At 38.0% G+C, this 103951-nt stretch overlaps 7 protein-coding genes across 20 annotated transcripts; 3 read left to right on the top strand and 4 right to left on the bottom strand.

The window, feature by feature from the left end:
- Positions 1–744: 744 nt before the first annotated feature.
- Positions 745–7080, bottom strand: LOC137286558 (exosome complex component RRP43-like). The gene is made up of 11 exons (XM_067818482.1): positions 7043–7080; positions 6648–6684; positions 6471–6534; positions 5903–5976; positions 5593–5638; positions 3712–3817; positions 2428–2473; positions 2029–2125; positions 1351–1471; positions 1143–1246; positions 745–880 (listed from the first exon to the last, which is right to left on the bottom strand). The coding sequence occupies exons 1-11, from the start codon at positions 7057–7059 to the stop codon at positions 768–770; spliced, it is 825 nt and encodes a 274-aa protein (XP_067674583.1). The 5' UTR covers positions 7060–7080; the 3' UTR covers positions 745–767.
- Positions 7081–7230: 150 nt separating this feature from the next.
- LOC137286552 (protein zwilch homolog) lies at positions 7231–10194 on the top strand. The gene is made up of 2 exons (XM_067818477.1): positions 7231–8252; positions 8592–10194. The coding sequence occupies exons 1-2, from the start codon at positions 7334–7336 to the stop codon at positions 9575–9577; spliced, it is 1905 nt and encodes a 634-aa protein (XP_067674578.1). The 5' UTR covers positions 7231–7333; the 3' UTR covers positions 9578–10194.
- A 6868-nt stretch (positions 10195–17062) lies between these two features.
- LOC137288053 (trichohyalin-like) lies at positions 17063–45555 on the bottom strand. Of its 12 annotated transcripts, XM_067820418.1 has the most exons (12): positions 45325–45554; positions 41663–41848; positions 40463–40558; positions 39104–39133; positions 38078–38107; positions 35445–35474; positions 34683–34712; positions 34212–34247; positions 25692–27542; positions 23040–23080; positions 21830–21857; positions 17063–21574 (listed from the first exon to the last, which is right to left on the bottom strand). In XM_067820418.1, the coding sequence occupies exons 1-9, from the start codon at positions 45367–45369 to the stop codon at positions 25692–25694; spliced, it is 2334 nt and encodes a 777-aa protein (XP_067676519.1). In that variant the 5' UTR covers positions 45370–45554; the 3' UTR covers positions 17063–21574; positions 21830–21857; positions 23040–23080. The 12 variants fall into 12 exon arrangements, with proteins under 12 accessions (XP_067676519.1, XP_067676520.1, XP_067676525.1 ...); XM_067820419.1 differs by lacking the exon at positions 34212–34247; XM_067820424.1 differs by lacking the exons at positions 34212–34247; positions 34683–34712; positions 35445–35474 and adding an exon at positions 36207–36233.
- Positions 45556–45591: 36 nt separating this feature from the next.
- Positions 45592–64229, top strand: LOC137288054 (lebercilin-like). 2 transcript variants are annotated; one of them, XM_067820431.1, is made up of 6 exons: positions 45592–45726; positions 52317–52517; positions 57973–58493; positions 61010–61147; positions 61542–61742; positions 62365–64229. In XM_067820431.1, exons 2-6 carry the CDS (start codon positions 52427–52429, stop codon positions 63520–63522), a joined length of 2109 nt encoding a protein of 702 aa, XP_067676532.1. In that variant the 5' UTR covers positions 45592–45726; positions 52317–52426; the 3' UTR covers positions 63523–64229. The 2 variants fall into 2 exon arrangements, with proteins under 2 accessions (XP_067676532.1, XP_067676531.1); XM_067820430.1 differs by having other exon boundaries at positions 52317–52520.
- Positions 64230–68715: 4486 nt separating this feature from the next.
- LOC137288055 (guided entry of tail-anchored proteins factor 1-like) lies at positions 68716–73766 on the bottom strand. Its single transcript, XM_067820432.1, has 5 exons — positions 73613–73766; positions 72620–72785; positions 72259–72326; positions 71811–71925; positions 68716–71131 (listed from the first exon to the last, which is right to left on the bottom strand). Exons 1-5 carry the CDS (start codon positions 73691–73693, stop codon positions 71055–71057), a joined length of 507 nt encoding a protein of 168 aa, XP_067676533.1. The 5' UTR covers positions 73694–73766; the 3' UTR covers positions 68716–71054.
- Positions 73767–76819: 3053 nt separating this feature from the next.
- LOC137287162 (putative ankyrin repeat protein RF_0381) lies at positions 76820–79656 on the bottom strand. The gene has a single exon (XM_067819328.1). The coding sequence runs from the start codon at positions 79134–79136 to the stop codon at positions 78129–78131; it is 1008 nt and encodes a 335-aa protein (XP_067675429.1). The 5' UTR covers positions 79137–79656; the 3' UTR covers positions 76820–78128.
- A 6027-nt stretch (positions 79657–85683) lies between these two features.
- LOC137287066 (DNA repair nuclease APEX1-like) lies at positions 85684–97354 on the top strand. Of its 2 annotated transcripts, XM_067819182.1 has the most exons (11): positions 85684–85829; positions 86589–86630; positions 87542–87592; positions 87683–87733; positions 87824–87874; positions 89002–89202; positions 89401–89599; positions 91041–91112; positions 91974–92120; positions 93325–93505; positions 94096–97354. In XM_067819182.1, the coding sequence occupies exons 1-11, from the start codon at positions 85806–85808 to the stop codon at positions 94211–94213; spliced, it is 1137 nt and encodes a 378-aa protein (XP_067675283.1). In that variant the 5' UTR covers positions 85684–85805; the 3' UTR covers positions 94214–97354. The 2 variants fall into 2 exon arrangements, with proteins under 2 accessions (XP_067675283.1, XP_067675285.1); XM_067819184.1 differs by lacking the exons at positions 87683–87733; positions 87824–87874 and having other exon boundaries at positions 85715–85829.
- The last annotated feature ends 6597 nt before the right edge of the window (positions 97355–103951 follow it).

Here is a 103951-nt window from a genome sequence, read left to right as displayed (position 1 = left end):
CAAGACTTGGGGTGTGAACAATCAGTTTGTTGATGGGCCAAGGGTTTCTATTACATTGAAAAGTAGAGTTGTAATGCATTTGGGGGGTGGGGGGGGGAAACACCTTTCATAAACTAAGAGGATGTAGTTCAACTTTTACAAATGGAACCATTTGAAATTTGTCTCTCTACTATTAGATGACTTCATCCTCATCATTCCTGCAGTATGACAAGAAATGTGAAAGTAATGTTGAAATCTTCAAGAATAATGATATCCAAAATATATTTGACCCCACGCACCACAAAACTTCGTTAAAGCCTACTATGGATATTTCCTATGTCAGATGGACAGCCCACTGAAAAACACTCCACTGTTGTTGCTTCACTCAAAATACTGGCTAATAATTCAAAATCAAGTATTGCCATAACAGAACAGATGAGCTCATCCTTGTTTTCAGTGTCAAGCATGGACACATGATCACATGATAAACTGAGTTTAACTTGTACTAGAACCGTCACACTAAGTTTTCAGCTCCAAAGAAAATCTGCTGGCTACATAGCTTCACACAGAGAACACAGTATGTTTACCTGCCAATATCTGATAATTTCTGGTTATCAAAAATGGCAACCTGGGTGTGCCATGCCTAGAACAGATTTTCACTATAACGTATGATTGCTATGTATGTAAACTGCCATTATGCACCTATAACAGTGAGGACAACATACTTCCAAAGCCAGTTCGGAGCATCAAGTTAAAACAAGTCAGTTTTGAGTAATTAACGTTTAATGTTATCTGTCCACACTAACAAGGGTGTCTTCAATGAGTTTGAGGACTTGTTGACTGCGAGCCTTTGCTCTGTTGATACACTGCTGGATCTGACTCTCAGTGAGGGGACTCCCACCTGCAAACACCAGCACTTCTGTCAGAGAACATACATCAGTTTCAGGGCAGGTATATATCATTAAAAGCAAATATTATTTCACAACACAAAAAAACTAAACTGTATCGAATTCATATTTTTTTCACACAACATCACAGATTTCATTATTTGTGTACATCACAGTGGTCTGTACACTTAAAAATACTAGACAAGCAAACCAGTGGTTGATAGTATGAACAGCAAGCCATAGTTAATGGCTGTTTACATACACTGCTAGGCATACCTGGTTTGTGCAGCATACACATCTTGTCAGCAGCAGTGACAATAGTGATCATTCCAGTGGCTAAGTTCTCTTCGTCTGCTGTAGGATCCACAAACAGGATGTGGCTGAAAGAACACCAATGATTAGTTACATCATTTATAGGAGGAAATATGACTCAAATCTGAGTTTAAGGTGGAAGATGTTCCAGCAATAAGAGAGGAACACTCACTCATCAAAGCAGTTGAAAGTGGTTGAGACTGGGAGACTTCGGAGCTGCAGGGGGTCTGTATTCCTCAGGTCAGTCTCCACCTCTTCTGTTTCCTCATTGAATTGCACACCTGGCAGTTGGGCTGCAACAAGAAAACACATCTCTTTGCTTAAAATGTATCTTTTCATCTTTGCTATTAAACAGTAATCTGTCTTACATTCACTAGGCCTGTATTATAACATGACATAAAGCCATCACTTTCAATAGTTTTTTCACAACAGGAGACAAGCTAAGCTGAATGCAAGCTTGGCAGACTTCAAAATGTATCCATTAACAAACTTTTTTAATATGCTACTCCATGTAATGGAGAATACTGGAAAAGCCTCGACAGCTAGCTACATTATTATTCAGTAGCTTGGTTCCTGCTGGTGATTTATTGCCTAAATTCTAGCTGTTGCTGTCAGGATTGGAGGAGGCCCAGATCAAACCTGGTTCTCAGTACACCATGATGACGATCATCTGACATAAGACATCTCATGACCTTGCTCAGATGAGCAAAATAGTTGTTTGGCAAGAGGCGATAACACATGAGCAAGCCAACTAAGGTTTGAAATAGGCTTGCATGATAACTCATGCACTGCAGTGTGTACCTGCAGCTGATATGTCTGCTTGGCACCGTTCTAATGATATGTGACTCACTGTTTCTGAAGGCTGCGAGGAGTGCCAGGACACAGGCATCAGTGATGTTCCCGTCGTAGTTAAGGCACACCATGTCACAGTGTAACACCCATACCAACTGTCCAGAGACAACAAGATACATGAGTTACACTCTGCCATAGTCACTAGTCTCATACAGTGATAAGTGAAACTACATACATGTAGTCATAATCAGATGTATTATGCAGACTGAGGAGAAATTCATGTTTTGGTTTACAAATCTGACAGACCACTAAGTGCCAGAAAGAGAGGGAAAATGAAAAACACATCTCTATAGTACACCTTTTCACAGACTCACTTGATAAATCTGACAAAAGAAAATGTGTACACCTGCTGCTCTAGTATCAGATTTAGTAAACTCTACTGATCCAAATATCTTACCTTATGGGGAATGATGCATAAATCTTCTAAATGAATACAGTTTGAGCTGAAACAAACAACCCATTGATAACCCAGCCATAGATACTAGTGACACTGACATGAGTCTTTACCAATATGAAATCCTCACATGATGCAATGATTAAGCTACCCAAACCACAGTAAAAGCATCAGTATAGTTCCGACCTAGGATCACATTTTGTGTAAATCTGGTATATGACTCACAATTGTGAGAATTTTCCCCACACCCAGTGTAATGTAACCTGAGTAAATAGCTGAATTTCATCATACATTACAGTGACAGAAATTTTGAGCAATGACCAAATTTGGTTATCTATCTACTAGGGGGGGATGGGGACTATGGAGAGGGAAACAACTATCTTGATAGCAATAGTCTAAAGCAACATACTATTACGACAGTCTATTGGAACCAACTTTTCTCTCCATGAATTATCTCATTTGAAGTCATTTCCTCAATGATCGTAAAACAAGCCTAAGTAGTTTCAGTCTCTCTTAATAACCTGAGCTAACAAGCATCTAGCAATAAATCAAAGTAAGCGAATCTGGTACTTCCTGTATTTTGTGCTGTGTATCAACGGAAGTCAATTGCTTAACTAAACATTGTCACACATACCATCGATGCATCGCTAGTTGTTAGTTTTTAGTCTTCAACAATTGGAGACTATGATTACACGATGCCATTTAGAAAGTGGTCAAATGCAACATATGTCATATTTGGGATTTCACTTTCTTAGTAAAGTACAAATTCTAGTACTTTTTTCGGTTGAGTCCCATCCGGGATTCGAACCCGCACCCGGATGGGACTCAACCGAAAAAAGTACAAGAATTTGTACTTTACTAAGAAAGTGAAATCCCAAATATGACATATGTTGCATTTGACCACTTTCTAAATGGCATCGTGTAATCATAGCTTTCGGCCGTGGGAGCCCTGCCAATTTACATTCATCAGAGGGGTACACAAAGTACGCAGTCTAAACTACCAGTTGTCCGACTTTCATTTTTGTGGAAGTCGCGGTGGCTGAGCGGGCTAGGCGGCTGACTTTGTGTGCTGGCGATTAGGTGCCTGACTCTGAGGGTGCGGGTTCGAATCCCGGATGGGACTCAACCAAAAAAAGTACTAGAATTTGTACTTTACTAAGAAAGTGAAATCCCAAATATGACATATGTTGCAATTGGAGACTAAGTCTTTACAGCCCCACCATCTACCAAGTCACCTATTTGGGCTCTTTTGTCCCTCTTCACAGTTACTCGTCATGGACATCCTACCTAGAAACAACTTCAGCCATAAGTTGACTCAACACTTGAGCTTGTTCCCCTGGTGGGCCTGGTCGGAACTGAGGAGAGCACAAGGGTGACAACTCGACATTTGGTACTGAAAATAAAAGAGTTGAATCATCAACAGTGGCAAAAAAACTCATGTTGAGAATGCTACAATTTCTGTATGACAATCATTTCTCCAAACTCATTGACATTAATCAAACTAGTCTTCTATATATATCTTCTACAAACACTGTCTTGCTCAGACTTAAAATGCCCCTTATTTTGACTGATAAAATTTGTTTGAATTCATCAGTTAGTGGTGGGCAGGGAATCTTCTGTCCATGACCTTCTGAATGCCAGAAAATTACTTCTCAATTGAGTTCTCTACATTGACTGTCTGTACATGGAGTTCGTTGTCTGTAGTGAATTTATCTGCATTTTGTTCTAAGAATCTAGAACCACTTCTGTATTCACACGATGAATACAAGCATCAAGGATGGTGGACATTCGCATGGTTTACATAGTAAGGGTTACATAAGGAGGTTCGACTGCTTGAAATTTGAGATTAAACGTCATAGTTTTCGTAGATCTCAAGAAGTAGAACTAAAGTGATATGATATGAACCTATACTTACTCTTGTGTGTAACCATCTATGAAAGAAAATTAACTCTTTCCCAGTTCAAATGAGGATTCTTCAACACATTTAACTTGGCCTTGTGTATAGCATCAGCCAGGCTAGTCCAAAGAAAGACCTTCTGGAATTAGTATCTTGCGCTAATTCCTTATCTCCTATCATCATCAATATCTAGCACCATGCAGAAAGTCTTTGTGTACTGAAGTTGAAAATTCTTTGGGTTGAAAGAATGTGTTGGCATACCCTAAATCTAAGTGGTCTTTGCAAAGGATGCTTCAAGATTCTTCACAATCTGAGAGTTAGACCTCATTAGAAGTATAGTCAGCTAATCGATGTCTTAATCTTTGATACAGTATGAATCAGGAGAGCAAGAATCTTCATAAACCGAATGATTATCATCAGACTGTGTTGATGGTTTCACTACCAAATGCTGTTGATGCTGTTTTTATTGAATAGCAAATAGTACTTGTCTAGTTACATTTGCTATTAAATAGATTTGCTCACTGTATACCTCCTTGTATAATGTATGTGGGCTACATGAAGGTTTGTTTGAAGGTATGTGGCTGTGTGAAGACATGACGCTGCATGAAGGTTTGAGACTGTGACAAGGCTCTGATGAACCACTGATGACGCTTGAGAAAGAGTCGGTTGATGAATAGCCTTGTTCTGTTCTTTTCTGTTCTAGGGGAACATAACACAGAAAGGAGGGAGCGGGGTAGGGAGAAGCAAATAGTATGAGTCATGATATGGAAAATATATAAATACTTTAATAAAAGGAAGTTTATTCAACAATAAAATATCTTGAGTAACATCAGCTAGAAGTAATAAATAATCTGCATTGTAAAGGCTTTTGTCAGTGAGGGGAAGTCTTACAGGAACAGACACGTGAAGGTCTGGGGTAGAATAGGCCTACAGGATCCTATGCTTGCCATAAAAGGCGACTATGCTTGTTGTAAGAGGCAACTAACGGGATCGGGTGGTCAGGCTCACTGACTTGGTTGACATGTGTCATTGGTTCCCAACTGCACAGATCGACGCTTAGGCAGTTGATCAGAGGATTGTCTAGTCCAGACTCGATTATTCACAGATCACTGCCATATAGCTGGAATATTGCTGAGTGCGGCGTAAAACTCAACTCACTCACTCACTTACAGAAACATTTTTCAGTCAGTTAATACTAATATCAAACACATGGTTCCAGGAAAGTTGTGATTTGTGTAGATATTCATTCACCTACATTGTCTGATACTCACCTATATAGCCTTGTTTAGGTGCATCTGTTTTGGGGGTTGCAAGTTCCTGAAACAGAATTCACAAGTTCTTTTTTGTCTTGTGAAAAGAAAACTGCTGAAGCCACAAATGTAGTAGTATGACATCCTTAACATGAATTTGTATTCCATTAAGTGATACAGAATAATATGCTTTTCAAGAAATTGTCGATAAATAATGTCCTTCACAACAACCAAAGTAGAACCAGTTGGTAGTGATCATGGTCAACAGTTATGATGCATGTGATATGACCAATTCTTTTTAACTTGAGAAAGCTTTTGAAGCATTATTTACTGCTTTTATCCCACACATGACAGTGGTGTTTCCTAGTCTGACAAGGGATGAGCCTTCCGCTGTTGTAACACATCCTGTAATGATAAAAAGTCAAATAGACCTGCTGTGCACAGACCAACAACTAGTCAAGATCAGCAAACACTATCATTCTACCACTAGTCAGCATGGCAAAACACTTTTCACTCATGGGTTTCAGAATAATGTAACTTGTTGCTGTTTAAATTATCATCAACATTTGCAGCAAACTAAAGAGTTACTTGACTCAAAGTAGCTCTAAAATCTGTGAGTAACAATGATTTATATTTCACTAATATTGCTGAACTGGTGTGCATTAAATCTGTTTAAGCATTGACTGAAGAACATGGAATACTCACAAAATTAATCAGCTGCTCTGTGCTTATGTTATTATGTTTATGATAAGCATAATAATCATCTTAATATTCCTACAATTCATACATAATGTAAACTTGTACTCATGTTGATGTTTAAAACTTCTGCTACTCTCATCATATATGTACAGTCCTTTCACGGCTTTTCTGCTAACAATCTGATAACATTGAGAAATTACCTATGTTCAGAACTGTTGCACGGAATTCCCCTAACTCTCTGCCATCAGGTCTGACATCTTTCTCCTGACAAAAAACCAAAACAAGATTGACAGTATGACAACCACTCTGCCCTTAGAGTCTTGGAAAAAGGAAGTTGGTTAATATGTGCTGGATTGTTGGTCACTGTTATTACTTACCAAAAATCGTCTGTAATATTCTCTTGGGTGAGCTGTCCTACAAAAAGTAAATTTCTGATGAGTGTGAAACTTTACAGTGATAATTAAGCGTTGAATCAACTGAAAATGAATATTGGCTTGTAGGTTTACAAATGAACAAGACAGATAGATGCAGAATCTCAATCATGGCAACAGCAGCCAATGCCGAGAAACGTGTTTTCTTGACTTAATTGTCCACAGTTGCAAAAATATAAATGAATGAAACTGTAACACATTTGCTTCGGTTACCTAAAAATGTAAGTCATACACGACATCTAATTCACTTCAGCTACACACCTTGACGTCGATTCAATCTAATCTAGATTGCCAGTTTTATTTAATATTAACCACGTGTTAATGTTAGGGTCACAACTCACTTAAAATCAGCCGCCATGTTTGTGCTACCGATTTCCGGTTGTTCCGAAATTTACCGTTGAAAACTACAAACATCATATATTTTGAAAACATGAAATAAGTGCATGTGTTGACAGGTCGGCTGCCTTGGTGTCATTTATTTTGGCAAAACATCGTCTTTAAAATTTTGCAAGTGTCTGTGCGGACTTGGAACTCAACTGCAGGGCATGTGGTGAGGCGTGTCGGGAGCTTCAGAGTTGCGGGCTTTTTCAAACAAGGTGGGAAGCAGACTGCGGATAAAATCGGAAAAGAAAATGAATCCAAACGTGATATCTAAGTTTGTTGACACTTTCAGAAACATACTTCAGAACAGGACTTCCCAGGAATATGACAATAGCATTGTGTTCGAGTACCAGCCTAAGGGTAAACTGTCAACCAACGGCGTTTTGAATCACGCAATGACATATTATCTTGATATTTCATGTGACAGATCGTCAATTATTGCTTATAAGGGAAGACTATGTGATATAAACAACAGAAAAAGCGTTGATATCTCACAGGATGTTTCCATCTCTCGGAATAGTTATAAATCATCTCAAAGTCAAACTGTCACCCCAAAAAGGAAGAAGGGAAGTACTGGATCAACGAACGGAAAAGAAAATTCATTGGATCTGGATGGCTCCCCATTGAAGTTACAGGCATATGTTGATTTGTCTGCTTTTGATTCACCCTCATCATCTGTATCTTCACCAAAGTATATAGATCAGGTTTGCAAGAAAGAGAGGCGGGATTTAGGCATCTCGAACCAGAAAGCTAGGTGCCTGTTGTCTATGTTTTCTACCTATTTCACAAACAATCACACCAACAATGGGAATGAGAATATTGATCTCATACCAGATTTCTGGGTGCTGTGCGATGGGTCTGATATCAAGTCAACAATTATTCGAGGAGTCCAACCTGTACATGTTGATGGTAAAGCTGGTTTAAGGATTTCATCAGTGACGCAGTCAGACAAGAATATAGATTTGAAAAGAGAAATTGTTTTTGATAGTTCCTCCATCTTGTCTGATACTAGCTGCTATGCTCGCTACAATGTGATTGACTCTGTCAGGGATGACATGGTTGGTTACCAAGGGTCACTGGCTGTTGACCTTGAGTGGGCAAGATCAACGTTGTTGCTACAGAAACCGCCTTCTCATGCTGCAGCTTTCATCAAGGCTTCAGTTACTGCTGGTACCTATATTTCTTAGTTATCAGTATAAGCATGGTTATAACTCCCTGTTGGCATAGATGATCTGCCAGCAAACATGGCCATTAATATTCAACATTGTTAGTAAACATAGTAATATATGTTTAAACTCACACAAGAAAAGGAAGTTACTTTTACTCAGTTGTTATTAGACCCAACTAACAATTTATAATTGAAATAACTGGATTATCTAAAAGCCACTGCCTTAGAACTGGAATATTACTGTATAGTATAGTATTACATAACAAAGCCTGTTGATACTGATTTGCATAAGTACTGATTGTGGACAATGTTTATTCCACATGGTTGCTGTTTTTTTGTAGGTGACATGAGGAGTCCTGCATATTCTTTCTATGAAGAGCTAACTCTGCTGAAGAGTTTTGTTTCCTCTGTTACAACTGGGGACGTCAACTGGATTGGGGAAGTGAGTGACATCCCACTGATTGAGAATGTGAAGAAACTAATCGAGCAGCTACAACAGGGTGACAGAGTTGTTCAGGAGGAAAACGAAGATGAGTCAGTTGATGTAATTTCGCCACTAGAAAACCTGGTTTTCAAGGAACGTCAAGATTTAGATTTCACAGACCATCTATGGAAGGTGCTGATAAGCTGTTCAGCCTTCTCGGATCTTGAGAGCAGTCTTAAGTATATCTTCAACTGTCTCAGTAGTGGAAGGGTTCAACCAATGGTCCATAACAACAACCACACAACCATGGCACAGCTTGTCCGAGACTCCTATGTCGGTCGGATGATGGTTCCTCCGTTGAAGGGAATAACTCCAATCAAACTGTTAGCTGAGATGGGTATTGAGAAGTTAAAACGAGACTATATCAATGCGTTTTTGTCATCCGACATGACCACTCTTTCTCATTTGACAAACATGGTGTCAATGTCAAAGTCACTGGAAGAGAATCTGGAAAAATTGGAAAAGCTTCAGAACGTGCTGGAGATGGTGTCCATGTTGAAGTTGTTTCTGAGTCTTCCTCACTCATCACTTGGCTCAGCAGCCAGACAGATGCTCAAACACTACGAGATGAGTGCCATTGATGTGAAGCATGTGTTTGAATTTGGGGTGCCAACATCCAGCGTGCAGTCAGTGATGGACAGATGCTCTCCATGTGAGTGGAAGGCAAGATTTGATCATACAATTGGATCTGTCACTGAATCCACTATCTACTGCCTTACTTCAACAGAACCATTCCGGCATGTGAAGAGAGAAGATGAAGCTGACATCAGCCAAACAGATACTATGCTTGAAACTGAAAGTCGGTTTCTTCTGAAGAAACAAGATTTTGTTACTTTGTTCTGATCATGTAATCATTTGGTTTTGGAGATAGTAATTGTGTATATTTTGTCAAGCACTGTTTATGAAAATCATGGAACTATTTGACACAAGTTAGCAGAAATGTGCCAGCAATCATTATTTGATTGTATTCTTCTATTCAAGTTTCTGTATTTTGCAAGACTATATGACGGTTCTGAAAGTGTTGGTCAGGTGTGCTAGCTATGCTAACTGCAGAAGACACAGGCAGTGTAAAGGTTTGGATGTTCTGTCATGTCTCACTTCCCTGTCATGTGATCTCACAGCCCAAAGGTACTTCTAAACCTGTTGCAGACTAACTGGTTACTTGTGCAGGGAACTGGGGTAAAATAGCCACCTTTTACACAGTGAATGTGTTCTTCTTGTTGTGTTTGATGTTATTTGTTTTGTTACTCTGAATATTGAAAGCTGGTGTTACAGAGCACTGATGTACATATTCTCATACTATTACTTCGCCATAACTTGAGCACAAAATGTTAAGTTGGGTGGTTAATAAATTGATAGCAGATCATGAATTGCCAAATTTATATTATTAATAGTAATATGAGTATATTCATCATAATGTATGGTGATTGATAAACAAAATAAATATCTATTCTGTGTTTCTTGTTTGTTTACCATTTGCATACTCAGTGCATATAATGATTTCACTTAAAAGTTTGAATAAGAAGTACTTCTACAGTGACATGCAAATAAGGCTATGTCTCTGTGAATAGAAAACATTCTCTGTAGATCTTCAACCTTGACAGCTTGTACTAAAAGATGTTTAACATGTCAAAAGATGGCAGTTGTTACTATTGCCATAGTTGGTACTAAGGGTCAATAATGAGGACTGGATGGCTAAGTTAGTATTACTGTGTACCTTCGTGTTAAACTGCTTCATAGTATACCATTGAAAAATGTAGAGGACATTCCATTTTGCAAGCATACCCCTAGCCAATGCCAGTGCGTATGACAAAAAGTAATATGTATCTATACAGATGAAGCATTTGCAAATGTCACATTTTCCCTTAATTTCTCTTCATCATCTGTTTCCTCCATGCTTACATCATCTTCATTTTATCAATCTTGTAAGTCCAGTATCTCCAACTTACTTTGAATGGTATATGTCAGTGTTCTCACTAAAACAGCTTGTGTTGTGACAAGCAGCTGGTTCAGATATCACTTTAAATATTGCTGGTGTCAGACAGAAAGTGTACTCAACACAAGCACATGGCCATCTCAGGCCTAGATAAGGAGCAGCTTATGCAGGATGCATGCTCCACTGAGGTACATGGCCATCTCACCCCTAGATAAGCAGCAGCTTGTCCGTATGCAGGATGCATGCTCCACTGCGGTACATGGCAATCTCACCCCTATATAAGCAGCAGCTTGTCATCATGCAGGATGTATGCTCCGCTAAGGTACATGGCCATCTCACCCTTTTACTTGGAGCAAGTTAACACAATGCAGGATACATACTGCACTAACGCACATGGCCATCTCCCCCCTAGTCATCATGCAGGTTGCATACTTCACTAAGGTGTATGGCCATCTCACCCCTAGACAAGTAGCAGCTTTCACCATGCAGGATACATACTCCACTAAGGTACATGGACATCTCCCCCCCTCCCCCCTAGATAAACTGCAGCTTTCACCATGCAGGTTGCATACTTCACTAAGGTGTATGGCCATCTCACCCCTAGACAAGTAGCAGCTTTCACCATGCAGGATACATACTCCACTAAGGTACATGGACATCTCCCCCCCTCCCCCCTAGATAAACTGCAGCTTGTCATCATGCAGGATGCATACGTCACTAAGGTGTATGGCCATCTCACCCCTAGACAAGTAGCAGCTTGTCACCATGCAGGATGCATGCTCAACTAAGGCATATGGCCACCTCACCCCTTGACAGGTAGCAGCTTGTGATCATGCAGGATTCATTCTTCACCAGGGTACATGGCCATCTCACGCCTAGACAAGTAACAGCTTGTCGCCATGCAGGATGCATACTTCACTAAGGTGTATGGCCATCTCACCCCTAGACAAGTAGCAGTTTTCACCATGTAGGATACATACTCCACTAAGTCACATGGCCATCTCAGCCCATGATTAGGGCCAGCTTGGAACGATACATACATATAATATATGTCATATTGTGGATTATACTTTCCACGCGGGGGGCGGGGTTTAGTTTAAATAATTATCTGTAATATACCTCTTATGGAGCTTGGACTTGAAATGGTTATAAATGCAAACTTGATCTCGTCACAATATAGCTGGAATAATGCCTCTTGACGTAAAGCCCAACTCAACTCTGCAAGCTGTTGTGAAATGGCTCGACACTGTGGATATTCAGCACGCCAAATATCTTCTGACTGATGAGTGGGTGAATGAAAACATCACAGGTATGTAACGTGGTGTCAGGTGAATTGGACAAATGCGTGAAACTCATCTGGGCGAACCGGAATTCGAATCCGTGATCAAAGGTTTGAGGCGTACCCATCTCTGCACAGCAAATTTCCGCGTCTTGGAAGACTAAGTCACCCGTCCACCTCTGGTAAAACCTGCAATCCTCGGGGCCGAATCATGCACCTCTTGCCGTGATCGATTTGAACCCGTTGTCAGACAATATTGATGGTCAAAGTACAGCAGTGTGTCCCAGATTCAGACACTGTTTGATGCAAAATAAATTTGTTTCATACAAAATGTCCATTTGTTTTATATTTACACTCACCAAAACCAAACAAAAATAAAATCACAGATTAATTGGCTTCACTGCTCAGATAATCTCTAAACTGTCATAACATAAATGAGTCGAAGTAAAACATCCCAAAATATCATTCAAATATTAATTCACTACGAATAGAATTACCGGGCCCTGTGTTAGCTGTTGAAACAGTTAGGTATTGTGGTCAGAATATCACGAAGTTCAACATTGACAAGCTCTGACACGTAGAGCGGAGGTGCTGGGCAAAAGAATATGAACTTGAAAATACTCTTTAGTCCTCATAATTGTATCTGTTTGACTGTTTGTTGAACAACAGTCCATCTTCACTACGGGAACGTTAATTTAAGGCATCTTGATTTTCAAACGAAGGAATTGAAATCGACTTTAAAATGTCATAGATGACCTCTTTGATTTTGCTCCTACATTGCGGACATGTCGTGATATAACTGGAATACTGTTCAAAGTAGCGTTAAACTACAACCTGTTTTAATCGAGGAAATACAGCAAACCGCCACTGCCTGTATGTCCCGAAGAAATGAATGGCAACCTACCACTTCTATTTGTTGTGTCATCGACCTATTTATTTCCAACCCACTGTTTACCACAAAAAGGTGGCGGGACTAGCGTCTCCGATAAACCGTTAGGACCATTTGCAAGTGTAAACAACACTCTCTTTGTTTTCAGTGGTGACCTGTTATGATCCTGGTATGGTGATCGATCTGTTCTCTCTGAAAGTCTGAGTTGATCACCTGCCAAGCAGACATTGTGCTGTGGCTCCGTCATAGATACACAATCTCGGCTATTGGGCTAATTGTATGGCGTGTGACAGGGGTTACTTACTCCTGACTATATGTATTTTGCGTTCTGTAGAATGTTTGACCTAACAAGAATCCATAACTTTTTATGTCACGAGGTGATACACGCAATTTCATTCTGGTGTTATAACTGCCCTTGACTGTACAAATCAGTAAGTGATCTACTGACACCAGATACAGGCTCACGCATTATTCCGGTGAACGAACCGTGAAGGCGGGACGAGCGACCACTTTACCAACTAGGCGAGTCTATCGCCCTTATGAATAAGTGAGTAAGGGAACTAAGTAAAGGCAGCTTTAATCACCATGTGTCAACGTCATGTGAACTGATTAACTAAAAGCCCGACGTGATAAACATATGCGACGTTTCTATTTTGGTGACACCGAAGAGCATAGTGTCAGAATCAGAATTCGAACTCATGACGGGGTTCAGACATTTTCCAGTGACATCACATGGAGTGATGTGGGACTTCGACGTTTAGCAGTTCCGCGAATATGCCACTGAACAACTTTAAAACATGAAAAAGGCGAACTGGGATTTAACACTGTAGACTGACGATCCAAAACACGACTATATGATACCGATATCAAATACATAACCAACAAATAACCCTTTTGTTGTTTGTTTTGAATTTAGTCTGCACCACACACGGACGAAATGATGATGAAACCAGTCACTGAATTGTCTGAGCAAGTCTCGCGACTAGATGTGAAGAATGTTGCCATTTTATAGCTTTGTAAATTAGTAGACAAAACGTTTGGCATGCATACTAACATATTAACTTCTGGATACAAATAAAATTCTCAAGTTGATATGTTATTACCCGATATTCATTAAAATAGATCGTTAATACGGATAGCCAATCAATGTTCGGTGTCATCCACATTTAGTATAGTACATTATTTTCTGTCCTGTACATGTATAGAAGGAATATTGGCTGACGACGTATCGGCATTCATTCCTCATGACAGACGTGAAGCGTAAGTTATAGCTCACTTAAACGGTTGATCAACTGACCCAGTGGCATTCATGTTAGCGTTGCCATAGCACTGTTGTTCGTACCCTTATAACAGCCTCACCCCACTTCAAACATTGACATTGTGATCTTGTGGAAAGGGTGTTGTATGTAGTAGAGAGGAAATGGAAGTGGGATCGGAGGAAAATGAATTTGACATACTCTTTAAAAAAAAAAAAAAATAAATAAATAAATAAATAAATAAATAATAAAAAAGAAATACAAAAGGAATGTCTTTTTTTATTTTAAAGAGAAATGTATGCATTAGCGTTAACGGTTTTCGGTTTCCATAGCACAGTGTTGAGCCACCGACACTCGAGTGATGCCCAGACTGAATGAAGCACAGGGCTTCGAATTTGGACAATATTTTTCAAAAATATAAATCTAGACTTTTGCAATCGCATATAATGTTTTTCGATGCTACAATTTACATATATTTAAATTTTGAACGAAATCGGTGAAGAAACGGATTATTCAGGAAATTCTACCGCTACACTCATTACATACAATACTGAATTTATGTCCAAACAAGAGATTCCAACCCCTGTGGAATGAAGCACGCCGCAACGACGCCATAGGTCGCATGGAAGCAGGTGAATCTCGATCAGATGTTGCCAGAGCTTTGAATGTCCACCCAAGATCCACCATAAGGCTATGGAATCGTCACCAACAACATGGATCAACTCGTGTCCGTAATGGATCTGGCAGACCTCGCCATGCAGGTTATTGACGTTGAGTGACGATAACCTTCACCTAGTGACCGTAGACTTCAGCTTTGTAGACGTTGGATCTTCTTCAGTGAATGCACAAAGTTTTACAAATGTACAGGACTACCCGGAATAAACTCGTTCACAATTTGTCTCAAAAATTGCTTTTTTGCGTTTCGTTTTTTAAGAGTTTATCTTAAACTTATAAACAATGACATTATACCAGGTTCTAAGTATATGTTACGGCTATAATTATGATTTCTGGACGGCTGAATTCACCACAATGTACTAACGTTTATCTTGGAGTGGACGGATCCGGATTCGTTAACCACGCTTCTTGATGTTTGAGATGGATTTACGGTTCTGCTGAAAAGAGACAGTTTGGACTACGTGTTCAACTATGAAATCAGAGCTACATAAATAACTAAATAACTGATTTGGGCAAACAATTGGTGACTCTACTTATATCAAACTAAGCGGAACAATCAGTTTACCATAAATGTATACCTAGAAAAAAATGTTAAACACCAGCCGATTTCAAAACTAAGACGTGAAGGTGCGGAAACGTTAGGCTAAAATAACTGTGACGACCATCCATATTTAGTGAAGGTTCATCTGGTAACTGATTTAGGGATATCATAATCATCTGTCTTTACAATTAAAGGAAACATTGTTAAAAATGTGGTGGTACTGCTCTTAAAGCAAAATAACTATTTCTATTCTGCTTGTACAACTTAGGTTTCACTTGTCAAAAATGACAATCACGTGACCTTAAAACAGTCATTTCTAATTTTTCACGCTTAAAAAAGTAACCTTTTTGAGGAAAACAAAATGCACATACATCATGTTTCAAGTATAAGACAAGTTCAGTAACGGTTTGTTTTTAAACCAAAAGTGCTAAACAAATTATCATACTTGTTTTTCCTGAAAGATTTCCAATGGGACAACCTGTATTGGCAATATATACTGGGAGGCGCCGAACTTTTTATTGACGGTATATATTGAGAGCCATGGTCTCGGTTTGGGACGTCTGATGTAGCAGAGACCTCCAGTATCAAACTATTGTCCAAAGAACCCGCGAAATGTGTTAATGATTGTTGTGATCGTGTATCATGTGAGTTTAATTACTCATCACTAACAAAACACCGTGGGTGGGCGTAAAATAACAGTGATACTAATGGGTTGCGGTTCCTGTTGTGGCAGAATAAATACCTTACGAATACAGTGTACTAACAGACTGTAGCTGTGAACGCGATTCAGACACCCATAACACAAATCACTGAATGGAACATGCTACTATGGATTCTGGCATTGAACTATATGGCGGCGGTCTGTAAATTTTAGAGTCCGGACTAGGCCATCGAGTAGCCATCCAATATCATGAGCATCGATCTATGCAACTGCATCACGATGATGTATCAACGAAGTCAGTGACCAACCGATCCAGTTACTGCCTCTTACGACATGCATGGACTGCTTAAGACCAATTATAGTACAGACCTTCTCAGGTAGAATTCAACTGATACCCATGCAGTAATACCCATAGTCAGTTAATATTCGAACCAGCTCCGTGTATTCTTTGGTAACTACAACAACGGCCAGTTAAGAAACTGGGGAATCGATAAAAATCAATGTTTAAGATAACAGTCTACGTTAACTTCAAACTCAGCTATATTGCAGTGGTCTGTGAATAATCGAGTCTGAATCGATCTATGAAACTGGGAACCGAAAACGTGTCAACCAAGTCAGCCAGCCTGAAAATCCCAATGGTCAACTCTTATGACAGACATGGTTAGCGGCGATATAGTCGAACCTGGATCTTCACTGGTTATTAAGATAACAACTCGGAAACTAGTCAAACTTCTTGACATTCACCTTAATTAATGAGAAAAAATAAGGTGGTGGTAAAACTGAGTTCAGCCCTTTGTGTGTAAGCAGGATGTTAGTGTCCTCCACAGCTGTTAAAAAAGTTAGCTTGTTCACATGATTGGTTTTCTCTCCTTAGCTTAGAATGGAGGACTGTACTTGGCTTAAAATGGCCTTGAACAGTGTTTCATATATAACACAGTGTCTCCTCACTGTGGAGGACAACTAAAAATGGTACTAGAATTATAATCGGGTTTGAACGCACATTTCAAACATGTGTGCATCATAACATATTTAACGGTTCAATGATTTGTGGTTTGATAAGTACGAAACACAGTCAAAAACACAACACTGACTCACAGCATAAAAGGTTTAATGGAATAGCAATAATTTACAGTCAGTATGAATATCAACAGCTTCACGTAAAACAGGTCTCCTTAGTGGTGGTCTCTAACCTTACAAACCAAACACCATATCTGTAGAATGAGCTGGTGGATAACATCATATACCTCAACTTTGTTATTCCTGAACCGATTCATCTAACGTTACCTTAACATCCTACTACGGCTGTAACTCTGAATTGCAGGTACAGTATACAAAAGAACTTAGGGTCTTCAAGGTGAACTGACAATCTTTGTGACCTGTTGTAATGTTGAGATGAGAGTTAAGAGGTGGAGAACTGATACAGACCTTCTGAGACAAGCTAGCACCACTAAATCAGATACATTCACACACTGAACAAGAAGAAAAGCATGCAAGTCTCATCCAGCTCAGTTCATTTACACTCCGTAAGAAAATTTTCACAACAAAATGCAGCTTGCAAAACAACTGACATTCTGAAATATGTTCCCCAAAGAATCTCCCCACTGTCCTGTAGCTTCGACCACTTTTGCATAAAATGTGTAGATGTATCAGTATTTCTGTCTGAAGAAGATTATTTGTACACATTAATCTGATTAATTTGATTGCTGGTGCAGAGATAATGCACAAAACAGTTCCAGTGGACGACTCCATTTTTTATAGTATATTCAGATACATGTTCCTGGTTATCAGCTGTTGTTTTCATGTACATTTAAGACCACTGGCGGATCTTGTGGGGGTTCGAATCCCTTGCACCCCCTCCTCTAAAAATTCCTGGATCTGCCCATGAAAACATTGGTTGGATTAGTTTATTTTGGGGACCAGACTAATTGTATGTAGAGTAAAATGATCCCTGTCTGATCATTTGACCGTCTGATCAGCTGCTTTTGCTGTAATTGTTACTTTTCTCGATTGTTTTCCCAGATTCTGAATGAAACTATCAACACAAGCTGGTTACACCTATGAGTTAGCAGTCTGTCTGGACTATGGAGGCTCAATTTCCCCACAATTTCAAACAACAGGACTGGTACTTAAAAGTTAGTTTCCAATACAAAAACAGATTCTCTGGTCTTTGTTTTGCTGACACCTGAAGCCTTGCTGTTGATTGCCCAAAATCTCCCATGTAGAGGACACAATCCGATCTTCAGAGAAATGATCTTACATTAATGAGGTAGCATAACATGCTGGGATGACAGCAAAACCCTTCAGTTACTAAACATGATCAGAGAGACTTCTTGATATGTGGTTCTTGCCTTAGACATTACCTCATGGTAATCATATATATCTGAAGTAAGGCCTTAATTGTATTATGATACAACAATTTAACAATACCTTGACCCAGATGCATTTTATCACAAATGTGAAGCACATTCCAGATTCAAATTCAATCATTATCATCCATTCAAACAAAAGTGAATAAGAAGGAAATCCACATTTGAAAACCAAATATATTCCTACAAACAAAGGAAGGAAATAAAATGTGAGGTGAATTTAAAAGTTTTCAATGAATTCAAAATTACCACCCAGTCAAATTAATTTACCTTAGTATGAAGCTCAAACATTGATATTGAATAGAAACCTCAACAAAATGTGCCTTTCTCCATACAATCACGTATTTGGGCAATGTGATATTTTCTGCACCCATCACATGACCATCAGATTGCTGAAAACATCCATCATTTCATGCATAATCAAAGTTACTACTGAACAGTGTTACTGGCTTCAAAATGACTAAAATTAGCATTAAAATATTGCTAAGTAAGTAAAAATAGCACAGATCATAATAATCTACATGAAAACATGAAAACATGCACCCCATCACTTGAATCAATTTGGTTTCATTAGTCTTTAAATAATTCTTAATCATAATTATAAATATTGAGCACAACCATATGAATATGCCAATCAATACTGAAAAAATCAGTACAAACATATCAGAGTAAACAAATCTAAATTAAAAGGCATGTATAAACCTAAGCTTTATTTTCAATAATGAGTTCTTACATGTCACCTTCAGATGTAATCTTGCAGTAACGTTGGTTTCAAATACTCATGATCAAGTGTGGTTGTTGTTCATGGCAGGATAATGATAATATATATTAAACTCTGTTGTGATGGACAAACAAAACAAATAGTACAAGTAAAATTGGCATAACATGAACTAGTATAACATTGACTAGTGTTACAAAACTAGTTATATGTTAGTATAACATGAAAAAGCAAACATACTGGTTCATATGGCAACATCAACAAGTGAGTGGGCTCAATACTAGGTGCTGCTACAACAAAAGCAGCGACAGGAACTAATTAGCACTACAACACTACAGAATGTCACAGCAAATTCCCGATCTGAATAATAGTCTCAGGTGCATTACCATTATCTAGTTTAAACATTTTCTTCCAGCCAAACTCCAGAACAAAGCCTTTAAATAATCCAGTCTGGGCAAGACAATGAAGTGACTGGCACTCACAACCAAGTCACTGTGGTGACCAAACTCACTTTGCAGAATAGCAAGTGAGTGAATAAATTTGGTTTGTCTGCTGTTAACAGTTAGTTAGAATTATTTAGCTATATCGCAACATGTCAGCATATAGGAGCAAAGACTATAGTGATGCAGGTCATCGTTGCCACAAGTCTTAGACCACTTTGGTATAACTTAAGAATGGGTGTGGTGCTCTCAAACCTGAAAATATATTCAGGAAGAAACTGGGATTTGGCATCTGCTATGTCATAGTAATGATATTTGGTTTGGCCATTGTCACTGTATTTACCTATGAAGACAACACATGATTTGAAGTAACTTTTTCAAGTCATGATGAAATCGATTAAAAAACCACAATCCTCTTGAGACCATTATTCTTGTTGGGATCAGAGAAGGTGATGTGTGTGCACAAAAGAAAGAATCATTGCACTGCATAGGCACTCTAGATGAACATTTCAGTACAAAAATAGACATTCAAATAGTAACGCTTGCGTAGTATTGAACAGCCTGTGGTAGTAAATTGCCAGTATTGCTCAAACAGTATACCTTGTGTAGAGGATTGCATCATGGCAACAGTAACCATGGTAACAGTGGACAAACTAAAACAAATGTCGCACATATTACATCAAAATACAAATATCATACCATCATGAGCATCCAGTATGGCCTTCAACAACACAGTGGTTTCTTTTAATCGTCATATATTTCATATAAGCAAACAATCAGGAATCTACTATCCCATATTTGAGGAGATAAAGGACAATACAAGTTTGATACTGAATCTAAACTCAAACTTCCACAAGACATATTTTTCAAAATGTTGATCACTTGAAACAAACATTTTTGAAAATCCCCAGGCATAAGAAATATTTCTGAAAATTCTCTGGAGTATATAATTGTCAAAAACATATACTCAGTTTATTAAAATGGTGGGTTGTGTAGTAGAAAAACTGCGTCTTTGATGCAATACTACCAATTTTCTGACAATGTACAATGTAATCTCAGCAGTAAAAGAACAGAAACAAATTTGCAAACATACAAAATCAGTGCAAACTGGAAGTCTAAATATTGCTCCTTCTGATGATCATAATGCTCTAAAGAAACAAATATGACTAACATGTTGTTGAAATGTGTCAATTGCTGGTGATTTCATCAAACTCTAACTCAGCCTATTCTCCATTCCTCTGTTTGTAAGGTGTGCTGCATAAACCTACTTCCTTAGTTTTTTTATTTAGAATTTGTATGTGGTCATGAGTATTTCCTCGACAGATAATTCACATACCAACAAGTGTCTTTCAAATGATGGTGTCTAAGAGTGCTGGGTGATGGCTAAAAATGTGAATAATACTTTGTAAAAGAGTTCTTAACATTTGAAAAATATTGCTATCCAAATGAAAGAAATAATGCTTCTTAACAGCAAGAATGCAATTCAAATGAATTTGTGTGAAGTATCTGCCACTTGCTATAAGCTCTGCTCAAGTGTGTAGCATGTGTAAAATAGTTTGACACACTTGCGCCTGGAATGAGCAGCTTGCACAGTCCCAAGCTGCTGTGGTTCACAAACAGGACCAATAGCAATCTCAGCACAACCTTGACCAAGCAACAAGCCTTTCACTAACTAGACCATGAGTGAGGACTGTACATTCTTGACTGCCACGTCTCTCACTTTCATAAAGAAGAATGTCAATTTATCACAAGCTATATTGTAAGGGTTGCTGTCAAATTCATGTTTGTTACTGCAACTTGTCTAGATGCTGACCTTGTCTGCAAGAATGCACAGAACTACACTCATCTGGTCCACAATTACAGCTTGTCAACTTCAGCTACAATAATCTTGCTCAAGTACATACTTATATCAATCAAAAACAATCCGAAGTCACAAATATCTTGTAATCCAATGATGATTTGTCCGTTGGCATCACAGTGTCAAAAAGGTGAAGGTCACATGAGTTTGTGCAATGTCACGAAGACTACCAGATTTATCAGAGCCACGTCTAAAGACAGCATGAACGTTGACCCCACAATCTGGCAACAAAATAACAGGATAAAAGCAATAGTGTCAAGCTTGTAAAAGCACAACATGTATATGTTCAACTACTTTCAGAACTGTTCATTTTTAAGTAGCTGGTCACTTGTTGTAACATAATAGGTAGAGCCTGATACCATAAATCATTTTAACTCTCAAGAACATTATAACCTTTATAATTGGGCGACGATATTGGCAATGGGACCTCGAACACATGAAACACATTTTAAGACATGGATTGATGAGCTACTTACCCCTGTTGGATTACGAACTTGAGGCACCCTGAAAACACAATAATTCATTGAGCATAATGTAAATAAAACAATACATAGACAAGCACTTTGCACAAAAATCAAACATAAACATTGTAAACAAGAAACAGCCGTTGAGCTGTGACTGGTAGAAAATGCTAAAATGGCTGATATATTTGTTCTGTTAAAGGTGAGAAATTGTGACCATTACAAAGTAAAATGTTATCATGAGGATTAAATCCTACAATACAAAAAAAGAATTAAGAGGAAACTGATACTACATACTGTGTAATCTTACACGAGGAAGAGCTGATGAAAAACACACCTGTTAAACATATCATATGTAGACACGGTATATGACTAATGGAAGGACTAGGTTAGTGGTGGGTGAAAGAGTAATCTGGAATGATCCCGAGATGAATGATAATTACCACACTGATCTGCATAAGGCAATTAGCAAGAGATCATGCCAGTTGCGAGAGTGGATGAACAGGCACATATTGTCACCAGGACTGGTCTCATGGAGTTTCTGATGTAATCACAAACATGAAATGGACACCTCATGAACTCTGAGTGAAAACCATACTCATTTCAATATGACTGAGATGTTGCTGATACAGCATAAAATTTCAAACCAATTAGCAATAATCTCAACGCAATTGTTTTGAATACAATAGTTTCAAGAAACCCGCTTTCTTTGTTGACCGAAGCAACTTTGAATAATTCCTCAAGACCAATCGATGGTGACTAATAAGTGGCAAGTGCCTCACTGAAGTTGTTGGCTAATTAGCCCCTTCTGATGAGAGTTTAGTTACAAGGATTCAGTCTGAATGGTGCAGACAGGCGTATTGTCGCAATACACAGCTAAAGGAATACTGGATGAATAATGTGCTCATGAGACCCCATATCACTTCACATGCCAGAATAATGAAAAGCATAACCAGTGTTCAGTCTATCTTTTTATGCTAATGGCAGTGGAAGGAACCAAACCTTTTCTCTAGTATATCAGCCAACCACTGTTATGATCTATCAGTTTGTGGATCATTCTAGGGTTATATTTAATTCAAACAAATCCACAAAAAGGCAGTGGAATAACTGCAGAAAAATATCAGAAAGCTAGAATTGCATGAAATGAATGATTAGTAACTGTGATAGCTATGGAAGTCTACTGAAACTAGAACTGTGCTCAGGTTACCAAGACAACCCAGCTTACATGAATCAGTCCTGGTACTCGGTCTGTATATCTGTTTGCTCCTGAATGGAATAGATGGGACATTATAGTTAATGAAGCCAAGCATCTTGAAACATTCTATTCAGTGGGGAATATTGCATAACACAGCACTCAGTGATATTACAGCATTATTACAGCATTACCACAGCTGTCAAAGATTAGCAAATTCAGTCTGACTACACACACCAAAAATTAGACCTTCACTGTCTGTTCTTACTACAATCTTTAACTATTGGAGAAATATTCCTGACAAAGAAACAATGAACAGTAAAAATGATATTATCTGATGGTTATAAGATCTGAAGAATTACTGTGTATTAACTTATTGTATGACCACAGAAAAGGAGACATGCACTGCATCAAACAGTTGCTTGATGACATTAGTAGAAATTTTACTATATCTGTTAAACAGATTTTCATTCTACAAAACAGAAAAGGCAAGTGTTCAACAGGTGAGCATACAAGTGGCAAACACACACTACACTATGCTCTTTAATCTGATGCAACTTGGCCAAGCAATTATGGTCATTCTGCTTCAATGAAGATCAATTATAAGTCACTGAAGGATATAGTTATTTTATCACTGAGTTAGTTTAGTGTTATGCCACTTTAAGACATATTCCAGCAATATCATGGCATGGGACACCAGAAATGGGCTTCACACATTGTGTCCATGTGAGAAATTGAACTCGGGTCTTCAGCGTGATGAGCAATCGCCTTAACCACTAGGCTACCCCACCCCCCTTATTTTGTCGCTGAAGGGTATTTTACCTCATACAGCAGCATATAGCAATTGTTATTTCAAGAACAAACTTTAATGGTATCATTAGCAGTTGGTATAGACTTTTTATCAGTATAACATTGAAACGTGCAGACATGCTTTCTTCAGATGAAGTCTTAGATTTTATGTCACTGAGGAACTGAAATTGAAAGTGTAAGACAAGTTTGAGAAAGACATCAACATGCTGACAATTCCTGCAGCTCTACCTGGGTCTCTGGCATTTTTAGCTGAAAAATAATGATTGATGTCACTGTGTTGGGTGCAAGCCAAGACCTACAAATGATCAATTTATTCAAAAAATAATAATAAGAGGCACACACCAAGTTAAGACATGCTGTTTATTTTTGTTTTCATCTGAAAATTGTTAGAGGGATATGACATTCCGACAAATACAGAACCAGATATCTATCAACACAAACTCAAGCATGATATTAAATGTACACATGAAAAGATGCAGTCAGCAAGAACATACCAGACAGAAAAATATCACAGGATAAATCAAGTAATAATATTTACATGCTGGTTGCAGCAATGACATATTGCTTTGATTCATACACAGAAGTGAATCCCGTTTCTGTCATGGAATCACTTAATAACTCGCATGGTCATACTGCAACCTCAGCACAAATACATTTGCAAATTTTGCAATCTCTCAAGCAGTTAACCTGCAACAGTGGCAAGGTCCAGTTGTAAGCCTTGCAAAAACTTAGGAACTCCTCTTAATTACTCTAACAACCATTTTACTTTGTCGTGCAATCCATTTCATGATTTGTAATAAGCTTTCAATCTTTGATGATGAAAACTTTCCACAATTAAATCCCTCCTTTTCGTGCAACTGCTTGAAGATACAGCCAAGAGCAAGCTAGCAATACCAATGACATGCAGTTGCATACTTGTGCAATCCAGTTACTGCTTTGGAAACACTCTGGCAACAATCAGTGGGGTAATCAGGCTACCAGACACTTCCAAAATCAGGCACAATATAACAGTCTACAGTAAAAATGTATTGATTAGGAGAAGAAAGGTGAGAGAACTGAATAAAAGCGAACAGAAGAAGGAAAGAGAAACAGAAAAGAAAAAAGTGAACAGATTTATTGGGAAGAACTGAAGTAAGAAGTCCAAAGAAAGATGACTGTCCAGAGATGAGAAGAGTTTTGGCATGCAGAGGAAGAAAGCTGTTAGAGCATTTGTACAAGTCAATAGCATCCTCGAATCATGCTGTGTCATGGAGATGGCTGAACAAAAATGCTGTGTTAGGTTCCACATGTTGTCCATCAAGTGGTCTGGCTAGTTAAGTGTGTTTCCGACTACGGGCCCAGTGTATTCACGATGTCCTCAAATGGAAACAGGTACTTGATTCAATAAAGACTCTGATGCCTCTCTGAATATCCATTGATCCAAGCTGGGAATACTGCTAACACCAAACATACAGGACATACTCACAAAATACAAACAGTTAATAACAGTGTTAGGTACAAGGCATATTTATGGCCTTCTATACAATGCAATGTCTATTAGGTCAAAATGCAGATTAACCATTAAATCCGCTAGTAATAACAAAATGGCATAGTGTGAGGATGTTATGAAAACATAAACTACAAGTATGAAATTTAAGTTATCTCATGCAAACGAAATAAAGTTGGATCATTAGTCAACATGTCAGATATAGGATGCCATCTGTAACTTAAATTTACTTGACAGTGTCAAGCGATCAGGCTTGTAAGGCTTCACACCATGCCAGCAAACATGAACTATTAGTAAGTATCTTCATCCATATACACAGTGAATCATCCATTGTTAGATCCACCTCTACACTGGACATGCATCAGCATCAGAAGATGACTGTCAGTTACCTAGTCCTCCAATCCCAGCATTTGCCTTCGCCTCCTCCTCCTGGCAGCACGGTCATCCTCCTGACTGTCATCAGCTGTCTCCTCTCTCTCTGCTCGGCGTCTTCTCCGTCTAGCTTCCAAGTCATCTTCCACAGGTTCAGCTTCAGCAGCAGCCTGCTTCTCTCTCTCCTGTCGCCGCCTCCGACGTCTGGCTTCACGGTCATCCTCCACAGGCTCAGGCTCCTCCTTTTTCTCTTCCACTGGCTCTTCCTTTTTTTGTTCTTCCTTCTCTTCAACTTTTGGTGTTTCGTCTTCATCATCTTCATATGCCCTCCTAAACCTGCGTGGCTTCTTTACCTCTTCTGGTTCTTTCACAGGTTCTTCCTCTTTCTTTTCTTCTTCTTTTGCAGGCTCTTCTGTCCTTTCTTCAGGTTTTTCTTCTTCATCACTGTCATCAAATGGTCGTCTGAACCTTCTAGGTTTCTTTAACACTTCATCTGTATTTGTTTCTTCTTTCTTTTCTTCTTTTTGAGGCTGTTCTTTCTCTTCTACTTTAGGTGGCTCCTCTTTCTTTTCTTCCTCCTTTTCTTCCACTGGAGTTTCTTCATCACTGTCATCAAATGGCCTACGGAATCGCCTTGGTTTCTTAGGCTCCTCTTCTTTCTTTTCTTCCTCTTTCTCTTCCTTCTCTTTCTTTTCTTCTTCTTTCTTTTCTTCTTCCTTTGCTGGGGCCTCTTCTTCATCACTGTCATCAAATGGCCTACGGAATCGCCTTGGTTTTTTGGGCTCTTCTTCTTTTTCTTCCTCTTTCTTTTCTTCCTCTTTCTGTTCTTTCTTTTCTTCCTCTTTCTTTTCTTCTTCCTTTGCTGGGGCCTCTTCTTCATCACTGTCATCATACGGTCTACGGAATCTCCTTGTTTTCTTGGGTTCCTCCTCTTTCTTAACTTCCTCCTCCTTTTCTTCTTCTTTCTTTTCTTCTTCCTTTGCTGGGGCCTCTTCTTCATCACTGTCATCATATGGCCTACGGAATCTCCTTGTTTTCTTTTGTTCCTCTTCTTTCTTTACTTCCTCCTCTTTCTTTTCTTCCTCCTCTTTCTTTACTTCCTCCTCTTTCTTTTCTTCCTCCTCTTTCTTTACTTCCTCCTCTTTCTTTTCTTCCCCCTCTTTCTTTTCTTCTTCAGCTGGAGCTTCTTCATCACTGTCATCATATGGCCTACGGAATCTCCTTGGTGTCTTGGGCTCCTCCTCTTTCTTTTCTTCCTCCTCTTTCTTTTCTTCTTCCTTTTCCTCTGCTGGAGTATCCTCTTCATCACTGTCATCAAATGGTCTGCGGAATTTTCTGACTTTTGGAGGTTCCTCTTTCTCTTTTTTCTTTTCTTCTTCCTTCTTTTCTTCTTCAGCCGGGGTATCCTCATCACTGTCATCATATGGCCTACGGAATTTCTTTAGCTTTTTCGGTTCTTCTTTCTCTTCCGTTTTTTCTTCTTCCTTCTTTTCTTCTTCAGCTGGAGTTTCCTCTTCGTCACTGTCATCATATGGCCTACGGAATTTCTTCAGCTTTTGGGGTTCCTCTTTCTCTTCTTTCTTTTCTTCCTCCTTTGCTTCTTCAGCTGGAGTTTCCTCTTCATCACTGTCATCAAATGGCCTGCGAAATTTCTTCAGCTTTTTGGGTTCCTCTTTTTCTTCCTCCTTTTCTGTTTCTTTCTTTTCTTCCTCTGCTGGAATTTCCTCTTCATCACTGTCATCATATGGCCTGCGGAATTTTTTGGGTTTCTTTTCTTCTTTTGTTTCTTCTTTCTTCTGTCCATCGGTCTTGTCTTCCTTGCTTTCCTCAATGTCCTTTTCTCCCTTCTCCTTGTCTTCATCCTTCTCCTATTGTAACAATGTACTCAAACAATCAAATCATTCAGTCAGCAACATCTATCATTATGAATTTCCAAAATGGCTCAGTGTTCAGACACCTTTCCTCCACCTCAAACAAATAGACATTACTGATACCACATGATCTGGGCATTCAGGTATTGCCAACAAAAAGCTGTAACAGGAAGCGTTCTTTATACATGGCCATACCTATGTGACTGTGCTTTTGATGACATGGTACCTACACAAAGTCTATCAAACCAATCCACAAAGTACATTCTAATCATGTTTGGCTGCTCTCAAGGTCAAAGGTGAAAGTATAGCAAAGGTAAACATTGATATACCTCATCTTTCTTCTTGACCATTTTATCCCCCTCCTCGTCTTCCTAACAACAAAATTGTTTTGTTTTTACTTCACACACTCCAATGTTCATGTTTTATATTATTGTTTAATACTTACATTGAAACTATAACGTAACATAATTGTTTTCACACAATATTATTGTTTATATTTAACAGAACTGACATTGCGAACTTGAACTTCAAATGTAATCTTAATTACTTTCCATTTTGTTGATTCCTATGCACCATATTACTGTCACAAGCTTTACATCTACATTGCTAACAATGATCTGGTTTCACCTTAAAATATTTTTTCAAAATATATATTTTTTATATTTTCTCTCTCTCACTCTAGCATTACTATAATCAGTACACAGATATAACATAGGATGTAGAGCATCACAGGCTGCACACAGGTCTGTAAGATCAAGTTCCTTAAATTGCAATGGCTTCAGTGTACCATTCTGTAAGATTTTAATGGATCTGCCTTATAAAAGGTTACATCTTTCATAAAACCATTCCTTGAGTAGAACATCCAGTACTCGCATAACAGATGTTTAGATGCAACTTAACAGTTTCAGCGTAAGTGTTAACTTAACACATTATTACAGAACAACTGACTTGATGTAAAATGCTGAGGAAAATTCTCAACAATACCTTATCTTCTTTCTTCTCCTCTTCTGCAACCTAGCACAATAGACATTATGCTTTGATGTCTGCAGAAAAACACTCCTTTCACATATCTTCAGGCTTATTATTGAAGTCAACAGGCAACTTCTGTCTTGCCAGTATAAGAAAATCCTTTAACTGTCATTGTACCAAGCTCTGACTGCAGTCTATTTGATCTCAGGAGTGCTCATTGGATACATACACCACAGCTTAGAGTTGCCCTCTACTGCAACTCTGATTGTTTGCAATTTTAGCAAGTTGTATCTGGACCAAGCTCTCATATTATGAAGTAATCATTACATAATGTATCTTACACGGCAATTCTATCAAACCACTGATGTGCCACTGATCATCAATTGCAGCTGGAGACGACATGCTGTCTTCCTTTCTCTAAAATACCAAGTTTATGTATGGTATGTTGGTGGGGTATGTAATCATCAAGAATCAGGTATTGGAAGAAATACCACACACTTCCAACAGAACACATGTACAGAAATACTGATGGTCAAAATAGCTATAATCTAATGAAGCAACTCCATCACAGCAACCAATTTACCTTAACTTTTTTCTCCTCTTTCTCTTCTTCAGTCTAGCAACATAGATAATGCTTGTTTCATTTGTTTCTCAAGGATACTTTTGCCCTGCGACCTCGTTGTATAGCGGTACTTGACATATTTTATTGAGAAATCTGATTAACATGACATTTGATCAACACATTTGTGAAGAAACTATTATTTTAACTTTGATAGTATTTCAGCGAAAGCCATTAGACGAACAGAGCCTATTAATATTTACCAAAGGAAAGAACTCCATCGTAACACGGTAAACACAAAACTTCATTCTGCAGGAGATAAATATAGCTCATGACATCACTTCCGCTATATTTTTGGCACCAAGAATATGCAGATGACTTAGTTCAGATGGAGTGGGAAGGGTCATATATGAAGTGTAATTGTTATAGCAGGTAGGGGTCAGACAGATTCCAGGTTTTAATGTTAATAATTCTGTTGAATAATGCTTACACAGATTCGATGCATGTCGTCTGTTTCAAAAAAGCAAACAAACCACTTCGGCTGTCGATTTACATACAAAATCACCTCTAAGAGCCATGTCTAGTGTGCAAAACCGGAAATACTGATTTGCCATGGTACAATGAATGCCGCGATACGAGGTCCAAGTATATATAGCAAGCAAGCATTGTAATACTGTATCTTTCTAATAAATCAAAAAAAAGGCAGTAATTGTAAATTCAAGGTAATAAATAAGCAGAGCAAATGCTTACTATCAAGCTATATCAGTGATATTTATATATTTAACAGTAGTTACAAAGCTGTAGCAAACTAAGAGGTTCTACAAGGTGAAAATTAAAAAGTCTGACAAAAATACCTGATCGATTCCATTTTCCACTTCTTCTCCCTAGGAAAGCAATCAAGTCTGAATGACTTTTTACGTGAAGCACAGCCGAACAAACCATCACCAAAAAACAATATCACTGGAATATCTTCTTCTTTTTTTAACACAGCTGACAAGCCATTTTGTGTTTTCATTCACTTCATGACCTTAATACAGTGATAACCACTCCTTTTCCTGTCACCTAGATCTTCTTCTACTAATTGAGTAAAATGTTTCTGTTTATTTGTAATTGCTACTGGTGTTACTGGTCGAGTGAATGAGTTAATCTATAACTTGATGTTTCCAAGTACATGTGGTCTGTGCACTCACTAATTAATGAGCCTTCAGCAAAATAACATTCAATCACAAATCCCAGAAGAAAATAACTCTAGAAGTCTAATAAGCTGCTAATAATAAGTATACAAAACATGTACCTTCTCCACCTCGTCCTGTTTCTCCTCTTCCTAAACAACAAAAGCATGTCTCTCTTTAATTAAAATCCCAAACAAAACATTGGTTGCTTTACGATGACATCTACATCAAATGCTAGAATGATTCAGCAACTATGTATCTTAGGATGCTCTTTGTCAAGATTTGTTGATATGCTAAAACTAATTTTACTAGAAAAGCTAAATATGCTGGAGAAAGCACTAGATGAACATCACAGTCCAATTTCCATGAAGCATCTACCAACTACGAACACCATACCAAACCTGTGCCAGATAATACATATTTTCAACACAGATGTATGGATGGTCCTAGGCAGTATTTACAAAGTGTTCATATATTTATCACAGTGTGCATTTACATACTGAGGTCTTCATAACTGTACTGAGATGTTGATAACTGTATTCAGGTGTTCAGCTCTGTAGTTAAGTGTTCATGTATAACATATTACTCTATGCAGAGGTGTTACTATATGAATATTTTTTATCAAGGCAAGTAAGCAGGCTACTGTCTGGTCTTCATATTAAAATATTGAAATACTAAAAAATTACATATCATTGTACAATACTAACAACAAGGCTACTGTAAGGTCTTAAGATTCACTTGAGCGAGTGAGTGACTTTAGCTTATGCTGCTTTTTAGAAATATTCCACCAATCATGTCAGAGTACACCAGAAATGGACCTCACACACTGTGCCCATGTGATCAATAGAACTTGGGTCTTCAGCAAGACAAGTGAATGCCTTAGCCACTAGGCAACTCCACCTTCAGTTTCAAATATTCCAATACTGTCAACAATGTCACTGAAAAATACATATAGGTGTGCAGTCAGTCTTGGACTGAATGAGTTTGGTTTTATGCCGCTTTTAGCAATATTCCAGCAACATCATGGCAGAGAACACAGGAAACTGGCTTAGCACATTATACCCATGTGGAGAATCAAACCTCGGCCTTCAGTGTGACGAGCCAAAACTTTCACCACTAGGCTACTCAACCGCCCCTAAAAATCAACGTGGAAAGTATTCTACAACTACAAGCAGAAAAAATACCTGGTATGTTAGCTCCTCTTCAGCTCCATTTTGTTCAACCTAACAACACAATTTATGATTTCAGTCAAAACTCCACGAAAACTGTTCTACTATAATGAAAGTGTAAATATTTCTACCACACTTTCAAGCTTACCACTTTCACTATTTTTTAAACATATATTGATATTCAGATTATTGACCTCTTCAAATCTGTTTTATTTATTTCTCTATTCATGTACCACTTTTCTGTCATTACTTGTCTGCCAAGAAAAGGGCTGGTGAGGGTTTTTTTCAACTACTCTGTTACAGTTGTGCTTAGGAAATAAACTCATTTTCTCTGTCTTTTAACAACAATGGTATGTAAATAATCAAGTGAGGCTCAGAAAAATCCAGTGATTGATACTCTCAGCAACAGCCCAGCCTTCTGATCATGCCACAGAGTGTAACCACACAAGCCATGAAAACTAATGTATGTTACTAGGTATTCACTAGATATGTTGTAGACTACAGGCATGAAGAGCTTTACAAAGTTCCTTCAGTAGCTCAAATTCCTTTCTAAACACATTTCTGGAGATAAACATCTACAGAAACTAGTGGAAGCATCCAACTGATGACAGCACACATAACTCTACACAGCAACAGCAACTACCTCATTCTTCCATAATCCTTTTGATCCTATTCAGACAAATAATCTTGACTTATCTTCTCTTCTATCTAACTCAACATATATCTTTGTGTTATCACATAAGGCTTGCATGCAGGGCATTTATAGTGATGTTCTTTACAATAACTCTATCCAAATCATATCTAACGTAATGTGATTTAGTTTGGTATTCGTAATGTTTAGAAATATAGAAAATGTCTAAACTTTAGTCTTGAACTTCATTAATCTTAACCATTGTGTTATTACGATATGACTTTGTTTGACATCTACATATAATATATTTTGTATTTATTCAATACTGCATCTGCCATGTCTTAAGATGCATCTGCTACAAAGCAGCAGTCAAACACAGCAATCCAAACACCTTTATTTCTTTGCTTTCTTCTTCAGCAACTCCCTAACAACACAATCATTTCCATTTTCGGGAGAGGTTTAAGTTTATTATAACATTTTGCAAACGGCTGAAACCTATTGAAAACTGCAGTAGACAAACACTAACTACTTTGAGACATGCTTTGAACTTGTTTAACACAGTCAAAAGCACAGAAATAATGACAGTAATTTTTTAAGATAACAGCTGTTAACAGATAGGCACATCAATCATGTGACCATTGATAACAGTTGTTAACAGATGAGCTCTTCACTTGCAAGAAATTTGTCAACCTTTGCCAATGGATCAGAATATCTCTCAACAAAACGGCAAGCCTTTACAATTTCAGTCATTTAAGAGCAGTCAAAAAGCAGTTCACAGCCACAATCCAGTCCGCAACCCATTATACCTTTTCCACATTTTCTCCTTCTGCTTCCTAACAGAAAATATCAATATTTTAAGAAATGAAAATGAATCAAAACATGAACCAACAGTTTCTTCTGAATAAACAAACTTTTGAGGAAAGATGTCTGATGTAAACGTTGATGGATCAAATGATCTTTAAAACAAACTGCAACACAGAGAAATTATCATCAAATCAACAAAAAAGGTTTTGTCTATACAAATAGATACACAATCTCTGCAATATAATATTGTAAAGACAAAATCACAGCATACAGGAGAATTGGCATTAAACATAGATGTTAACTACCTGCATGCAAACTCACAAATGGAATTACTGATATCACCTGTCAAGATTTTGATGAAATGTGTTCAAACTTATATTTGTCAACCTAATCTTCTTGAAGACTTGGACACTAAGGTCAAAGTAACAGCTCATTAATTTTCAAACATGTTATGTGTGTATCAGTAGTTTGTTCTTCCATACCAAAATGATATTGAAATGATTTGATCTGTTGAAATCTCCATAACAAAGTTGTATAATTCACTGTTTATTCAGTCTTGTAATCTGTAATATTTTCATCAAACAATTCTGAATATGGATATATCCACATGCATACACCCTACTATTTACAGTTTCCATTTCTTACTGAACATACTGAGAATCAGATCTTCTTGTTAACATGCCACTCGCTATCAATATCTGAGGTTTGGGTGTGGTGGCAAACAAGTGAATTGGGTCTAATGCTTGTTTACCATTATGGTAGAGGGACACCAAGGTTCACACTTTCTATCAATGAAGGGAATCAAATGTTGGCTTACAGTCTGACAAGCCAACTCTTTACCCACTTGCCTACTCTACCACCCTGGTTCAGAAGGAAGGCTCGGAACTCAGAAGTGAGAGACATGCTCCAAATCTACAGATTCAGCTAATGGTATGTGCAACTATGAGGTGGGTCTATCAAACCAACACATGTACCTCATCCTTTTTGTCTTCAATTTCTTCTCCCTAACAACATATTAGTTGATCTCAGTCGAAGGAGGGCTAAATCATTCAATGTTATTCAAAGCATACTGAAGATGATCATCTAGAAAAGTAACAGCCCTGACTAAATGGCAAGCTTAAATATGCTACAAACATATTTGAACAAAATAAGCCACAATTGTTAACTTTGATATGGTCAAATTCTATTGTTAAAGTCAGTCTGATATGATCATGTTAAGTATCTGGAGAATATCTGACACTGACAGCAAGGTAGACAGATCTAATAAGGAGAATCTTGGTTAATTCAAATGACTGTCAATGATTTGATGGATATACACAAGATCTTTTCACTGCTTTTATATCTCAACAAAGGAGAAAATACCTTTTCCTTTTCCTCTTTTTCTTCATTTTCTTCCTCCTAACAAAATAATGACAATTTGTCTGCACATTGTTACAAAATGTCATTTGACATTCCACAACCCTACCAGATTTAACCTACAGAGATGAACTGAGCAAATTAATATAATCCAAACTTTTCAGAGTATGTATGTATGAACCAGAATTTCCAATGGTCAGTTTTGTGAACAGAGATCCCTCTCACTTTGAGACAAGGATATGCTATTGACCATGTCAAGAGACTGAGCACCGACTACATTTCATGATTTGTCAATTCATTGCTGGCACCTATTCTAACCTGAGATCACCATGTGATGTGTCAATTCTGATCACTTTGAAACATATGGAATTATCAATCTGGTCAAAAGTCCTCAACACTACCATTACATGAAAGTTTATACTTTTAGTTTTACTGTTTTGTAAGGGCAACATGCACAGGTCCTGGATCTAGAGATACCTTTTCCGCCTTTTCTTCCTCGTCTTCCTCCTAACAATACAATCATCAATGAGATCACAAACATGGTTATTTGTTTTGATTATAACAGTATATAATGTCTGGGTTGCAATAGATACTGAGGTCTCCATTTAATTGTAAAATGATACATGATCCTTGCACAGTAACTGGGTAATGAATTGTGTTTCAAGGCATACAAATTTCTTGAAGTCATGAACAGTAATAGTTGGACTTTCCAGTATAGTCGAGTGTGTAAATGATTTGGGAGACTTGAACTGTTGTGCAATGCCACATTCAGTCATATTCCAGCTGTTTGGCGGCAATTTGGGACAGGTAGAGAACATCTTAACGAAGAGCGATGCAACACTCAGTAAACAGTAATAATCCCATGCATCTTACATAAGGTGTATCATAGAATATGTCACCTACAGATTTGTAAATGATCATTGCATCTGATTACTTCATTTGTATGAAATACATGTGCTCATAAGGAGTTCTTTGAGGTGTGTTTCCCACAGTAAAGCTCCATTTAGAAACATGATACTCGGAAGCAAATCAAGCAGCCCTTTATCCTATTTTACAGTGGGCAATAGATACTAACATATCATAGATCCTATTTGAAAACACTTTATTTCTACCTATCACATATGAACATTAACACCAACATACAACCCGAGCTAATGTAAGTGTAATGACAGATCATCAAATATTGGATGTGGTACTGACAAACAGGAATGGGCAGCTTGCAAAAATCAGAACAAATACCTTATCCTTTTTCTCTTCCTCCTCGTCTTCCTAGTAACATAATCAATACTTAAGAGTAATGTGAAATTATTTAAAACTTTCATGTGACTACAAAAAAATCAACATGTACAACTAAAACAGAAAGAAAATATTATAAGCATAAAACATAGTAGTGACCGAAATATCTTAGAATTTTTTATCACACCATATGTGCAAATGGTTTTATTTCAATAATCCTATCCATATAAAATGATTGTATAGAAACATTATACTACAGAAAAGGTCAACCAGACTTCTCTCTCTTTCTCTCGCTATCTTCCTCTTTCTCTCTCTCATCCACTCAAGCGCGCATGCACACACACACACACACACACACACACACACAGAGAACATGATCAACAAGCCAAATATTATCAGGAAGTCACACAATAAGAAGGCTAATGAAAAAGATTTTCAGGAAATTCTGAAAAATATATATGTACACACAGGTAATCATATTTGAAAATTCACATCAACTTGGAATGCACTAGGGTAGTAACATTTAAAATTTCACGTCAACTGGGAACTATTTGGATCCGACCACTGATAATGGCTAATTACCCTCACAAACCATGCACAATGTTAAAAATGCTGAACAGTGAAATATTGGTATTTACTGGCTGAATTACTTTTACATGTATTATCAAGAATTCATGTCAATGAGACTTGGGGCATGCTTGTTGTATGTGGCACATCTAATTCTACCTGCTAAGAAGGCAATCAAAACCACTGCAACAAAAATACCTCTTTCTTTCCCTTTACTTCTTCTCCCTAATAACAAAGTTATTTAAGACAATAAAATATCAATTACACCTATAAACTGAATTATATTTATAGAAAAAATACTTCATTACAAATTGAAGATTTTGTATTGTATCTGCACATATCTTCCAAACCATACACAGCCAAATACTGGTAGCCAATATAAGAGACTGGTACCCTATAAATTCAATCTATTTATTATGCCTAGGTAGCTGTAAATAGTTGGGGGTTGGTGATGTGGTTGTCAGGATGTTTGATGTCCCATCCATGGTTTCCAAAAAAATTCCAAAAATCTCTCTTAGCCACTTACGTTCAGTCTGTTATGTCTTCAAATGATTTGGAACAGGGTGATGTCATTCTATTTCAAGAAATATACATAGCAGAAAACACTGAACATTAGACTGATTACACACAAAATAAGAGTTAAGACATGACATAAAATTACATGAATGTAGACCACCAAATACCATGTCCAGAACCATGCCTGCATAAGTACTTTGGAATATTTGTTTACATTTTAGTAAATTTAGTGCATAAAACAGTCAATGAATTAACAACACATTTTCTGATGTTGTAAGCATTTGTAGATCACTGGACAATTAGAGCTGATCCCTGGAGCGAACTGTAACTGTTAGATATTATGATGATAAACACAAATGATCTTATAGCTACAATATTCATAGTTCTGATATACAAATATGTCTTGAAAATTTATAAAAACCTGAAAATGATCTCAGGAGCATGCATGAAAAATAATAAAGCTCTCAAACGTTTAAGATTGAAGCTGACTATTACACTGGCCAAAAGGACATTAGTATACGATGTTTAACTTCCATAAACAAATTCCATGTTGTTTATTTGTTCCTGATAACGCACGTACATAATGGCACCAGGTCAGAGGGATTTTCTGATAAATTGGGTTTGCAATACAATGGGCAGGTACATATTAATATCTTTTTATAGCAAGGGCAGATCAACAGTACATGGCAATCAACCTCAACAGAATCATTACAATAACTATAGAGAATTACTAATTATGGGATTTCACAATGTCTCTATTCTGTGATATCAAAATCATGAGAACTGCACCTGAAATAAGTCACTGTTCTATGCAACAGTCATGAGGAAATACTCTTTTAGCTTTCAGGTGTATTATGTGATTTCATTTCAGTTTACATCTGTAGGCTTATCTCTGTCATCACTGATCATCATGAATGTCATGGTCTAGGTATGTATAATTTTGTGGAAAACAATTTTTTCCCAACAACTAAGCCTTGTCAAAGTACAGGTATAGTCTATCATCAAGAATTATGACAAAATGATAACATACAACCACACAGTGACACACAAGGACATTTCATTTCAAAGTTTCAGGAATGACATGCATAATGGATACAGAGTTATCAAAAGGTTTCCACTGAAAAAGGATAATGTCAATTTACTGAAATTTGATGTTTCAGAACATTAACATATTTATATTGATATTTTATAGTCTGATCTTACTTCATTAGGAAAATACTGATCTAATGAAAAAATGGTGTGATCAATTTCATTGAATAACTCAACCAGTTACAAAGTAAAGTCTGATTCAGGATTCTATTCAATAATTTACTATTCAAAAAGACTTCATTTATAGCACTTAGACACAAAAGACTTACAGGTACTTATAATCTTTGGACTGGTCATGCTGATAAACTTTCTCCATGTTTCATGACATAATCACTTGGTGGTCCAAAGTCAGGGTATATTGAAGAAACACTAACAGAGGATTGTAACATCTCTTCATGCAATAAAGGCACTGTGAATGTCCTAGTGGAAAAAATGTGGGACACTCTCACACACAAAACAAATACCTCTTCCTTTTTTTCTTCTACTTCTTTTTCCTAAACAGAACAATAATAGACTCAACTTATATGTCATCAAATTAATAAATTTTCAAACAGAAGGTATAACTGTGACAGAATTCCCCTAACTATTTTTCGAAATATTGTCAAATTAAGTGTAAAACTACTTGAGAAGTAATATATCACAGGACAGTTGTACTTGTACAGGAGTGAGTGAATGCGTTTAGTTTTACACCACGCTCAGCTATGTTCCAGCTATATGGCCGCAATCTGTAAATAATCAAGTCTGGCTCAGACATTCCAGAGATCCACAGAATGAGCATTGACTGGTGCAGCTGACAACCGATGACAAATGTCAACCAAGACAGCGGGCCTGACCACCTGATACTGTTAGTCACATCTTACGACAAGCATGGGTACCTGAAGGTCAATATTCTAATCTGGACCTTCACTGGTTAGACAGATGTATGTAGAAATTACAAGTCATCGTCTGATCATACTGACTTTACATACCCAGTGATTAGGAAAGAGAATTTTGACAATGGGCCATTTTCAGAATTATTAGCCATTTTCTGAATTCAAAATGGGCCACTGCCCATTTATCGATAGTAAACTTCAAAATTTTAATGGGCCATTATTCATTAAAATGATCAAAATGTCCCATGGCCCCTGCCTTTTTCAATCCCTGCATACCTAAGTCTTTCTCCCTCATTTATATATTTCTGTTCACAATCATGTCTTGACATAACTGCAGTTTGTGACAAAACAGGAACTCGTCAGAAGCTCAAGTTGTCAGCTTATTTACTTATCATTCAATTGATAGCATTAAAATGTCTTAAAAATATGGTCAAGCCAGGTTCTGGCAAGTGGGTTTGGAGCACACTCTGCATTTATAGGCTGACGAGTTGATCATGAGTTTTCAAAGAAAACAAAACATATTTCAACAAACATCAGCTAATACAATCTAACTGAACATAATTAAGTCAATGCAGGTCAGTTATTCAGGAAGGGGAACCACAGCAACATCAACAATACCTCATCCTTCTTCTCCACCTCCTCCTCGTCCTGGTAACACAAACATCAACACCATCATACATTTGTATGTTAGCCCATCAGTGGTTTGTGCCGCACTCAGCAGTATTTCAGCTATATGACAGAGCTCTGCAAATAACTGGACCAGACATCATCAATTTTGCAGAAGGGATCTGATATCATGCATCAAAATAGTTAGTTAGTCTTGATCCCATTACTTGATCCTTTGACAAGCAGGAGTTGATGAAGACAAACTGTACTTGTGGCTGCAAAAGCAGGGGACTTTGACGATGGGAGAATGTTGAAGACAGTATTTCCAGCTATGTCACAGTGGCCTTAAGGCTCTGATGACAGCCAGTCAGCCAATACCCACAGAGGTGAATGTGTGAGTTGAATATATTTCGCCCTTGTTTCAGTTATTTCAGAGGATGTAATTTGAAGTGGGTGAAAGTTTGAATTAGAGCAGGTTATTCATCATTTGGTAAAACAATGACTTTGTTATGGATGTTGAAAAATTAAGGACAAATTGCAAATTTGAACACATGACCACTGGTTCTTCCACAGTAAACAGACGTTTCTTAAAGGAATGAGCCTACTGTTTAGTCATCTTTATTTATGTAACAGTATAAGGTATCCTTGTGACAGCTACTACTGCTACAGTTGTAAAACACTGAAACCACTGTTTCATCAATATGTAAAGAACAAGTTCTCAGTAATGCATTATCAGCAAAGTCTCTGAAATTAGAAAATCTTAATAAAATCAACCAACTCCATTTATAATGAAAGATCCAAGAGGGACAAAGAACTGCATTATTCAGGACAAAAATCACAAGTGAAAATACCTTGCTTGAGGGATTTGTATGACAGACTCTAATACTGCATGCATATGGGGAAAGCATAGAAATTCAGAAGTCAGATATGTCATTTCCCAGCATGCCTTGCTGACAGTGAAAATATGACAGTGAGATTCCAAGTCATCATGTCTCGACATGGCAGTATATATATTTGAGTCTTATAATGAAGTTGTATTTATTTGACACAATTAGTCACTTTTCTTTCCTGGAAATGAACAACATATATAGCTATTGTATGATGAAAACTATTTGAGATGAAGGAACTATTGAACAATACTGAAAATGGTCTGTGAGATAAGGTGATGCCACAAAACTTGGTGAAGACGACCTACAAAATACAGTGTCATCATTAAAAAGATTAAGTCTGACATGTGATTGTCTTTGAAAACCAAAACAAAAAAAAACCATTGCAGCAACAGACATGACAAGGTACATTAATGCATGTGATATTAACTCTTTTAACAGCAGTGAACATCTATAAATGACCTGTCAATAGAAAAGTAAATACCTCTATCTGTGCTTGAGATACTTCAATTTTGTCAGCCATCTTCAGAAATACATATAAACTGTTTTTCTCCACAGCCTCATAAAACTGATCATAGCCCTGCAAAAAAAAGAGAAGTACTTACGCATTTTTCATACATGCAAGGTTTTACGAGACGCAGGATTCCTGCGAATTGGACACAGAAATTTGATGAAACTAAAATCCAGTGCGTCCTTATGGACGCAATATATGAAAATTAATTTAACAAAAGATTTCTCAAATAATATGTACGGTTGAATATTTCCCAAATTCAGTGGCCTTCTGCTCGCTAATGTGATGCAACAATAGTAAATACTTTGGTTTTCAAGGCTTTGTATGAATAACATGTGAGGTGATTCATTTAATGGTGGGCGTTGTTCGAGAGCTCTAAACATCACAATATAATTGAACCCTTGCCAAGAGTATTTTTATTATCCCAAATTATGATGGACAAAATCAAAATATACTATTACTTGATCATGTTTATAAATGTTACTGATAAACGTTTTTCCCTACCACTTTCATAATTTCATATAAAGCACTCAAAACAGTAGAATTTGTAATAGAAATGGATCTTGGCCTTAGAGTGTATTGTAAGTGAATGAATTGATATGTTTGTCATCCATGTACGTGGCATGCTGGTATAAAAGAATTTGATACTGTCCATTAAGTTAAACACCTAGTCTCTCAACTGGATTCCTAAATGATTCCTTTGTATGCTTATATAGTTGACACATTTTATCAGGGTTTCTAGGATATTTACCAATAACTATTTAATATGTCCATAAGATATTTCTGAAATGTGGTTATAAACCATATGAATGTGCCATGCCACTTTAAAAAGTTATGATAATGTTTTTATGTTCCACAAATCTCTATCAAGAAAAATTACCATGGAAGCCAGTAGAACATTTCCCCATTACTCTGAGTTCGTTAGTAATCCTTCTTGAATGAAAAAAGATGTTTACATTTTCTACAATGTGTTTTACTTCCAAGCTGACACAGATTTGATAATGTTTCAAGGATTACAATCTGTACACAAAGGTAAATACAAGTACTCAAAGGGGAAAACAATCATTGGGGTATTTCTTTGCTCTCAGCATAAATTAGTCGTTTTAGGCCATAGGACCTATATGAAAGTTCAAAGTGAACTCCATTAATTTTTGAAGTGACATAATGACTTACACCACAGTACTGATCATCACTAAATATCTGTGGAGGCAAAGGGTACTTCATTCCTTCCTTTCGCTCTGCATTTGCTCTCATAAACTTCCTGTCTTCTTCTCGATTGGGGTCAGAGATGTCGATTGTCTCCATGGGAATACTCATACTGGACAGAATGTCTGTCACATGCAGCATCTCTTTTTTAAGCTAAAAAAGAAAGCAACAATGGCAACATTCAAGTATATGAGGGGATATCAAAAAGTATTGAGCCTCAACTGGACAATATGAAAGCAACTGTTTTTATTTTTCTACATAATATCTGTCAACCTCAAGCAAACTGGTTTGCTATGTTCCAGCTTCACGATCCACATTATGTTTGATTTTTTATCTTGGTACCCTCCCCCCAAAAAAACACACAATGTCTCCAATTAATGCATCATTAACTTCAGGAAACTAAATATGCAAGAAACATTTTGCGTGTTTGAGGTAGGTAGAAGTCCACTAGAATTGAACTTAGATATTAAAGTGCATAAAGAAGCAATTTGAAACAGCAATTGCTTGTGCAAATGAATCTTCCAAATGATGTTATCATAAGGACATAACTGATTCTAATGTCTTCACTATTCCTACATGATGCCAAGGCTTTAAACCAAATACTGAATGGCCACACAAGTGTCAGCTCCCAATATTTTGTAAACAGGCCAGCTTGAATATCTGGACCCAATGTTTTTGAAAGATCAAAATTGGGCTGTCCTTGAACAACAGACCGTCTAGATCTAACTCAAGCAATCCAAATTGTTGGTTGTTGATTATGACAGGAATTCAGCCATTACCATTCTGAATATATTTTATATGATATTATCTGAAGACATACCATTATACCAAGAGGTACCATTTTTATTTTCTGCAATTATTTTACAAATATTATACCCCAATGTGTTGTGATGACTCATATCTCATGAACCACATTACCCACATAATGCATAACTTTGGGAATGACTTTGCTAATGATCCCTTCGAGATAAAATGGTAACTGTACAAACACTGGATATCGCGAATCAGTCTAAGTTAACTTCGTCTCAGTGTATTTCGTTACACTCCACCACTGAGTCTAACAAAACCTAGTTGAAGGTCGCGTCAGGTAACCTTTGAGCACCAATGACAGTCCAATCAAATGCGAGACGGTTAAATAGATTTAACCAATCAGACAACAGCTACTATTTAGGGATCGGAGGGACTTTCAAAATATTCAGGTCACCGACACAGATCTCTCCACAAACAAAAATCAGCATATAACAAGGTTATTTGACCTTCAGTAAATACGCTTTGGGGTTTCTGTTGACATGGTTACCATTAGCTAATATTTCTGCAAGACAACATCCTTGAATATTGTCAAAAACACTATTTTCAGCGACTGTTTACTCACCGTTGTCATGGCTGTACATACACCGTGTGCATCATCCGGAAGCGATCGTATGCTAAATAACATTTGGAATCGTTCGGGTACAAACCTTTTCGAGATAAAAAGTTCAAAAGGTATGTGCGAATGTGCACTTTCGCCATTTGGTAAGCTGTGTTTTGATTGGTCAGTCTCAAAGGTTACCTGATGCGACCTCCCATAAGGTTTTGTTAGACTCAGTAGTGGAGTGTAACGAAAAGTACTGAGGATAAGTTTACTTAGACTGTATCACGAATATAGTTGGGCTCACTACTTTTTTATATCATCTTGTTTAACACTGAAAAACAGCAAAGAACATTTATGATAATGTATTACAGTCCCAATCATAAAGGTGTATATCAGGGATATAGAAATAATTGCCTATGTAAAACACTCTGAATCAGCTTGGCAAAACATGCTGAACTCATCTGTTGGTTACATTTTCTAACAGCTCTGAATGTAATCATATCATTATGAAATTTGCCACTGGTCTGAATCCCAGGTTTGGAAACATTCTGTTTGGTCCAGCGAGCTAGATTAGTAGCACACAATTTTCTATATTATAATCATGATAATACAAAAAACTACAGACAAGTTGAGGCACATGGCCGTAACAAATGTAATAAAAATCAAATTCTAGTAACATTTCATTTTCAATTAGACAAGTCCAATCAGCTCAATTAATTATCATGATTAATGTTCATATAAATACACCATCTACTGAAAATGATGGTCACGCCTCAAAACCAGATTTTCTCTGCAGACTTCTACATTGACTATTATCATGATTTTGAGCTTTTTTAAAGACAATATTGCAAGAATTTAATCAGGTGAGGCTTCAGACAAGTGTTTTAAGTCACTGATTGGTACAGTTTTACATTAATAAATCTGGCCAGATCATCATCATCATTAGGGTTCTCAGGAATAGACCTTGTCAAACGTCCATTTGTCAGAGGTTGTAATAATCTGGAATAAATAGTTGTTTCATATAGAAATGCACTTATTTTCCATAACAGCTAGTTTGCAGACTAGATGGATATAAGAAGTGGTTTCTAACTTACCGACCCTGATCACTGCTCAGAATATGAGTATATCTAATAGCTAACATGCAGGTGATAACAAGGAACCCCTGGCCCTCAATCCCTTGCCATTGGTCACATTTGCATGCTGCCTTTACTTCTTAAATACCTCTTTAAATTGTAACCAAATTATAGTAGGTGCATAAAATACTGTACCAGCAAAACAACCTTTAAAGATATGTTCTGGGTTTTGATGTGCAATGATGCCCTGAATTAATTCCAGCACAGAAGTGAACTACTGGAACCACTGCTGTCTTAAAGAGCTTTGATAAGCCTTCAAAATTCAGAAGAGTAACAGAAAACGCCATGTGTTGGGCATTTTGATGCGGTACCATTACTTCTGATAACTGACATGAGCAAGACCAAAATATTGCAGTACATCCTTTATTCACTCAGAGATTTACCCTTCATTCTATTATGAATTATAACCAAGAGATAGGGCACCAGGTAAAAATAATAAATATATATTTATGCAGCATTTATTGCCAGTTAGGTTAAACTACTCAAGAACCCCCTTGGGTAATGAACTGTAGTAGCTTGAAGTCTGGTTGCTTTTCATGACAGACACCTTGTTGATACAAGCTGGTGTGGACACAAGATTTACACTGTTTACTGTGTCCTGACTGAAAACATTCTTTGAAATGTTTTGGGAAGGTGTCACTTTCTGAAACAGGTCCTGGATGTCACATTTTTTTTATATTAAGTGTTGCTTTTAATTCATGTTTCAAATTCAGCTTACTTGAATAAATGTAACACAAATAAAGAAATAGCTCTGTAAGCAAAAAATTAAGGGTCATTTCAAAATTGTTTCCTCACATAGACAGCAACATATACTTGAAATTGTTGGGCCGAAATGTTCGCCATGTTACCAGTGTCCGAGAGACATCACTGACACCAATTATTATTCCGTTATTTAGACTTGTGACACAGTGATTATTGATGAGTGCAAACACAAGATCTAACTTCTAAACAGGAGTCAAACTTAAGGTGAAAGTTATGGTAGTGATCAAACAGTCACATAATGTAAGAAATTATGTATACAACGCTCAAAGTTTAGGTTCAACTACTCAACAGTTTGCTAACTTTTGTAAACAAACATTGTCTGGTGTCATTTTGACATAGCGAAATGAACGAGTGGGTGTGGCTAGTTTTGTTGACATATTTACCTGCGTACTGCTGCAAATGTTCGTGAGGTAGACCTTGATCACCATCTTGTCAAAAATTTGCAACTTTACTGGAACGAAGTAGAAAGTCAAATGATCAAGCGATATTGGGCACCACCCGAAATTCCTCGATGATTCCGATTATGGACAGATTAGAAGCTGTAATCCGAAACTACCCCAAACATCCGAGACTCTCCAAGCGGCTGCTTCTCGTGACGTCACAGGAAATGAAGCAACGTAGAACACATGAGATTGAACGCACAAACCCATGACGTCATATCATACCAGCAAAGTTGTTGCCTTGTTGCTTGGCAGATAAATAACAAAGTGCATACCGGTGAGCACGTTGATAGAGGTTTTCTGTCAACCTTCTCTTATCGGATTCATGAAAGATGTACCTTCTTGGTAAGGCGTGTTTTAGACTAATGGCGACGATCTGAAAGTGGTTTGACAAATGTATGTATGCAGATTTTGTGAAAAGGAACCTCAGTGTCGACTTGCACACAAATCTGAGGAGACACTTGTCAACAACTGCATTATCACTTTTGCCACCTTCATCTTTAATGTAGTATCTGATAGTTCTGCTTGTCTGCACATCTTTACAGGTAGATACTATGGCATGTGTTTGCATTTCGTATGTTGATAGAGCTATGTTGTTAAAAAAATGCATCTGGAATGATCTTCATTCACTGATGATTCAGTCGATCAATTAAAAATGACAGACCAAGATGACCAAATAGATCTATAGTAAGTATAATTTTTAATACACAACTTTTACCTCATTGGTGAGTTTATTCTCAACATTTGAAACTTTGTTTATTGTGGGCTTAACAGCCATGATGATGCGAATTTCATGTATCACCAATTGGTCATACCAAGACTCATACCACAAAGTCAGATCTCCAAACTATTTTTCTTAAAGAACAGTGTAGAAACAGGTAACCGGTCAAACATAAATCTGTGGGAAATGTCAGTGTGAGGCTACTGTTATTGATGTTAATGTGATAAACAGTATGTTGCCATCAGCAATGATGACACAGAAGACGTCTGCAAATCTATACATGTAATTGCCATAATCAACAACATGATCAATGGCTGTACAATATGTATTTTTCAGGTTATTATTCACTAATGATCCTGAGCATTCTTTTTGTAAAAGATCATTAGGTAAACTGTATAGATGTCTTATCTTTCTTTGCCAGCAATAAATATAGAATAGCTTGTGTGATGTTACTATTAATCACTATTGTCCCTGGTGTCTGTACATTTGGTATAGTGGTTTTGGTGAGGGTTTTGTTTTATCAGGCATCAAAGTATGTCAGCTTTGTTTGAGCCTTGGTATACTTTTGGAACATGTCATACATAGATTATATTAAATGACCTTTCATGTAATACTATTTTATCAAACAAGTGAAAGATTTAGCATCAAACTTGCTTTCGCTCATTTGATACAAACTCATTCACTTGTTTGATAAAATAGTATTACTTGAAAGGTTTTGGTGAGGGTTTTGTTTTATCAGTCAGGCATCAAAGTATGTCAGCTTTGTTTGAGCCTTGGTATACTTTTGGAACATGTCATTCAATGATGCTTAGATCCCAATTTATGATTCTAAATACATAGATTATATTAAATGACCTTTCATGTAATACTATTTTATCAAACAAGTGAATGAGTTTGTATCAAATGAGCGAAAGCGAGTTTGATGCTAAATCTTTCACAAGTTTAATAAAAATGGTATTTCACAGAAGCGAGTGTATTATTCTGTTTATTACTAGCCAACACAAATTTATAGAAACTGCAGTGAAATTGCCTACGGTGTGATGACTGTCCCCTTCCAGCAAGTCAAACTTTTTCCAAAAAATCTTCAGGATGCTGAAAATCATTTATTTATATATTCTGTACTGTAACACAATGTCTACAAGTAATGGCTATATTTTCAATATGGTAATATGCAGATTTATGTTTTGTACCAGGAAATTAAATTTAATGGTGAAGAAAAATCAGTGTTTTATGTGTTATTTAATTTGTGCACCATAAGTTTCGCCTGACATCAAATACTCAGATAAAGATTTTTCCATTTTTTAGACTCATTTCTCTTCCACCTGAAGATATAGAATTTGCCTTTAAACCATCTCATATGGTGAGATGTGATGATGACTGTCGTAGATATGTGTTAGGGAATGAAGAATACTTTCCTCAATAAATGTGCTTTGGTTTCTATTCCTTTTTGTTCAGCCAATGGCCATGCATTAGTAACCCAGTTGACTTCACAATGGGGCTTGACAGCTCCTTTCTTGGAAGTTAATGTGCTTATTTGTAAAGTTACCTGGACAGCCTGGGGCACCCTGGTGTTGTGTCATATTGAGTACCAGCAGTAGAACAGGGCCATTGTCAACTCTTGTTCCAAAGATATAGAAGTATCTGAATGACCTACAAAGTTTGGAATTTGTCCTGTTGTAGTGAAATACCAATTGTTAGATTTAGCTTAAAACAAACATGTTACTTAACTGTTGCACTGACATTTAAAACATTAATAGTAACTGAGTCTTTAAGATATTGATACACCAATGCCTTTAAAATACTTATGAACTGTTGCCTTTAAAAGACTGATACACCAGTGTTTACGAATACTGTCTGACCCTCTGACAAATCTGGCAGATTCATCAAAGGTTAGATAGAAGTCTGCAACTAACCAGCCCTGGTGTCTGACTGTATATTTCACTATGACTTTGACTGAAGTCGTCACATGCCCTATTTGTTTGCTGTTTATAAATTTAAGTATAATTTCAGTGCAGGTCATAAGAAATGTTAAATGTGAGATTCTTGAGACTAATGAGAGGCACTGAAATGTGTGTATAATTTTTGTTCTGTGGGTCCTGTGAATTTTCAGTTGGTCAGACAGACTTCTGAAACTTACAGGACCCAATGTCCTGTTACTTTGAAACACCATTCATGAACACTGATACACAAGTGCCTTTCAAAACTGATTCACAACTGACAAATAACTTTGAAATATCTGTACATTGATTCCTTTAAGATGCTTAAAGACACTCCGTTGTACTTGTAGCTGGTAACAGAAAATGGCCTCAAACAAGTTACAGGTAAAAAGGTAAAAATGTATTTAGGTTTTGAAGAGGTCAATTTTATTCTATTCTTTGCATGCCAGAAAACTGACAGTGTTAGCAGTCCCACTGTTAATGTATGTTGACTGAAATTGTTGATGTCTTTGGGTGTTTGACCTGTAGTATTCAATAGACTCAGGTTGTCAGGGGTTAGTCTTAATTAACTCTGGACAATGAACAACACAGAACCTTATCTTGAACTTAAAATGGTATTGATGCCTGCTCTTATGTACTGCTCAGTGAAACATGAATTTCACTTCACACCGCATGGGTTAATCATGAGTTGTGTCAACACGGTACAAGCTGCATGCTTTTGAACAAGACAGATATATCTAAGTATCTACGTATATGTTGTGTGGTATCTTTACCCTGTTTATGCCTACTAGAACAGCAATATGTCTCTACTGTTAAGGAAAAATGTGCTGATGCAATGCATGTTTAAGGTAGTTTCATAAGTGTTTTTGTGTTCTTTGTTACTCTACACCATCTCATGGTTTAAAAATGAAAACAGGTACTCTGGGATTTTCATGGGGTTAAAATCTTCACTCATCATGAAGACTTGAGCTTGATTCACCTCTTGTATTCATGTTTAGCTATAGTTCAGCCATATCAGAGTTGAAATGAGATGTGTGTGTTCAGCTAAATAAGACTTGTACATCACTCAGTTTAGGAGTTTGTGATGCTTTCATAACAGGAAGGAAGTATTGAATGTTTCATGATGTATGATTGCAACTAAAAAAATTACATAATTATACACACTGCCTTACTAACTATGCCCTTCTTTGCTAGTCTTAGATGTATCTATCTGATGTGTGATCACATTTAAAACAATCATAATTTTGAAATTTGGTAGTGTATGTATTTTTACCTTGATTTGTTAATCAAACTAACTGTTTGTGAGGCATTTCATGAAAGTCATTGAATGATAAGTACATATAATGTTGCATGGACATCACTGTCTGTAAAATATTATACCAATGTTTCCATATTGATCTTAATTCTGTTGTGAAGAAGGTGCTGCATGACAACAGATATAGATTTAGCACTCAAACATCACTGTAATTGTTGATCACAGATGCTGTTAACCATAGCATGCATAAAACTGTATCTTCTTTGCTATGAAATAAAAAGCAGCCTCACTTAAACAAAAACATATGTGTGGGTTAATTCCATGTGTCTAAACAGTTTAAATATTGAGATATCATCAAATGGCATTGGGTTTCACATCTGGAAGTATGTGCACTGCAATGATACAATGTGCCTCAACCAGATCTGATCACACATTGTCTTACAGTCACGCATGGCTGCCACTTGTAAATGGAGGATCTGCGTGTATGCAATCATTGATGCTATCTTGTTCAAGTTACAACAAAGCATAATCTGCCTTTGTTACAGTGTTCTTCTCCAGGCAGTGTAGAGTATTAGTGTCTGCTAACCCGAAACTTGCTAAGGTGTGGGATGGAACAGCAGCCCCACAAGCTGATATTTCATTGTTTGAAATTCATTGAGGTCGCAGTGGAACATTTGACATTTTCTACCACAGCATTTCATTCTGTTAATGTACAAAGACTTCACTGCATTGGTGTCATGATCTTCATTTTTCATTATCCCCCTGGCATGTAATGCAGGGGGATATAGTCGACACGTTGTCTCTCTGTCTGTCCGACCGTAATCATTTTCTCTCCGGAGCACAACTCAGAAATTGTTCAATATTTTTAGACCAAACTTGATAGATATAGTAGTCTCAGCCTGTGGTTGTGCCTTTTGCTATTTACAGATTTTTGCCATTTATATATTTTTTTGTTTTTCCATGGAACATTTTGGTGTTAGTTTTATGGTGAGGTGGGCTTCATTTCTGGAGCAGAACTCAAAAACCATTCAATATTTTTCTGCAAAACTTGGCAGATATATCAATCAGAACCTAAAGTGGTGCCTTTTGCTATGTACAGGTTTTTGTGATTTATTATTTTCTCGGTTTCCATGGAAACATGTCGGACACAGTCTCAAAAGTGAGAGGTGTGTTTTGTTTCCGGAGCGGAACTCAAAAGCTGTTAAATATTTTTCTCCAAAACTTGGTACATATATCAGTCAGAAGCTGAAGTGGTGCCTTTTGGTATTTACAAGGTTTTGTGATTTATTATTTTCTCGGTTTTCATGGAAACATTTAGGACATAGTCTCAAAATGGAGGGATGGGCTTCGTTTCCGGAGCAGAACTCCAAAACCATTCAATGTTTTTCTGCAAAACTTGGTAGATATATCAATTGGAACCTATAGTGTTGCCTTTTGCTATTTACAGGTTTTTGTGATTTATTGTTTTCTTGGCTTCCGTGGAAACGTTTCAGACTTAGTCTCAAAAGCGACAGGTGTGTTTCGTTTCTGGAGCTGAACTCAAAAACTGTTCAATATTTTTTTGCAAAACATGGTAGATATATCAGTGAGGACCTGAAGTGGTGCCTTTTGCTATTTACAAGTTTTTGTGATTTATTAGTTTCTGGGTTTCCATGGAAACGCTTTGGACTTAGTCTCAAAATGGAGGGATGGGCTTCGTTTCCGGAGCAGAACTCCAAAACCATTCAATGTTTTTCTGCTAAACTTGGTAGATATATCAATCAAAACCTATAGTGTTGCCTTTTGCTATGTACGGGATCTTGTGATGTATGATTTTCTCGGTTTCCATGGAAACGTTTTGGACCAAGTCTGAAAAGTGAGAGGTGTGTTTCATTTCCAGAGCAGAACGCCAAAACTTCTTAATATCTGTTAGTAAGACTTTCTAGATATGTGTGGCAGACCCGAAAGTGGTGCCTTTTGGTTTTTAAGGTTTTAGTGATGTATTATTTTCTTGGTTTCCATGGAAACCATCTCAGAATGGAGGTGGTTTCCATGGAAACCATCTCAGAATGGAGGGGTGGGCTTCGTTCCCAGAGCACAACTCGAAAACCATTTCATATCTTTCAACAGATCTTGGCAGATGTATGAGACAGATCTTGAAATTGTGACTTTGCTGGTTACAGATATATGGCAATTATAATTTTCATGAATTCCATGGAAACAATTCAAACTTAGTCTAAAAAAACAGTGAGTAACTCTCAGATTATTTGTCCTTTCAAACACGTTGGGGCGGGGGCGGATATGTCATCTTCTGATGACTCTTGTTTCATCTGTTGTATATGGTGTTTAGAAGAGAGGAAATCTCTTCACTAAATATTAGTGAAACTGTTTTCATAATTCCAGTTAACACTCCTTTTTCAGGAGGACCAAATTAAATTCCTTGACAGTGTTGAATTGTAGTTGTATATTCTGGATGTTATATAGTAAAATCAAGTCTTTGCAATGTGAGTGGGTATGGTTTTTTGCCACTTTTAGCAATATTTAAGCAATATCATGACGGGGAACACCAGAAATAGGCATCTCACATTGTACCCATGTGGGGAATTGAAGCCAGGTCTTCAGCCAGAAGCCTATGTGATGCATATATAGAATACACAAGCATGAGTCAATTTTTCATTTGTTGTTTCTTTAAGAATTTCGTCCATTAATCAATTCGTAGCTCCTAACTGACCAAAACCGTAAGTTTATTTAACCTGCACTCAGGAACCTGTCTCTCAAGCATAGTGCAATGTTTCATAGTTTGGGGTGTTGCCCTCTGAAGTTATTCACCTGCATTAAGGGAGAAAATATGAACTTATGAAATAGAAATACTGTATTGGAATACGCATTATATCATTACATTCAGATCTGTTGTTCACACTATAATCACAGTACAAATCATTGGATTATTTATGGGTCACCGACATTTTGCTGTAACATAGCATTAAACAGTAAATAAGCAAACATTTTAATAAGTCTCTAAAGCATTATATTTTTCTTGTAGTGCAAGTCTGATAGTGGTTGTGTGGCATCACACTCAGCTTGAGATAGTGGCCATCCAATGGGAGACAGGTGACAGTAAAGGGAGGCAACCAGGCAACACCAGCACCAGCTATGTCAAAGGACGACTATGATGATTACAGTGATGACTTCATCAGTGATGATGAGGACTTTAAGAGCAAGTCCAGGAACCAAGGGAAGCAAGGTGGTAAGTATCTTGACATCTTTAACCTATGCTGTCCTTTAACTTTCACTCGAACAGGTACTGACTTTAGTACGTAAAACCACACCAGTGATACATTGTGAGAGGATTAATAGCATTTGAATGTAAGGGATAGGTGCATGACCCTTTGGGAGGGGAATCAGAGATTTTTTATTCTCTATCATACTGAAAATTATTACTGTCCTTTAATGTAGACATATTTTGGGAGAAACCTTCACTCGCATGACCTTTTATCATCCTTAAGATATATTTGTCAAATTCTGATTGATTAATAGCAAAAGCATACAAAACCATGTAAGCAGATTTGCCAGGGTTTACAAACTGTAAACCCTGTCAAATCTGTCATGTTACACACTACACAGGCTGGACAAATGACCTTGACCTTAGATTGTGGCTGCCAAACAATTGACTGCTGCAAAATTTTAGACTTGACATATTCAATTATGAGTTTAAACAGAGTAATAAAATGTTTGCCATAATATCTTATTTGTTTGTGTCAATAAGTGTATAAAAAAGGGTAAAATGTTTCTGTATTTCACCTGTTAAACATTTAAACATCAAATTTGATTATTTTTATCAAAATTAACCCATCCCGAGTTATCTCCCTTTATAACTGTTCAGGAAATATGGTGAAACATTTTGCATCTCATTCAGCCAAATGTTGAATGTTGTTGTTTAAAGATAAGCTAAATTACAAGATCTTAAAGGTAATAAATTCATCACGTGCTGTTCTGAAAGGGTGTATGGGATTGTAAGACCCTTGTCACAAAAATTCCATATTTCCTTTGACTGCACCTCAGGAAATATGGAATTTATGAGGGTTTTACAGTCCTGCACACCCTTTCAAAACACTGTGGAACAAATGGTATATTTAGTGATTTGAGAATCGTAAATGTCACTTTGTGCTCTAAATGACAGTATCAGTCACAAGCTAAATCACCTCACACATAAAGAGAATAGCATGATCTCCATTCCATCATGACTAGCACTGATTAATGTTTGAAATCAGAACACTGAATAAAACAAGTTTGCAATGTTTCAGTAACTTTGTTTTAGATACTGAAATGCTTTTCTTTCTGATGAATGGAAACAGTGTTGTTAGTTACATAGATTACAAAATTGAAACCATTTTCATAACATTAATGCAATTGAAAAAACAACCCACCCCTACAGCATGTTACTGAATTTGACTCAGGCATGACCAAAGATGTCTGTTAATTGTCATTGTCATCTGCATCACCGAACTCGATAACTTCTGTCTACAGAAGGATTTATTGATCACCACACTGCTGTTTACAATTTTGAATTGCATAGACATGTAGGGTATTATATTTTAACTGGGACACATTTTCTGTAGATGGGAAGGGGTTTATAAGTTAGGATTAGCGACTGCACAAAACCTTTGAAGTATGTAGTCCACAAAAATATTATCTGTCAATGTATTTTTTTTTATTGTGCTGTTTATGCTCTCTCTCTCTCTCTCTCTCTCTCCCCCCCCCCCCCCCCCCCCCTCAAATTTAAAGATATTTTATGTTATATTTTTGCAACTTAGGATTTGATGCATGTTGTTTTCTTTTGATTTAGTAGAAACATTCAGCTAGATAAATGCTGAGTCATCTCAGTATTCGTCTCTCGGGAAATACAGGATTTTATCAGTCCCTCGTATTGCTCGGGGTATACAACCTTACCTTAATAAAACTGATTTCCCTTGACACGATGTGATGGTTTATCATATTGGTCGTCATTAAACCATTCTGAAATTAGATCAAAGCCATCTCCAAACACCTTGTAGAAAATACTGAGATGAAAATCGCTGATGTCCTATTCTGACAACAGTAGGTTCAGCAAGTGTAAATCACTGTAATGTATTAATATGTAAGTGCATTAGACCATGTTATTTGCATTCCTTTATTGTTAAGGTTGATATTGGTCAATAACCAACCAATCGAGTATCCCTTGAAATCATGCATGAATAAGTGATAAGTTTTCCAATATTTGGACACACTCCTAGAGTTTGTCAAGACTGAGTGAAGCGCAGAAGAAGTCATATTTCTGCATTCTTGACACTTCCAACATTTTATGACTCAGAAAAGAACAAACATTCAATTTGTGTTTATCTTTAGAGCAGTGTATTAATGTAAGTGAATTTTGTGGCCAATATTGATGTTGGATTTCCATCTTTTAATAATGATTATGGTTTATCAACGGATTAATTCATTAAATTGCAAAGAATCGTTTCATATTAAATCAAGTGCAAGTCTGTAGGCTTCTTTTGTTTACAAGAGATGCATAACAGTGTAAATTCAGGCATCATTACTGTTATCTGGAGAGCAGGCCCCTGTTTGCCAGCTGTGTGTAACTCCTGCTGGCTGTGCCAGAACTGTACACCCCATGTGCAGTCATTATCAGACTACAGTGAATGGGTTGTCATGATCACTATCAGTTAACAGTTCTATAAATGTTTCAAGTAGCATTCCAGTGATTAATGAAACCTTGAAAATCTACAGTACGAGGGGAATGAAAGTCTTGCGGCCTTTAAGATTATGCAATTTTGATTGAAGTTGGCTAATGAGTAATGATGCTGAAGGTCATCTTTTAACCTGTGATAATAGTATTTACTAACTGAAGTCTGTGCCACCATACAGGGTTCAAGATGTCAAGATCTGGCTCAGCCAGTCACTCTTCTCTAAAACTACCGGATTTAAGGAGAGACTCTGATGCATTCTGGACATCTGGTCGTGGCTTGACTCATGACCTGATACCCATGCAGGTCATCTCAACCCCTGCACCAGAAACTCCCATTCTGTCTGACAATGACAGTCAGGCCAGTTCACTGGATGATCATCCCAAATCTAAAGCTCTGGTTCCATCAGTTCATCAAAGTTCTTCAAGAGCTCAGTCTGCTTGTCACTCTATACGTCTGCAGAGTGCTCATACTCGTCGTATAAGTTTGTCGCGGGGTGTGACCCATACCCGCACCCCAGCTTCCCACCTGATGGCTGAGCTGACTGAGGAGACTGTCTCCTTAGGGGAGAAGGAGACACATGCTGTGCCCAGGGCAGTGAAGAAAGCACCTGCCCCTGCCAGAACAGGATGGAACAGAGTGGCGAACAGACTTCGCCCTCGGCAGTGTAATTTGAATTTGATGTCCATGTGTGCTTACCTTGGTGCACATTTCACATGAGGATTAATGTGCACTCACTCTGTTTGCAGTGTCAATGATAACCAAGAATATTACACATAAGGGTAGAAAGATCTTGTGTGATAAATGCATACAGAGGATACTAAATGACCTTCTGAGTGATACTATTTTTATTAAACTTGTGGAAGATTTAGTATCAAATGAGGGAAAGCGAGTTCAAATATAAATGGTATTTCATGGAAGTGAGTTTAGTACTCTTTATTACCCTTCAACATAATTTGATAGAAACTGCCTACAGTGTGGTTGTTCTCAGCTTTCCGTGAGTCACACAAGGTCTAATACCATTGTGACAGAGGTATTGGAATTATGACACCATAACTGCAGACCATTATGACATCATGAGTCTAGCGATATGACACTAGAGTAATATTGTTGTAAAAGTACTACAAAGCAGTGTCTTCCAAAGGCGAGTGATCAAATATTTACGCATGGTTTAGCATTTCTCAATGCTGATTGGTCAAATGAGGCTTAATAGTCAGGTAATATCTGATGCTCATGATAGTAATTTGTGATTTCATCCATTTTTATAAATTTGTAAGATTACAAAATATGAACAGTAGTTTGACTTATAGAAGGTTACTCTTTAGGATTTTCACTATATGTGGTTTTGCTTCTTTCTGGTTAGACTGTTGAACATCCGGTGAAGAATTGGTGGTCAGTAACCCATGCTTGTCTTAAGAGGCGACTAACAGGATCAGGTGGTCAAGCTTGGTTGCCAAATTATGTCATCATATCTCAGTTGCAAAGATTGATGTGCATGATGCTGATCACCGGATTGTCAGGTCCAGACTCACTAATTTAACAGATCGTCTCCACATGACTGGAATACTGCTGGGTGTGTTGTTAAATAAAAAGCAAACAAACAAGCAAATCTTTCTGATTAATGTATGGAGTAGCTGTCCTTCCTCTCCTTCATATATTGTCTGTAATTCCTCTTATCTAATTAGTTATTTTGAATATGCTGTGCAGGAGTGTGGACTGATTGAATCTGTTGACAGCATATTGGGACACCCAAGTTGTTGTGTGCCACCTTCACTGCAAGCTTATTATGTGTGAAGATTATTGAAATGCACAGCACTCCAGTTGAATGATTTGACTACTCAGAATTTATTTTTAATCCTCAGAATTTGGCAAATAGATGCTCAATGTTTGTGCAGGGAAAGCAGACCAAGTTTCCCATCACTCACTCATCTTCAAAGTTCTTCTTGCCACTGACCAGATTTTTTTTTTTTTTTTTTTTTTTCTTTTCAGTTGTTATATTGTCAATCCTATGGTTGTGTAACTGATGAAAGTTGCAAATGATGTAATAAATCAATTGATGGGGAAAATAACAGTTGTTACATTGAGGGTTATGAGCAAACGGTCTATTCCATGTCTAAAACTTGTATTGAATAGAAAAAGAAAATACAAAACACCAAGAGTCTACATGATATCAGTGAGGCCTGCCGATGCAGCAGTTTTTCAGTCTGAAGATCCATTCTCCTTAGGGTTAGATGAGTATAGTCATGACTGAAGCAATAACACATACTGGTCATTACCACTGTTTTGATAATGCCATGAAAACTGCAGCATGAGTTTCTACTTCTACATTCCTAGTGGTTAAGTTGTTCACTCCGCATCCCAAGACTTGGGTTTGATTCTTCATGTGGGAACAATGTGTAGGATCGTTTTGGGTGTCTTTCACTGTTATAGCTCTAGAATATTGCTGAAAGTGGGCTAAAGCCATCCTCAGACATTCACTTGTTTCACGTGTTAAGGACAGTTATCATTTCAGGTAACCACTAGGCTACCCTACTACCCCTTCTTTTCCAAGACAAGTGTGTTACGTGGGTGCATATGATAGAAAGAAAAGTCCTGTCTGACTGATATTTTATCTTAGATGAACTGGTGTGTGAGCAACATGTGCTGGTTATATAGAGTGTTCTCCAAGACAGTAATGTCAGCTGTTCGTAATATTGTTATTATGTATTATGATTAAATATTTGGGACATTTAATGTGTATGTCATGGTTACTGAATCATTGCTGATTGTTGATAGTATTAAAGCTAGTTCCTGTTCATTAAACTGTTTTTCAACCTATTTTTAAGTGCTTACTTCCTTAAGTTTTGTTAAGCTATAATTCCTGTGAATTCTTCTGTTAATTATTTGTATCCTTCATGACATAAGAAATTGTTACTGAGACAATGAAATACACAATATGGAGATGCATATTTCTAATGAAATTTTTCATTTTAGCTGTATATGGAAAGAACAAGGCCAACTCGAAATCAAGAGGTCGTGGCAGAGGTCGTGGAGGAGGACCACCACAGAAGCAGTCGCCAAGGTTGGATTATGTTACTCAACGCATGCTTTCTGCAGGTCGCATCAAGATCAATGAGCTCCGAAACCAAGTGGAAGACCAGAACACAGTGATCCGAGAATTGCGTGAAGAAAACAAGTTGTTAAAGAAGACACAACACCGTCATGAGAAGGCTTTGACAAAGTACGAGGATCAGGAGGGTGACCTTCCAAAGCTCATACTCCAGCACAACAATGAGACAAGGACACTCAAGGATCAGCTTAGAACGATGAAGGAAAAGTATGAGAAAACTGATCGCTACCTCCGAGATGCAGAGGATGACCTTGACAGAGCAAATGTCAAGTTAAAGAAGTACAAGAGTTATGCAGAGAACAAGGGGCTACCAGAACGAGATGAACTCAACCGCAAGTTGTCCAAGGCAGAATTGGACCTTGAGGAGAAGGACAAAAAGATTAAGGTCAGTGTCAGGTTGAAGGTCACCTGAAAGGACTGGTTGCTTTCACTCCCAGATGTACTACCATTGTATCAGTCACTGAAAAAGCATGTCAAGTTCAGAGTTAAAGGGAATCTGGAATCCTTGATTCTTTCTCAAAAGAGATCCTTTTCGGGGTACTTAAAAGCATTAAAATGTCCATTTTAAATTCTCATGACATTATAACAATGTTCTTCAATAAAATATTTACAAAACAAAAGCTATGTGGTACCCCTACAGGGCCCCTGGTCCCTGACAGCCAAGAGCAGGCAATTCTAAGCTGAACCTCGTACCTCACTTTTCATGCTGTTGTGTCAGAGTCAAGACGTTTGCATGGTTCTGTGATATCTTCCTTACTGACTCAATATTAGTGACAATGAAGCTAATACTGTATGTATGGTACTTTTCTTTATAGTTATAGTTATGTATCATTATAGTTGTTTTGTAGAGTAGGCATTCTATTATGGCACAGTAGATGGTACTTCCATCTTTCTTTTGTCATGCCTTATGTCTTATTTTTTCAGTAAATATGTGAGTCATGTTTGTTGGATGATTAGCTCTAGTACGCATGCCTGTGTTACGCATAGCTGATTCGTTCAGTATTTGCACTTATTATTGTGTATGCAGGTAGTCTAGTGTTATACTTGGTTTTCGCTAGTCTGTGTAGTGTTTATTATATATCAATATCGCCTGTTTGTCTTTTTAAACATGATATTGGTGCGTTTTTTGCGCAGTTCCGGCTATTTGTAAATGGCCTGGCTCTGTTTTGCAGTTTAAAAACTGTGTCACATGCAATGTGGTCGTGTCGCCACAGAATCCGCATTTTGTCTACCTCAGATGCATCACAGAAGAGGCTCATGGTGTTTCAGTATCTGCTGTGGTGCGACCGGTTCAACGTTCAGATAATGCCTGTCTATCTCTAGGGGGTGGAGCCCGTTAATGCATATGTGTTCTCAAGACAAACACTGTCCCCACACAAGTGAATGCTTGATTGGGAGGTATTCAGGGTTTTCTCTCAGTTGTTGGGGTCGTTCAAGGTGGATCTGTGATGAATCAGATACCAGATAGGCACCTAGATACCAGATCTGGGAGTCATCATCTCTCGACGCCTTCCAGCGCAATTGGATGGACAGGGTTCTATGGGCGTTCCCATTCATACTGCTGATTCCCAAGGTCCTCTTGCAGCTAACAACCCAACCAGCGTGACTTCTTGTGTTGCTTGCACCTCTTTGGTGTGCTCAACACTGGTTTCTGGTAATTCTCAGGTTTCTTGCTCAGCTTCCTGTTCTGACTGTACAGGGAATTAGTCGCCATGGGACCTGCCAGTTGTTCTTGACTGGATGTCCAGTCCCCATTTTTATGACCTGTCATCCCTTTCTCTACAGCAGTTAGGAAGATTTTCTCGTGGCTGTAATATCTGGCAAGAGGGTTGGTGACATCTATGCAATGTAGTCTGGTTCTGAACTCACTGTTTTTCATAAAGACATGGATAGTATTTGTTTACCAGACTCGTACCGTCCTCTTTTCACAAAATGGCACCTATTGATCATCCTGCTTTCCTTCAGCCTCCATTGTCCATTACCTCTCTTCAACGTGCTCATGTCTGATATTTCTGTAAGATCCTGAGGGCATTTATCAAACCAATGGTGGTGGTAAGGCTGACCTTCCAGGGAACAAGCAGATGGCGAAGTGGCTTGTCTCTGCCATTTGTATGGGATGTGTACAGCATGAATTAACTCAGAAGGTTAACCCAGAAGGTTTGAAAGCTCACTCAGTTAGGGCTGTAGCCCTTATAATGTTCCCTTTCTATTGACCATCAGTACGCATAGCCTGCTGGGATTATAGTGGCGTTAAGTGACATGTCAGTTTCGACCCACACCCAAATTCATTGGCTGGGTGCAAGTTTTTTTATGTGCTCTCAAGCTATCAGGCTTTTAAGCTTGGCAGCTTCTGTCCTTCCCCCAAGCCATGCCCCTGCCTGATTGACAGCGGCAGTCAGGTGACAGTGGAAGTGTGTTTTTCACTTTCTCAGTCGATTGGGAAATTCCGCTTCATGTGGGTATTGTATGCCAGACAGAATACCGCTCCCGACTTTAGAATACAGAATACCGCTCCGAGTCTGTCATATGCTTATAAGTACTCAAAGGAAGATCTCTTTTGAAAAAGAAGCGAATAAACCTGTAGAGGTTTCTGATTCTTTGAAAAGAGTCATCCTTGGGTTAGGACCGCCTACCTTCCCTCATTCTGTCTGCATTTGTTCTGCCTGAAAAGTGAGGTACGAGGTTCACGCTTAGAGTTTCCTGCTCTTGGATGTTGGGGCCCAGTGGCCCTGTGTGGGTGGTCTCACAAGACAAAATGTTGAAATATAGTATGTCCTGATAGCTTCACCCTTTGTTTTTTCTTCAGTTGTGGTACTGTAAAACCTCTCGATGTAGTGCATTTTTTAATCAGTGCGTGGCAGTGGGTGCTATCTATAATGTGTGTTTTATTATCTCATTCAGGAACTGCAGCGACATATTGAACACCTGAGCAAGAATCACCGGCATGAACTAGGGGTGGAGATAGCCCGACACCGTGAGACCAAGAGACAGCTGGACCAATACCTGGGAGAAAAGGACAACCTGGAGACAAAACTGAAAGTAGGGGCATGATAGGACATTATAGAGCCAGGCCCATTGATATGGCGCCTCATAGACATAGGGCAAGGCTCAAGGAAGGGAATACTGAAGGAAATATTTATACAACATCTGAATGTTGCACCATTCTTCAGTATTTTCATAACAAAATGTATAGACACACAGTATTGTACTGCAAGATAAGAATGGTATGTGTGCTTATAACAGCATTTCAGCATGTGTTGAATGAAAGTCCAGAGTGATCCAGACATTACCACTGTGGTAAGACCAATCATAAAGGGTATGATGGTGACAAACCTAGACACATAATGAAACCAATAGTAGAACCCTTTTGTGGTATTCTGAGGTATATTGGTGGTAAATTGAGTGCTCACTGATTGACTGCTATTTGTTACAGGAGAAGGAGAAGGAACTGGAGATCAAGAACATATACAGTAACCGTGTGATGCGTGCTCCCCACAAGCTGCCTGCCTCCTACGGGGGCACACCCCTAGACACCCCTCCTCCGCCACGCAGGAGAGTGCCCTCTGTCGGAGAGATGAGTGCTAGGGAGAAGGCTCGAATGTTTGAAATGAAGCGGAGGGAAGAGGCAAAGAAGGTGGGTCTGGTACAGTATATTATTTTACCAAGCAATTTTAATATTACTCTCCTAGACTGTGTTAGGTTTTGTGGTGTAGCGCAATAATTGCTTTGTGAAATGAATCCCATGCTTCACAATGAGATAAGCATGCTGTGGTTTAAATGTAGCTTCCTGTTGCCTGGTGATATGATGAAGTATGGAAATGAAGATGCACTGTTTTCAAATGATGAATCTATGATATATAATCTACATGTACCATAGTTCTACATCGAGGACACAGTGTGTTTACCTCATGTCTACCATGCCTTATTCATGATAAGTGTTCAGGCAATTTTGGTAATTAGTAGTCAACTCAGCTGGATGTTCTTCAGTATTACAGTAAAATAAACAGTCATATTGCTTTTTCATTGAATGTCTCACAAGATATGTTGATTTGAAACCTTGCTTGTATCAGAAGAGTTAATAACTGAGGGAAACTTTCAGTTTAGATATAATAAGTCACCAGCTAGAGACTTTACGTTACACCTTTATAAATTGCCATTGAACATATTAAAATTCAGCCTTTAGGTCATCATCATTTCTGTAATGTGAAGAAAGTCTTCTGTAAAATTATTTCACAATGACATTGATGGTGTTTCAGAACAAACCTAAACCTAAGCCGAAACAGGATGTCTTTGAAAACCGCTGGAACAAGGAAGCTGAGGAAAGGGATAGACTGGCAATGGAGGAGAAGGAGAGGCGAGACTTGGAGAACAAGTACCTGCAGGCTAGGGAGGAAGAAGAGAGGAGGAGAGAGCGGCAGAGAGAGTTGGAGATGCAGCGTGAACAGGAACGACAGTTCGAACAAGAACAGGAGGACCTACGGAGAGAACGTCAACGCATGAAGAGAGAGTCAGAAGAACTTGAGAGACGTGAGGTCAACAGGCAAAGAGAACAGCGTGAAAGGGAGGAGAGAGAGAGGAAGGAACAGGAGGAACGAGACCGCCGCGAAAGAGATGAAAGGGACAGAATCGAGAGAGAAAATAGATTGAGACAAGAGCTTAAAGAGAGAGAAGAAGAAATGGAACGCCAGGCCCAAGCAGAGCGTGAGAGACTGGACAATGACCCTCGTGTGTTGGAGGAACGTAGGAAAAAGGAACTGCTTCTAGCCAGGTTGAAGGCTATAGATGATGGGTCAAAGGAAAATGTGAGCCCAGTTAATAACTCTCCCTATGGGGATGACAGCTCAACTCCAATAAGTAGGAAGAGTTACTCGTTTTCCAAGCCTACTGAGAATTTACATAATGGTAAGCCAGCATATGAGGAAGTGAGCGTTCCGTACTTAGACCGGAGGAAACAGCAGCGGGCCCAAGAGGAGGATGCAGCTGGGTATAACCCATCATTTGCCAGGAGGTCAAGTGGCACCTCCAGCAAGAAGTTGGGCATCAACGAATCTCCCTCCAGGAAACCCAACAAAAAGTCTGCCCTAATGGATGAACTGTTTGGAACTCAGAGTGGAACCAATAAGAAAGATGATGATCTGTTCCAAACCATAGACTCAAGAAAACAGACTACAAAGCGTTCGTCTGGTTTCCCTTGGGATGAAGAAAGTAAACATTCGGCTACTGCATCCCGGCCACGGGAGAACTCTAGCACATTGTTTGGAGGTGGTGCTGCTCTTGTAGAGGATGATGGACCCTCCGATAAATCCAAACTGTTACCACGGCGACAGAGACACCAGACCAGCACATTTAGTTCGAAGCCCGCAGTGAGCGCAGTTGACACATTTGAGGATGATATAGAGGAAGTCATGTTGTAGACAGGTTGTGTGCAGTACCCAGCCTACAGTGCCTCATCCTGTCTCCTTCATCTCAACATCGATATCATCATGCTACTTCAGAGATACTATTTTAATACAAGCATCTATGGCAATCACCTTCAGTTTTCAACCTTCATCAGTCACCACTTTTACTCCTGTGCTAGTTGATCTGTTGTCAATGTGTGCAGGTCATCCCTGGAACATCACACTTCATGGACTCTTTCCTAGAATGTCTTGTGAAGAATTATCTGTTTTATTCTGAGTGTGGAATGGACGGTTCAATCAGTGCTTCTCTTCCAGCTGATGAAACCCAGGTTTACAATGTCATACAATCATACTTTGTTGTGTTGATTGTGTAAGATGGGTAAACACACAACACATGTCTGGTGGTGTTATCTCAAGACTGAAGGATGAACTTACAAATGTTATGGTCACTAATTTGATATATAAGTATTTTTGAACCATACAATATATTTAAAAGCATGGAGACTGGTACAAATAATCAGTTTTTAGATTGTTGAAACTAATTTACATGCTTGAACTATTCTCTCTCTACAACTGGGAAACTTTAAATACTCCACATCAGAGACTCTTTCAGAGTTGGAGGTACTGCTGTGGTTCTGTGGTCTTTGTATTCCTCATAATGACAACATTTGCCAAAGATTTCAGGTGGTTGTAAGTATGACTAACAGTTTTACATCCATATTTTCAGTTTCTTATTTCAGAAGTATATTCAAATTGTTATAGAAATGTTAGATTTGAGATCCTGTAGTCCTATTCTCACTCTTATACTTCAATACAGTTGTCTGATCATAGTTTTATCTAGACTGTGGTGTTTACCACATATTCCAAAGTAACTGTTGGCAAAAATGAAATTTACAAAAAAGTAAACATTATGCAATAAATTTCATTTTTAATGATACAAGTTTTCATAGAATGTCCCATTATGACATTCCTTCATTTTCTGAAAAAAGACTTCAGAACAAAGTCCATGGGTACTTAGGTTTAAATTTTAGATAAATCCGTGTAAGTGGTCACAGTTAAAGGGTTTTTCTTGAGGAACAGACTGCTCAGTAGATTCGTATTCCTGTGGAGAATGTGAAGGATGCTGTGATAATATGGTGAAGGAGGACAATGACTAGAGCTGTGATATATGTGCCTTCAAGGCTAACTATTTTACCTTCAATGTTGAACAAAAGCAGTTTGTCCAGAAATCATTTTTCTAGAACAAAATAGTTGTTTTGATAAAACAGTACTGCTTTTTATCCTTGTTTTTAGGATTGAACTTAGTTTTTGTGTTGAACAGAATAGGGAAAGGGAGGCAATATTGAAAATATTGGGAGTAATGCTTAGAGGCATACTTATAAGAACTCTTGAAATGCAAGATTTCCTCATAATTACAAAGATTCTTAAAAAAGACTCTCAGATTAAAATTATTAAAATAATACATTTTGTGGTATTTATCTGACCATTTAAAAAAGTTTAGGGTCACGTAAATACAATGGTCTGACCTGCGAAAAATATGAGATTTTGTTGCCATTGTAACCATGGTAACTGTAACAGAGGTTGTTTTGTTCCATCCATGGAAAAATACTTTTTATGACCTAAATGTTTGTTACTTGTGAGATCTGTTGTAGTGTTGTGCAGAGATTGTTTGTTAATGTTTGTGCCATACTTGTGAACAATCAGTTTCACAGTTTCATATGCATTGTTTGTGGAAAGTTCACGTTATTTTGTTATGTATCAATTGCATGGACATAAATAGGACATGTAGACTATAGAATATGTTGAACTATCTCCTACAACACATGTAGTGTCATCTGCAGTCGGACACAGACCTCCATTGAGAAGTCCTGCAGCAGTTCTCACTGCTCAGTTTGCTTCATATATGGATGGACAGTGAGAGCTGTGAGGACCAGTCATCCAGCATGCTGATCTCAGTTTGTGCTGTAAATTGATCCTAGGTTGGTGGACCAAGGATCGTGCTGCATGTTGCCCCAACAGGTTGGTAGGTAGACCTTAGTTTATGCGGCATGTTGACTCAACAAGTTGGTAGGCAGACCAAGGATTGTGCTGCATGTTACCCCAACAGGTTGGTAGGTAGACCTTAGTTTATGCTGCATGTTGCCCCAATAGATTCCTAGGCAGACTAAGGCTTGTGTGGCAAGATGACCCAACAATATCCTGATCCACAATGCATTCAAAATATTACTACTTATCGTAATTCTATAGTTCACTGGAGGTTTACGGATGTGGTGCTATGAACGCTTTGTGGATCAAGACCTAGGTTGGTAGACCATGGATTGTGCTGCAAGTTGACTTACCAGGTTGGTAGGCAGACCAAGGCTTATGCTATGAGGCAACCCATTTAGCTGGTAGGCTGACTATGACTTGTACGGCAAGTGCTTCTGATGCAACAGACTGAGAAATGCCTTGAACACAACATACCCTTGACACCCAGTATTTTTACCTTCAACCTACCTACTAGTTTCTCTAGCATATGGCCACAAACCTGTAGATAATCATGAAGTTTTGCAAATTTTGGTGCATATTAACTTTTACTTGAAGGTTGTATATTTTCTACCAGATATACACAGTTGAAAAAATGACTATTTTCTTATCTACAAATTGATAAGTACAATGAAGCAGTTGTTGAAATGTGAGAGAAATGCCGTTTGGCTGGAGGGTACCATGACCTTCCCCCTGCTTGGTAGACAGCATTTAATTCACACAACTAACACTTGTAGTTTACTAGTATCATTTGTACAATGTCTACTTCAAAGGATGACCACTGTATGTGGATCTTGCTGCAGTGGAACATTGATCTGAACTGTCACATGTACAATGACTTGCAACTACAGCAAATACAGCATGGCACAAATATATCCTACCAGTACTTTATATGTTAGAAGATAACCCTATCTTGCTACATGACAGTAAGATATATTGTACTGATGTACATGTGCTGTGTCATATCACAGATATTGGACAGGGAGGATATATCTCTGCTATATCACAGATATTGTTATATCTCTGTTATACCACTGGAAATTGTGATCTTACCATTGATATGCAATTCAAATCTTTCGTGGATTGTTTTCGAAATGAGTTCACATTTGATGGTAATTTACAAACCTTGTGTTTGTCACAAGACAGGGTTGTCATGGTTGTCTCGCACATATGTGTCTTGTTTCTTGTCCACTGTTTTCCAGCATCAAGGCTAATGATGTATACAGTATTTATTTGTTGGTTCGTATGAGTGATGCATAGTCAGGCCTATTTATTGATCTCATTCTGCAGCTACCATCCTAGTTTTGAATGTGTCACTATATATATTTGCAGGGTGCATCTGTCAGTGACAGTGTGAATGGTGTTATGAGATCCTGCTAGATGTCTGTAATGAACCTATGTATATTGTGATAAAACATTATCATACATTTCCAAATACATGCGTAACATATACATTTTATAAATATAGCAAGACACAACAATATTTTACCAGTAACAATGGTATGAGATTTTATTGAGATATTTTACAATATGATGGAATTGCAGTCACTGTATGTTTGTTTGTTAAATCATATTTTAACCATGTGAATATTTAGTATTATTTTTTTTAGCACACTGCTGTCACTCTGTATCGAGTTTTTGTACATCAAAGGTATGACTGGGGGCCTATATTTTTTAACTCTAGCAACGTGCACAGGTTTATGTTTTGCCACACAGATCGCAAAACTGGCTTTAGTTGCCATGGTTACCTCTGCTCATGTAGACAAGTATCAGATGGGAGGTAATTCATGAAGCCTTGCCTCATCTTTGTCATAACAATGTGGATAGTTAGGTTCAGTATATTGGATTGTCATATAGTGGGAGACCTGTGTCCTTTCCTGAAAGAACCTGTTCTTGGAATGTAAACATTCAGTATATGAAGCCCAGATGGGTTTTAAACAACTATTTAGGAGTAAATCAATCATATTTCCAACATATTATTTTCAAAACATGGATGTTTTGAACATACTGGCATTTTGTAGCAGGTTCTTTTCACTTAGTTTCCATCAAGTTGATTGGTTTAATCACCCTAAACAGTCTTTAAAGTGAACATAAAATTTGACATGATGTGATTGCCTTCATTGTTGTGTGACAGAGAAGAGTGGCTGGTACATCGAAAGGAATGAAATGACTGCTCTATCTATCACTATATCTTCCAGGTATGTCATGGCCAATCTACACTCTGTAATAAACATTTACTTATCTACATACACTTTGAGTTTGTGTGGGAATTGTCAGAGCTAGATGCTCTTGAAGATGTTTGTCCTGACATTCATTGCTTTGTTCACTGATTACTGTTAATCTCAGCTTATCACTGTGGGGGAAATCACTGATGAAAGATCAAGGAAAGCACAATGGGGAAGTTAGTTAGTTGCGTATTAGTCGTTCAAATTTCAGCATTTTTGATGAAACCTGTGTTTTCTCATGGGTTTTAACCTGTGGTTGAGAAACTAGTTTGCGATAAACTAGTATGAAATGGATGAGATCCAATTCCTACTCAGTGAAGGGCTATACAATGATGAACGAGGGACTATTAATGACAGACAACTTTGCTGATAGGTTTCTTATGATTCAGTTCAATTCACCTGTAAGTGGCCAAACCTTTCAAGACAGTAATTGTTCTCGTCTACTTTGTATTACATTACAGAACGTCTGCCTTCAAATCCGAGACTTGCGGTTCCAATCTCACTTGGGAATACCTTTGTAATTTAAGCTTCAACTTGAACAATATTTTTCAATTGAATTTGAATACTCATGAATCATTTGAATGTTGATGTTCATATAAACTTAGGAAAAGTAAAACCTTTGAAATAGTAAAACCTGGGATGAGGTCTTTCTAGCGAAAAGTAAAACCTGTCCCTCAAAACAAAACCCCTCAAATGTGGTTCTGGGAAAACAAGAGATGACCTAATATATAGTGAGAAGTACACTTCAGCTTTATATAAATGCACCACAGTGGTCATGGAAGTAGATTAAAATATTCTTTGATTAATGCTAAATTATGGTGCCATTTTAAGGTGTGTAAGAATATTACATTACTAAACGTGTCTCAGATACCATACACCTTTCAAATCATATCAGACTGTGTCTGACTTGCTTTTACTTGCTTAACACCTTTTTATGGATAATCGAACAGATAGTGTATGGATATAAAAATATTTATTTTCAAGTGTCTCTATACATTTCAAGTAATGTAAATGGAAATAGAAAGTATCTTCCTCTACATCAACAGGTTCACATAATCAGGTATACCAATGGTCACACATGCTTTCATCACACTGTATTTGAGTACAACGATCATGATGTAGACCCTGTAACACAATCATGAAAACAGCAACCAGTGATTCTTCAATATGAATCTAACAGCAGAAAAAATTAAATAAAATCTGTCTATATTGGTCAACATCTTGGCTGCATACTTAAACTTGTCAGGTACAAACAAACCATATTGTTTTATATAAGCACAATGACCTATTCCAGGTGTTATCTACATACATATTTCACTGTGCTAAATATCATGAACAATCTATCTCATAAGGCCTGACTAATTCATTTTTTTTGTACTAAGGATCTATTAAAAAAATATTACAAAAATATGAAAGAAATAACATTTTGTTCATCATACAAAAACGAAAAGTAAATCATCAGTTGATTTCTTAATGGCCTTGTCACTTTCCCAATTTCCCAAATATATAAGTAGTTTTAGTGGATTACTGCTCCTCTCTGGTGTTGTCAATCACTTCACTTCAACATTGTTGAAAATGAATCCGAACTTAGAACTTGAAAACTCTTGTTACCACAATAGATTCCAGAATACAGTACTCCCTATCACAACTAACAGGGCTAGAGCCAGACATAATTATTAGTTTTGTTGTTCGGAGGGAAGTCAAATTGAGAGTAGTCATAAAGTAATAATTCGAGTGAACCATTAAATGACGGAAATGTGTCGTCGGTCGACATCCTACAGGCAGGCTTCACAACAGACCTTAGCAAACAGACTCTTTTATATAAAAATGATCACACAATTAAAGCACTAGCAAATTAAAACTTCAAATAAAGGAATCACTGTTGACCATGACTAGTCTTCAACAAGTTTCAGAAACCGAGATACATGTCACCTGTGTATCCCACACACATCATGTGCTCAAAGAATGCACAACCACAAGGGGCTATCACCAGTCACTTACATGCACACAGTATACACACAGTTCAACCACAAAGTACTGTCTCACTGACAACTTATTCTGTAGTAAGATGGTCCAGTTTTCAGTCCTTGATCCCTTGTAACAACCCCATATTGCTCAGAGCTGTTTGCTTTCTGGAAGGATTTCTTCACATTTAAATCACTGTCCTTAGATTTCCATCACATAATCACATGAACATATCTCAGCATTTACCTTTGTCACTGAGAATATGTCACAGATTTAGTACTGCAAGCTTTCATGCAGCTGAATATTGTTAACCAATAGGTTATAAACTACAGATTCCAGTGTAGCAACTCTGATGTAATATGAATCTCTTCACAACATTCCCTGTATCAGTACATCAGTACCAGGATTTGTGATATGTTACCTCTGCCTTGACTATCAGACACATCCATCATAGAAGATTGCCTGAGCGGAATCTCCCCTAACCAGCCAGTCAACATTCTAAGTTCATGGTGTGAATGAGTGAAGCATTCCGATATCAGGGCCTACATTCACAAATCTCTAAGGTGATTGTAAGTCTCTAGGTATCCTTAGGGCAATGTTAAAGCATGGAAGTTAAGGTTAACCTGATTAAAAACTGCTTTGTGAAAGGGGTCCAAGACATTGTATTTCCAAAACAAACATGAATTTGCTATTATGTTGTAGTGGCTACACCTTGTTTCTGATACCCAAGAAAAAGAAACATTAAAGTAAACACATTTAGCAGAATTGTTCGGAAAGCTAATATCTGATTAGCCGAAGAACCCACACATTCTTCATTTGTATTGGGTGGTAATATTACACTCAGGGATCATCTGACACAATCTCTGATTGAGTGTTCCTGAACCTATCACAGAAAAGTATTGTCTTAAACTGAATTACACTTACATACTTTGTTGACTCATGGTACACAGATGAGGCACACTACACAACCACCATCCAGTTGGTGCAAGAGTTGAGTAAAACAATAAAACTTGCAAAAGCTCGTTTTGGATCAATTTTGGTCCCTCTCTACTGTAACTTTGAACTCAAACAGCTGCACATGCATACACAAACTTAGCAAACAAACTTGGAGCAAGTATTAGTCAGAAGCACTATCATTCAGTCAAATGTCATTCTGACAGAGACAGTCACTATTGCACAGCCCCAAGCTAAATGCTGTCAATCTGACTCCTCAACACAACCATAGGGCAGTCCAGTGGTCATCAGTGAACTTGTTAAGGATTTTGGTCACATATGCGAGGACTGCAGTCTTATGGGTCAGAATATTGGTTCTGTGGCAGGAATCCGGGCTCCTCACACCCCTAACAGTCTTCGAGCCCGGAACACCACAGTGCTACAGACCAATACCCAGCAGGCTATGCCAACTCCACCTGGAAACAAATAACATAGTGACTGCACTCAAAGTTTCGTTAGACAAATTTTACTGATGATTTCAAGCTTTGAACAATGCTGCGAGTTGGGCTTAACACTTTACATATGAACACAGTCATATTCCACATACATCAGTTTAATGCAGAAGGAAAGCTAACAGTGCTGCATGTCAATTTAGGTTACTACTGATAAATCTAGTCACAACAACATTCATGGGTTACTAGTATGCACAAGGGATGCAACTCTGTAAAGGAAATTGTGTCAACAACTGCACCACTGGTGTCCATTTGAACAATGGAGGGGAAGCGATGACTTCTTCACTGAAAAGAAGCCTCACTTGTTCTTTTCAGGGGACACAAAACTCTACTGTCTAGTGTATTTTGTGTCCAGATCTAGACATTGCCGATGATTATGAACAAAAGTGAAACGTACAATGACTTTGTGAATTTGGTACAGATGTAGTTTGCTTTTTAAATCTAGAATTCTGTGAGCATTTATAGAGACACCATTGCTTAGAATATCCATGCAATGTTTCTTCCATATATGCAGTAATGCACGATAAGCCTTTTTGGTTTTTGAGAGATGTTGAAAATATAAAGAATTTATGAATGATGGATGGACAACAGACAACTCATGACAGTGCAAGTTTTAGTTCAAGAGATTCACTGAGAATCAAACCTGGAATTCCGGTAGGGAAGGCGACAATTCGACCGAAGGGGAAGAAATATGAGGATGGCAGCTCGAGTAAAGGCTCATTTCGATACCTCAACACCAGACTTAACATTGTCAGAGCCTGTAACATACATATAGCACTCTCTGAAACATTTAGAAACACGCTCCAAACATGCAAAAAGTCAAGGATAGTAATCACTAACACATATATATGAATTTGTACAACATTCAAACTACAGCTGACAATTTCAGACATATTTAAAGAGCCTTGTTAAAAATGTGACAAAAACATGATATATGAAATCAGGCTACTAATACTTATTTGACAAGGTCCATGAATATTTACTATTTGACATATCAGGACGCCAGACATAAATATTCAAGAAACACATGTAACAGCATCTAATAAATATGCATATAAGGCCATCATCACTTCCCTGAATTGTTTACTTACGTGAACAACATGGATGGCCATCTTGATGCCCACTTTCAACATGGTGAGCCGCTGGGATCTTGAACTTCCTGAATTAGAAGATGGCTGAATAAAATCATCACTGATCAAGATGCCTAGTGTCCATTAGATAAAATGGCATAATGGATGCATTCATATTGTTTTCAGATCAGCTAATGTTTCATGTAATATAAATAATGATACAATATAAATAAATAACATAACTTAGCAAGTCAACAATATTTCATCATTGAAAATATTGAAATATTGGATAAGTTATATGTATGGAACAAAATGCATAAAATGTACAACCACACTATACATGTTTTGTTCATTTACACATGTTTCTGAAATACTGAACTACCTAGCTGCTTAAGCTGCCCCATGATCTTGTCAATTTTGCGTTGTATCTTCATGTAACGTGCAAACTCGTCAGCCATATTCACAGACTCCTGCTCAGACTTGAGATCCCTAACTTGTGACCTGAGATCTAGTTCCTCATTGCTCAGTCTAAACACTTTTTTCCCAATCTACAACAGAACAAAAACAGGTTGTGACTAGTAAGTATAAACAAGTACAATATAATAAAAAAAACAAAACAACAAAACTTGTAAACATAGTGATGCTGAAACATGACCTTCTTGATGCAGTTGCACACAGCAAGGTGTTTTATGATTGCTCCAACTGTCAACCACAAATAACCCAAACTGACATTCGTAAAAGATGTTTTGCTTTGAGTATGTTTAAATGAAAACTAATTTGTTTTTACACAAAACACAATGTTTTTATTTTATTTTGAAACAATGCAAACTAGCTTCTGTTCCACAGGGTAATTCCAGGTCCATGTTTGTCAGATAATGTAATCTGTCACAATTTAAATATGCATCACTACATATAACTACGGTACACATAATGACTATTGAGTCACCATTGTGTTAGAAATTGTTTAAACTCCAGCGTGGTAGCTGCTGCTTCAGACTTTCACTTTAGCCATGTCTAAACAAGATGATAAAAGGAAAACATCTAGTTATACTTGATTGAATTTGAAAACGTTTCACTCAGGCGTCAGTGACAGTATTGAATTCTGTGGCATCTTTGATCGGTCCACAAAGAGGATCAAGTAAGATGGGATCTTAGTTGTAAGATACAAAATGTACCTTCTCTGTAATATATTTTCACGGAAAACATGGTGTATACAGTCTTTGGTTTCTATCGTCCTCTAGACTTCGTGAACGAAAACTGAACAAATGGATCGTTTGTCTAGTTGAGACAGTAACTGTTGAGTAGGAAGTGTCTTCCCAAATAACATTTTATAAAAAAAACATGAAATTCACAGGTCGTTCCGGAAGCAACTTACCAAGCCTGCAACAAGATGTGAATACTTTGGCAAAATAGAAAACAGAACCACAAAGAGAAATATCAGGAGCATCAAAAACATGTTGTCGGTTGGAACTTTCCTCCGCTAGCAACCGTAATTACCCGAGTTCTTCCGACAGTCCCGCGGACGCGACAACTCTTGTAATGCTGCTTTGGAGACCGTTAAAAATTCTGGGAAAGCAAATTCCCAAGCATACTATTCTGTTTTTACAAGGTAAAAACATATGGTCATGTAAACCTCGATTAAATTGATTTATGCGTGCAATCCTACACATTCCGACACAATTTTTCCGATACAATGTTTGACAACATTCCTATGCTGTAAAGGGTACGTGTTGTAACGAACTAATTCTAACATTCTTCAACATTGTGTTTTGTGAAAGGATAGCCAGATTAACAGAATGCATACAGTTTGAGTTACACACACAAATACGTGGGTTATTATGAAATCTGTCAAATATACTTTGACTGATATTTCCCTGCCAAACCTAGACTTGTACAAGTCTCTAAAATACTAATTGATATAGTTTAAATGTAAATTTCTGAAAACAAATAACAGACTGGACTGTCCGCTTATCTAGACTTGCGTCTTTAAAGGATACACACATTTATGGGTTCAGCATTCAGTACATCCTTCGAGCAAGTCTTGGCTAAACCCTGTGGCCTACAGTGTCCAGTGTTATTCGTGATCCAGTGTCACAGTCTGTATTAGTCATAATACTTGAATGTAAAATTGCAACTGCTACAAACTCGCACTGCAAGAGTCCCTTTTACATTCGCCACTGCCAGTGAAAGGTTATTTTATCACATGTGATCCGAACACACGTGCATTGGAGTTATTTGACGATTTCGTAAAATCATATTATACCGTTACCATATTATCGTGTTCAAGAAAAGCCATGAGCTCTGTGATGTACAATAAGTCTTTTAAACAACAACAACAACAACAACAACAACAACAAGGAGTTAAATATCCAAGAACATTCATTCAGCTATTGTGCATATTAAGTGTCATGTAAAGCATTTATCACACTAGACCTGAATTGATAACTCCACCCTACATCAATTATTCCACTCCCCAGAGAATTGCCAATTGCAAACCACTGATTACTCTGTCCTTCACTACTCAGAGGCAACGGTTTGATATATTTTCATAGTCTGTGTCAAGATGTCTGAAGATGCCATGATCAATAATCATCAAAATGATAATCAAACCCATTTACTGTCCATCTCAAATTATGTTAATGATGCCTTAATTTTGCGCAATTAATTTGATTGACAGCATCTCATAAACGTGTTTCTTATGTTAATATTGTAAGTGGGCCGAAGGCCTTTCCACCGAATACAGTTTGATTGATGAATGTACGTAATTTACACATGATAAAATCATAAGCAGTGCATTATTATTTTTGATGGCTTCGATGTTGTCGTTTCTTTTTATTCCTCCTCTGTCCCTATCACTTTGTAACGACGAGAGGGACTGAGAGACAGTAAAAGTTATGTGGGTACAGATTCTGTGTTGTGTTTTTCACTGAACAAATGTTGCCATGAATGATTTCCTGATCCTTAGAAGCAGAGGTCTTTCGACCTCTCACTCCTTGTAGTAGCGATCGTAACAGGGTATTCCGGCATTTTGACATCACTCCGGTGTCACGGAAATTGGAGATGGACCCAAGTGCAGTTACGGCGATATTGCCTGGGTATGAACTCTTTCAATGTTTCAAAATACAAAACGTTACAACGCATATTCGAGGGGCAGCCTTGTGGCTTAAAGCGAGAACACCGAAGGTCCTGGTTTACCACATTGGTAAAATATGTGAAGCCCATTTCTGGTGTTTCCCCACTGATATCGCTGAAAGCGGGGTGAAACTGAACCCTCTCACCAACTCTCAGTTCCGCCCACCACATATCCGAATGTTACAAGGCTCAAAACAGTCGACTACATGCTGCAAATTTAAGACTCAAAACATTTCAATTTTGAGTCACCATTACACATGGTGTTGGGGTTTACCTTCGTATACCCAGTATTTTGTTGTGTGTTTGTGTGTTCAGCATTTAAATACAACGCATTACGACTACAAAAAATATATGTATATAAAAAAAATAATTAAAAACCCATTTTACTCTTGCACCTTAACCATGGATCAATATTAACAGTGTGTGATGTGGGAGCGTCAGGTGAAAGCGTACTTGATGACACCCTGATTCATCAGTTGTGGATGTCGTGACGCGAGGTCGTAGCAAAGCATCAAGCCGGCCCTCAGATCAGATATCAAACACGATATCAATCAAACGGCTTATCAAACATTCAACGAGCCACCGCCACGCTGCAACAGCATTCACCGACTTGATTTAAGCCATTCTGTATTTATATCCATCGAAATAAGGCTGCGCTCCACTAAACGACCGTGCATTGGTAGGTAACGTGATGAAGTCATTCTAGAGCACCTGCATGGCTTGGGAAGCAAACCTCAGGGGCGGATCTAGACTGAATGGGTAACACCTCTATATCCATAATACTAGTAATGTTTATGTTTCAGAAAGGTATAACTAAACTGAGATTCCATGCCATGGCTGCAACATGAATACCACATTGAGACAGCAAATATCAAAACAGTCACCGAGCCGACCTGACCATGTATCACGCCCGCCACATGGATCGCTAAATAGGGTAACTTGTACCATACATTCGGCAGTCTGTACGAATGAATCACAATCTTAAAGCATTTGTAGTTACAAGGGAACTCGTGTCTTATGTCACACACTGCAGATGCTGTCTTGATGTTTTGCATCAAATGTTGATGCTTATATATGGGGACCTTGGATATCGCCAACAATGTATGCTGATGCCTGTGTTTCGTATGAAGTGACTGAAAGGCCTCATGGCTTGGTTGTGTGACATCATACGAGTCACTTAACACGATAGTTTGGTCCGTTGTTTTGATATTAATCACTGGATTTTCTAGCCAAGACTCGATCATTTACAGTTCGCTGTGATATTGCTGTAATACATCATATTAATAACATACAAATAACACTAAGCCCACGAAGGTAGAACATATAGGTGACAAAGTAAATGGTAGTATTCATCTTGGAGCAAGGCAAAAATGTTGCTTGAATGTATTCAAGCCAATATTAACCAGTTTTAGTTGAGGCATTTCATGGGAGAATAACAAAGTTAGGATCTCATGTCTGAAATATTTAATGACAATGACATACAAACAAAACAACATTTCATGCACATATACACACAAGCAGAGTTAAACACACAAAAAAGAGTTTCACTGTTGCTGGTGAAAGTAGATAACAACAACAACAGCTGGTTATACAGCGTACACCTCAAGTCAAGGCATTGTCTGGTTGGAACTAATGAAACAGTTAACTCATTCATCTAAACATTTCACAAAGTGACCAGTGAAGGTCCGGGGTAGAATAGGCCTTCAGCAACTCATGCTTGCTATAAAAGGCGACTATGCTTGTCGTAAGAGGCGACTAACGGGGTCGGGTGGTCAGGATTGCTGACGTGGTTGACACATGTCATCGGTTCCTAATTGTGCAGAACGATGCTCTTGCTGTTGAACACTGCATTGTCTGGTCCAGACTCGATTATTTACAGACCGCCGCCATATAACTGGAATATTGCTGAGTGCGGCGTAAAAATAAACTCACTCAGTCACTCAAAGACTTAGAAGAAACGAACCAGTGGGCCATCCACAAAAGTTAAAGGACTTCTTGCACAGCGATTTATATACTTACGTATACATCCTGTTTTGTGTTAAACTTGGACAGTCACGGCCGTGCATACGTACAGCTTTTATACGATTAAACATGTTTAAACATAAATGATAAATGATAACCATAGAAAGTACATTCGGTGTCCTACATGGCTACTGATACTTCCTGCGGGCAGACTTCAACGCAATCTGGTGAAACTGTTGATACGAAGTTATATGATTATACTAAGATGTAGAAGCAGATGAATTGGTAGTCAAATAACTGTTCCAATGGAATACTATACATTGGAAGTTACCTGTGCATGAGTTTATTTTCAACGAATATACAAATTAAGCTGTGCATGAACATCACTCACTGGAAACCTTGTTTCCAAGTTGCAGCGCACAACAACAAACCACACTGTAGGGATGTATGGAACAGATCCATTGTACATTTCAGTCTTCATTGGCGTATTAGTGCTGCAGTACTGTTCTCCTAATGCTGATAGGTATTTGGCAAAGAAGATATCACAATCACAACAAATGAATTTATGTCCTTAATAACAACGTGGCAATGGTGATACGTTTTTGTAAGCCTACTTTCCCACACATTCTGTTACCGATCTGTCATCCAGGAAGGATGTGACTGTATGTCTCGGCATGAATGAAAAAATTTCACATGACTGTACAGAACTTTGTTAATAGTTATATAGTGTTGATACACATTGCTCAATGTCTTCAATGAGTCAATATTGTGCAAGTCAACTCCCATTATGCTAACGATCACAAATAGTTCAATAATAAAAAATCCTGCATTATTTTCGGCAGAGGTAGTTTTGCAACTTTCCTCATAAGGTGAAGATGACATTTCGAAGCCAGTAAAGTGCGTCTAATAACGAGGCACGTTTGTATTTTTAGTGACCGTGGTGAACTAGCCAGTTCCTTGAGAATGCCAACCACTTCCGGGTGCTGTTTGAGAAGGGGTAGTTTCTCCCTCTGACACTTGATGATGAGACTGTGGTAACAAAAGGCTCCTGCTTCTATCAACATGTCAAGTATTCGTCTGTCAGTACAAACCTGAAAAGCTGTGGATATTGGCGTGTGGCCGTTGTAGCCGATGCGATTGGGGTCGGCACCGTTGAGTAATAAAAGACGCACTGTGTCATAGCATGCCGATTTTACAGCTAATATAAGAGGAGACGACCCCCTCAACTGCACTGCATCAATGATAGCTCCATGACGTATCAGCAACGACGCGATGCGGACGTTCCCGTGAATGGCGGCCACGTGCAGCGGACGTAACATTGTCACGTCAGCTAAATTCACGTCACAGCCTTCAGCCGTTGCCATGGCTTTGGTCATATCATAGTTGTTTAGGTCAACGGCATGCCATAATGCTGTGCAACCACGGTCATCTTGGATATTGACGTCAAAACCTCCTTGAATCAACAACTTCACCATGTCTAAGTCTCCTTTGACAATACATGGGTACATTGACATCAACTTTAATTTATCCTTCTTCCGATACTCTCGAAGTTTATAGCTGAATTCGTCTATATCCACGATGTACTTCATATTAACGTCACTCCCACTTGACAAAAGATGACGTACGACATCCTTCTGGTTGTTGGAGACGGCGGCGTCCAGTAACGTCATGCCCAGCCTGCTGACGGCCGCCGTGTTCCTGAATGCATGATTTACATTGAGCCCACGACTCAGATAACCCCTCAGCGAGGCCACATTGCCGGTCGCAATGGCGTCGTATAGGTCGTCTTCAAAATAATACATCATGAATCTCAAAACTTCACTACTTCGATATGAATATGCTTTTTATACTTAGAGTGCACGATATCATTACAAAACGACACAAGGGTTCACTAATTCACAATGATCCTCTATCCATGAACGCTTAGTAAACAGTTGTCTTCGTTCCAAAGTCCAGTGTCTGGAATGACACAGCGCATTGTACGAACAGAACATGTGTCCTCGGTCATGACATCATGATTACCGATCTTGCTCCTACAGTATAAGCCACTCTGAAGCCGTCGCTCTCGCGTTGACATTCCAGCCCTCACACCGCATACTGCCTGCACGAGCTGCTGTCCTGAGCAAGGCAATACGGAACTGACCTGTGCCTGTCGATAAGGCTGCAATTCGTCCTTCTGGACTGACAGCTCCAAAATCTGACAATGTCGTTCCTCTTTAACAGTCCTGTGTAATGATCTTGATGAATGGCAAAGTCTAGTGAGGTGTATGCATTATTTAAGTGCCGAGATCGCGGCGTCACGGTCGCCTAGCATAATGCAGGCGGTGTATACCCAGATATTAAACCCTTGATATTTGATCTGCTCCGACCGGCTGATAGGTTGGTTCGTGTACATCAGCGAGTAAGAGGAATAAAAACCTAATCAAAAGCATGCACCCAGCATACTTGGCCAACAAGAAATGTGAACAAAGACTACACACTGGTTTTAAATACTGTATGTTATTAAACCTTACATTGATTATTAAGAAAATGTCATATTTCTATAATGGTCTTATGTGAGATAAGAACACTTACATCTGGACGCTACGCGCGCGCGTGCGTACGTGTGTTTATTTACCAAGGTTGTTTATAACAATATTATTTTAAGAAGAAACTGTAGGGCGAGGATATACATGAAAAAGCGTGGTATCAGAGATGCTGTCAGATCGTGATAGAATTGACGTTCAAGGCAAAAATGGTATGCAGATTGGATCATAGGAATAACACACAAGGGACACAAAGGTGAAGATTAAAACGTCTTCTAAAATGCTTCGGCTAAAGATCAAAGGCGCCGACAATACTTTAACAGACGATAATGTGCACTTTTTGCATAACGTCACAATCTGTTGACGTCACTGCGCTATTCCAGTCTGCCCCCTCGTAATCGAACTTTTTCGCAATACGTCACAATGTAACCGACGTCACGATGGATGTCAGCTGCCATCGCCTCGTACAGCCTCACACAGTAAACTGCTTCGTCGCATCCCGTTTCTAGGTTTGCAGTTGCACCACAGCCAACATCACTGTGGAAACATTACGTTTATGCTTTCCGACGGATAAAATGTCTCATAGTTCGACTCAAAATCTTACAGAGACACGGTAATGTTGGAGGTGTTTACATTCCCACAATGCAATCGTGGAATGTCGCTTGACTTGTCAGCTTCCTCTGAATGTACTGATCTAAACTTTCGTTGGTAGTAGAAATGAGGCGGTCATATTGCCTTGTATGGTTTAAGAGAATCACGGATGTAATTAATATGATTTAGAGAAGATATTTAACCCGAACACAAACCATCACCAAACTGTTCATCATTTGTTTTTCTAGTAACCTTTGTCTTAAGGTAGGGGGGCTGACACGTCAAAAGAACAGCGCGTCAGTTAGCCCTGTGCGAGGATTCTTAACTAAGGTGACAGACACCGTCGTTTGTTTTCTGCCATAGATTAATCGAAATTAGGCTTAGAAGTTATTGAATACGGCACCTTAGAAAAGAAGTACAGTTCGCTCTACCACCATGGTGGTAGAACGAACTGTATTTCTTAATTCCATATTCATCATTGACATTTGATTTGAATAGCGAAATCTGCAGAGTGCAGCCCTCCCCTTCCAACTGACAAACGATTAAAGGAAGCGGCAGAGTGGTGGGCACAATTGCCTGATGTGATTTTTCTATTTCGGTTGTCATTACTCTTATTGCTATTACAATACATAGTTTATTTTGTCATCAACACTATTCAATACTGCGGCCTGTATGGACCAGACAATGCAATGCTTGGAAACAAAGTGTCATGCCGTAATACAAGTCTGATCACAAGATCCGAAAACTTCGGTGCAGGCAGATATGTCTGTTGTTTCTTGGTCCATTGAACTGACTGCCGTTGGCCAAATGCGGGCGTCTTTTGATTATGTGTTTGGTACATGGATACGCGTTGATGGTTGCACCGTGTAATATAACTTAATTCAAACTACGTAAATGTTTCTGTGATACATTTAGTTTAAACTAAAGAAAAACGACATGAACTGGGAGAGTGAAGAAAAAGGGTATCATTTGACATATCCACTTTTGCTCATTATTTCTCAATCTCTTTGAGCTCCCCTATGGAAAAAATACACTGAACGTGACCGCCGGCTTCAGCTATGACGTCGTTATGGTGTGACGTCATTCCGAAAGTCCGTCAATATATAAATAGAATGAAGTGGACAATGCCCTAAGGATGACGTGCGTGTATATTTCATGTTGTCAGGAAAATGGAGAATACTAAATGACCTTCCCTGTAATACCATTTTTATTACACGAGTTAATACTAAATCTTTAAAGGGGCACTGATGCGGAGCAATTTCCGTGGACTGGTGTAAACTTTTGTTATTGTTTTTCTCCCGTGAGTACCCGGATGATATCCCAGAATTCGTGACTGGTTCGTGACCTCTGCTGCGCAGTCCGTAAGCGCAATTGATAGTTTAATTATAGACAGATCAGCTTAGGTGAAGTCATTTTTACTTCATTACAAATGTATTATGAAAACAAATGAAACACTTTGAAGGTTAATCATCTGTCAGTGGTAGAAATGGTAAAACATTATTAGGACGGAAAAATAACGAAGCCAATGTACGTCTCTATATTTTGTCTCATAACCCTAATTAGTTTATTGTCATATTTGTATGATTCTGAAAATTAATAAAAGACACACGATCTGCTTATACTCATAGTAAATTTCTAACATAACAGCAACATTTATACATTGTATAGATTGCCAATGTCGATCCTATTTCACACACGTACGCGATCTAGTGTGTGTTTTCTGTCTGAATGCTACAACAAATAAATTAAAACAAAATGCAAATAATGAATGTAAAACAGACTAATTTTATAGCAACAATGTCAGGCTAGTACCTTGTTCAGGAATGTATCCATCAATATCCACGTAAAAAAATCGTATTCCATTCATCTGCAGCTGCTAAATAATCCTGCTCTGTGTCGCGTGTCTTACAACTGTCTCATTTGCGAAAATGTAACACATCGTTTCACGTCTTTCACACTGGTGAAAACAGATAAACCTCTCATTGGTCTCCCAAGGTAGCACACCTGGCAACTAATTGTATGATGTCCACTATTCTAAGTAATTTAGTTAACCAATAATGAGCAATCAATCAATCAACGCAAGGGTGGTTAATTCTTTGAAGGGAGGATGTTGTTTTTGCACTCACACTTTACGACAGGGTGTAGTCATCTCCACACACTGCCTTTTGACAAATCCGCTAAAAGATAAAAGTAATTAATCGGTCAGTGTGTTATCGGTTAATCCTTTGATCGATGTTTGTTTTTGTAACTCAGCTGATAAACCCTCTTGCATCACTTACATGCACATATTACATAACATACAATACATTTGCCATCACAGACCTTAATTTATAATGTTGAGTATTTACTCCAGACAGGAGAAATGCCAAATGGGAACCTTTGTTGAGTAACCTGAGTGGTGTTACTACTAATTATAGTAGTTACAGCAAGGAAGATGTAATCTCTGTGTCGCATGCAGCCTGAAAACACTTATGGCCCGAATATGTTTTGAGGATACCAGCGGAATTTCGTTACATAAGGAATACACACAGGCATTTGCTGTGTACTTGGGTAAATAGGTGAAATAAGGGGTTTTTTACGCAAGAAAATTTTCAGATTTCTCTACCAAAGGCAGTCATCGTTTTTTGTTTACGAATTCAGATAAATCAACTGTGTGTTTTTATTATCATAAATAATAAACCATTGTAGCTACCATAGCTACCAAAATTTACGTATGATATTTGCTATCACAGCTGAACCAACACTCAAAACTACCTAAATATAAAGCTTTGCAATCTTCCGTACTGAAACAAATGGCTTATGGCTTGCTACGTGCCTGTAGACATCATATTTTCATTGTAACATGATTAAATATCGAGGTTAAAAACACAGAAATAGGATCAAATTGGATCAGTAACTATACCATCCAAGCATCCGAAAAGAACTACACTGCTGGGATATTTGGTTACGATCAGACAAGGAATACCATGGATATTTTTAAATAATGGCATATGATGGGCATCCGGCCTCCTGACTGTTTAGGTGAAGAAATTCTGCTAATATGGACAGGAGCCCAGTTCCTTTGTCCGTCACGGTCGAAGGAGCGGGCGCTGATCAATTTGCGGTTTGGTTTCGTAATTAGACTGTTGGCGAGAAACATTATTCGCTCCGCATCAGTGCCCCTTTAACGAGTTTAATAAAAATGGTATCTCACGGAAACAAGTTTAGTATTCTGTTTAATACTCGCCAACATAAATTGACAGAAACTGCGGCGAAAGCTGAGGACTCTCAGCTTTCCGCGAGTCAAGCAAGATCATTGTAAAATTGCGACAGCGACATTAGCATTGTGACGTCACAACTTTGAACCATTTTGACGTCATACGTCAAGCGGTATTACACTGGTGTAATATTGCCGTAAAAATATTACACTGCAGTATCTTCAACGGGCGAGTAATAAGATAATTTTATTACTCAGCGTGGAAAATACTGCTGCATAATATTTTTAGGGCTGTGTATAACACTTGTGTAATACCGCTGGACAAATGACATCATAATGCTCTGAGGTTATGACGTCACACAGCCAGTACTTCTGTCACAATGGTATAAGGCCTTACTTCTTGTACTTGACTCACCGAAAGTCAAGAGTCTTCACACTGATGGCAGTTTCTATCAATTTATTTGGGAGAGTAATTAACAGAATACGAAGCCCGCTTCCGTGAAATACCGGTTTTACTAAACGAGTTAATTACAAATATTTGGTATCAAGACAGTGAGTAATGGCTTGGTTTAGTGTCCTCTATGTATTCGTCACGTGATGTCAAACATTATCTCGTTGTTCACGTCACGAGATGACAGATCCATTTCACTACATTCAACACTGTGTATAATATGAACCGTGAAGGTCCCGGGCCAGAATAGGCCAGGCTCGCTGACTTGTTTGAGACACATCATCGGTTCCCAATTGCGCAGATCGAGTATCATGTTGTTGATCACTAGATTGTCTGGTCCAGACTCGAATATTTACAGACCGCCGCCATATAGCTGGAATTTTGCTGCGTACGGCGTAAAACTAAACTCACTCACTCACTGTGTATATTGTGGGCTTGTATTATTCTTTTTCAATCAAATTTAAAACAAAATTACTCTGTGAAGATAACTTACAATGTCCAAATATTCCCAGCTGTATACAAAAACCCGCTCAGTCACTGTATTCGAAAATAAAGAAATAATACATAACTGTATCAATTTCTGTGTTCATATTTATTGTCATTATTTGAATAAGATGAGCGTTCATATTTATGTTCATCAAAAAACCCTTTGGTCTTGGCGGAAACGTCACAACTAAGTACTGGCCGGCGTACGAATATATAAGAACCACAAACGTTGCGCTCCAAGAGTATGGGAAGACCTCGATTGAAAAAATACATATCATCTACATCTATTTACAGTGTCAGTAAGCATAAATACAGGTAATGACGTCTGCCAGTGAACTGAGGTCACTTGCACATAAAATAGACAAACGTTGTCAGCAGATTACTCATAGGTTTTGAACACATTATTGACAGTGATTCCAATAAGCAGGGGGATACAGTGCCCGCACTGTGTCTTTGTGCCCAGTTTTGGCTCGACTGGCTACTGCGCTCCTTTATTGTGAGGAGACACTATTTATCAATTCGCACAGTAGGCACAAACCGGCAATGATATGTAAAACATGTGCATGAAACTTCGCGAGCAACAGATTTACGTTTTCGCTCAAGAGTTTAATTACATTTATGCTCTCATCCCAGAAAACCGTCATCTTACTGTTGAACTTGTAACTAACGTCATGCAATTTGGGGTTAAATATAAGTACAAATGATTCACTGACAACAGAACACGGACTTCAAGTACTCGCAGACAAGGCACGACATGTTCTAACAACTGTCTAAACATGGAAACCACGTACTTTCTAATCAAGTACTATGCATTCATTGCACAAACTCCGGTAACCGAATGCCTGGGGCTGTTGCATACACTGTCGCGAGTTTGCAGTCTGAGCGGAGCTCTATGCGGGAAAATATAAAATAGCAACGACATAACCGAAACGTAATATTTAGCAACAATTTGGCCATTGTGATATTTTTCAAACAAATATATATACATGAAACATAAATCAAAATAGATATGTCATTCTCAATTATTCATTATTTTATGTAGAAAGTACTGGAGACAATTGAATTCCACATATATTTGAAATCCAACTTTTTGCAACACACTTGCCGGTGTACCGCCAACATTGTTCCGACCGCACTGGCTTCATTCGCCTATTTGGTGAAGTTTGGATACACGTTTTGTTGTCAGTCCAAAGTTATACTGCGATCCCTATCATCAGTCACCAGAATGCCCCCAAAGTCAAAGAAAAAGGTAAGTAACAACGCAAATTGGTTTCTGAGTGACAGATTTGCTTGCTTCATATTCACGTGCGTATAACCCGTTTAGTTCATGTTTACCGTAATACATGAAATAACTCGTGACGGCGGGAACAATGCCTTTGTCAGTGCTTTCTTACATTTATAGACCATGACCAATAAACAATCCCCAGTTCTCTCTATAGCTGTATTTCATTTGGCAACTAGTTATGGATTAAGTTTGAAGTTACATAACGTTTAAAGAATGAAGGCGAATGGAAAGTTCGGAGTACCCTCCTTAATTATGTTGACATTTAAAGTGCCGAACATTAAAATTCAAAGTCCCTAACTTTACTAATATAAAGCGGCTTATTTCAGCTAACATATTGCAACCTGACATTTTCACGATGTCTAATTTTAATTTTCAATACTAGATCAACTAGATAATGCACTTTTCAATCATCACTGAAGTTTTAAAAGATATAACAGAGAAAACTATGGGGCTGTTTGGATATTAGAAAAGCAAGATTTGTGAATGTCAGCTTCTTTATTGTAACATGCATAAATTTTGCTTTTCTTATACATTCCATTACTAAATGCCCATCATTTGTTTGGATATTATTGGACAGTGACTAATGTTTAAAAAAACCCTATTTTATTATGTATTTGATTTATTATATTTTCATGAGCATAATAAATGTTTTTCAGTTATTCTGATATATAGCTTCACATTACTGAATACTTCAGTTCTTGTTCATGTGAAGTATGTTTACAGGCTGCCAAGGAAGTGGTCGATGCTGATGCTGCTGCAGCTGAGGTAAGTTATGGGAAACAGAAACTGGTAATAGATACTTATTCTTTAATACCTTTGCAGAATTAACTTTCTGGAAAAATAGACCCACATACTTAACCTGGTTGCATTGAGCTAGTTAATTTTAATCATGCTATGGCTAACTAGCCCACTTGGCCAGAAACATTTGAGACCACTTCTTACATGGCATAGGGATGCCATATACTTAATATCAGAGGTCCTGATGGTATAGAGTTTGCTTTCACAAAATGTATAGGCAATAAAATATGTTGCAAACTGCATTAGAAACTGAGATGATTCCCATGGTACATACAACAATTACCATCATTTCTGTCACAAACTAAAACCATAGGTCTTCAAACAGACTCTCTATAGACAAGAATGGATGTCTCTGCCGCTAGGATCACCATGCATGTTCGCAGGATAATATGTTTTGGCATTTGTTATGCAAGAATCAAAATTATTTTGTTTTCAAATGTGCTTCATGGGCACTGTCATAATAATTTATGTGTGCCATTGCCGTTTCAGGTGTGCCATAAATTCATGGTTTATCAAACTGAACTTCAAAACATTACACAACTTAAAGTAAATGTTAAAGTTGTAAATGTATTGTAACATTCACTAATAAATCATGATTAATAAAACAATGCTAGATATATGTTTTTGTTTATTTACTGTCTTTGAAAAGACATTGGTGATTAGCTGTCTGTCTGACATGTACACTTTATCAGTATTCATTGTTCAAAATGTCTCTTTAAATCGTGAAAGATAATAATGGTAAACACATACTTTAATGCACTTTCACAAACAAATCAAGTATGGTATAACAGCATGCTCTTAAGAATTTAACTGTGCCATTTCAATTTTAGCACTAATAATTTTGATCCCTATTATGGTTTGTGTTCCTTTGTCATCAGGAACCTCCAGCAAAGAAGACAAAGAAAGGAAAGAAGGATGAGGCTGATGAGGTGAGAGATTTCATTGATAGAATAACCTATGGCATATCTGTTTATTATATGTCAGGGCATTTGTGATGGTGTGTGTTTCTCTGTCATCAGGAACCTCCAGCAAAGAAGACAAAGAAAGGAAAGAAGGATGAGGCTGATGAGGTGAGAGATTTCATTGATAGAATAACCTATGGCATATCTGTTTATTATATGTCAGGGCATTTGTGATGGTGTGTGTTTCTCTGTCATCAGGAACCTCCAGCAAAGAAGACAAAGAAAGGAAAGAAGGATGAGGCTGATGAGGTGAGAGATTTCATTGATACAATAACTTATGGCTTATCTTTATTGTACTGTGCATAATATGTGTTTATTTGTTGATTAGTTTTCATGTGTGTGTTGTAATGTGACCAAGTACAGGCAAACTGTAGTGCAAAAAGGGTTTCGCAACAGAGAGAAAATGACCGGTCTTATATGTAAGCTAAACAAGCAAAGTTTGGCAACATACTTGCCTCGCTTTAGTTCGAATAAAAAGAAAATAAAAGAAATACCATATTGCCTATTTTTACCATGAAACTGTGGGAGTTTATTTTTCTTATCTGTTATCGTTGTTATTAAAATTTTCGTAGCATTTATTCTTCATAAAAACACCTGGGTAGTGGGCAAATGAAGAAGGGAGGTAACCCCACAAGCATTCCATATGGAGGATACATAGTATAAGAAGTATATTTAGATTTAACTCATCTGTTCCATCACTCTGCTGAACCGGAAACTGGCATGGTGAATGGAGATGGAGATATACTATGAGTGGTGCTTTAAATGATGAGTAATTATTAAATATGGATTTGGAAACCTGAGAGCACCATTGAGGAAATGGATGTGTACCTTTGATGGTGGCAATATTTTATTTTGACATGAAAAATCTTTTTCAAACCTAAGCGAGGGAAGTATGTTGCCAACCTTCGCTTTCTTTGCTCACATACAAGAAGACAGGTCATTTGCTTTCTCAGTTTCTCAAGCCTATGTGCACTACAGTTTGCATGTGGACCAAGTAGGGAAATAAAATGAAAATGTATCAAAAAGTAAATATGAATTAATAACAGCTGAAACATTGTTAATTAAGGTCCTGTAAAATACCTAAAATGTATACGCAGGGATTTGTTCATGATTTCAGACAGTGCGTTTGGCAATGTTTGGAGAGAAAAACTTGAATATAAAGTTATTCAGAACTTTAGTCTTTCTGAGAATGCAGGGACACCATGTAATAATATTTTATGTCCCTTTTCTCTTTTCCATATTTACAACTGAATATAATCTAAACTGGTTTCCTATACACTATCTTAAATTTTTACCATCATTTGCTGTCATATACCAGCCCTTGAGAATGCATTAAGTCAATGTTTGTGCCTAATGTTCATTGTTGATATTTTCAGGGTGAGGAGGCCACACCCAAGAAGGGAAAAGGGAAGAAGAAGGATGAGGAGAACGGAGATGGAGACAATAAAAAGGTTGTAATTCCAACCCTGACCTTGGATGAGCAGGACTTCTCTTCTAGTGCAAAGACCAAAGATGGTCTTGACTGGAACTTGAAGATATCCTCCTGGAATATCAATGGAATCAGGGCGTGGCTTGGGGTAGGTAGAAGGGTTACAAATTCCCTCTTCTAAATGCTGTTCATAGACTTTACTTTTTGTACACATGCTTATTTGGTTGATATGATAAGGTGATGCATGTGCATCTTTCAATCTCATCTAGTTCAATGATAAACATGATATGTTAAAGTTACCGTAATAGCAAAATTTGTCAACAGTATTTGACTCTGTTTTCTACAGAAAGAGGGTACTGCATACATCAGTAAGGAGGCTCCAGATATTTTCTGTGTGCAAGAGACAAAGTGCAGCTTAGAGAAGATGCCTGATACAGTCAATGTTGATGGTTACCATGCTTACTGGTCGTCAGGGGATGCTGAGGGATATGCTGGGACAGGCATGTATTGCAAGAAGAAGCCAATTGAGGTCATGTATGGAATTGGTGAGTGAGGGGTTATCTCCCTTTGGTTGTTGGTTTTCTACATGTGCCTTCTCTGTGACAGATCAGGTACACATGTATTGCATCTTTATTATGTTGTTAAAAGGTGAGAATTTCAGGAGGTCAATTTCTTTATTTTGATGTTTACAACTTTAGTCAGATTTTTGATGTATCAGAGTAGATTCTTACTATTTCAATTACCTAAGTAAGAATATACACAGAAACATTGAAATTCTCACCTTTTATGTACCAAAGCACTAAGAGTTGATCAAAGGAACATATTTTCTTGGATGAAGTATTTTTTTAAAAATATGACAAGAAGTTTCTATCAATCATATTTAATGATAAGTTACCTCTAGTACAGTCAAATCCTGTTATCTTAAACGCGTCAGGGCCACATTTGACTGTGGAGGTGGCGAGGATGATCTACAGACAGATCAACTATGGTACAATGCATGAAGCCCATGTTTAATGTCCTCTGTCGCAACATTGCCGGAATGCTGCCAAAAGCAGCATAAAACTAAACTCACACACACACACTAGGTTTGCATCTACCCACTCAATAAGATGAGAACCCAACCTGTGTCTGCTATGATAACTAGAAAAGTTTCAAAGGTATTCTGTGATGCAATTCAACCTGAGATGTATTTAAAAACCTTCAAGGTGGATCACATGCTTGTCCAGTCTGCAGACAATCACTTGTTTTAGTGCTTTGTTACTTGCACTTGGAAGTTAGTTAACATCTCTTAAATCAAGCCCTGCTTCACATAGGTACCATATTATCACATTTTTGTAGTGTTTTAAAGAATATACCCTACATGTTTAACATGCTGAAGGTACAAAATTCTACAGTGAAGTCCAAGTTGGGACTTAGTCTAGTGTTTAAGGTAGCATTAAGGTATCCTGACAAAAGGTATCTGTGTTTATTAAGTGAGACAAGAGGAAAGGTAAGGTTATGAGTATTTTAGGTATTGATGGAAAATGAGTAGACATTCTCCTGTGATATATTATCATTAATTGAAAATGTGTATGTTCTCATGATGTAATAAATTTTGATAAGGAAGGTGCACTGACTGTGCAAAAATGAGTAGAGTCACTGGAAAGATGTTTCAGTTCTGTACATAGGTTCAGTCTGTGGTGCCTTTTTTCATGGTTTTGGCTTGAACATATTTGCTTTTGTTTCAGCATCATCATTCATTATAATAGAACTAAGTATAGGCGGGAAGTGTTTGTTTACTCATGTTTTTACTGAACATGTAGCTGAACTAGGTTCCACCATACTTTTCTAATGTTTCTATTGTATTCCTGAATAGATGTAGGTGCATTTTCAGCTCTTCTAACTGCCCTTTATGCTGTGTTTTTGGTCATGCTAATGAAGAGGTGGTTGCAATAAGCCTTACATTGTCGGCATGTTTCACACTCACATTCATTGTTGACCCAACAGGTGTTGGCAAACACGACAAGGAGGGACGTGTCATCACAGCCGAGTTTGAAAAGTTCTACATGGTTACAGCATGTGAGTGTTGTGTGATGGTTTGGTTAAATGGCTGATTGTTTGATTGGGGAGACAGAGAACTGGACAAGGGAGTGACAGTGGTAATGAAAATATGAGATGAATGTGTGTTGGATTGAGAGAGGGTGCCAAGATAGGTCTAGGGGTGACAATGCTTTAGATAGTAAACACTGTGTTACTAGTGTGTAGTAGTGACATGTAGATAAGAAGGGATTGCCGGGTGTTGGTTTGAGGAAAGTACTGATCCAAGTCTTTGTACCAGAGTTATGTTGATATAAAAAGGGTGGTCGGGTGTTGGTTTAAGGGAAGTGTTGAACCAGGTCTTTGGAGCAGAGTTGCGTTGATATAAACAGGGTGGTTGGGTGTTGATTTGAGAGAAGTGTGGACCCAGGTCTTTGTAGCAGAGTTATGTTGATATAAACAAGGTGGTCGGGTGTTGATTTGAGAGAAGTGTTGACCCAGGACTTTGTAGCAGAGTTATGTTGATATAAACAGGGTGGTCGGGTGTTTGGTTGAGGGAAGTGTTGACCCAGGACTTTGTAGCAGAGCTATGTTAATGACTTGAAGTGGTCGGGTGTTTGTTTGAGGGAAGTGTTGACCCATTTCTTTATAGCAAAGCTATGTTGATGAGAAGGGGTTCAGGGTGAAGGAAGGGTATAGGTATGTAGTGGGGATACTCTTCATATAAACCATTTTGCATTGTGCTTCTGGTAATAATATGATTCCATGTTGAAAAAAGTAAAATACAATAATAAGAATTAAATTTTCTGTGTTAAACAGTCCCCATTACATGTTTTATACATTTATGCATACAGAGTTTTCAATTATATCTGACATTTGTCTTCCTGGTGCATGTTTATTCAGACATTCCGAACTCTGGACGTGGTTTGACACGACTTAACTACCGCACAAAGGAATGGGATGTGGCTTTCCAGGACTACATGAAGAAGCTGGATGCCAAAAAACCGGTGATTCTGTGTGGAGATCTCAACGTCGCACATCTTGACATAGGTAGGCCAGGCTTGACATGTACACATATTTGATATTCAGGTTTTTCAGACAATGGATGGCGTTCTCGGCAGGATAAAACCAACAGATATCTTGGATATCAGTTGGGGTCATGTACGGATATTGATGCAAATTAGAGAAGTCATATGCAAATTTCATTGACTACTTTCACAGTGTAAACAAACATGTTGTGACGTGTCCGGATTGACAGGCACCGTATCAGTACTGTCAGTGCTTTGGTCAAGAAAATTGTCTAGTTATGATTGATGGAGTGGATTACGAATCATGGATAGAATTTCATAGGCTTGTGAAGACACCATCATCGGTTGTCTAACCAACTATCAGGGCTAGCAAGCAGGTGGCAGAGGAATCTAGGTGCACAATGTCATGGGAACAGTAAAATGTATTTGTTGTTCAAAATGTTAAATGAAGGTTTCTGTAGATTCACACGTTTCTTGTTATTTTTCAAATGCACACTAAGATATTTTTACAATAATACTTGCTTTAACATGAAAGGAACTAGATGACCTAACAAAGTCAATTATGTGATCAGAACAATATTGTATCTCTGAGCTTGTGACACGCGTGAATATTTGTAACATTATAGATATCTGTACACATCCCACAAAGTATATTTTCGTGACTTGTGGCAACTAAGGTCTAATTTTGTTATAAATTATTTAATAAGAATGACATTGTATGATAAATGTGTTGTCACACACATGTGTTTTGGGATGAGCCATGCATACTTTTGGTAGGCAGACAGGGGCTTTGCCATGCAAACATATTTGACAAAAAGACGTGGGTAGGCAATACATATTTTTGGTAGCAGATGTGCAGGTCGTGCAGAGATATGTGACAGACGTGGATAAGCTATGTATGTTTTGGGTAGGCAGACAGGCAGGTCATGCAGACATATCTGACAGACATGGATAGGCAAGGCATAGTTTTGGTAGGCGGATGGGCAGGTCATGCAGACATATTTGACAAACAGACGGATGGGTGGGCAATACATATTTTTGGTAGGCAGATGTGCAGGTCATGCAGACATATTTCACAAACAGACATGGTTAAGCCTATTACATGGTTAGGCAAAACACTGTTTGCAATTTAAATTTGTTTACTACACCTTGATACCTACACATATACTTTACTTGATTGAACTGATATCCATGGTACTGAAACTGTCAACTCCCTTCACTTTCAGACTTAAAAAATCCCAAAACCAACAAGAAAACTGCAGGTTTTACTCCTCAGGAGCGTGAGGGGTTCACCAACCTGCTGAATGAGGGCTTTGTGGACTCTTTCCGCCTCCTGTACCCGGAACAAGAAGGTGCCTACACATTCTGGGCCTACTTCATGAACAACAGAGCTAAGGATGTTGGCTGGTGAGTAGTTTATCTCCACTTTCTACAGAAACAAAAAAATCTAGGATTTTGCTCAAAGAAGTTAGCTGTGATGCTCTCTATAATAAGTGTAAGGTGAAACCAGCTGACACTGTCGTTACAGACTTCAGCTGATGAGCTTGATTCCCAACGTTTGTTCAGTGCAAAGCCCATTTCTAGTTTCCCTTGATGTGGCTTTGCTTCTAAAAGTGACATAAAATTAACTCACTCATAGGGGTGAAACTGTACACTCTTACTATGGCACAGTACATATTGTCGTGCAAGGCCTTTCGTTCGGTCCAGTTTGTGAGATATGATCATAATGCAGGAAAGCAAAAAAAAAAAAGCATAGATTTTGACAAAATGATTCGAATACAAGACATTTTAGGCAAGGTGTGAAAAGGTGAATAAAATGATGTTACAAAATCACTGATGTTTGGGATTGCATTACGGCATAGTGAATTGAAGACAAAATACCCTTGTATGCTGTTTCACCCCTACTCACTCATTTGCTCTCATCTTATGAGAGAAAAATTTCAGATGGTTTATTGAAGGTAGCATACATTAAGAAATGGTGTCATGTATACTTGCAGGAGATTGGACTATTTCGTGATATCAGAGCGTCTGAAGGACACCCTTTGTGACAGCATCATCAGGAAGTTTGTGCAGGGTAGTGACCATTGTCCAATCGTTCTGCTCCTCAACCTTTAAATCTTCATCCATCATTGTTTACAATGTGTGAATGTCTTCATCATGTCCAGTCACAGGTCATGAAGACTGACCACAACAAAGTCATGTGCGTTAATACAGTGATGCCAACTTAGTCTGGACCCTTATCCTTCTGAAAACCTGTTTCTGGACAGTTTGTTGAATTATCTCTACATACTCAGTCCAGGAATTTACGGGATGCGAATTCCTGTGCCTTATACATATAAAAATTGACAGTGGACACAACGAAATTTATTAATGCATCCACCCTGATGCAGAAATAGTCCAAATACTTTTGTCAATCCAAATTCCAATCCATTAACATAAAGTTATCACTGAGTTTCATACCTGCTGTATTATGGTATCATTTACAAATTCATTACTGTAACAGTTAATGTGTTGATCATGATACACAATAGAATAAAATTATTAATGATATTTAAGTGTCTGGACCCCCATTTTGTTGTCCAGGACCCTGAAATTTTTAAGCATGAGTCACAGGGACCCTCAAGCACTGTACTCAAGGTCCCTGACTTTGTTCCACATAAGAACATTACTCTGTATAACTGAACCCCTTTGGGGATCACCTATTAGAATGTTTCTGCAGAACCTTCACTGGTTGAAAGAAGTGACCATTGTCTCCTTTCACAAACCAACCTTTACTAAGGTTAACCTGAACTCCCATTCTTTAGCGTTACACTGAGGTTAATGTAGTGACTTACAATCACCTTAGTGCTTTGTGAAAAGAGGTCTACGTCAATGAGGTAACCATATTGTATTGTCTGGTACAGACTCGATTATGGACAGACCTCATTTGGATGGTATAGTTGAGTATATTTGAGTATTAGGTTGGACCAGGCCCCTTATTCTCAAAACATTCGTACCACTATGAACTTCTTAAGCCCAATGTTAATAAGTTGGCTACGATCAAACTTCAGAATTCTTATGGCTACCAGTGTTTTGAGAATAAAGGCCAAATTGTCAAAGGCACTGAAACTTAATTTGCATATGTATTTGGGTGAGCAAGGGTCCAATCATCCTCGATATCTCCAAGGTATACGTTCCGATAAGTCTCCACTATACCCTGGACGCATCTATGGCTCTGCCCGATAAATTTATTACCTCCCTTCACTGGCTCCGCGTTCTCACAGTAGCCAATCAGCTAGGCCGCCGTTAACCGAGCTTGCCAGTGTCAACAAAGGCAGCGGTCGCAACTGCGAAGGTTTGCTCGCAGTGCGTCCCACATTTTAGAGAAATCATGCAAACAAATTGACAGGTCCGAAACTTTAAAACAGCATATGCAAGAACGCCTTCTACCTCTTCCAGACAACCTCTGCATGGTTTGTGTTGCCAAGTATAATCGGTTAGATAATTCAAAAAACGAAAGTGAGTTGTGATTGGTTCGCTCAACTTCCCAGCGTAGACACCTGACTGGATCAAAAGACAGTCAAGGGAGGTAATAAATTTATCTGACAAAGCCGTAGATGCGTCCAGGGTATAGTGGAGACTTATCGGAACGTATACCCTGGAGATATCGAGGATGGGGTCCAATTTATTGAGGCAGATTTGATTCTCAACATTTTCATTTTCATGATCTTTGATTTGCCAACATAGAACTTGTGGCTCTCGGGTTCCTTTCATAAAGTAACCTTTACTAAGGTTAACCTTAACTTCCATTCCTTAAAGGTCACATGCAAAGTAAAACACAACTTTGCAGATTCTGATACCTTTTGGTAAGCACTGACCAAAACAAATCATCCAAATGCCAGTTCAACCTCTAAAGTTGAAAAAAAATGTGATAAGTTGAAACGAATCACTAATTTTCCCACAGCGCTGGGGACAACTTCAATCACCGACCACATGCAATTTGAAACTAACACCCATCAGGTTATAAGCCATAAACAAAGGTCTAAGGTAACCTTAGCGCAATGTTAAAGAATGATAGTTAAGGTTAACCTTAGTAAAGTTTGCTTGTGAAAGGAGCCCCAGGTTTGCACAGTAATGGTAAATGTTTAACATGTTAAAAACAGGCATCACTCTAGTTTGTTTTCATGTAACTGACATGCTGTATAAAGTTGAATGAAAGCGCTACTGCAAGTATGATTTCTTGATTGACCATGTATCAGGGTATTTACGAGTAATGGTCTTGACTTACATGGTATTACTGTGTAAATGTCATTTAGTTCTAAATCACGTTACATTTCAGTTCATCATATGCATTATTTCCTTATTCATCTGTTTTAATATGATCAGATTGTAGATAAACTGTAATCACTTACATGTGTGCAACTGTCTTCCTCCACAGTGAATACATACAGCAACTTTGTACCTGTTTATGTAACACATGAATCAGTGTTGCTTACAATGGAACCAGATAGTTTCAGACAGGGGATCTCGCATGTTACATTTATCTTGTGTAACATGCGCTTGGCTTTCTTGGCATATCTTCTTCATGCGTGTATTAGCATCATATGATTTCTGTGAGTTAAACAGAGACTCATTCTGTTTTCCAAATGAGAATGGGCACTTCAGTGTGTAGCTGTATGTATTCACTACAGTGGGTGAACATCATTACAGAGGCCGGAGATGTACTGATGTTGAATAAATGAGATGATCATCAACTCTGGCAGTCATTATTGTTTATACCTTTGTATCTTCAGTTGGCATCAGGCATCATCAATATTTGTTAGTATGTGTGTTTCATACAAAACAGGATTTTATTTAGATTGAATTCCTGATGTATAGGTGTCTGCTCTTGTGAAAGTTTTTAGTGGAAACTATTTCGATTTAACATTAGTTAGTATCGCGGTCTATCTAGGATCAGGTGATCATATATAAAAACATGCACATTTTACGTGATACTCTGGATTGGATCTACGTTTGTTAGTGCTTATAGGCTTTGTTAAGAAATGGTTTGTTTGTTTTATTTGGTTTACCAGCTGGACAGTCAATTTCACCCATGGGGGATGAAATCTTTATTCACATACCTTTTCAAACATGATCCTGAAAAAACCTCCCTCGCACTGAAGGATCTCAGAACTGCGTTTGTCATTCAAAATATATTGGAGTTTGTAAACTACTACTAGTTTTAGAATTTTTATTTCCTGCCCACTAAGATCAACGTAAAATAAATTATATTTCCTCTGTTGTAGTTTCACTGTTATTTATACCATGGACTGTTTTGTTTCACTGTGTGACATGCAGCTGTATATAGTGATAGCTTATTTTTTAGAGAAACTGGAATAGGAACAAGTATCCCAGGCTTGTTCTCATATTTCAGCTGCTTACTCACAAGAAAAGCTTTCTATTGATAATAATAGCGAGCCATTTTTGTGCTTTTGGTTTGCTATTGTATGTAGCAATTTGGTCGAGCTAAAGTGTTTTTCACTCTCATCTCTCACATTACTAACAGATACAAGGAGAAATCTCAGATGAAAGACGGGAAAATATTTCAAATTGAATTAAGTTGCAGCATTTATTAGCCGGTAGGAAAAGAAGACAACTGGCTACCCAACAGGAGCATATTTCCCTCATGCATACATGAGCCTTGTTAACCATATATAGAATGTCGATTTGCTAGTATTCTTTGAACAAGTTCCATTCCCACTCGTAAATAAGGAAAAGGCGCTCAATGTTAAAACGACGGAAGTACCAATATTAGGGCCCTTAAACTTACATGTATTACAGGTTGTTTCCCAGAGCTGATTTCAGACCCTGTACATCGAACTGATCAGAGTGTGACAAAGCTCATGTCAGAATGTTCGCTTCAAAGGCAGAAGAATGTCAAACACAAACTTGAAACCCCCGACAGAACTCTTCCATGTTTTTGTATAAAAGAATGCGATTTGAAGCAATTGGGCCTGAATCTTGCCTAACAGGAAATGTTGGCAGCCTTTTATCATGCGCTGTATTCACGGACTGAACTGGGTCTCGGCTGAAGTTCTTATGTTTTTTAATCTGTTGAAATCAGATTTCACGTGATCCTTGTGTCAACAAAGGATAACCAACTTCATGGATGTTCACGAAAGACGGAACAAATAGTCTGTCGACATCTATCTCACCCCGGAACCTTTAATACAAGAACGCTTCAAAGCAGGCTGGAACACAAGATAAACACAGTGGAGACACCACCAGCAATTGCTAGGGATCTCCACTTGGAAACATATGATGAAAAGTGGTGGCCATCAGTCACTGGATGTTCATGGTGTCCAATCTAGTTGCACATCTGTCTGAAATCGGATAAACCTGCCACTGTTCCTTTGTTGGTTTCAAACACAGGACGTTCACTACGCTACATCTGTTTCGAGTCAACATTTGGTATTGTTGTTGAATCTGGAACCGTCAAATCACTGGATGCATTCTTTAACTGTGCCATATAGCCTGTGACTATGCTTGTCGTAACAGGCGACTTATGGGTTCGGGTGGTCAGGCTCGCTGACTTGGTTGACACGTCATCGGTTCCCAATTGCGCAGATCGATGCTCATATTCTTGATTACTGCATTGTCTGGTCCAGACGCGATTATTTACAGACCGCCGCCATGTAGCTGGAATATTGCTGACTGCGGCGTAAAACTCAACTCCAACTCACGCCATATAGCTGGAATATTGCTGAGTGCGGCGTTAAGCAACAAAACAACCTTACGGCGATCTGCGTCGCCACGGTGTCATCATACCCACTTCGTGTGGCCACTTTTGAACATACGATTATCCGATTTATTCCACATGCATTACTACCGAGCTAAAGACCCTAAAAAGGACCATAGGTCATTTTCTGCTCCGATCTCCCAACAGGGAGCCACACAGTGACAGTGATTTCTCTGCATCTGAATCAAGAGTGGAGACAGTTAAACTAATGTATGTACACTTGTGGAGGGCCGTCGTAATGTGTCGATAGGTGTGTGTCTGTCGCTCCGATGTTAGGGTTTGTAAAGAGTTCAGAATTCGATGACTATTACTAATTTTGGCTGGGTTATCAATAAGGACATGACAGTAGATTACTTATTATCAGTTGGCTTATTTTACTATCTTTGTTTTTTTCTTCGCATATTCGCCGAGCATAATATCTCTTTTAGAACATAGAGGATATTTTTAACTTAATGGAGATATTTTGATACGGAAAATAACTAGAGGAATCACACTGGGGGAAAGATCACCCGTGTTGACTTTGTTGACAGAACTGAATAAGGTTTAAACCGAAAGGGGGAAATTTGTGAATGACATGCTTATCAATTCCATTCATATTTGCTCTCAGAAATACTTCCACTGATTGGACATTAACAAAATGTCCCCTCAGTAAAATAGAACAGAAACCGGAAACCAAAAACAAACCAACTAACAAATATGAAAAGCCCCGACAAAGCCTCGTAAATCTCGATTTGGTGACACGATGCAGGGCGGCTGCAGAACTTACCCTTGTACTGAATGTAGCATCTATCTATGTCAAAGAATGAAGTGTCTTTGAAAAGGTTGTTTTTAACGGACAAAAACCTAACAAAAACCCGTCTTACCACAGTGGAAAAGAAATGTCAATGACAAAGTATATGCCTACCATTCAACCCCTCACTTGCTGGTGCGTTTTAGTGTCCAATAGCAGTCATTGGTTTATATCGGTTGTGAATGAAGCAGACTTCCTTTCAAATGATAGTAAATGATCTCAGTACTCAGCTTTACATTTCTCAATGATCCTAATCAATAGTCGTTAAGTACACCTCTGGTGCATTTCAAGGATATGCGTTAGGTAGCGACAATTGTTCTGCTCTGATTCCTTAGACCAAACTGTAAATTAAACCCCCAAACAAATGTAACATGATCAACAATTGTATTTTGCTAGTTGTTGACACGTGAAGATCCGGGTTAGAACTGATCTCCAGTAATCCATGTTTGTCGTAAGAAGTGACTAACTGGATCGGGTGGTCATGCGCGCGTAGTTGGTTGACCCATGTCATCGTATCTCAATTGCCTAGATCGATGCTCATGCTATTGATCACTGGATTGCCTGGTCCAGACTCGGTTATTTATAGACCGCTGTCATATAGCTGGAATATCACTCCTTTAATCGTGCAACATGGCCAGACTCGTGTTAGTACTTGCAGTCTTTGTTGAGAAGTGTTTTGTTTTTTGGACTTGGTTGAGTAGGTGTGCAGTCAATATCACAAGTGTTCGATTAATTGAGCGCCACGTAAAAGTAAACTCACTATCTCTAAACGTTACTAAGTATACAAATCAATAGTAATTAATTGAGAAATTTATATAAAAGATAGTGATGATAATATTCAACAGTGATCACGCTGCCAAAATAGGAATATTTCGAGTATCCAGCTGATCTTCCCACGACTGCTGTTCTCCTTGTAATGTGATATGACTGCGGTAATAACCTGAACGTTCTCTAACTCTCTGGGGCAGTAAGCACTGGAATAACCCGGAAGGCCAAACAATGTCCACATCAGGCTTACTTCCCAGCTAAATGTACTTGCCAGCGCACTGCTGCCCTCTGCTGAATCCAGACGAAATGAGTGGAACGAAATAGAGCAGCGTTCTTTAATGATATGCAAACACTGCCACATTACTCCATTCATCAAATTTCAAGTCTGAACATTTTCTGTTCGCGTTGTAATGTTCGTCACTAGAACTTCAAGAATAGGTGATTTGTCCTCTTTTGTGCTCTAAACACGTCACATCCGATTACACACAAGATGCTTAAATATGTGTAATGAAAATGTTATATCACAAACTGCGGGAGTGACTTTTTGAAATACATCTGTGAAACCAATTCCTAACCTCTCTATATAATGCCAACTGTGAGAAAGTCAATATTACACAAAAAAAAACCTCAGCTTACTATTCAATACCACGACAGATGGCTGCATTTCTTAATCGAGCCATGTTCCTGTGTCTTGTTCTGAGTATTAAATTATCAAGCTGGCTAGAACATGTTTCTTACATCAATAGATAATTACAACAGAATAACAAAACACTGAACGATGCATGTCTCAGGGTATAAACGAACAGTGGTGCTAATACTAGATCACCTCTACCAGTAATAGGATACTCTTTATAATAAATTACAATGGCTCTTCGTGCCAATGCCAAACCAGGTAGAACTCCTAGACCGATTGCTCTCGCATGTAACATTCGTGTAATTCATGTAAAATTAAGGTGGGAAAGAAACTAATCACCTTGAAGCTTCTTAACAAAATTAGATCAGGATTGTGAACTTACATGTGTAGACCAATATGTTCGTCTGGAAACGGAGCCACAGGAAGCTGTTTTCAAATCAGGAGTTGTGGTAAAGGGTCATGACATGATTTGGAGACAAGTTCCTTTTCGATTCCAAATGTGGAAAAACTGGAATTAGAGGTAACATGTGTAAGTAGATGTGGTGTTTCTTCGTGAGAAAGTCAAGAACTGTTGGTCATGCCTGTTCGTGACTAAAATGGTACTCCACAAGTGAGGGTTATCATTCCAGTTATATTCAGTATCATTTCAAGCACCTGCTCCTAAATATCAATGCTGCACTGTTTACAGATGGATCATTTCGTAGTTTTGGCACGTTTTCTTTGTCGTGGAATCTATATATACAAAACTGCTTACGAAAAAATTAGTACCTAGTGTTCAAAATTAGCGTTTAAGATATCACAATCGATGGCATGAATAATTAAATTTGAACGATATTAATCTAGCTCTTGAACACCATAAACTGGAAATAGTAACAGTGTTCAAATTTCCTGGTGTTAGTTCTTAGCAGAGAATGGCATGATCACATCATGTAACACCATGAAGAATGTTATGTGAGTGTGTCTAATTGTTGGTAATTCCCCAACGAGTGAGGTATCCATGGGAAGAAATTTAGTGTTCTGTTTATTACCGAAATCGTCAAATTGAGAAAAATATATCTACCTTCAAACATAGGCTGGCTACTTGCCACCGCCGGGTGTAGAACGCAACGTCGTAGAAAAAAGTACTTTCTTAGCACTGTTTATGACGTCAAGTCACCATGACTAAAAGATATTTTGCCATAGGGCATCGTATGAAAAGTATGAACCCCGATATTATGGTAATAAATTTTGCATAACACATATACACAGATCGCCAATCTACTAAGTGGGCCCTCATGAATCAGTCATGTTCTGGCCTCAGAAGCCCCTGATCACATCTAGACGTGACCATTATTTTGATGTCTATGTTTAAATGTTATCTCAATAACTTTGACCTCATTCAGTCGACAGTTTATGAACAAACGTATGCACAAGAGCATACGCAATAACTCAGCTCAGCTCAGCTCTAATAATCAAAACCTAATAATCAAAAGTAATAATTCATCTCGCACGTTATTCTAGTTTTTGACATACATAGACAGTCCAAAGTTTTTACCATACCTTTGTAATGATTTTGATGCCATGATCTCCAGTGATCTTCAATGATCTTCTTGAGGGAGATGGAGTAGCCTTGTCATTAACGTTCGCCATGTCGGAGACGCGGGTTCGATTCCCTCCATGGGTACAATGTGTGAAGATTATTTCTGGTGTTCTCTGTCGTGATAGTGCTGGAATATCGCTAAACACGACGTAAAACTAAACTCACTCACCCACTCACCTAAAGCTGCTGGAAATGGATCCAGAATTGACACTGTTTGTGAAATTATAAGCTGAAACATTCCAAAACACACAGAGCATTGTAAGTGGTTTCGTTTGCATTTCAAGACATTTCGGAAAACCTGAAAATGAGGACACAGATCATTCGTAGAAATATGGACCACGAAATCCTAAACCTTATGTGTTAGACATTCGATCAAACCCTAAACATTTTGGAACTGTTTGATCGAAATCTTTGTCATTAAGGTGGCAGCATTCATGGGACGGTGGCACTAACGACCGACACGTACAAACACAGACCTTCTGCAGTGTCTGGTCACAGTATTCGAAATCCTTAAAAGCCTGCTCGACTGCCATATGTAGAGTGGTCGCAGGAGTCCCTTTCATCACATGCAAATGCGTAGGAAAACCTAATTTCATGCTTGGTCAAGATGACAGACAAAATCTGAGGGGTTTTTTTTGTTTCTTTTCTTTCTTTCTGTCTTTTTTTTATTTAAATAAAGTTGACTACAAATTTTCTTTGTGATTTCCATTAATTTATGTTAGTGTTTTGGGCGCATTTCTTGCCCAATCCATTTGTAAGAGGTGTCAAAAACAGATCGACTGGGCATGTCATGGAGACTTGTTTGATTGTGTCTCTAGGTACTCCAGGAACTTTGCTCATAATAACAATAATGAACATGCCTCTGTAAACGTTGAAACAGCTCCCTCATGTCCATGTGGGAGTAAATCATTGTTACCAAATAACTAATTTACATACAAATCATCGCTTTCTTTTCACTTTCCTGTTAATATTCATTGAGATTCATTAAATATGAATACAGTACTTTGTGAAATACACACACACACACACACACACACACACACACACGCACCCACGCACCCACGCACGTAGATAAAGTAAGACAGGCGTTGTTAGATTAATGTAAGACACTCGAACAATGTCTGTGTTAGTGTCTGAAAGATAGGAACAGATATATGAAATATGAACGACGAAAGCTTAGAAAACACGGTATCTAAGGAATATTTGTGCATGAAGAGAGGTTCTCTGGGGACGTTGGTGGTGATAGTTTTCATGTCTTAAATGTACAAAAGCACTAGTATTAAGACAGACGCGAGTACAACCAACGTAACCAAGAAGAAAATACC

This window comes from Haliotis asinina, chromosome 6 (assembly GCF_037392515.1).
Source record: "Haliotis asinina isolate JCU_RB_2024 chromosome 6, JCU_Hal_asi_v2, whole genome shotgun sequence".
NCBI classification, from domain to species: domain Eukaryota; kingdom Metazoa; phylum Mollusca; class Gastropoda; order Lepetellida; family Haliotidae; genus Haliotis; species Haliotis asinina.
Note: the sequence above shows the minus strand (reverse complement) of the source record. Positions and strands in the feature narration are given on the sequence as shown.

Bases quoted from the DNA above. Each gene is read 5' to 3' on its own strand.
- LOC137286558 (XM_067818482.1), bottom strand. The intron at 6,535-6,647 runs GTAAGTAATAAC...GTTTTTTGTCAG, and splicing joins AATATTACAGACGATTTTTG to GAGAAAGATGTCAGACCTGA. The intron at 5,977-6,470 runs GTAATTTCTCAA...TTATCATTACAG, and splicing joins TGCAACAGTTCTGAACATAG to GATGTGTTACAACAGCGGAA.
- LOC137286552 (XM_067818477.1), top strand. From the start codon at position 7,334: ATGAATCCAAACGTGATATCTAAGTTTGTTGACACTTTCAGAAACATA. The intron at 8,253-8,591 runs GTACCTATATTT...GTTTTTTTGTAG, and splicing joins CAAGGCTTCAGTTACTGCTG to GTGACATGAGGAGTCCTGCA.
- LOC137288053 (XM_067820418.1), bottom strand. From the start codon at position 45,369: ATGGTGATCAAGGTCTACCTCACGAACATTTGCAGCAGTACGCAG. The intron at 41,849-45,324 runs GTAAATATGTCA...TTTCTTTTTTAG, and splicing joins ACATTTGCAGCAGTACGCAG to CTTAAAAAAGAGATGCTGCA. The intron at 34,713-35,444 runs GTATTTGTTCTG...TTGTATTGTTAG, and splicing joins AGGAAGAGAAAAAGGATAAG to GAGGAAGACGAGGAAGAAAA.
- LOC137288054 (XM_067820430.1), top strand. From the start codon at position 52,427: ATGTCAAAGGACGACTATGATGATTACAGTGATGACTTCATCAGTGAT. The intron at 58,494-61,009 runs GTCAGTGTCAGG...TATCTCATTCAG, and splicing joins AGAAGGACAAAAAGATTAAG to GAACTGCAGCGACATATTGA. The intron at 61,743-62,364 runs GTGGGTCTGGTA...ATGGTGTTTCAG, and splicing joins GGAGGGAAGAGGCAAAGAAG to AACAAACCTAAACCTAAGCC.
- LOC137288055 (XM_067820432.1), bottom strand. From the start codon at position 73,693: ATGTTTTTGATGCTCCTGATATTTCTCTTTGTGGTTCTGTTTTCTATT. The intron at 72,327-72,619 runs GTAGTTCAGTAT...CTTCTAATTCAG, and splicing joins GGGGCAGCTTAAGCAGCTAG to GAAGTTCAAGATCCCAGCGG. The intron at 71,132-71,810 runs GTTTGATTCTCA...ATTTGTTTCCAG, and splicing joins CTTCCCTACCGGAATTCCAG to GTGGAGTTGGCATAGCCTGC.
- LOC137287162 (XM_067819328.1), bottom strand. From the start codon at position 79,136: ATGATGTATTATTTTGAAGACGACCTATACGACGCCATTGCGACCGGC.
- LOC137287066 (XM_067819182.1), top strand. From the start codon at position 85,806: ATGCCCCCAAAGTCAAAGAAAAAG. The intron at 87,593-87,682 runs GTGAGAGATTTC...CTCTGTCATCAG, and splicing joins AGAAGGATGAGGCTGATGAG to GAACCTCCAGCAAAGAAGAC. The intron at 87,734-87,823 runs GTGAGAGATTTC...CTCTGTCATCAG, and splicing joins AGAAGGATGAGGCTGATGAG to GAACCTCCAGCAAAGAAGAC.